At 42.7% G+C, this 120,151-nt stretch overlaps 2 protein-coding genes across 3 annotated transcripts in view; both read left to right on the top strand.

Annotated features, from left to right (window-relative positions):
• Positions 1–18,217, top strand: part of LOC124016341 (integrin alpha-7-like) — a 91,230-nt gene extending 73,013 nt beyond the window's left edge. The window contains exons 15-23 of the mRNA XM_046331895.1: positions 587–741; positions 1,009–1,086; positions 1,328–1,430; positions 3,491–3,709; positions 3,941–4,057; positions 4,388–4,501; positions 11,051–11,149; positions 12,269–12,307; positions 17,671–18,217. Of these exons, the coding sequence (XP_046187851.1) occupies positions 587–741; positions 1,009–1,086; positions 1,328–1,430; positions 3,491–3,709; positions 3,941–4,057; positions 4,388–4,501; positions 11,051–11,149; positions 12,269–12,307; positions 17,671–17,823 (1,077 nt within the window). The 3' untranslated portion in view covers positions 17,824–18,217. The remainder of the gene's footprint in view (positions 1–586; positions 742–1,008; positions 1,087–1,327; positions 1,431–3,490; positions 3,710–3,940; positions 4,058–4,387; positions 4,502–11,050; positions 11,150–12,268; positions 12,308–17,670) is intronic.
• Positions 18,218–51,870: 33,653 nt separating this feature from the next.
• On the top strand, positions 51,871–118,991 carry LOC124025884 (protein phosphatase 1 regulatory subunit 1A-like). Of its 2 annotated transcripts, none has more exons than XM_046339201.1 (8): positions 51,871–52,307; positions 87,558–87,618; positions 101,384–101,421; positions 101,544–101,607; positions 111,073–111,117; positions 111,264–111,434; positions 116,627–116,761; positions 117,227–118,991. In XM_046339201.1, exons 1-8 carry the CDS (start codon positions 52,227–52,229, stop codon positions 117,289–117,291), a joined length of 660 nt encoding a protein of 219 aa, XP_046195157.1. In that variant the 5' UTR covers positions 51,871–52,226; the 3' UTR covers positions 117,292–118,991. The 2 variants fall into 2 exon arrangements, with proteins under 2 accessions (XP_046195157.1, XP_046195159.1); XM_046339203.1 differs by having other exon boundaries at positions 51,875–52,307; positions 116,630–116,761.
• Positions 118,992–120,151: the final 1,160 nt, after the last annotated feature.

Consider the following 120,151-nt stretch of genomic DNA (forward strand, 5'->3'; position numbering starts at 1 on the left):
TTTATACTGTGGTCATTAAATATTAAATATTACAATTCCAATTTAATTCCAATTAAAACAAGTCTAAGCAGTCTATTTTCAATTCCATAATTTGAAGATTTTTAAAACTCTAATTTAATTTAATGTAAATTATTCACTTCATGAGTGATTTCTAGAATTGAATTGGAATTTGGACTTAACCCTGATCTTAACCCTGATCTTAACCCTGATCTTAACCCTGATCTTAACCCTGATCTTAACCCTGATCTTAACTCTGCCGGACATCCTTTCCTACTCTTGCTTCAGGGGACAACAGGTATTCACAATAAATGTTTGCATCCCTCTCAGATCTCCAACAGGGTCTAGGAGGTAGGGTCTAGGAGGTAGGGTCTAGGAGGTAGGGTCTAGGAGGTAGGGTCTAGGAGGTAGGGTCTAGGAGGTAGGGTCTAGGAGGTAGGGTCTAGGAATCGATTCTGGACAGGGCTGACATATTATGCTTGGAGCCAGAAAAAACTGTTGGTGATGTGGTCAGGCAAACCTTAGGGCAACTTTGCTTTGCTACATTAGCAGTATAATAATCCTGTGTTTCCTGTTTCCTTGTGTGTAGGTGGTGTGCCAGGCCAATCAGAACGGGTCTCAGGCGGAGTGCGAGCTGGGAAACCCCCTGAAGAGAGATGCTATACTGAAATTCTACATCATCCTCAGCACGTCTGCTATCACCATAGAGACCACGGAACTCACTGTCAACCTCCTGTTGGCTACGTAAGACCTGGCCTGGCAACTCATTTCCGTAGTTGGTCTATTTAATGTATCTTAGGTTTCTCATACTGTAAAAAAAAAACGGTTTGTTTTCATATCAATTCACAAGGTGGATGACTTTACTTGGTACTAGAGAAATACAGCTGCACATGGAAGGGAATTGCTACTTTCAATATATGTATTCAAATTGAAATAGTCATTAATGAAGATAGATACTTAGATACTTTATCCAGATTGCAATATGTTGTGTGTATGTTGTCTCCTCCTCAGCATCAGTGAACAGCGAGACCTGGCCACAGTCACAGCCATGGCTAAAATCATCATAGAGCTCCCCCTGGCGGTCAGTGTGTAAGTCACACCCTCATGTCATTGGTGTGTCAAACTCATTTTGCCCCCGGAGGCCACATTCGGTACAGTGAGTCAGTAGGTCAATACACATTGACTGATATTTAACCCAGGATAGTGACAGTTGCTACTGTTTTCAGGGAGTTCTGAGGAACAAACAGTTAACAGTAGTACCATAAAGCTCCCAGGCTCTGTCCAGCTGTCCACTGACCCTATCCGCCTGTCTGTCTCTGTGTTGTTTCAGGCTGGCCAGACCACACCAGCTGTTCTTCAGTGGGGCCGTAAAGGGGGAGAGTGCCATGGAGACCCTGGACGATGTGGGGAGTGCTGTGGAGTTTGAGTTTACGGTGAGGAAGAGGAGACGAATCAAAAGTTGATGTAGCATGATAATGGCGGTGTTCACTTAAACAATCTCACTGGAGTAAGACCTCTTCCATTCCTGTCATTATTGAAAGAGATCTCCAAACAGGGCAACTTAATGTTAGATCCCTCACTTCCAAAGCAGTTATAGTCAATTAACTAATCACTGATCATAATCTTGATGATGTGATTGGCCTGATTGAAACATGGGTTAAGCCTGATGAATTTACTGTGTTAAATGAGGCCTCTCCTCCTGGTTACACTAGTGACCAGTCTTTTGAGCTTCTAGTCAGTCTACTCAATCACTTTTTATAGCTACTGTTTACAGGCCTCCTGGGCCATATACTGCGTTCCTCACTGAGTTCCCTGAATTCCTATCGGACCTAGTAGTCATGGCAGATAATATTCACATTTTTAGTGACTTTAATATTCACATGGAAAAGTCCACAGACCCACTCTAAAAGACTTTCGGAGTCATCATTGACTCAGTGGGTTTTGTCAAACATGTCCTACTCACTGCCACAAGTCATATCCTGGACCTAGTTTCATCCTGTGGAATAAATATTGTGGACCTCAATGTTTTTCCTCATAATCCTGGACTATCGGACCACCATTTTATTACGTTTGCAATCACAAGAAATTATTTGCTCAGACCCCAACCAAGGATCATCAAAAGTCGTGCTATAAATTCCAGACTCCCTCTGCCTACCCAAGGACGTCAGAGGACAAAAATTCGTTAACCATCGAACTGAGGAACTCAATTTAACCTCGTGTAATACTGTAGATGCAGTCGCACTGCTAAAAACAAAAAACATTTGTCACAAGAAACTAGCTCCCTGGTATACAGAAAATACCCGAGCCCTGAAGCAAGCTTCCAGAAAATTGGAAAACAAATGGCGCTCCACCAAACTGAAAGTCTTCCGACTAGCTTGGAAAGACAGTACCGTGGAGTATTGAAAAGCCCTCACTGCTGCTCGATTATCCTATTTTTCCAATCTAATTGAGGAGAATAAGAACAATCCTAAATTTATTTTTGACACTGTCGCAAAGCTAACTAAAAAAACAGCATTCCCCAAGAGAGGATGGCTTTCACTTACGGATGGCTTTCAAATTACGGACTACTCTTGGAATGTGCATATTTCTCCAAAGCTTGGTTGTTCTGAGTCTGCACAACACTTCCAGGATCTACAGTAGGATCAATGGAGACACTCAAGTTTTTAAATTCTATATCTCTTTACACATTCATGAAAATATTCATGGCCTCAAAACCTTCAAGCTGCATCCTGGACCCTATTCCAAGTAAACTACTGAAAGGGCTGCTTCCTGTGCTTGGCCCTCCTATGTTGAACATAATAAACGGCTCTCTATCCACTGGATGTGTACCAAACTCACTAAAAGTGGCAGCAATAAAGCCTCTCTTGAAAAATCCAAACCTTGACCCAGAAAATGTAAAAAACTATCAGTCTATATTGAATCTCCCATTAATCCATAAAAAAAACCTGTTGCACCGAAATTCAGTGGCTATGAAAATCCAACTGACATTTACTCCTGAGGTGCTGACCTGTTGCACCCTCTAAAACCACTGTGATTGTTGTTATTATTATTTGACCTTGCTGGTCATCTATGAACATTTGAACATCTTGGCCATGTACTGTTATAACCTCCACCCGGCACAGCCAGAAAAGGACTGGCCACCCCTCAGAGCCTGGTTCCTCTCTAGGTTTCTTCCTAGGTCCCTGCCTTTCTAGGGAGTTTTTCCTAGCCACCGTGTTTCTAAAAATCAAATAAATGTTTGTTTGTCACATGCACCGAATACAAGAGCTTTTAGACCATAGCACTTTGGGACATCCGCTGATGTTAAAAGGGCTTTATAAATATATTCAATTGATTGATTGATAATGTAGCACACGGATATATTTCTATGGCTGTGGACCTTGGAAGATATAAGATAAAAAGCTATGCAGTGTTGTGAGGAAAGCAATATATTAATATTTTGGTGTGTTTTTTAAAATTCAGTTAACTATTCACCCCTTCATGTTTTGATCAGGTGACCAACACCGGGCCGTCCCTGCAGACTCTAGGCTCCGCCTTCCTCAACATCATGTGGCCTTACGAGCTGTCCAATGGGAAGTGGCTCCTGTACCCCACTGCTCTCCACTTCCATGGCCATCCAGAAACACCCTGTACCCCCCACACCTCCCTCAACCCACGCAAGTTCTCCCACAGTTCTCCTTCTGACGACCAGCCACAGGCAGCAGGCCTGAAGGTAGGATTTTAGTGGTCTTGAGCCATAAGGGGTATATAATATTGTCCATAAATAACCCTATTGGACAAAAAGGGGTACACCTCCTCACACTCATGAGGAGCTAAAGCATAATTATATTGTTTGCCTAAAAGTATTGTTGTGGTTTCATGAGATGTAAAAAAAAATATATAGGTATATTTGATATACGTGATATAATGTGTGTTATCCTCTGCTTCATGTCCCTGTGAGCAGGCCAGGAGGAAGGGGCGTTCCAACCCAGAAGAGGAGGGCCATGTGATGACCAAGGGCAGTCTGGGAAGGACTACGCCTGCTGTGGCTGCCTCAGAGAGACGCAAGTCACTCAAACTGGTGAGAGAGAGAGGGAGGGAGGGACAGAAAGTGAGAGTGAGGGAGGGACAGAAAGTGAGAGTGAGGGAGGGACAGAAAGTGAGAGTGAGGGAGGGACAGAAAGTGAGAGTGAGGGAGGGACAGAAAGAGAGAGGGAGAGAGATGTCAGAGAAAGAGAGAGACAGGGAAAGGGGGATACCTAGTCAGATGTACAACTGAATAGAAAACATCCCATAGCTCACATGTTACAAACATGCCCTTAGAGCCCTGTACCTCAACGCATCCATACTGTGAGTTTGATTGAATAGCAACTCTGCTATTCTCATCGATGGTCTTCCCAACACTGTGTAGGACTGTCTGCTGGGTTCAGCGCGCTGTGTGCTGTTCCAGTGTCCTCTCCACAGCTTCGCTGACTCTGCTGTCCTCAAGATCCAGGGACGCCTTTGGAACAGCACCTTTCTGGAGGTAAAACACCACATCACCTATCATATGTTATTATGTGGTAATAACAAAGACTACTGTTCCCACGATGCAATTCACCCCACACAACGCGTGGTGTAAAAGCACCTCCCTGAATGTAAAACACCACATCACCTTTCACATTATATTATTATGTGGTAATAACAAAGACTACTGTTCCCACGATGCATTTCACCCCACACAACACGTGTTGTAACAGCACCTTCCTGAAGGTAAAACAAACAAACACATTTTAATTTTTAATTTTTATTTCACCTTTATTTAACCAGGTAGGCTAGTTGAGAACAAGTTCTCATTTGCAACTGTGACCTGGCCAAGATAAAGCATAGCAGTGTGAACAGACAACACAGAGTTACACATGGAGTAAACAATTAACAAGTCAATAACACAGTAGGAAACATCACATTACATTTCTATTCTAGTAATTTAGCAGACACTGTTATCCAGAGCGACTTACAGTAGTAGTGTATTCATTTCAACATAGCTAGCTGAGACGACATATCCCAATCATAGCAAGTACATTTTCCCTCCAAAAATGTATTTATCATCAAAGTCAGTGCTAGTAGGAAAAAACAAGTGCCTTTTTTTTAGCTTGTAGTTTATAGACAGATAAAACCTGCACTTATGTATTGTATTGTGTTTTTTTTTAACTTAGACTACTGTTCCAATAATGCAATGTACCATGCAGAACTTGTGGTGGTATGGCTACACAAGTGATGTACTTTGCTAGATGAAGCATCTGGTTTCAGCATTCATCAAAGAACAAACATAACACTACCCCTCAATCACACTACCCCTCAATCACACTACCCCTCAATAACACTACCCCTCAATCACACTACCCCTCAATCACACTACCCCTCAATCACACTACCCCTCAATCACACTACCCCTCAATCACACTACCCCTCAATCACACTACCCCTCAATAACACTACCCCTCAATAACACTACCCCTCAACAACAACAACCCCTCAACAACAACAACCCCTCAACAACAACAACCCCTCAACAACAACAACACCTCAACAACAACAACACCTCAACAACAACAACACCTCTGAACACTACCCCTCAACAACAACACTACCCCTCAAACACTACCTGTTACGAATCCCTTTTGGCCCGACAGTCTAGGGGGGATGGTAATGAGATCCGTAACATAACTCATGCAAATTATTATTGTGACAAAGTGTGCACGAAATAACCACGACAACAGAAATCTACCGTCAAACTCTAGGTTTATTTATAAACACACGGTAATAGGGGGAGCAGGAAAAGGGGCTGAGCTGGACCCAAGGAAAGAAACAATAAATATACAAAAACACACCCCTAAGCTAGACTAGCCTACTTTAACAACAACTAACTAACCAAAAATACAGTGGGTGGTCCGCCCAGTTCTACCTAGTGTATTTAACAAAGTTCACCTACGGGTAGTGTATGCCCATGGGCGACTTGTCTTGGTTTCCCCTTTTCCCACCAGCAAACAAACAAACACTATAACCAAAAACAATACTCACAGGTGATGACAAAGTGCTATGGAGGTGCTTTAAACAAAAGAGAGGTTAAGACACAGCGAGAGTGAAACACAGAGACCTACAGACATGGCATTTACAGAGAGATTAAGCTAGAGATTGAGCTGAGCTGAGCTCTAGAACAAACAAATGTGGTTTTTAAACCATGGGGAAGGAACTGTGATAGGTCAGGAAATAGGAGGAGGTGTGTCTTCTGATTGATGATTGATTGTTGACTGATTGGGGAGTGATGGTTTTCACCTGTGAGGGGAGAAGGAGAGAAAAGAAACACAGGATACACACACACAGGATAACTGTATCCGTAACACTCCCACCCTTAAAAGAGCAACCCTAGGGGTTGCGACTACAGTATTTCAATGAATACTTACAACAAAGCAACAACCTTGCAAAACATTCAGAAATCATTTTCACACACGAGACAAAGCATCTGCCAACACATTATCAGAACAAAAACTGGTTACGATTTTGTCTTCGGTAACGGTCCGACACAATCAACCACCACATGCTCGAATGGTTCACCTATGACAGGTATGGGACAAAGAGGAGCGGGAGGAATAACCTGATTTGGTTTTCCTGTTATCTGACATGTGTGGCATGTCCAACAGAACTGAGCCACATCTTGTTTTAAACCCGGCCAAAAGAAATGTCGAAGGATCCGATCATAAGTTTTTGAGATTCCTAAATGACCAGACCACTGGTGATCATGAGCAAGGGATAACACATTTTGTCGAAAGGCTGTAGGAATCACTATTTGGTAAACAGCATTCCAATCTCCATCCGCGTCAACATGGGATTTCCATTTACGCATGAGGAGATTACCATCAATGAAGTAAGCCACGTTCTTCTTCTTCACATCTTCCAATGAGACAACACTAGAAAAACATTTAGCAAGCTTGTTGTCAACCTTTTGGTTAGCAATCAGCTGCTCACGAGTGACTGGTAACTGTATTGCATCAGCAATAAGTTCAATGTTCTTTGATTCTTTCCTGGGCTGTTTGTCAGAGGTGATCAGCTTCTCAGAGGTATCACACAATCCATCTTCTTGATCAACCTCTTTGAACAGAACAGTGTTCGACAAATCTATCTCGTCACCCTCTTGTCGTGCCTGAGCACGAGTGACAGCACAAGCGGGGAACACATGTGGATAACTCTGTGCCAGCTCATTCGAGAGAGAGTGGTCACTTTTATCCAATACTTCCAATACGGGTACTACCTTTCCTCCGGCAATATCGTTACCCATTATAAAGGTCACACCTTTCACTGGCAACATAGGACGTACCCCCACTCTGAATATTCCACTGATTAACTCAGAGTGTACTTTCACAAAGTGCAATGGCACTGGGACAAAACCCATTTCAATACCCTGCACTAACACACTGGAACCACAGTATGTATCGTCAGATAAGGGCAACACATCAGACAATATAAACGACTGCGCCGCACCAGTATCTCTAAGGATTTTAACCGGTCGTTGAGACGCTTCGTCATTCGTTAGGGACACAAACCCCTCGAAAATGAATGGTTCATAACGGCGGTCGGGGACTGGGTCTTTCAAACTACAGTTACCCTGAGGCACCTGTTTTGTTGCCGACCTCTTAACCGTACGAATTAGAGCAACACCTGTTGGTGGCTTGGCACGAAGAGGCATCCCTTGTTTGCGTTTAAGCAGGAAGCAATCATTAATCATATGTCCTACTTTATGACAATAGAAACAGGGACGCTCATTCTTCTGGCGTGCTTGATATACTACTGCTGGCCGACTAGGGCTAAAGGTAGGAAACTCAGTGGCTCTACTCTCAGTTTGAGCCGAAAACACACTCTTGTGCGTCAACACAAACTCATCTGCCAACACAGACACTTCTGCCAGACAGGATACTTTGTTCGTTTAGGTAAACTACAATGCGTTCGGGTAAGCAATTTTTAAACTCTTCCAACAAGATTAACTCCCGGAGAGAGTTGAAATCAGTTACCTTACTAGCAGCATGCCATTTATCAAACAGATTTCCCTTGTCTCTAGCAAATTCCACATAAGTCTTACTAGAAGACTTTCTATGAGACCTAAATCTGTCGGTATGCCTCAGGCACAAGCTCATAGGCACGAAGAACAGTAGCTTTGACCACTTCGTAATTCAAACTGTCCTCCAGAGGTAACGCTGACAAAACCACTTGGGCTTTACCAGTTAATTTACACTGAAGTAATAGGCACCATACCTCTTCAGGCCATTTCAATGCTACGGCTATACGCTCAAATACACAAAAATAGGAGTCAACCTCTGACTCTCTGAACAAAGGTACTAAGGCAATCTGCCGACTAATGTCAAACGTGTTTGAGGACACAGTAGGTGAGGACGGCTCACAAACAGGCACAGTAGGACCGGAGGCTAGCCTCGCTGTTTCTGCCTCCAGTTCCATCTGGCGCATTTTGAACTCCAACTGCCTCTGTTCTCTGTCTGCCTCAATTTTACACATCTCCAAATGCCGTTGTTCTCGTTCTTTTTCTGCTTCTATTTTACACATCTCCAACTGGAGAGTCTCTTGCCTAATTTGGGCTCTCTTCCACCTCCAGTTGGAACTGTGCTAAACGGACATCCCTCCTGGCATCACCATTTGACAGTGGGGAGAGTGGATCAAAACAGGACAATGTGGATGGTGTTTTAGCCTCGCCCTCATTATCAGACACCAATGGGCTTACAGGAGCATCAACATCCCCTACAGGGGTAGTAGACTCATGCAGCGGTAACACAAGCACCTGCTCTTCCAACAATACATTTAATACTAGCCGTTTAACCTCCGCCTTAACTAAACTCTGCGGAATCGATACTGAATAATGGTCAGCCAAGGTCATTAAATCAACTCTACGACATTTGTCAAAAACCTCCCACGAAGGGTTATCCAAAAAGGATCTCAAATCAAAAGTATTCATTTTACACTACTTCACAAGTGCCAAAGAAAATAGCAAACACTAATGCTACTTCAGCTATGACGCTCAGCACTGAACTATACCACTACAACAATCTACATGAGCGGCATGGGTGTCAGTTATGACATATCCCGGACGAGCCCCCACTTATGTTACGAATCCCTTTTGGCCCGACAGTCTAGGGGGGATGGTAATGAGATCCGTAACATAACTCATGCAAATTATTATTGTGACAAAGTGTGCACGAAATAACCACGACAACAGAAATCTACCATCAAACTCTAGGTTTATTTATAAACACACGGTAATAGGGGGAGCAGGAAAAGGGGCTGAGCTGGACCCAAGGAAAGGAACAATAAATATACAAAAACACACCCCTAAGCTAGACTAGCCTACTTTAACAACAACTAACTAACTAACCAAAAATACAGTGGGTGGTCCGCCCAGTTCTACCTAGTGTATTTAACAAAGTTCACCTACGGGTAGTGTATGCCCATGGGCGACTTGTCTTGGTTTCCCCTTTTCCCACCAGCAAACAAACAAACACCATAACCAAAAACAATACTCACAGGTGATGACAAAGTGCTATGGAGGTGCTTTAAACAAAAGAGAGGTTAAGACACAAAGCGAGAGTGAAACACAGAGACCTACAGACATGGCATTTACAGAGAGATTGAGCTGAGCTGAGCTCTAGAACAAACAAATGTGGTTTTTAAACCATGGGGAAGGAACTGTGATAGGTCAGGAAATAGGAGGAGGTGTGTCTTCTGATTGATGATTGATTGTTGACTGATTGGGGAGTGATGGTTTTCACCTGTGAGGGGAGAAGGAGAGAAAAGAAACACACACACAGGATACACACACACAGGATAACTGTATCCGTAACACTACCCCTCAACAACACTACCCCTCAAACAACACTACCCCTCAAACAACACTACCCCTCAACAACACTACCCCTCAACAACAACACTACCCCTCAAACAACACTACCCCTCAACAACAACACTACCCCTCAACAACACTACCCCTCAACAACACTACCCCTCAACAACACTACCCCTCAACAACACTACCCATCAACAACACTACCCCTCAACAACACTACCCCTCAACAACAACACTACCCCTCAACAACAACACTACCCCTCAACAACACTACCCCTCAACAACACTACCCCTCAACAACACTACCCCTCAACAACAACAACACCTCTGAACACTGTGGCCATTACTCTGTCACAGCTCCAACTTTACATGTCTCTGCTTGGCACGTTTTCCTGAAGTACCAACTCAATGCAAAGTGTATGTTAAATAGTAGCATTTGTATTGCTGAAACAGTAACTGTGAAAGGGCATGATGAAGGAGTGAGAGCCGATCGCATACTGTAACTACAAGGCAACACGAGGGACACTGAGTTTTGTTATGACAATGTATAAATCATCATCATTATCCGTGTTGCTTGTCATTCATTGTAAATGAAACAATGAGGAATGACTCATAGGAGTTGGCTAAATCACACAGTGATCTCGGTCTCTTGCCAGGCTAAACTATTATAGACCATCTCATGTAAATATACCATTGATAATGTCATTGATCATGTTTGGCCAGTGTAATGTCCTCTCCTTAGTAAATGTCTTTGTTGTGGAAGTCTTCTATGCTTCTGCTTGCTCTTTGGGGTCTAGGCTGGCCTGCTATAAAGCACGATATGCCAAGACAACTATTGATGTTAAAAGGGATTTCTGTAACCTTTGATGGATACATCATGTATTGATGTGATCTCTTGCTGTCAGGAGTTTCCTTCAGATCAGGTTCTTGAGCTACTGGTCAGAGCCACGCTAATCTCCTTCACCTAGTAAATGACTAGTGTTAATCTTCTCTATCCTTTCTTCTCCCCCCTCCCTCTCTCTCTTTTTCTTCTCCTCTTTTTCATGTCTCTCTCTCTTTCTTCTCCTCTTTTTCCTTTTTCATGTCTCTCGCTCTCTCTCTCTCTTCTCTTTTTTATGTCTCTCTCTCTCTCTCCTCCTCTTTTCCTCTCTCCTCTTCTCTTTTCCATCCCTCTCTTTTCATCTCTCTTAGGAGTTCCCATCAGTCAGTGCTCTGGAGCTGCTGGTTAGAGCCAACATCACAGTCAAGTCCAGCATCAAACACCTGGTGCTGAGGGATGCTGCTGCACAGGTAACAAACACACACACACACACACACACACACACACACACACACACACACACACACACACACACACACACACACACACACACACACACACACACACACACACACACACACACACACACACACACACACACACTGAGAGACATACACACACTGAGAGACACACACACACACTGAGACAAACACACACACACACACACACACACACACACACACACACACACAGAACCACACACACATACTGAGAGAGGGAGACACACACACACACACACACTGAGACACACACACACACACTTAGACACACACACACACACACACACACACACACACACACACACACACACACACACACACACACACACACACACACACACACACACACACACACACACACAACCACACACACACACACACACACACACTTAGAGACACACACACACACAGACACACACACACAGAGACACACACACACTGAGAGACAGACACACACACTGAGAGACACACACACACTGAGAGACACACACACACACACAGAGACACACACACACACACACACACACACACACACACACACACACACACACACACACACACACACACACACACACACACACACACACACACACACACACTGAGAGACACAGACACACACACACACACACACTGAGAGACACACACACACACACACACACACACACACACACACACACACACACACACACACACACACACACACACACACACACACACACACACACACACACACACACACACACACACACACACACACACACACACTGAGAGACACACACACACTGAGACAACTAGAGCCACACACACACCACAACACACATACACAGTAAAGACAAGACACTTCACAATAAAACACTCACTTTATATGAGAACCACACACACAATACTGAGACACTCACACACACACTTAGAGACACACACCTACACACAGACACACACACACACTGAAGAGACACACACACACCTGTTCCTAGATCCTCTGACAGACACACACACTGTTCCTACATATCTCTATTATCCTGGTGCTGGCTCTGCTGGTCTGCATCCTCTGAAGGTACACACCTACACACACACACTGTTCCTACATATCACCTGGTGCTGGCTCTGCTGGTCTGCATCCTCTGGAAGGTACCAACACCTAGTATAACACACAATAAGCACATTACTGTTCCTACATATCATTATCCTGGTGCTGGCTCTGCTGGTCTGCATCCTCTGGAAGGTACCAACACACACACAATAAGCACATTACTGTTCCTACATATCATTATCCTGGTGCTGGCTCTGCTGGTCTGCATCAAGGTACAACACCTACACACAATAAGCACCTCTATTACTGTTCCTACATATCTCTATTATCCTGGTGCTGGCTCTGCTGGTCTGCATCCTCTGGAAGGTACCAACACCTAGTATAACACACAATAAGCACCTGAGAGACACACACACACATATCTCTATTATCCTGGTGCTGGCTCTGCTGGTCTGCATAACACACTGGTGCTGGCTCTGCTGGTCTGCAGAAGACACCTAGTATAACACACAATAAGCACATTACTGTTCCTACATATCTCTATTATCCTGGTGCTGGCTCTGCTGGTCTGCATCCTCTGGAAGGTACCAACACCTAGTATAACACACAATAAGCACCTCTATTACTGTTCCTACATATCTCTATTATCCTGGTGCTGGCTCTGCTGGTCTGCATCAAGGTACCAACACAGTATAACACACAATAAGCACCTCTATTACTGTTCCTACATATCTCTATTATCCTGGTGCTGGCTCTGCTGGTCTGCATCCTCTGGAAGGTACCAACACCTAGTATAACACACAATAAGCACCTCTATTACTGTTCCTACATATCTCTATTATCCTGGTGCTGGCTCTGCTGGTCTGCATCCTCTGGAAGGTACCAACACCTAGTATAACACACAATAAGCACCTCTATTACTGTTCCTACATATCTCTATTATCCTGGTGCTGGCTCTGCTGGTCTGCATCCTCTGGAAGGTACCAACACCTGTATAGACACAATAAGCACACATATCTGGTGCTGGCTCTGCTGGTCTGCAGGAAGGTACCAACACCTACACACAATAAGCACCTCTATTACTGTTCCTACTATTATTATCAATGAACAACTAGAGTTCCTATATCTCTATTATCCTGAGTTTTTTCCTACATATCCTGATCACATGACCTGACCAGGTTCCTAAATCTCTATTATCCTGGTGTTCTGCTGGTCTGCATCCTCTGGAGTGACACATACACATTACTGTTCCTAAAGACAAGACACACCTTATAACAACAAAAGCACCTCTATTACTTTCCTACTTTATATCCTGACTGTGTTCCCCTCTGGAAGGTAGATCCCAGTGACCTGATTTGTTCCTACCCTAGATCCTGGTTGGCTCTGACTGCATCCAGTACTGGCATCCCCTGGTGGGCTCTGGGTCTGCATTCTCAACACCTAGTATAACACATCACTGGCTGGTATCCTGGAAGGTGTATAACACACAATAAGCACCTCTATTACTGTTCTACATATCTCTATTATCCTGGTCTGGCATCCTCTGGAAGGTACCAACACCTAGTATAACACACAATAAGCACCTCTATTACTGTTCCTACATATCTCTATTATCCTGGTGCTGGCTCTGCTGGTCTGCATCCTCTGGAAGGTACCAACACCTAGTATAACACACAATAAGCACCTCTATTACTGTTCCTACATATCTCTATTATCCTGGTGCTGGCTCTGCTGGTCTGCATACAGTAGAAGATACAACACATATCACATGACCTTACGTACCTAAATATAATAATAATATAATAATAATAATATAATAATAATATAATAATAATATAATAATAATATAATAATAATATAATAATAATATAATAATAATATATATAATAATATATAATAATATATGCCATTTAGCAGACGCTTTTATCCAAAGCGACTTACAGTCATGTGTGCATACATTCTACGTATGGGTGGTCCCGGGAATTGAACCCACTACCCTGGCGTTACAAGCGCCATGCTCTACCAATTGAGCTACAGAAGGACCTATGGTACATTAATTACTGTACCTACATACAATATAAATACACAAGTATGTGGACACTCCTTCAGATGAGTGGATTCTGCTATTTCAGATGTAAAAAAAAAAATTTGAGCACACAGCCATGCAATCTCCATAGACAAACACTGGCAGAGTCAATGTGGCACCATCAAAGGATGCCACCTTTCCATCAAGTCTAGCCCTGCTAGAGATGCCCCAGTCAACTGTAAGTGCTGTTATTGTGAAGTGGAAACGAAAAGGAGCAACAACGTCTCAGCCGCGAAGTGGTAGGCCGCACAAGCTCACAGAACAGGACCATCAAGTGCTGAAGCGCATAGCGAGTAAAAATCGTCTGTCCTCGGTTGCAACACTCACTACCGAGTTCCAAACTGCCTCTGGAACCAACGTCAGAACAATAACTGTTCCGCTGGGGACTTCATGAAATGAGTTTCCATGGCTGAGCAGCCGCACACAAGCCTAAGATCACCATGAGTTTCCATGGCTGAGCAGCCGCACACAAGCCTAAGATCACCATGAGTTTCCATGGCTAAGCAGCTGCACACAAGCCTAAGATCACCATGAGTTTCCATGGCTAAGCAGCCGCACACAAGCCTAAGATCACCATGAGTTTCCATGGCTGAGCAGCCGCACACAAGCCTACGATCACCATGAGTTTCCATGGCTGATCAGCCGCACACAAGCCTAAGATCACCATGAGTTTCCATGGCTGAGCAGCCGTACACAAGCCTAAGATCACCATGAGTTTCCATGGCTGAGCAGCCGCACACAGGCCTAAGATCACCATGCAGTAGAAAAGTGTTCTCTGGAGTGATGAATCATGTTTCACTATCTGGCAGTCCGACAGACTAATCTGGGTTTGGCGCATGGCAGGAGAACGCTACCTGCCTGAATGCATAGTGCCAACTGTAAAGTTTGGTGGAGGAGGAGTAATGGGCTAGGGCTGTTTTTCATGGTTCGGGCCCCTTAGTTCCAGTGAAGAGAAATCTTAACGCTACACCATACGTAGAATGTATGCACACATGACTGTAAGTCGCTTTGGATAAAAGCGTCTGCTAAATGGCATATATTATATATTATTATCATACAATAACATTCTAGACAATTCTGTACTTCCACCTTTGAGGCATCAGTTTGGGGTAGGCCCTTTCCTGTTTCAGCATGACAATGTCCCCATGCACAAAGTGATGTCCATACAGAAATAGATTTTCGAGATCGGTGTGGAAGAACTTGACTGGCCTCTATTAGAGCCCAGACCTCAACAAACACCTCTGGGATGAACTGGAACGCCGACTGCAAACCAGTCCTCATCGCCCGACATCACTCCCAGAAGAGTGGAGGCTGTTATAGCAGCAAGGGGCGTCAACATCCATATTAAAGCCCCTGATTATGGAATTAGATGTTTGACTAGCAGGTGTCCACATACTGTTGGTCATGTGGTGTATCTCTATTCTTCTGGCTGGTATCCTGCTGCTGGCTCTGCTGGCCTGCATACTCTGGAAGAAAGAAAATGTTTACTTTTTTATTTTTATTCTCACATCCACCAGAGTGGTGTGGTGAAATGTGTTGTTTTACACGTACAAAAAATGTACATCAGCCAACTTACATCTATTTCCATTATTATCTTTTAATTTAATGTCTTTGATATTGCCATCTACGCCATCTCTTTGTGACTTTGTGACTATTCTCTCTCTTCTCTAGTCCATCTCTCTAGTCCATCTCTCCTTTTCTCTCTTCTCTAGTCCATCTGTTCCATCTCTCCTATCTTCTCTAGTCCGTCTCTCCTCTCCTCTAGTCCATCTATCTCTCTCTCTTCTCTAGTCCATATCTCTCTTCTCTAGTCCATCTCTCCTTCTCTCTCTTCTCTAGTCCATCTCTCATTTTCTCTCTTCTCTAGTCCATCTCTCCTCTCTTCTCTACTCCATCTCTCCTCTCTTCTTTAGTCCATCTCTCCTCTCTTCTCTAGTCCATCTCTCCTCTCCTCTAGTCCATCTATCCTTCTCTCTCTTCTCTAGTCCATATCTCCTCTCTTCTCTAGTCCATCTCTCTGCTCTTCTCTAGTCCATCTCTCCTCTCTTCTCTAGTCCATCTCTCCTCTCTTCTCTAGTCCATCTCTCCTCTCTTCTCTAGTCCATCTCTCCTCTAGTCTCTCTCTCTAGTCCGTCTCTCCTCTCTTCTCTAGTCCGTCTCTCCTCTCTTCTCTAGTCCATCTCTCCTCTCTTCTCTAGTCCGTCTCTCCTCTCTTCTCTAGTCCATCTCTCCTCTCTTCTCTAGTCCATCTCTCCTCTCTTCTCTAGTCCATATCTCCTCTCTTCTCTAGTCCATCTCTCCGCTCTTCTCTAGTCCGTCTCTCCTCTCTTCTCTAGTCCATCTCTCCTCTTCTCTCTAGTCCGTCTCTCCTCTCTTCTCTAGTCCGTCTCCCTCTCTTCTCTAGTCCATCTCTCCTCTCTTCTCTAGTCAGTCAGTCCGTCTCCTCTTCTCTAGTCCGTCTCTCCTCTCTTCTCTAGTCCATCTCTCCTCTCTTCTCTAGTCCATCTCTCTTCTTCTTTACATCTTTTTTCAAACTACGTTCTCTCTCTTCCTACCTCCACATCTCTGTTGTAACTCCTCCCCCCTCCTCCTCCTCCTCCTCCTCCTCCTCCTCCCCCTCCTCCTCCTCCCCAGTGTGGGTTCTTCAAGCGTACAGAGCGCCGCCCGCAGTATGAAACAGAGTACTACCACGCCCACATGCATGCTCAGCCCTCTGAGGTTGAGAAGCAGGCGTCAGACCAATAGGTTCCTGCCCTCTCCTCTCTCCAAGTGGTAAAGCCATGCACCCTAGCCTGCTCTGCACCTTGGCCTGCTCTGTACCGGTCTGTCAGTTCTGTGACTTTGCCTGAGTTGTGGTCTGTAGACCTCTGTATACCTGAAACAAGTTCATCCTGGCATTGTAGAAAGTTGTTTACATGTTCTCTTCCTGATGAGATTGTCCTTCCTGTTCTATTCATGAATAATCAAATTTAATCTGGTCATATGTCTCCTGATTAGATTAGTTTAGAATGCCAGAATGAACTTGTTTCTTGTTTCTCACAAAATGGCGAGTGAGTTGTCAGCATATGCGTGTTATGCTGTGTGGTGTGTTTACTCTGCTTGTTGTGTGTCACCTGTTTTATAAAAACTTTATGCAAATCACCTGGATGTTTTTGGCTTTTGTGGCACATGTACAATGTTTCATAATCAACAACCAAAAATCTTCCTTGGGTTGCAACATCAACCTAGTCTCTCTCTCTCTCTCTCTCTCTCTCCCTCTCCCTTTCCCTCTCTTTCTCCCTCTCTCTCTCTCTCTCTCTCTCTCTCTCTCTCTCTCTCTCTCTCTCTCTCTCTCTCTCTCTCTCTCTCTCTCTCTCTCTCTCTCTCTCTCCACAGTGTGGTTTCTTCCGTCGGGTCCAGTATGAAGACAAAGTTCCTCAGTACCATGCAGTGAAGATCCCCCGTCAAGACCGGCCCCAGTTCCAGCAGAAGGCAGGGATCCTCCAGAAGAAGGAGTGGGCCACACACTGGAGCGACGGAAGCTCCTGAACAGCATCAACAAACAAGGACTAGAATAGCAGCAAACACCCATTCAACCCTATGGCACTCACTAACTCTGCAGTGGAACAAACGTGTGCAGACTGACCGTGTCACAACACTGTTGTGCGCATTGAGGCTATGTCCCGATTAATCACCCTTCTTCTGAAGTGTGCACACTTCCCATCATGGATTTATCAATGGTGAAAACTTGCTCAAGCCGATGCTATTCTACTGTATTCTACTGTATTGTACTTTTAGAATGACTGGATCAATATTCTGAACTGCTACTGCTGACTGACTATCTGACTGACTATCTGACTGACTGACTATCTGACTGACTGACTGACTATCTGACTGACTATCTGACTGACTATCTGACTGACTGGCTGACTATCTGACTGACTATCTGACTGACTATCTGACTGACTATCTGTCTGACTGACTATCTGACTGACTATCTGACTGACTATCTGACTGACTATCTGACTGACTATCTGACTGACTGACTATCTGACTGACTATCTGTCTGACTGACTATCTGTCTGACTGACTATCTGACTGACTGACTGACTATCTGACTGACTGACTATCTGACTGACTATCTGACTGACTGACTGACTGACTGACTGACTGACTATCTGACTGACTGACTATCTGACTGACTATCTGACTGACTGACTATCTAACTGACTGACTATCTGACTATCTGACTGACTGACTATCTGACTGACTGACTATCTGACTGACTATCTGTCTGACTGACTATCTGACTGACTATCTGACTGACTGACTATCTGACTGACTGACTATCTGACTGACTGACTGTCTGACTGATTATCTGACTGACTGACTGACTACCTGACTGACTGATTGACTGACTGACTGACTATCTGACTGACTGACTATCTGACTGATTGACTGTCTGACTGATTATCTGACTGACTGACTGAATATCTGACTGACTGACTGACTATCTGACTGACTGACTATCTGACTGACTGACTGTCTGACTGATTATCTGACTGACTGACTGACTACCTGACTGACTGATTGACTGACTGACTGACTGACTACTATCTGACTGACTGACTATCTGACTGACTGACTGTCTGACTGATTATCTGACTGACTGACTGAATATCTGACTGACTGATTGACTGACTGATTATCTGACTGACTGACTGATTATCTGACTGACTGACTAACTAACCGGGGAGAATCCATATGTACCATGCCTTGCATTGGTGTTTTTTACAGACTGTAATACTGCACACAGACTCCTGACTCGATCAATACCAATCAGATTGATCAATACATATTGATAGACTGAACACTGACACTCAAATGGACTTCTACTGCTGACAGGCATCAATATTCACTGATCTTTTCCGATAGGCTAACACACACACACACACACACACACACACACACACACACACACACACACACACACACACACACACACACACACACACACACACACACACACACACACACACACACACACACACACACACACACACACACACACACACACACACACACACACACACACACACACACACACACACACACACACACACACACACACACACACACACACACACACACACGAACACACACTTATTTCAAAGCCAATGCCTATGACTCGGACTGCTTCTTGTCATAGCTACTGTACTGTAAGATCGAAAAGGGCAAAGAAAAACTATGTTTATATATTATTGTTTTGCGTTTTAATTTGAGTCACTGTAATACTACTGTTGATACAGCGCAAGAATGACAATGATCTGACAACACCAGCTCCCATTTCGATAAGACTGATCAGAACACATTAGTCTGTTGTCTTGTTGAAGTCCTTAGGGTCTTGTTCATTAGGACACACCATGGTAAAACGTTTTGCAACGGAAAACCAAAGAAAGTGTTCAGATTGACCCTTTCTGTTTTCTCCCATTTGATACCTAATGAACACTGCCCAGCCTTCTGACTGCAGCACTGCTATGGCCATAACATTGGAATTAGGTTGAATTGATTGTGTTGTGACTGTTTAGGCTGTAGTTTTGTTTTGTGTCGGTCGGCTGTGAGGAACAGCCATTGAGGAATTCACAATAACAATCCATCACCTGAATAATGTTGAAGAAAACAACTTCAACGTACGAAACGACAATATCAACAGCTTCAGCTCATGGTAGGAGATATTAGATACAAACAAACAACGTTTATATTGTGGTTGAGTACCACATTGTTCAGGTACTTCACATATCCCCCTGCAGCCCCTTAGATGTCCTCAATAGTTTGAAACCTTGATGGGAAAGATGATTGTAAATAATAATTTATTACAGTTTGTATTTACATAAAAGTGCCTTATGGCTTAATTCAAAAAGAGAGAGAATTAATTGGTAGGAAGAGGATGATAATTAACTTTGGAGCTACTGAAGGTTTACTAAAGGTTTACTGAAGGTTTACTAAAGGTTTACTGAAGGTTTAATAAAGGTTTACTAAAGGTTTACTGAAGGTTTACTAAAGGTTTACTGAAGGTTTACTAAAGGTTTACTGGAGGTTTACTAAAGGTTTACTAAAGGTTTACTAAAGGTTTACTGAAGGTTTAATAAAGGTTTAATAAAGGTTTAATAAAGGTTTACTAAAGGTTTACTAAAGGTGTACTAATGGTTTACTGAAGGTTAAGGTACATAATTTGCAGAGTGTTTCACGACACAGTTTAAAACCTTCAAGTAGGGCCTGGAGTTTTCTCTGGTCAGGTTACGTGGTCTGGAGAAACTCCTGGCCCCATCACCCCTGAAGTGAATGGATATGAGAAGTTGAGCAGTGAGACTATGGTGGAATATACAGTGCTGTACACACACTGAATATACAGCCCTGTACACAATGAGAATACAGCCCTGTACACAATGAATATACGGCCCTGTACACACAATGAATATACACAATGAATATACACAATGAATATACACAATGAATATACGTCCCTGTTGTCTACTGGGCCTATGAGCATGTAGAGTCTACTTTGTGATTTAGAAATTGCTGGACAATCTTGTAATAAATGCATAAAAAATATAGGTGTTGTTCAGCCTAATTTTTTTTTTGGGGGGGGGGGGGTTGGGGGGGGGATCATGATTTGATTTATTTGTTTTACCATTGTAAATAGCAACAAAAGTCAAAGACTAATTAAATGAATTTAGTTTGAGTATCAACTGGGTTTGGTCCTTGTATTTCTGTCAAAATGCCTGAACCTGCTAAATGTCTTGTGGACACTAGATGGCGATAACACACTCTGGTTTGACTTGGCTTGGAAGGAGGGGATATACAGTACATATACAGTATACAAATCCCAAGAATACTTCAAATGTTTGTAAAAACTGTTGATATAGAAGAAAGCATTGCTTAGAGAATGTATGCAGAGGTATCCTTATTTAGAATAAATTGTACATTCAAAGTATGAAAGGATACGCTTTTTGTAATTGTAGACAGTATGCACTATATAGTACTGAAAGACAGTTGGCTTTTGTTCCTGTTATCTTAGTTAAATAGAATTATCTGTATGGTTCAACGCACAGATAACAAAATGGCATTGAATTTTGATTTGTTCTAGTATGTTCTAGTATGTTCTGGTATATTCCGGTATGATTGGAGTATGTTTTTATTGAACTTTTATTTAACCAGGGTATTCTCATTGAGATAAAAATCACATTTCTAAGAGAGACCTGGACCAAGACAGCAGCAGCTTCAACACATAAGTTTCAGACAGAAACAAGACATGAAGCAGAAGATCTGTCAGTATAACAAGCAGTGAAGAACATGTACACGACACAAGTCGGGAAGCATTAGGTCCTGTATGTAAAACTACTGGGCCATTACAGTATCAAAACTTCATCAGTGAAATAAAATGCTTCCTTATATAAAAGGCAATGCTGACTAGTGACATCGGATGACAACCAATTTGTAAGTCGCTCTGGATAAGAGCGTCTGCTAAATGACTTAAATGTAAATGTAAATGTAACTAGAAACAGCTACATGACTCAATCTGTTCATCTATTTGACCTTTGAACTCCTCCAGGGACCCTAGGTCCAGGACATTTAGGTTGGCTTGGAGTGGCTGAGGGGCTGAGTACTGAAAGTTGAAAATACAGCTGTAGTGTTCGGGACTGTTACCTTAAAAAAAGATCTGACATTTTATGTGTTTTCATTTCAAGCTAGAAGAGAGGTTGAGATAAAATAGCAGTTTTCCTGAAATTAATCTTATAAAAAGAATAGCTGCGACACCTTTTGGCTGCAGCAATATGTAATAATATATATATATATATATATATATATATATATATATATATATATATATATATATATATATATATATATATATATATATATATATATATATATAGTTATTTTATTAAATCAAATTAAAGCCAGGCACCACACCCCAATACGGTATTTATTTTGGTCTAGATTGCAGGAAATGGCAGTTGCAGGTGTTAAACAAAAGGGGGCCACTGCCCCCCTCCAGCCTCTCCCTTCCACTTCACTCAGCAGCACCATCTTGTTAACAGAATCCCGGGAAGAGCCCAGTGTCCACCTGACACCACTGTAATTATCACATGGGTGAGTCCTAATCAGGGTGTGTGTGTGTGTGTGTGTGTGTGTGTGTGTGTGTGTGTGTGTGTGTGTGTGTGTGTGTGTGTGTGTGTGTGTGTGTGTGTGTGTGTGTGTGTGTGTGTGTGTGTGTGTGTGTGCGCATGTGTGTGTGTGCGCATGTGTGTGTGTGCGCATGTGTGTGTGTGCGCATGTGTGTGTGTGTGGATTGATGGCAAGGAAAATGATGCACCTCAGCTGCAGCATAAAACAGTGGAAAGTGGCAAGTCGCAAGCTGCCCTTGTACCGGAGAACAAGCACCCACACGCGGACTATTAGGCTTCCCCTTCAGTATAGACCCCCCCAGCAAGGTCGGAGAAGTGCCGTGCCATTGTTTTGCCCCTGCCTGCTATGAGAGTGAGCGAGTGAGCCAGCCAGCCATTCATCCGTCCGTCCCTTCCGACGCAACCCAAACCTGTGGCTGCATCACTTCCTGGTATGGCAATATCACCGCCCTCGATTGCATGGCGCTACAGATGGCAGTGCAGACAGCCCAGTGCATCACACAAGTGGTATCGGTGTGTCCAGTCTGACACCAACAGGCTGCTGAACAGTTTCCATCCCAAGCTCCCGAGTGGCGCAGCAGTTTAAGCAGTGCATCTCAGTGCAAGAGGCATCACAACAGTTCCTGGTTTGAATCCAGGCTGTATCACATCTGGCTGTGATTGGGAGTCCCATAGGGCCCTGTCGTCTGGGTTTGGCCGGTGTAGGCCGTCATTGGGGGCGGCAGGGTAACCTAGTGGTTAGAGCGTTGGCCTAGTAACGGAAAGGTTGCAAGTTCAAATCCCCGAGTTGACAAGGTACAAATCTGTCGTTATGCCCCTGAACAGGCAGTTAACCCACTGTTCCTAGGCCGCCATTGAAAATAAGAATTTGCTCTTAACTGACCTGCCTAGTAAAATAAAGGTAAAATAAAAAATAAAAAAATAAAATTGTAAATAGGAAATTGTTCTTAACAGACTTGCCTAGTTAAATTTGAAAAAGCAATACAACTGATAAATACACACACACACAGTCACTCCAACACACAGTCACTCCATCATCTGTTCACTCACACATAACATGCACATACAGTTATAGTGACTCTACACCCACCCACTCACATACAGTTATAGTGACTCTACACCCACCCACTCACATACATTTATAGTGACTCTACACCCACCCACTCACATACAGTTATAGTGACTCTACACCCACCCATTCACATACAGTTATAGTGACTCTACACACACCCACTCACATACATTTATAGTGACTCTACACCCACCCACTCACATACAGTTATAGTGACTCTACACCCACCCACTCACATACATTTATAGTGACTCTACACCTACCTACTCACATACATGTATAGTGACTCTACACCCACTCACATACATTTATAGTGACTCTACACATACCTACTCACATACATTTATAGTGACTCTACACATACCTACTCACATACATGTATAGTGACTCTACACCCACCCACCCACTCAAATACATTTATACTGACTCTACACCCACCCACCCACTCACATACATTTATAGTGACTCTACACATACCTACTCACATACATTTATAGTGACTCTACACCCACCCACTCACATACATTTATAGTGACTCTACACATACCTACTCACATACATTTATAGTGACTCTACACCCACCCACCCACCCACTCAAATACATTTATACTGACTCTACACCCACCCACTCACATACAAGCTGCTGCTACTCTGTTTATCTTATATCCTGATAGTCACTTTACCCTTATACATATCCTTTTTGGTTTTTAAAATGTATGGACAGCCAGGGCCACACCCCAACACTCAGACATCATTTACAAAAGATGCATTTGTGTTTAGTGAGTCCGCCAGATCAGAGGCAGTAGAGATGACCAGGGATGTTCTGTGTTTAGTGAGTCTGCCAGATCAGAGGCAGTAGAGATGACCAGGGATGTTCTGTGTTTAGTGAGTCTGCCAGATCAGAGGCAGTAGAGATGACCAGGGATGTTCTGTGTTTAGTGAGTCCGCCAGACCAGAGGCAGTAGAGATGACCAGGGATGTTCTGTGTTTAGTGAGTCTGCCAGATCAGAGGCAGTAGAGATGACCAGGGATGTTCTGTGTTTAGTGAGTCCGCCAGATCAGAGGCAGTAGGAATGACCAGGGATGTTCTCTTGATAAGTGTGTGAATTTAACAATTTTCCTGTCCTGCTAAGCATTCAAAATGTAACGAGTACTTTTTGGATGTAATGGAAAATGTAGGGAGTAAAAAGTATGTTTTTTTCTTTAGGAATGTAGTGAAGTAAAAGTAAAAGTTGCCCAAAATATAAATACTAAAGTACAGATACCCCCAAAAAACGACTTTTAAGTAGTTCTTCAAAGTAGTTTTACTTAAGTACTTTAAATCACTGCTAGAGATAATAGTTTATAGAAGTGTACCATAGAACCAATCAAGGAGCCTGTCACCTCACTGATCTGTGCTTCGGTCTGGGCTCACATCAATGACCAATGGTAATGTGAGTGGTAGTGGGTTCAGATACTGTATGTGTAATAAGGATCTGCTCTGTAGTAATCTATATTTCAAGGTCCTGTTCTGAGTGCTCATTGTGACAGACTAGCTATAGCCTAGTTGAGAGCCTCAGGCTGAGGCAGGGAATCTGGGTTGCTCTGAAAATGTGGTGCATGAGTGCAGCAAGCCTATGCTTTTCAGTGAACGTGCCTTTTATCTAAATATATTATATTCATACAAATGTACTTACTACGACTGTGATATGTGGTGACTCACCCTAGCTATCTGAAGATGAATGCACTAACTGTGCTTCGCTCTGGATGAGATCGTCTGCTAAATTACTCAAATGTCAAATGTATGTAAATGTTGATGTAAATGATCGTGTAGATGTAAATTAGATGTAGATGTAAAATTAGATGTAGATGTAAATTAGATGTAGATGTAAATTAGATGTAGATGTAAAATTAGATGTAGATGTAAATTAGATGTAGATGTAAAATAGATGTAGATGTAAATTAGATGTAGATGTAAATTAGATGTAGATGTAAATTAGATGTAGATGTAAATGATCGTGTAGATGTAAATTAGATGTAGATGTAAATTAGATGTAGATGTAAAATTAGATGTAGATGTAAATTAGATGTAGATGTAAATTAGATGTAGATGTAAATTAGATGTAGATGTAAATTAGATGTAGATGTAAAATCAGATGTAGATGTAAATTAGATGTAGATGTAAATTAGATGTAGATGTAAAATTAGATGTAGATGTAAAATTAGATGTAGATGTAAATTAGATGTAGATGTAAATTAGATGTAGATGTAAATCAGATGTAGATGTAAAATTAGATGTAGATGTAAAATTAGATGTAGATGTAAATTAGATGTAGATGTAAATTAGATGTAGATGTAAATCAGATGTAGATGTAAAATTAGATGTAGATCTAAATTAGAGGTTAATGTATTTCATGTTGATCACTATTTTATTGTAATTGAGGAAATGCATCTTGTAAAGCTCATTATTTGAATTAAAATAATATCTTTTCGAGCAAATATATTAAAATATAAGTGTCTTGCCCAATAAGCAAGGGGTTACAAACAAAGACATTGCCCCCCAGAAATCCAACATTGGTCTCCTGCTCACCAATGGTAGGAGATTGAGTACATGTATGCGGGGGTTGAAGCTGGAATGCTGTTGAAACTACCACAGCCGTTTGGGATTTTACAGCAACAACGAAGTTACTGCAAACAATCAACACAGTTTCCTCTATGACATCATTGCCCGTGTGATAGAACAGCAGAAAATGTGCTGCCATTTTTAACCACATTGGGCAACGCTCCTCACCTTCCTCTTCGTCAACAAAACAATAACAACGGCTGTGGGGCGGACTGTTTCCCCTACGGCAGATTCCATCTTTAAGTTCTGTTGTGCATGTTTGATAGGATGGTGAGGACGTGGGAAGGGTTAACTAGCTGGACAACTGTCTCCTGGCAGCCGTGAATCACTCTTTTCTGATTCACTCTCTTCTGATTCACTCTCGTCTGATTCACTCTCTTCTGATTCTCTCTCTTCTGATTCACTCTCTTCTGATTCTCTCTCTTCTGATTCACTCTCTTCTGATTCACTCTCTTGTTATCCACAAGCAATGATAACAAACAGCAGTGTATTGATCACATAGTAAGAAAGTGTGAATAGTAAAGTGTGAATAGTAAAGTGTGAATAATAACGGGTGAATAGTAAAGTGTGAATAGTAAAGTGTGAATAATAACGGGTGAATAGTAAAGTGTGAATAATAACGGGTGAATAGTAAAGTGTAAATAGTAAAGTGTGAATAGTAAAGTGTGAATAGTAAAGTGTGAATAGTAAAGTGTGAATAATAAAGTGTGAATAGTAAAGTGTGAATAATAACGGGTGAATAGTAAAGTGTGAATAATAACGGGTGAATAGTAAAGTGTGAATAATAACGGGTGAATAGTAAAGTGTGAATAATAACGGGTGAATAGTAAAGTGTGAATAATAACGGGTGAATAGTAAAGTGTGAATAGTAAAGTGTGAATAGTAAAGTGTGAATAGTAAAGTGTGAATAATAAAGTGTGAATAGTAAAGTGTGAATAATAACGGGTGAATAGTAAAGTGTGAATAATAACGTGTGAAGAGTAAAGTGTGAATAATAACATGTGAATAGTAACACGTGAAGAGTAAAGTGTGAAATGTAAAGTGTGAATAGTAAAGTGTGAATAGTAAAGTGTGAATAGTAAAGTGTCAATAGTAAAGTGTGAATAATTAAGTGTGAATAGTAAAGTGTGAATAGTAAAGTGTGAATAGTAAAGTGTGAATAGTAAAGTGTGAATAGTAAAGTGTGAATAGTAAAGTGTGAATAGTAAAGTGTGAATAGTAAAGTGTGAATAGTAAAGTGTGAATAGTAAAGTGTCAATAGTAAAGTGTGAATAATTAAGTGTGAATAGTAATGTGTGAATAATAAAGTGTGAATAGTAAAGTGTGAATAGTAAAGTGTGAATAGTAAAGTGTGAATAGTAACGTGTTAATAGTAGCAGACAGGATATGGCGGACTGAAGACAGCGGTGCAGAATGCCTCAAGATAAAAACGTATTATTCATTACCTGTAAATCTGAAGAAAATATTAAAACTTCACTCCACATGCTCATGGGCAATAACCTTCAATCTGGAAAACAACACAACACAACACAAAACAAATTGTAAGGCTAGAGAAATGTATCGACCAATATCACCAATACAATCAATACCCAAACATATCAGACAGTAAGCATGGAGAACCAATCCCCAAAAGAACACGTGACTCCTCGATGGATACAGACGATTTATGCGTGTAGAAACTGACTTGCTGAAGTCGATAAATAACAAACTGGGCGTTCTTCAACTAGTCAGTAAATATACACTTACCAGTCTCAACCAGATTCACCTGGAATGCTTTTCCAACAGTCTTGAAGGAGTTCCCATATATGCTGAGCACTTGTTTCCTGCTTTTCCTTCACTCTGTGTTCCGAGTCATTCCAAACCATCTCAATTTTTTTGAGGTCGGGGGATTGTGGAGGCCAGGTCATCTGATGGAGCACTCCATCCCTCTCCTTCTTGGTAAAATAGTAACATAAATAATAACTGTCACCTGGAGGTGTGTTGGGTCATGGTCCTGTTGAAAAACAAATAATAGTCCCACTTAGCCCAAACCAGATGGGATGGCATATCACTGCAGAAGGCTGTGGTATCCATGCTGGTTAAGTGTGTCTTGAATTCTAGATAAATTACAGACAGTGTCACCAGCAAAGCACCCCCACACCATCACACCTCCTCCTTCATGCTTCATGGTGGGAACCACACATGCGGAGATCATCCATTCACCTACTCTGCTCCTCACAAAGACAGGGAGGTTGGAACCAAATCGCTTAAATTTAGACTCACTAGACCAAAGGACAGATTTCCACCAGTCTAATGTCCATTGCTCATGTTTCTTGGCCCAAGCAAGTCTCTTCTTCTTATTGGTGTCCTTTAGTAGTGGTTTATTTGCAGCAATTCGACTATGAAGGTCTGATTCACGGGCTGCAATCTGAGTTGAAGTTAACTCTAGTGAACTTATCCTCTTCCTTTCCTGTGGCAGGTCTTCATGAGAGCCAGTTTCTTTATAGAGCTTGATGGTTTTTGCAACTGCACAAGAAAGACGTTTTCGAAGTTCTTGAAATGTTCCACATTGACTGACCTTAATAAACAAATTAGGCTTATTTAGGCAGTCTTGACAGAAAATGTACATTTTTCACATGTCCATGAGGTTCAAAGTCTTTCCTTTCAAATGGTACCAAGAATATATCCTTACTTCAGGTCCTGAGCTACAGGCAGGTAGATTTGGGTAACCTCCTTAAGAGGTTTTAAAGCTTGGGTCTTCCAAATGAACAATGACCTCGAGCATACTTCAAAAGCTGTGGCAAAATGGTGTAAGGACAACAAAGTCAAGGTCACAAAGTCACAAAGCCCTGACTTCAATCCTATAAAAAATGTGTGGACAGAACTGAAAATGTGTGTGCGAGCAAGTTACACCAGCTCTGTCAGGAGGAATGGGCCAAATTTCACACAACTTATTGTGGGAAGCTTGTTGAAACCCTAAACATTTGACCCAAGTTAAACAATTTAAAGGCAATGCTACCAAATACTAATTGAGTGTATGTAAACTTCTGACCCACTGGGAATGTGATGAAAGAAATATAAGCTTAATTAAATCATTCTTTCTACTATTATTCTGACATTTCACATTCTTAAAATAAAGTGGTGATCCTAACTGACCAAAGACAGTCAATTTTTACTAGGATTAAATGTAAGGAATTGTGAAAAACTGAGTTTAAATGTACTTGGCTAAGGTGTATGTAAACTTCCAACTTCAACTGTATATATACAGCAGAACCCCTTATTGTATGGAACACTATTAAATGTGCCTTTAGAGGCCATGCAATACAATACTCTTCCTTAAAACAAAAGCAATTTTAGTTAAAATAATTCATATTCAGAAAGGAAATAGAGAGACTAGAGAGACAGTACAGATAGTACAGATAGATAGCAATAACAAGTGTAATATATTATAAAGATAAAACAATAGCAATAACAAGTGTAATATATTATAAAGATAAAACAAACTGGATGGAATATGGGGAAAAATGCAACACATCGTTTTTCATCTTCAACATAGAAATTGTATAACAAATAATTTACTGAAACTTGTGTACAAATGACGGAGTCACCCATGATTACCCGAACAATATTTTGAAAGAGGAAGCAAAGTACTTTAATTAAGCATGTTTTCATTTCAGTCTCCTCCATCTCCACTAACCGAAGTTAATTGTATGGATTTTTTTCTATGAATAATGTAAAATTAACAGCTGTACAGAAAGACTCATGTGAAGGCCAAATTACAGAGGATGAATTTCATAATGCAATTAAAAAATTAAAACTCCAGGGCTGGATGGCATACCAGTGGAGGTATACCAAACCTTTTGTGATATACTCAGAGGACTGTTATTAGCATGTTTTGACCACTCCTATAAAAATGGTAGATTATCAGATACTCAACAAGAAGGTCTGATTTCATTATTACTGAAACAGGACCGAAGTGATAAACAAAGATTCAGTCCATTTAAACGAGGCCCCTTACATTTCATTGTTGTTATGCAAAAGATTCTAACAAACCGCATACCACATGAAATCAAAAAGGTATTGTTGGATATTATTCATCCTAATCAGACAGTTTTTTAAAGATAATATAAGACAAGTAAGTACTGGAAACAATAGAACACTGTGAAAAATCTGGGAAACCAGTCCTGGTATTCATACAGTAGCTCACTTTGAAAAGGCTTTTGATAAAGTACAACTGGAATTCATTTATAAATGCCATGAATATTTCAATTATACAATGGGTTAAGGGTATGTAAAGTAACTATAGGTGTAAAATAGTAAATAATGGCTACTTCTCAGAAAGTATAAAACTGTAACTGCGTTCATCTGTTGAATGAAGAGAGTAGGACCGAAATGCAGCGTGTAGGTTACTCATGTCTTTAATGAATGAAAACGCGGTACATGAAATAACTGAATCTAAATACAAAAACAACAGAATGGAATGTGAAACTAATTACAGCCTATCTGGAGACAACAACACAGAGACAGGTACAAACACCCACAAAATACAAAGCGAACTCAGGCTACCTAAATACGGTTCCCAATCAGAGACAACGATAAGCACCTGACTCCAATTGAGAATCGCCTCAGGCAGCCAAGCCTATACAACACCCCTAATTAGCCGCGATCCCAAATATTACAAACCCCAATGCGAAAAACAACATATAAACCCATGTCACACCCTGGCCTACCCAAACATATAACAAAAACACAAAATACAATGACCAAGGCGTGTATGCAGCTTACACAAATATATGGAAATTGCAGCATTAGCGCAAACATGGAGGAGTGGAAAGTGGGAGAAAAAGTAAGGAACTTGTCTGTTGGCCCTGAATTAAAGACCACAATTGGTTAAATGAAACCGGTATACTTTTTTATTTATCGCAATTTCCTTAAAGGACAATTTAAAAAAAAGCTTTGACACATAGATTGCAAGATAGTTGGGAAAGAGATTTTTGATGTACCGATTCCATGACACATGGTTTATGAACTGATACACAAAATGAAGGCGGATTCAAAAGTTCAATTTTTTTATACAAAATTCTTGCAACCAATAGAATGTTATATACATGGGGGATACAACCAACCCAGCTCTGTAGATTTTGCGTGCGAAGCGATAGAATCATTTGATAATTTGTTTTGCTACTGTTCATACTGTATGGAGCTTGTTTTTGGTCGCAGGTTCAGGAATGGCTGAAGAATTGCAACATTTACCTTGAGCTAACTCTAGTACTGCTGGGTGATTTGAAAAGTCGTAGTCAATCGATCAATAATATAATAATATTTTTAGCAAAAATGTTAATCTTTAATTTACAATCTGTAGAAACTACTGTGTGAGAATAGAAAGATTCAGAACTTTTGTGAAACATCACAATTGAAAAAACTGGATGGTGTTCAGATAGAGATGGGAGGGGTTGAGTGGAACTGACAGGTGGGACTGGATGGTGTTCAGATAGAGATGGGAGGGGTTGAGTGGAGCTGGAGGGTGGGACTGGATGGTGTTCAGATAGAGATGGGAGGGGTTGAGTGGAGCTGAAGGATGGGACTGCTGAAGGGAGGGGTTGATGGGACTGGATGGTGTTCAGATAGAGTTGGGAGGGGTTGAGAGGAGCTGAAGGATGGGACTGGATGGTGTTCAGATAGAGATGGGAGGGGTTGAGAGGAGCTGAAGGATGGGACTGGATGGTGTTCAGATAGAGATGGGAGGGGTTGAGAGGAGCTGAAGGATGGGACTGGATGGTGTTCAGATAGAGATGGGAGGGGTTGAGTGGAGCTGACGGGTGGGACTGGATGGTGTTCAGATAGAGATGGGAGGGGTTGAGAGGAGCTGAAGGATGGGACTGGATGGTGTTCAGAGAGAGATGGGAGGGGTTGAGTGGAGCTGACGGGTGGGACTGGATGGTGTTCAGATAGAGATGGGAGGGGTTGAGTGGAGCTGGAGGGTGGGACTGGATGGTGTTCAGATAGAGATGGGAGGGGTTGAGTGGAGCTGACGGGTGGGACTGGATGGTGTTCAGATAGAGATGGGAGGGGTTGAGTGGAGCTGAAGGGTGGGACTGGATGGTGTTCAGATAGAGATGGGAGGGGTTGAGTGGAGCTGACGGGTGGGACTGGATGGTGTTCAGATAGAGATGGGAGGGGTTGAGTGGAGCTGAAGGGTGGGACTGGATGGTGTTCAGATAGAGATGGGAGGGGTTGAGAGGAGCTGAAGGATGGGACTGGATGGTGTTCAGATAGAGATGGGAGGGGTTGAGGGGAGCTGACGGGTGGGACTGGATGGTGTTCAGATAGAGATGGGAGGGGTTGAGTGGAGCTGACGGGTGGGACTGGATGGTGTTCAGATAGAGATGGGAGGGGTTGAGTGGAGCTGACGGGTGGGATTAAAAACAAACAAATGTTAATTATTGTAAAATACACTGTGTCTGTAAAATGTTTGTAGTATGTATAAGCTGGAAGTAGAAGCCTAAATGTTGTTGTCTATTAGTTTACTCAAATTAGGGGAGGGGTGATAAGGTTAGGGGAAAATAATAATGGAAAATATCTATACACAGTGCATTGGGAAAGTATTCAGACCCCTTCACTTTTTACACATTGTGTTACGTTACAACCTTATTCTAAAATGGATTAAATAAAAAATATTCCTCATCATTCGACACACGATACATACAATCATCTTTGTGTTCCCCCTCTCCAACTGAACAGGACATCAGTAGGCCTACAAGAGTCCGCACACACAGATATAGCATTTGAAAAATATATATATATTTGTTTTCCTCGGAGGAAGCCTTGGTTAGGCAGCACAAAAAGGTCTATGTCAGCAAGAGCTGCGCAGGCCAGGGCTTGTGATTGGGATAGCCTATCAGCCTATCAGCCTATCAGCCTATCAGCCTATCAGCCTATCAGCCTATCAGCCTATCCGCTGCACTGTGGAATGCAGTGTAGCTTAGTTTTACATACCGTATGTATATATCATTACAAAAAATAAATAAGGGGGATTGGAAATGATACAGACAATTACATTGATGGAAGCTACAATCTATCCACATTATTAAAGCTGATCTACCCCCTAAAAAATATAAAATAAATAAAAAGTGTTAATATTAAAGTGGAAATAGTCAAGTTTTAATAGTAACGTGGGAATAGTAATTCACGCTCACTTCCCCCATCTGTTCCTTAGAAGTTCAGCTTCTCTGAAAACCACCTTACATTACAAATATGTGTCCCAAATGCCACCCTATTCCCTGTGTACAGGGCAAATGGCACCTAATTCCTTATGTAATGCAGTACTTTTGACTAGGGCAAATGGCACTTAATCCTTATGTAGTGCACTACTTTTGTGGTCTACATAGGGAACAGGGTGCCATTTGGGATGCAAACTGATACTGTAATGTGACTGTATCCTCTGAAGGTTTGGCCTTAACACCAGAGGAGACTTGTTGACTGGGGATAGGATACAGTCCAGGGACTGAGAACAGACTCCAGGACATATCTGGGGCATGGCTGTGCTGCAAAGATTTGGCAAGAAATAACCTCCAACTCTCACACACATCGCTGCTGGAAATAAATAATTTGGTTCAGCACTCAACAATGACCTAGGAAATATAGGCCGACTGTAACAGATGAATAAATAAATTATTCGGGAACATAAATGTTCTCTTTCCCCAAACTCCTGAAATTCCATTAAGTTGTAAAGGGCCAGGAGTTTTTCTTGCTCTAGTCCTGTGGTCAGGAAAACCTCCTATCCCTAATGATTAAACAAGCATCTCCCGTTCTCTTAGCAGTTCTGAGAGACTTCCAGCATGCTGATTGGTGCATACCAGGGGTAACTGGGAAAACATTGAACACAGAGTACAGGTATAGGATCTTGTCTTGAGCCAGTTTGCTAAAGAATAAAAAATAATTTGAATTATTATGTGGATTACAATTAATGAACGATTTTTGAAGGGGTTGATACATTTGTCGTTAGGCCAAATCAAGTCTGACATTTTAAAGTGGAAATTATAAACTTTTTATGCCTTTTTAAAGCTTGAATACACTACACGTTTTAATTCACAATAATTCTGAAGCGAATCCCATCTGGTTTGCCCTTAGTCTGACTATCGTTTGTTTTTCAACAGGACAATGACCCAAAACCCCTCTAGGCTGTGTAAGAGCTATTTGACCAAGAAGGAGAGTGATGGAGTGCTGCATCAGATGACCTGGCCTCCACAACCACCCAACCTCAAACCATTTGAGATGGTTTGGGATGAGTTGGACCGCAGAGTGAAGGAAAATCCGCCAACAAGTGATCAGCATATGTTGTAACTCCTTTAAGACTGTTGGGAAGCATTCCAGGGTTAGCTGGTTGTGAGAATCCCAAGAGTGTGCAAAGCTGGTATCAAGGCAACGGGTGGCTACTTTGAAGAATCTAAAATCAAAAATACATGTTCATTTATTTAACACTTTTTTTGGTTACTACATGATTCCATATGTGGTATGTCATGGTTTTGATGTCTTCACTATTATTCTACAATGGAGAACATATTAAAAATAAAAACCCTTGAATGAGTAGTTGTGTCCAAACTTTTGACTGGTTCTGTATGTGCGCTTGATTCATCTCACTCAGAGAGATATGAGGTAAACTACACTTCCGGCGTGCTGGTCGAGATGAATAAAGCGCACCTAGCCCGAGCGCTGTTAAAAAATTATATGTTTGATTGTTGATCTGACGATTTCTGTTTAACCAATAAAGACTTCTGACATGAAAGAGTCTGTAATGAGTGTTATAAGTGATTGGAGAGGGTAAAAATTGATTTCGATATGTTTAGACACTTGAGTTTCTCTGATCCACTTTAGATGAGCAGTAGACAGAAATAAGTTGCTGGGGAGTCCGTCACTCTCTTGCCTGGTATTATTCTGCACACCAATATTGCCACAGTCTCAGCAGAGTGAGAAAGAGAAAGGAAGAGAAAGGAAGAGAGAGTGTAGAGAGGGTAGAGAGGCAGGGTGACAGAGAGAGAGAGAGAGAGAGAGAGAGAGAGAGAGAGAGAGAGAGAGAGAGAGAGAGAGAGAGAGAGAGAGAGAGAGAGAGAGAGAGAGAGAGAGAGAGAGGGAAGGGGTGAGAGGGAGGGAAAGAGATGGAGAGAGGGTGCGAGAGAGAGAAAGGCATAATTGTCTGTCACTTTTTAAAAGGATTAATTCTGACATTCTTAATAGCCTCCCTGTGAGATTAAAGAGATTTAAATACATAGAGACAGACACACCGGTGAATTTGTGCGTGTCTCCATGTGTGTCCGGTGAATGTGTGTGTGTCTGTCTCCACAGATCCACAATCAGATCCACAATCAATGTTTTTTGTATCCCTAACGAGGGTATTCAGATTCATCATATAGGCATTTTGAGGATATTTATTCTGAGCAACACTCTGTGAGGAACAGTCTTTGATTCCATGTTCTATATTCCTTCCCTGAGGCATACAAGCTATCAAAAGAACTAATGATGCACATGCTTTTAGAATCTAAAGCAAGAGCGACATGTTCCTGTGTATTCTATTGAGTCCTGACCCTTGGGGGATATCTCCTCAGACATCAAATACAGAAGTATAGCCATAATTCTAGATGTATTTAGGGAAGTCCTATCTTTTTCAAATGAGCCCTGGCCAATATATGATGTCATAACAACCCTGATGTAGAATATCTTCAAGTAACTAGCAGTGTTTAGCTCTGTTGTATGTGTGTGTTGGGTTATAGAGGAACCTGGGAACCCAATATGTAGTGTTCTGACTGGCTGTATGTACTGGGTTGGTGGTGGTGTTATAGAGGAACCTGGGAACCCAATATGTAGTGTTCTGACTGGCTGTATGTACTGGGTTGGTGGTGGGGTTATACAGTGGCTTGCGAAAGTATTCACCCCACTTGGCATTTTTCCTAATTTGCCAAGTGGGGTGAAATGCCAAGTGGGGTGAAATGCCAAGTGGGGTGAAATGCCAAGTGGGGTGAAATGCCAAGTGGGATGAAATGCCAAGTGGGGTGAAATGCCAAGTGGGGTGAAATGCCAAGTGCGATGAACCAGCTACAACCTGGAATTAAAACGTATTTTGGGGGGTTTGTATCATTTGATTTACACAACATGCCTACCACTTTGAAGATACATTTTTATTTATTTATTGTGAAACAAACAAGAAATAAGACAAAAAAAAACTTGAACATGCATATGTACAGGTTGTTTGAAGAAGAGGACCAAGGTGCAGCGTGGTACAAGTTCATAATTTTTAATAATACTGAATACTAGAACAAGAATTAACAAAGTGGAACAAACTAAACAGTTCTGTCTGGTGCAGACACACAAAACAGAAAACAACTACCCACAAAACACAGGTGTGAAAAGGCTACCTAAATATGGTTCTCAATCAGAGACAACGATAGACAGCTGCCTCTGATTGAGAACCACACCCGGCCAAACACACAGAAATAGAAAACATAGAACACAAAACATAGAATGCCCACCCCAACTCACGCCCTGACCAAACCAAAATAGACATAAAAAGGATCTCTAAGGTCAGGGCTTGACAGCATAACTATCCACCCCCCCAAAGTCAATACTTTGTAGAGCCACGTTTTGCAGCAATTACAGTTACCAGTCGCTTGGGGTATGTCTCTATAAGCTTGGCACATTTAGCCACTGGGATTTTTGCCCATTCTTCAAGGCAAAACTGCTCCAGCTCCTTTAAGTTGGATGGGTTCCACTGATGTACAGTAATTTTAAGTCATACCACAGATTCTCAATTGGATTGAGTTCTGGGCTTTGATAAGGCAATTCCAAGGCATTTAAATGTTTCACCTTAAACCACTCGAGTGTTGCTTTAGCAGTATGCTTAGGGCCATTGTCCTGCTGGAATTTGAACCTCCGTCCCAGTCTCAAATCTCTGGAAGACTGAAACAGGTTTTCCCTCAAGAATTTCCCTTTATTTAGCGCCATCCATCATTCCTTCAATTCTGACCAGTTTCCCAGTCCCTGCCGATGAAAGACATCCCCACAGTGAAGCATGGTGTTGGCAGCATCATGCTGTGGGGATGTTTTTCATCGGCAGGGACTGGGAAACTGGTCAGAATTGAAGGAATGACGGATGGCGCTAAATGGTGTTCTCGGGATGATGAGAGGTGTTGGGTTTGCGCCAGACATAGCGTTTTCCTTGATGGCCAAAAGTACCTTCTTCCATATGTTTGGGGAGTCTCCCACATGCCTTTTGGCGAACACCAACATGTTTGCTTATTTTGTTCTTGAAGCAATGGCTTTTTTTCTTCCGTAAAGCCCAGCTCTGTGGAGTGTACGGCTTAAAGTGGTCCTATGGACAGATACTCCAATCTCCGCTGTGGAGCTTTGCAGCTCCTTCAGGGTTATCTTTGGTCTCTTTGTTGCCTCTCTGATTAATGCCCTCCTTGCCTGGTCCGTGGGTTTTGGTGGGTGGCCCTCTCTTGGCAGGTTTGGCAGGTTTGTTGTGGTGCCATATTCTTTCCATGTTTTTATTGGTACTCCGTGGGATGTTCAAAGTTTCTGATATTTTTCCATATCCCAACCCTGATCTGTACTTCTCCACAACTTTGTCCCTGGCCTGTTTGGAGAGCTCCTTGGTCTTCATGGTGCCGCTTGCTTGGTGGTGCCGCTTGCTTAGTGGTGTTGCAGACTCTGGGGCCTTTCAGAACAGGTGTATATATGTGACAGATCATGTGACACTTAGATTGCACACAGGTGGGATTTATTTAAGTAATTATGTGACTTCTGAAGGTAATTGGTTGCACCAGATCTTATTTAGGGGCTTCATAGCAAAGGGGGTGAATACATGTGCACGCACCACTTTTCAGTTTATAATTTTTGTTTATAATTGTTTTCATTTCACTTCACAAATTTGGACTATTTTGTGTATGTCCATTACATGAAATCCAAATCAAATTACATTGAAATTACAGGTTGTAATTCAACAAAATAGGAAAAACTCCAAGGAGATGAATTATTTTGCAAGGCACTGTGTTGGAACCTGGGAAAGCGAGAGAGACAGAGAGACAGAGAGACGGAGGGAGGGAGGGAGGGAGGGAGGGAGGGAGGGAGGGAGGGAGGGAGGGAGGGAGGGAGGGAGGGAGGGAGGGAGGGAGGGAGGGAGGGAGGGAGGAGAGAAAGCAGTTTTTATATAGCTGGAAATGATTGGTATCAGTTGAACGGTTTTTCATCCCCAAATAGAAATGCTTTCTTTTCCTGACATTGCTATTGTTATTGCAAAGTTGAACATAACCCTTTTCCTTTGTTAACTTTATGGCAGTCTTGTGTTTGTTTAGATGGCCAAATGTTTCAGTTCAGTATTGAATGACGTTGGATATATTTTGCTAAACGAAGCATTTAAGCATGTATTGATGGAGGTTTATTGATTTGAAATGGCCATTTGGTTAAATGGCTTGTCTTTCCTTTAGTTTGCAGGCCTCCCTGAATGTCAGGTTACTCATGGATTATTTAACCTAGTCAATCGAGTCATTTTCGATGGTTGTTGTAGAAGGTTTTACTGCTCACATAATGTCTATATGATGGAGAATATACTGTATGCAAACATGTAGGTTATTCAAGGTTTTAAAGTTTGTAATTTAACATTTAAAATGTCAGACTTGATTTACCCTAACAAAAAATGTTTTAACCCCTACAAAAATATTTCCATGAATTCTAATCCACATTAAAATTCTCATTTCCTGTTGCTGCAGGATTATTTTCCTGCTGTAACAAACTGGCTCATCTGTAGGTCAGTGACACCTTCTGTTATCTTTTCTGCTATAAATGTACCACAGTGAAATGACAAGTGTGACCATGGAAGAGACAAAGGATGGAGGGGAGAGAAAGAGAGAGAGAGACAGAGAGAGAGAGAGAGAGAGAGAGAGAGAGAGAGAGAGAGAGAGAGAGAGAGAGAGAGAGAGAGAGAGAGAGAGAGAGAGAGAGAGAGAGAGAGAGAGAGAGAGAGAGAGATGGAGTGTGAGAGAGAAATAGAGAAAGAGGCCTCATTTGTCATATTTGGTATTTTATTATTTTCATGACAAGAACAGCTCAAGGATAGAACTACATCAATTTAAGAAAACGGCACACATAGCCTTCATATCAATACACACACACAAACAATCTAGGTCAATTAGGGGAGAGGCATCCTGTAGTCAACAACAAAGCCATGCACAACTCATCTGGATTTTCATGAGTCAACACAGCAGGCGAAATGATGCAGAGAGAGAGAGAGACGAAGCAAGAGAGAGAGAGGTGAGAACAAGAGTATAGTGTAATATAAACTGTCCTCGACTTTCCAGAAAGGCATGTATCAAATATAATGTACCATCATTTTTTAAATTATAACAGTAAGTGTTTATGGGGTTGTATTTTTTTTAAATCCAATATTTCTCAGATGTTCTGCTCACCTCTTCTTTGTCTTCCTTTCCTTAACATCATTATCGTCCTCCATCTTGGTATCATCACATTGATTCCCCTCGACATCACTGGACACGTGAAGGTTTGCTGGCAAGGGGACGTGTAATGGCAAAAATATTGCAATGTCACTGACAAGATTGAAGAAGGTTGTAGTTCATCTTATGGAAGACAATAACAATCTGGATAGATGCAGGGAAATTAAATTCACATATCTTCAAACGAACCTAGAAATCAAAAATCTACTAATCTTAATTCTGAAACGAGTTTTGACACTTGGAAATCCAATACCATCAGGCTGTAGTAAACTAGCATTATAAAACACATGGGAATTATTCTGCAGGTGTTGTTGAATCTCTCTCTCACCAATATGATTAACATTCCCATCACAGGCTGGGAGCACAGTTTGCATATTAAAACAGTCTTTGGGACACAACATCATATATTTACCCCTTCATTTAATCCAACATCACTCAGTGTGATAAATGAATGCTACAGTCGTTCATCCATGTCTTTTAATGGAGTTACGTTGAATTAGCATGAAGCTAATATAATATAATATAAAAAGTATGAGGTTTAATGTAATTAGAAAACTCGTAAAACAACACAAAACAATGAGAGATTAGGTCATTTGCTTCATGAATTCAAAAACGACATATCTTCAGTCCCTGAAAGTGACTAATGTGTAATATAACATAATACCCTCTTTCATATTGCCTCCACCACATGTACTGAACATACATTATATATACACACCCCTTCCAATGAGTGGATTCGGCTATTTCAGCCACACCCGTTGCTGACAGGTGTATAAAATGGAGCACACAGCCATTTAATCTCCATAGACAAACATTGGCAGTAGAATGGCCTAACAGAAGATTCTCAGTGACTTCAACGTGGCACTGTCATATGATGCTACCTTTCAAATAAGTCAGTTTGTCAAATTTCTGCCCTGCTAGAGCTGCTCCGTATTGGAGCAGCTGGTATTGTGAAGTGGAAATGTCTAGGAGGAACAACGGCTCAGCTGAGAACTGGTAGGCCACACAAGCTCATAGAATGTGACCGCCGAGTCCTGAAGCACGTAACGCATAAAAATCTCCTGTCCCTGGTTGCAACTCTCACTACCAAGTTCCAAATTGCCTCTGGAAGCAACATCAGCACAATAATTGTTTGTCTGAAGATTAATGAAATTGGTTTCCATGGCCGAGCAGCCACACATAAGCCGAAGATCACCATGTGCAATGCCAAGTATCGGCTGGAGTGATATAAAGCTCTCCGCCATTGGACTCTGGAGCAGTGGAAACGTGTTCTCTGAATGATTTTGAAATGACCACATACTTTTGGTCATGTAGTGTATCATTAATGTTTTTAAATCTCGTAATCTCTTAGTTAAGGCTGGTTTACCATACACTTACAAAAGCTTAAGGCATCTTAGAGTACTTTACTGATGCTGTATGAAGACTGATCCTGAGTCAGACATTGTCCTGCTCATCAATGCAGACCCATTCAATGGGGGTTTTCTATATGTGATGCAAGATGATAGAGAAAAGGGCTGCTAAAGGGGAGTGAGCGAGGTAGAGATGGAACAAGAGAGAGAGAGAGGAGAGACAGAGGGAGACAAAGGGAGAGAGAGAGAGAGAGAGACAGAGATAGAGAGAGAGGAGAGACAAAGGGAGAGAGAGAGAGAGAGAGACAGAGAGAGAGAGAGAGAGAGAGAGAGAGAGAGAGAGACAGAGAGAGGGAGACAGGGAGAGAGAGAGAGAGAGAGAGAGAGAGAGAGAGAGAGAGAGAGAGAGAGAGTAGAGACATGGGAAGAGAGAGAGAGAGAGAAGAGAGAGAGAGAGAGAGAGAGAGAGAGAGAGAGAGAGAGAGAGAGAGAGAGAGAGAGAGAGAGAGAGAGAGAGAGAGAGAGAGAGAGAGAGAGAGAGAGAGAGAGAGAGAGAGAAAGAGAGAGAGAGAGAGAGAGGAGAGAGAGAGAGAGAGAGAGAGAGAGAGAGAGAGAGAGAGAGAGAGAGAGAGAGAGAGAGAGAGAGAGAGAGAGAGAGAGAGAGAGAGAGAGAGGAAAGACAGAGGGAGAGAGAGAGAGAGAGAGAGAGAGAGAGAGAGAGAGAGAGAGAGAGAGAGAGAGAGAGAGAGAGAGAGGGAGAGAGTGAGAGAGATAGAGAGAGAGAGAGAGAGAGAGAGAGAGAGAGAGAGAGAGAGAGAGAGAGAGAGAGAGAGAGAGAGAGAGAGAGAGAGAGAGAGAGAGAGAGAGAGAGAGAGAGAGAGAGAGAGAGAGAGAGAGAGGGAGAAAGGGAGAGAGACGGGAGAGAGAGAGAGAGAGAGAGAGAGAGAGAGAGAGAGAGAGAGAGAGAGAGAGAGAGAGAGAGAGAGAGAGAGAGAGAGAGAGATAGATAGATAGATAGATAGATAGATAGATAGATAGAGGGAGGAGGGAGGGAGGGAGGGAGAGAGGAGGGAGGGAGAGAGAGAGAGAGAGAGAGAGAGAGGGAGAGAGAGAGAGAGAGAGAGAGAGAGAGAGAGAGAGAGAGAGAGAGAGAGAGAGAGAGAGAGAGAGAGAGAGACGGTGACAGACAGACAGACAGACAGACAGACAGACAGACAGACAGACAGACAGACAGACAGACAGACAGACAGACAGACAGACAGACAGACAGACAGACAGACAGACAGACAGACAGACAGACAGACAGACAGACAGACAGACAGACAGACAGACTGTGAGACAGACTGTGAGACAGACAGAGCGAGACAGAGCAAGAGCAGGTGGGCTGTGGCTGTACAAGCTCAACATGTTGTTGTGTTAGACCCAGTGTACAGTACAATTGGCACCCTATCACCTATGTAGTACACTATATATGGATTAGGGTGCCATTTGGGATGCAGTCCCACTCTGAGCAGCTGTCACTGCTTTGATGACAAAGACCCATTCCTGAGAATCCTGACCTGTTGTCACAGTGATATCTCTTAATTGCTGTTTTCTAACAACTGCAAGGTTGAAAAGGACGACAGTGTTCAACACAAACTGTTATCTGTGTACATAAGAGACACAAAGGACAAGCTGCACACAGTATAAACCAGTGGAGACTCCTCCTCAGAGGAGGGGGAGGACCATCCGCCTCAGTGAATTTCATAAAAATAGTGAAACATTAAAAAAAAATGTTTTTTAGATAAAACTATACTAGATATATTCACATGTCACCAAATAATTTATTATTAAAACACACTGTTTTGCTATGAATGTCTACAGTAGCCTCAACAGCACTCTGTAGGGTAGCACCATGGTGTAGCCGGAGGACAATTTATACCCCTTCGGGGTACATTGACTTCAATACAAAACCTAGAAGGCTCATGGTTCTCACCCTATAATAATGATAATGATAATGATAACTTGTGGAGGACATCCTCCAACCTATCAGAGCTCTTGCAGCATGAACTGACATGTTGTCCACCCAATCAATGGATCAGAGAATTATGCATAGTCACTTCACCCCTACCTACATCTACAAATGACCTCAACTAACCTGACTCGGTACCGGTACCCCTTATATTTAGCCTCGTTGTTGTTCATGTTATTGTGTTACTTTTGATTATTTTAAAATAATATTTGGTAAATATTTTCTTAACCTTTCTTAAACTGCACTCTTGGTTGAGGGCTTGTAAATTTCACAGTAAGGTCTACACTTAACCTTTCTTAAACTGCACTCTTGGTTGAGGGCTTGTAGTCAGCATTTCACAGTAAGGTCTACACTTAACCTTTCTTAAACTGCACTCTTGGTTGAGGGCTTGTAGTCAGCATTTCACAGTAAGGTCTACACTTAACCTTTCTTAAACTGCACTCTTGGTTGAGGGCTTGTAAATCAGCATTTCACGGTAAGGTCTACACTTAACCTTTCTTAAACTGCACTCTTGGTTGAGGGCTTGTAGTCAGCATTTCACAGCAAGGTCTAGCACTCTTGGTTGAGGGCTTGTAGTCAGCGTTTCACAGTAAGGTCTACACTTAACCTTTCTTAAACTGCACTCTTGGTTAAGGGATTATAAGTCAGCATTTCACGGTAAGGTTGTACACTTGTATTTTTGCCGCATGTGACAAATAATGTTTGAATTGATTTGATTTGATTAATCTAGCACTGAAAGCATAAACTACAGTCAGCTTCCACAGCAGTACATACAATTAGTAGTTGACTCAAAGAGAGAGAAAGACTGAAGTTGAACATTGAAGGAGAAGTGAGAGAGAGAGAGAGAGAGATAGCTTACTTAAAACACCCGGCTCAAACAGGAAGGATGCTATATAATCTAGCTGGCTACGGCCATCCAACCCTTGAACTCTTTCAAGTCAAGATAAACTTTTGGTTTTGTTCATTTATTGCCACCGAGGCTTGCCGGTGTAACTGCTAAACTGCTTGCTAACTGTACACTGTACTCCATGATTGTACACCAGTTTGATTAGTAACTCATTAATTATAGTAACTATGTTGATGTTGACTTGACATTAGATAACTCTAGGGAGTTTTTCCTAGCCACCATGCTTCTACACCTGCATTGCTTGTAGTTTGGGGTTTTTGGCTGGGTTTCTGTACAGCACTTTGAGATATCAGCTGATGTACGAAGGCTATATAAATACATTTGATTTGATTTGAGATAAAAACCTCTTAAAGGATCGGACCCTTTTTATAAATTTTCGCTTAAAATGACATACCCAAATCTAACGGCCTGTAGGTCAGGACCTGAAGCAAGGATATGCATATTATTTATATCATATGAAAGGAAACGCTTTGAAGTTTGTGGAAATGTGAAATGAATGTAGGAGAATATAACACATTAGATCTGGTAAAAGATAATACAAAGAAAAAAACAGATGTTTTCTATTTGTTTGTTATTCCAGCATCTTTGAAATGCAAGACAAAGGCCAGACAGAGCAGGGGTCAAACTGTACAACTCAATTTCTACATTTGAATATAAAAATGAATTTGATCAAAAAACAACTATGCTACATTTGATCTCTGGGACCCTCAGGATGATAAATCAGAGCAAGACTACTGAATGTAAGTACTGTCACGCTTGCTCCTGCTCTCCCTCTCTGGCGCTCGAGGACTTCCACGCCTTATCTGGCTCGAGAGGTCGTCTTGCCTCGGTGGGCAGGCACCCAACCCACATCATTCTTCATCCGGCCCATCAGGCTCCCACGCCTCAGCTGGTTCGTCAGACTCCCGCGCCTTAGCGGGATTGTCGGGCTTTCACGCCACAGCCGGATCGTCAGGATCCCATGCCTGAGCCAGTTCTCCAGGATCCCACACCTCTGCCGGTTCATCAGGCTTCTACGCCCCCAGCTGGCTTGTCCAGTGCCCATGCCTCGGCCGGCCTGTCGGGCCCAAGTGGGGCGACGGGTGGTGCCCTTAGAGGGGGGTACCGTCACGCACGCTCCCGCTCACCCTCTCTGGTGCCAGGCTGCCCTTCGTTACGCACATGTTATGTGTTCATGTCCAGACGCTGTCCTATCCTGTTCCATGACTGTTCCCATTAAATGTACCTGTACCTGCTTCTCGTCTTTCCCAGAGTCGATCCTTACAAGTACATTATTTACTTCCAGAGGTGAATGTACCAAACCAGTTGCCATGATACATTTTTTGTTGTTGTTGTGCACTCTCCTCAAACATCAGCATGGTATTTTAGTGTAGTAGCTACTGTAAATTGGACACTTCAGTTAGATTAAAAATAATTTAAGCTTTCTGCCCATAAAAGACATGTCTATGTCCTGGACAGTTGGCTGTTACTTACAACATCATTCTAGTTACATTAGCAACAACCATCCTGGTATAGGGACCACCGATCCCATAGAGGCTAACATGGTGACACTGTGTGTAGCGGTTAGCGGTTATGATATGAAGGTATGGCTTGAAAATATTTTTTCCCTTGGTCACAGACAGCTGATGTTTTGTGCACTGAAGTTCACATGCAAAGGAAACAGTGAGAGGAGGTGTGAAAACTAATTATACAATGATCTGGCTGCTATGAAGATGATCTGTGTTTGGGTGTGATCAAGGGTGTTTTTAATTAGCCGATTCTGTTGAAAAAACTTTCTTAAACAGAAGGGATCGGAACGAAACAGGGATAAATGTACCTGAATGTGTCCAATATAAACTCTTGTTTGCAGCTGCTGGATTAATGATTACATTGAGCTGGGTGAATGACAGTCATCCAATATGTTGTAATAGAAACAAGGCCATGATCATCCTCCCTCATCTTAAATGGCACCGACTGGCACTGGTTTAAACTGCCCCCTTTTATGTTTTATTCCAGAACCAACATTGACATCTTTCTTTATTCTAGTTCATTTTTGACCAAGCAGAATGTAGACGTGGGATGTGCATATATCACCTACCTACAGAAACACTCTACAAAAAAACTAATTTTATAGCACAAATATATTTATAAATATTACATTGAAAAACAGAAGGAAGATATCTGTATTTCCCCTGGACAACATTGTTTTGTTTGATAATGTTTCTAAAAGAAACATGTGTCTGTGTTATCAGGTGTCAGACCTCGTGCCAGTGTGGCGTAGGGAATACCTGGCTGCTGACATGTGCTTTGAGGGAGGGAGGCTATTTTACAGGACATACCTGATCAGAGTGTTGGAAGGCTTTGTTACAGGACATACCAGATCAGAGTGGAGAATATGTTACAGGACATACCTGATCAGAGTGTTGGAAGGCTTTGTTACAGGACATACCAGATCAGAGTGGAGAATATGTTACAGGACATACCTGATCAGAGTGTTGGGAGGCTATGTTACAGGACATACCAGATCAGAGAGGAGAATATGTTACAGGACATACCTGATCCGATTGGAGGGAGGCTATGTTACAGGTCATACCAGATCAGAGAGGAGAATATGTTACAGGACATACCTGATCAGGGTGGAGGGAGGCTATTTTACAGGACATACCAGATCAGAGAGGAGAATATGTTACAGGACATACCTGATCAGGGTGGAGGGAGGCTATGTTACAGGACATACCAGAACAGAGTGGAGAATGTGTTATAGGACATACCTGATCAGAGTGTTGGAAGGCTATTTTACAGGACATACCAGATCAGAGTGGAGAATATGTTACAGGACATACCAGATCAGAGTGTTGGAAGGCTATGTTACAGAACATACCTGATCAGAGTGTTGGGAGGCTACGTTACAGGACATACCAGATCAGAGAGGAGAATATGTTACAGGACATACCTGATCAGAGTGGAGGGAGGCTATGTTACAGGACATACCAGATCAGAGAGGAGAATATGTTACAGGACATACCTGATCAGAGTGGAGGGAGGCTATGTTACAGGACATACCAGATCAGAGAGGAGAATATGTTACAGGACATACCGGATCAGGGTGGAGGGAGGCTATTTTACAGGACATTCCTGATCAGAGTGGAAGGAGGCTATTTTACAGGACATACCTGATCAGTGTGTTGGAAGGCTATTTTACAGGACATTCCTGATCAGAATGGAGGGAGGCATGTTACAGGACATTCCTGATCAGAGTGGAAGGAGGCTATGTTACAGGACATACCAGAACAGAGTGGAGAATGTGTTATAGTACATACCTGATCAGAGTGTTGGAAGGCTATATTACAGAACATACCTGATTAGAGTGATGAGAGGCTATGTTACAGGACGTACCAGATCAGAGTGGAGAATATGTTACAGGACATTCCTGATCAGAGTGGAGAATATGTTACAGGACATTCCTGATCAGAGTGGAGAATATGTTACAGGACATTCCAGATCAGAGTGGAGAATATGTTACAGGACATTCCAGATCAGAGTGGAGAATATGTTACAGGACATTCCTGATCAGAGTGGAGAATATGTTACAGGACATTCCAGATCAGAGTGGAGAATATGTTACAGGACATTCCTGATCAGAGTGGAGAATATGTTACAGGACATTCCTGATCAGAGTGGAGAATATGTTACAGGACATTCCTGATCAGAGTGGAGAATATGTTACAGGACATTCCTGATCAGAGTGGAGAATATGTTACAGGACATTCCTGATCAGAGTGGAAGGAGGCTGTATCACAGGACATACCTGATCAGAGTGAAGGGAGGCTATGTTACAGGACATACCAGATCAGAGTGGAAGGAGGCTATTTTACAGGACATACCTGATCAGTGTGAAGGGAGGCTATGTTACAGGACATACCTGATCAGAGTGAAGGGAGGCTATGTTACAGGACATACCTGATCAGAGTGTTGGAAGGCTATTTTACAGGACATACCTGATCAGAGTGAAGGGAGGCTATGTTACAGGACATACCAGATCAGAGTGGAAGGAGGCTATTTTACAGGACATACCTGATCAGAGTGAAGGGAGGCTATGTTACAGGACATACCAGATCAGAGTGGAAGGAGGCTATGTTACAGGACATACCTGATCAGTGTGAAGGGAGGCTATGTTACAGGACATACCTGATCAGAGTGAAGGGAGGCTATGTTACAGGACATACCAGATCAGAGAGGAGAATATGTTACAGGACATACCAGATCAGAGTGTTGGGAGGCATGTTACAGGACATACCTGATCAGAGTGCAAGGAGGCTATTTTACAGGACATACCAGATCAGAGTGGAGGGAGGCTATTTTACAGGACACACCGGATCAGAGTGGAGAATATGTTACAGGACACACCTGATCAGAGTGAAGGGAGGCTATGTTACAGGACATACCAGAACAGAGTGGAGAATGTGTTATAGTACATACCTGATCAGAGTGTTGGAAGGCTATATTACAGGACATACCTGATTAGAGTGATGAGAGGCTATGTTACAGGACGTACCAGATCAGAGTGAAGAATATGTTACAGGATAATCCTGATCAGAGTGGAGAATATGTTACAGGACATTCCAGATCAGAGTGGAGAATATGTTACAGGACATTCCTGATCAGAGTGGAGAATATGTTACAGGACATTCCAGATCAGAGTGGAGAATATGTTACAGGACATTCCTGATCAGAGTGGAGAATATGTTACAGGACATTCCTGATCAGAGTGGAGAATATGTTACAGGACATTCCTGATCAGAGTGGAGAATATGTTACAGGACATTCCTGATCAGAGTGGAGAATATGTTACAGGACATTCCTGATCAGAGTGGAAGGAGGCTGTATCACAGGACATACCTGATCAGAGTGAAGGGAGGCTATGTTACAGGACATACCAGATCAGAGTGGAAGGAGGCTATTTTACAGGACATACCTGATCAGTGTGAAGGGAGGCTATGTTACAGGACATACCTGATCAGAGTGAAGGGAGGCTATGTTACAGGACATACCTGATCAGAGTGTTGGAAGGCTATTTTACAGGACATACCTGATCAGAGTGAAGGGAGGCTATGTTACAGGACATTCCTGATCAGAGTGGAAGGAGGCTATTTTACAGGACATACCTGATCAGAGTGAAGGGAGGCTATGTTACAGGACATACCAGATCAGAGTGGAAGGAGGCTATTTTACAGGACATACCTGATCAGTGTGAAGGGAGGCTATGTTACAGGACATACCTGATCAGAGTGAAGGGAGGCTATGTTACAGGACATACCAGATCAGAGAGGAGAATATGTTACAGGACATACCAGATCAGAGTGTTGGGAGGCATGTTACAGGACATACCTGATCAGAGTGCAAGGAGGCTATTTTACAGGACATACCAGATCAGAGTGGAGGGAGGCTATTTTACAGGACACACCAGATCAGAGTGGAGAATATGTTACAGGACATACCTGATCAGAGTGAAGGGAGGCTATGTTACAGGACATACCAGAACAGAGTGGAGAATGTGTTATAGTACATACCTGATCAGAGTGTTGGAAGGCTATATTACAGGACATACCTGATTAGAGTGATGAGAGGCTATGTTACTGGACGTACCAGATCAGAGTGGAGAATATGTTACAGGACATTCCTGATCAGAGTGGAGAATATGTTACAGGACGTACCAGATCAGAGTGGAGAATATGTTACAGGACATTCCTGGTCAGAGTGGAGAATATGTTACAGGACATTCCTGATCAGAGTGGAAGGAGGCTGTATCACAGGACATACCTGATCAGAGTGAAGGGAGGCTATGTTACAGGACATACCAGATCAGAGTGTTGGGAGGCATGTTACAGGACATACCTGATCAGAGGGCAAGGAGGCTATTTTACAGGACATACCAGATCAGAGTGGAGGGAGGCTATTTTACAGGACACACCTGATTAGAATGGAGGGAGGCTATGTTACAGGACATACCAGATCAGAGTGTTGGGAGGCTATGTTTACAGGACATACCAGATCAGAGTGGAAGGAGGCTATTTTACAGGACATACCTGATCAGAGTGAAGGGAGGCTATGTTACAGGACATACCAGATCAGAGTGTTGGGAGGCTATGTTTACAGGACACACCTGATTAGAATGGAGGGAGGCTATGTTACAGGACATACCAGATCAGAGTGTTGGGAGGCATGTTACAGGACATACCTGATCAGAGTGCAAGGAGGCTATTTTACAGGACATACCAGATCAGAGTGGAGGGAGGCTATGTTACAGGACTTACCAGATCAGAGTGTTGGGAGGCTATGTTTACAGGACATACCAGATCAGAGTGTTGGGAGGCTATGTTTACAGGACATACCAGATCAGAGTGGTGAGAGGCTATGTTACAGCACATACCTGATCAGAGTGTTGGGAGGCTATGTTTACAGGACATACCAGATCAGAGTGTTGGGAGGCTATGTTTACAGGACATACCTGATCAGAGTGTTGGGAGGCTATGTTTACAGGACATACCAGATCAGAGTGTTGGGAGGCTATGTTACAGGACATACCTGATCAGAGTGTTGGGAGGCTATGTTTACAGGACATACCAGATCAGAGTGGTGAGAGGCTATGTTACAGGACATATCTGATCAGAGTGTTGGGAGGCTATGTTTACAGGACATACCAGATCAGAGTGCAAGGAGGCTATGTTTACAGGACATACCTGATCAGAGTGGAGGGAGGCTATGTTTACAGGACATACCAGATCAGAGTGTTGGGAGGCTATGTTTACAGGACATACCAGATCAGAGTGTTGGGAGGCTATGTTTACAGGACATACCAGATCAGAGTGATGGGAGGCTATGTTTACAGGACATACCAGATCAGAGTGATGGGAGGGCTATGTTTACAGGACATACCAGATCAGAGTGCAAGGAGGCTATGTTTACAGGACATACCTGATCAGAGTGTTGGGAGGCTATGTTTACAGGACACACCATCAGAGTGTTGGGAGGCTATGTTTACAGGACATACCTGATCAGAGTGTTGGGAGGCTATGTTTACAGGACACACCTGATCAGAGTGTTGGGAGGCTATGTTTACAGGACATACCAGATCAGAGTGGAGGGAGGCTATGTTTACAGGACATACCTGATCAGAGTGGAGGGAGGCTATGTTTACAGGACATACCAGATCAGAGTGGAGGGAGGCTATGTTTACAGGACATGTCGAATCATAATAAATACAGCAGAGCATTTATCTATCACAGCTTTATCTTATCATGACTGACAATGACATATCTGATCGGACCTGATTCAATCATGATCTTATCAGAAATGACCATGATGTCTTGATATCATATATTTTCTGACATGACATATGACTACTGAACATGTCTCTGTCTCGTGGCTTGGCTGTAAATGTTAATAAATACAGGTCAATATTACATGTCTGAAGATGAAAGGGACGTCCGCTGTGTTATGTTCAGCACCCATCAATATGTTATGTAGTGTATGTGTTGTGTACATCTGTATGTGTGTGTGTGTAGGTGTGCAGGTGTGCTGTGCTGTGTGTGTGTGTGTAGGTGTTTGACTTTTTTTTTTTAAATCCATCATCACTAAAATATTTTTACTGAGCATGATGGTGTGATGTATTTGGCTGCTTGTAGGAGTTAGGAGAGCCTCAGCCTCCGGCTTGGTTTGGCTCTGCAGTTAAGTCCCAGTGCAAGACCAGCCAATAGAACGAGAGAGAGGGGAGAGGGGGCGGGGTCAAGTGCGAGAGGGAGGCAGACTCAGCGAATGAGAGAGAGAGAGAGAGAGAGAGAGAGAGAGAGAGAGAGAGAGAGAGAGAGAGAGAGAGAGAGAGAGAGAGAGAGAGAGAGAGAGAGAGAGAGAGAGAGAGAGAGAGAAAGAGAGAGAGAGAGAGAGAGAGAGAGAGAGAGAGAGAGAGAGAAAGAGAGAGAGGTCTTCAGAGCGCAGTATGCCCTTGCTTCCCTCTCTAGTACAGAACTGAAAGGAGACCAGGCAGAGGAACAGGGGAACAGAGGAACAGAGGAACAGAGGAACACAGGAACACAGGAACACAGTAATAGTAGAGCTGGGAAAGAAAGAAAGAGACTGAAAGAGTACGGCATAGAAAGGACAGGGAGAGAGAGAGAAAGGGGGTTATAGAAGGGGACAGGTGTGAAGAGATAGAGCGACAGAGAGACAGACAGACTCAGAGAGACAGAGATAGAGAGACAGAGAGACAGACAGACTCAGAGAGACAGAGATAGAGAGAGAAAGTGCTCGATAGTGATCTGTGCAGCTTCTACTCTACTACTACTACTCTACCACCAGCAGGACCATGGAGACAGGCAGCCCCAGGAAGATCCAGTTCACCATGCCTCTTCTTGACTCACACCTGGACCCGGAGGCTGCTGAACAGGTGAGGAGGCAGTGGAGGTGATCATACAGGACCTTACAGTTAGCTTTCCTAGGTGTTACTTACAGGATCAATGAGGTACAGTTTTACCGGTGCTATCGCAGCCAGTCTTCAATCTGAACAGACATAGGGGCAGGATGGAAATGGGGCTACGCTAGTGGGTCGCAGGCGGTTATGGCACAGGACGACATAGTCTCTCAATAGTGTCCGTTCTGAGAGCATTTCGGTGGGTCGGGATCAATTAGTTATGACACGGGGAGGTTGTAGCCCTTACAGAGCAGAGTGTGAATCTCAATAGTTGGCGTGACTATTAAATTGGTTATTTGCATCGACTCCTCCTTCCGTTTTATTAAATTATTATAATTTTTTCACGCTGCAGCTACTCACTGTTTATAATCTATGCATAGTCACTTTACCCCTACCTACATGTACATATTACCTCAATTACCTGTACCTGTACCCCCGCACATTATCTTTGTACCGGTACCCTTGTATATAGAGTTGTTATTGTAATTTTATTGTCTTATTTTATAAATTTTTTAAATTCAGTTAGTAAATATTATTTTTACTCTTATTTTTCTTAAAGCTGCATTTCTGGTAAACGGCTTGTAAGTAAGCATTCCGCTGTAAGGTCTACAACTGTTGTATTCGGCACAGATGACAAATAACATATTTAAAGCTCAATGTTAAATGAAAATCTCCGTACCATCATATGTAAACCAACAAGACACCAATGTCGATGTACACAACACTCTCCCCGCCGTTCGTCCTGATCCGTCCAGCCGTTACCAAGAACCACTGATTGTTTACAGGGCTGTCAGTATAAGGGGGTCATCAGACTATTTTTTTACCCAAACTTACGTAACTCAAAATCTAGTCATCGCATAAAAACAAGGATACAGCGTCCAAAAGGTGAACATTAGACTTACAGAACCAGTCAAAAGTTTGGACACACCTACTCATTCAAGGGGTTTTCTTTATTTTTATTTTTTACTATTTTCTGCATTGTAGAATAATAGTGAAGACATCAAAACTATGAAATAACACATATGGAATCATGTAATAACCAAAACAGTGTTAAGCAAATCAAAATATATTTTATATTTGAGATTCTTCAAAGTAGCCACCCTTTACCTTGATGACAGCTTTGAACACTCTTGGCATTCTCTCAACCAGCTTCATGAGATATTCACCTGGAAATGCATTTCAATTAGCAAGTGTGCCTTGTTAAAAATTAATTTGTGAAATTTCTTTCCGTCTTAATGCCAGTCACTTGTGTTGTGACAAGGCAGGGGGTATACAGAAGATAGCCCTATTTGGTAAAAGGCCAAGTCCATATTATGGCGAGAACAGCTCAAATAAACAAATAGAAACATTACTTTAAGACATGAAGGTCAGTAAATGCAGAACATTTCAAGAAGTTTCTTCAAGTGCAGTAGTAAAAACAATCAAGCGCTATGATGAAACTGGTTCTCATGAGGACCGCCACAGGAAAGGAATACCCAGAGTTACCTCTGCTGCAGAGGATAAGTTCATTAGAGTTACCAGCCTCAGAAATTGCAGAGTTCTAATAACAGACACAGCTCAACATCAACTGTTCAGAGGAGACTGTGTGAATCAGGCCTTCATGGTCGAATTGCTGCAAAGAAACCACGTCTAAAGGACACCAATAATAAGAAGAGACTTGCTTGGGCCAAGAAACATGAGCAATGGACATTAGACCGGTGGAAATCTGTTCTTTGGTCTGATGAGTCCAAATTTAACATTTTTGGTTCCAACCTCCATGTCTTTGTGAGATGCAGAGTAGGTGAACGGATGATCTCCGCATGTGTAGTTCCCACCATGAAGCATGGAGGAGGAGGTGCTTTGCTGGTGACACTGTCAGTGATTTATTTAGAATTCAAGGCACACTTAACCAGCATGGCTACCACAGCATTCTGCAGCGATACGCCATCCCATCTGGTTTGCGCTTAGTGGGACTATCATTTGTTTTTCAACAGGAGAATGACCCCACACACCTCCAGGCTGTGTAAGAGCTATTTGATCAAGAAGGATAGTGATGGAGTGCTGCATCAGATGACCTGGCCTCCACAATCACCTGACCTCAACCCAATTGAGATGGTTTGGGATGAGTTGGACAGCAGAGTGAAGGAAAAGCAGCCACCAATTGCTCAGCATATGTGGGATCTCCTTCAAGACTGTTGGAAAAGCATTCCAGGTGAAGCTGGTTGAGACAATGCCTAGTGTGTTCAAAGCTGTCATCAAGGCAAAGGGTGGCTACTTTGATGAATCTCAAACATAAAATACATTTTGATTTGTCTAACACTTTTTTTGTTACTACGTGTACATGATTCCGTATGTGTTATTTCATTGTTTTTACAATGTAGAAAATAGTAAAAATAAAGAAAAAGCCTTGAATGAGTAGGTGTGACCAAATATTTGACTGGTACTGTATATATATAAATATATACAATGAGGCTGTATGTATTTTTAGATGTAGGCCTATTTATGGTGCATGTGTATTATTGTATCGTCATCACCTTTATAGCAAAACTAAATACAAATACACACAACACATAACAGAGGTAACGAACTGTCCGTTGTTCAGCACAGCAATTGATAAAACAGGACCATGTTTGAAAAAACAAGTGGTTCAGATCTCATGTCAATATTACACAGGTGAGCTGATATCATTCTGTCACAGCTTCCCATGTTGATAGGGGGTATTGTAATTAGTCATTCTGTGCCAGTTTAATTGAATTTCCATTGAAAGCTAGTTAGTTAGTTAGTTACCTTACGGAACACACTGTTGTTAGCTCCACCTAAGCTACTAATTGTCATATCAAGATATGGTATTGCTGCATGTGCTCCTAAGCATAGGGGTACTTATAATAGTAATCTTGTGCACATTTACCTGAATTCTATTATTATTTCTGCCATTTTGTGTGCAATCAGGAAGCCCATTGTGGCTAGCTCATCCAAGTCTATTAACAATTATGTCACCATTTATCCACCATGGACACTCCTGCTGTTGTCACATCTTGCATAGGGCATAGGGTTTAACATTTCTGGATGTATGGGTGCATGTTACTATCCCAGACGTTACGGTCATCTCAGAGACCTGGCTGAATAATTTGATTATGGATAAGGACGTTGCCGTTTTAGATGTGATAGACTTCTGTTATGGCATATTGCTCTCTTAGGATCTCTGTCCCCAGACATGTGTGAGCTGTTGGCTGTAAAAGTGTCCATAAGCTAGAATGTGTATATATTTATTAGTGAGGTCTACCGCCTCCCAGCCGCTTCGCACAGGCTGTTGGTACTATTTCTGATGATTTAAAACCCTTTGTAATATCTTTCTGGTATCTAAACTGGTCGTGTTAGGAGATGTAAATCTTGATTGGCTTACCGTATCCTGACTAACCGTCCCCATAAGTATTTGGCTACTGGTGATTTTGCAAATTATATCAGCAACCACTGGCCTATTGATTTGTCTTAGAGATACCAAATTGAAAAACTCTGACCATCGTATAATTGTGAAGATAAAACTCATTCTTGCCCCAGGCGTTCCTTCATGATTGTTATTATTCAGAGCTTTGTTTCTACTATACCCTGTTTTGACACTCACATTTCTCTCATCCATTTGTTATCTCTCTGGCTGAGCAACTCGGAGTCAAAAAACTAGACTAATCCATGGTACTCTCCTGTACTCTCAGGCATCTTCTTCATAAGAAATCAACAAAATATTATGCTTAAACTCAAATGCAATAACTGATTAAAAAAAAACATTATTTTTGAAAGAATGTTTTTAAAAATGGTATAATTATTGTAAATTATATCATAAATAGGACTAGTGGAGTTATGTCACACATGGAACTAACAGAAATATATGAAAATGTCTGCTCTAACCAAAATTACAACCAAGTAATTGCAGCATTACTGTAAAAATGGAGGAGGAAAGTGGGAAAGGGGTGAAGGTAGGGAACTCGTCTGTCGGCCCTGCATTAAAGACCAGAACTGATTAAAGAAAATTGTGATAAATAAAAAATTATACCCTTTTCACTTAAGGACCAAAAAAACATTTGTGCCTTATAAGTCATAAAATAGTTGGGAAGAGATTTTTGATGTACCAATTCCATGGCACATGATTTATGAACTGATACACAAAATGACGGTTGATTCCAAACATAGAGTTTTTCTTTTTAAATTATTATACAAAATTCTTGCAACCAATAGAATATTATGCATATATGGGGATACAACCATCCCAGCTCTGCAAATCTTGATGCAAAGAGACAGAATCATTAGATCATTTGTTTTGGTACCTTCCACATGTACAGTAGCATGTTTTTTGGTAGCAGGTTCAGGTTTGGCTGAAGAATTGTAACATTTACTGTCCTCTGGGTGATTTGAAAAGTCAATGGATCAATAATATAATGCATTATAATATAATAAAACATTTGATCTTTGATTTACAATCTGTAGAAACTATAAGAATAGAAAAGTTCAGAACATTTGTGAAGCATCACAGCCCAGTTGAAAAATATATGGCAAATAGAAATCAAAACTAGCTAAAGGGAGGGACTAAAAACAACAAGTTAACCAATGTCAAATATACGGTGTCCGTAAAATGTATATAGTATGTAAACGCTGGAAGTAGAAGCCTAAGTGTTGTTTTTCCACCCCTTTCCAGGCTCCCTTGTCTTGCAAATATCATATAATCATTTGTCAACAAACAGCTACATTATGATCTATCAGTAAACAGTGTTCTTAATATTAACCAATCCGGATTCAGACCTAAACATGGTACCACTATGGCTACCGTGCATGTTGTAAATAATATTGCAAATGCCTTAGATGATAGAATGAATTGTGCTTCCATGTTTGTAGACTTCCATGTTTGTAGACTTGTTTCATAATTATCTCAATGACAGAACTCAGGCCATCAAGGTAGATGATGTCAAAACATATATACACATATGCATGTGTATGCAGATACAGTGTTGCATTCCACAGACACAGTGTTGTATTCCACAGATACAGTCTTGTATTCCATTGATACAGTGTTGTATTCCACAGATACAGTCTTGTATTCCATTGATACAGTGTTGTATTCCACAGATACAGTCTTGTATTCCACAGATACAGTGTTGTATTCCACAGATACAGTGTTGTATTCCACAGATACAGTGTTGTATTCCACAGATACAGTGTTGTATTCCACAGATACAGTGTTGTATTCCACAGATACAGTGTTGTATTCCACAGATACAGTGTTGTATTTCACAGATACGGTGTTGTATTCCACAGATACAGTGTTGTATTCCACAGATACGGTGTTGTATTCCACAGATACAGTGTTTTATTCCACAGATACAGTGTTGTATTCCGCAGGTACAGTGTTGTATTCCGCAGGTACAGTGTTGTATTCCGCAGGTACAGTGTTGTATTCCACAGATACAGTGTTGTATTCCACAGACACAGTGTTGTATTCCGCAGATACAGTGTTGTATTCCACAGACACAGTGTTGTATTCCACAGATACAGTGTTGTATTCCACAGATACAGTGTTGTAATCCATTGCTCCATCAGTTGACCAAGCCTTTTCAAATTGGAAGACAGATTTACTAGCACTGTAGAGGTCACTATTGACTCTAAAGTCAGTACTGAATGTAAATAAAACAAAATGCTCTTTCTAGGTCCCATAACCCATATTTAAATGAGTTTGTAATGACAAGTTTGAACAGTACACAAATTGAGTGAGTTTCTTCCTACAAATATGTAGGAAGGAATGTTTTTTGTTTTTAGTAGATTAATTAGGAGTGTTGGGATAGATTAATAATACTGTTATAAATCATTAAGGTTATGGTCATGGGAGGGGACTCTTCATTTGTCTAATCTTCATTTGACATTTGACTTTTTGACAATTCTGGTTCACTGCCCTTCTACACGTGATTTATTTTTATGTAACTTTAGGTTAAGTGTGTGTGTGTGTGTGTGTGTGTGTGTGTGTGTGTGTGTGTGTGTGTGTGTGTGTGTGTGTGTGTGTGTGTGTGTGTGTGTGTGTGTGTGTGTGTGTGTGTGTGTGTGTGTGTGTGTGTGTGTGTGTGTGTGTGTGTGTGTGTGTGTGTGTGTGTGTGTGTGTGTGTGTGTGTGTGAGGGTGCTTGATGAGAGAGAGGTGTTGCTCAGGGATCACAGTGGGGTCAGCCTCTGGCTATACCTCTGTCTGATGTACTGAGTGTGGAGTCAGGCTCTGGCTATATCTCAGCCTGATGTACTGAGAGTCAGAAGGAAGTGAACCATGAATCACACTGTCCTCTTGTTACGATATCAATAGGCACTAATTACTGAGTAGGAAGTGAACCATGAATCACACTGTCCTCTTGTTACGATATCAATAGAAACTAATTACTGAGGAGGAAGTGAACCATGAATCACACTGTCCTCTTGTTACGATATCAATAGACACAAATTACTGAGGAGGAAGTGAACCATGAATCACACTGTCCTCTTGTTACGATATCAATAGAAACTAATTACTGAGGAGGAAGTGAACCATGAATCACACTGTCCTCTTGTTACGATATCAATAGAAACTAATTACTGAGGAGGAAGTGAACCATGAATCACACTGTCCTCTTGTTACGATATCAATAGACACAAATTACTGAGGAGGAAGTGAACCATGAATCACACTGTCCTCTTGTTACGATATCAATAGGCACTAATTACTGAGGAGGAAGTGAACCATGAATCACACTGTCCTCTTGTTACGATATCAATAGGCACTAATTACTGAGGAGGAAGTGAAACATCTGTTCGAACACTCTTTGGTGCTGTATGTGTGAGGTTGTGTGTTAGTGTGTGTGTGTACTCACATTCACGTGTGTGTGTGTGTGTGTGTGTGTTATTTTGCCCGTGCATACGTTGGTAGGCTGCTTTACTGTCCTACAGTTACCTCTACTGAAATGATATAAGTTGTGGAAATCTCTGTTAGAGTCAGACAGCCTTGAGCGCTGATCATGTAGCTCTCAGACGCCCTGCAGAGAGAGACTTGGCTGGGTGCCACTCAGAGATGACACTCTTATGAATCCTGAGATGCTGAGACCTGCATGGCTTGGCTGACATGGTGTAGTCAACCACAGAGCCTATCAGAGCAGAGTGTGGTCATCACGGAGCCTATCAGAGCTGACTGACATGGAGTGGTCATCACAGAGCCTATCAGAGCTGGCTGACTGACGTGGTGTGGGCATCACAGAGCCTATCAGAGCTGGCTGACTGACGTGGTGTGGGCATCACAGAGCCTATCAGAGCTGGCTGACTGATGTGGTGTGTTCATCACGGAGCCTATCAGAGCTGGCTGACTGACGTGGTGTGGGCATCACAGAGCCTATCAGAGCTGGCTGACTGACGTGGTGTGGGCATCACAGAGCCTATCAGAGCTGGCTGACTGACGTGGTGTGGGCATCACAGAGCCTATCAGCGCAGAGAGCCGGAACACAAAGGAATAAATAGGGACTGGGCATCACAGAGCCTAGTCTGTAGAGGGGAATAACAAGAAGCGGCCACAGACTCACAGCAAAAACACGACAGGACAGTATAGAGCTGGCTGACTGACGTGGTGTGGGCATCACAGATCCTATCAGAGCTGACTGATGTGGTGTGGGCATCAATCAGCGGAGTCAATCACCACCTTCCGGAGACACCTGAAACCCCACCTCTTTAAGGAATACCTAGGATAGGATAAGTAATCCTTCTCACCTCCCCCCCCTTTAAGATTTAGATGCACTATTGTAAAGTGACTGTTCCACTGGATGTTATAAGGTGAATGCACCAATTTGTAAGTCGCTCTGGATAAGAGCGTCTGCTAAATGACTTAAATGTTGTAATGTAATGTGGGCATCACAGAGCCTATCAGAGCTGGCTGACTGACGTGGTGTGGGCATCACAGAGCCTATCAGAGCTGGCTGACTGACGTGGTGTGGGCATCACAGTATTTCAGTGTGCGGCTGACTGACGTGGTGTGGGCAACACAGAGCATATCAGAGCAGAGTGATGTGGTTTGGGCATCACAGATCCTATCAGAGCTGACTGGCGTGGTGTGTTCATCACAGAGCCTATCAGAGCTGGCTGACTGATGTGGTGTGTTCATCATAGATCCTATCAGAGCTGACTGATGTGGTTTGGGCATCACTAAGCCTATCAGAGCACAGTGTGGGCATCACAGAGCCTATCAGAGCTGGCTGACTGATGTGGTGTGTTCATCACAGATCCTATCAGAGCTGGCTGACTGATGTGGTGTGTTCATCACAGAGCCTATCAGAGCTGGCTGACTGATGTGGTGTGTTCATCACAGAGCCTATCAGAGCTGGCTGACTGACGTGGTGTGGGCATCACAGAGCCTATCAGAGCTGGCTGACTGACGTGGTGTGGGCATCACAGTATTTCAGTGTGCGGCTGACTGACGTGGTGTGGGCAACACAGAGCATATCAGAGCAGAGTGATGTGGTTTGGGCATCACAGATCCTATCAGAGCTGACTGGCGTGGTGTGTTCATCACAGAGCCTATCAGAGCTGGCTGACTGATGTGGTGTGTTCATCATAGATCCTATCAGAGCTGACTGATGTGGTTTGGGCATCACTAAGCCTATCAGAGCACAGTGTGGGCATCACAGAGCCTATCAGAGCTGGCTGACTGATGTGGTGTGTTCATCACAGAGCCTATCAGAGCTGGCTGACTGATGTGGTGTGTTCATCACAGAGCCTATCAGAGCTGGCTGACTGATGTGGTGTGTTCATCACAGAGCCTATCAGAGCTGGCTGACTGACGTGGTGTGTTCATCACAGATCCTATCAGAGCTGACTGATGTGGTTTGGGAATCACAGTATTTAAGTGTGGGGCTGACTGACGTGGTGTGGGCTTCACTAAGCCTATCAGAGCAGAGTGTGGGCATCACAGAGCCTATCAGAGCTGGCTGACTGATGTGGTGTGTTCATCACAGAGCCTATCAGAGCTGGCTGACTGATGTGGTGTGTTCATCACAGAGCCTATCAGAGCTGGCTGACTGACGTGGTGTGTTCATCACAGATCCTATCAGAGCTGACTGATGTGGTTTGGGAATCACAGTATTTAAGTGTGGGGCTGACTGACGTGGTGTGGGCTTCACTAAGCCTATCAGAGCAGAGTGTGGGCATCACAGAGCCTATCAGAGCAGAGTGTGGGCATCACAGAGCCTATCAGAGCTGACTGACGTGGTGTGGTCATCACAGATTCTATCAGAGCAGAGTGTGGGCATCACAGAGCCTATCAGAATAGAGCTGGCTGACTGACCTGGTGTGGGCATCATAGATCCTATCAGAGCTGACCGACATGGTTTGGGCATCACAGTATTTCAGTGTGCGGCTGACTGACGTGGTGTGGGCATCACTGAGCCTATCAGAGCTGGCTGACTGACGTGGTGTGGGCATCACTGAGCCTATCAGAGCAGAGTGTGGGCATCACAGAGCCTATCAGAATAGAGCTGGCTGACTGACGTGGTGTGGGGATCACAGATCCTATCAGAGCTGACTGACGTGGTGTGGTCATCACGGAGCCTATCAGAGCAGAGTGTGGGCATCACAGAGCCTATCAGAGCTTACTGACGTGGTGTGGGCATCACAGATCCTATCAGAGCTGACTGAAGTGGTGTGGTCATCACGGAGCCTATCAGAGCAGAGTGTGGGCATCACAGATCCTATCAGAGCTGACTGATGTGGTGTGGGCATCACAGATCCTATCAGAGCTGACTGATGTGGTGTGGGCATGATAGATCCTATCAGAGCTGACTGATGTGGTGTGGGCATCACAGATCCTATCAGAGCTGACTGATGTGGTGTGGGCATGATAGATCCTATCAGAGCTGACTGATGTGGTGTGGGCATCACAGATCCTATCAGAGCTGACTGATGTGGTGTGGGCATGATAGATCCTATCAGAGCTGACTGATGTGGTGTGGGCGTCAAAGTATTTCAGTGTGGGGCTGATAACAAGAGGCCAGCTGATATGCTTCAGCGTTTCCTTGTTTGGGTGTTTAAGTATTTTCTAGTGTTTCATTGTTAAAGTTTTTCAGTGTCTCACTATTCCAGTATGAGGTAGCAATGGAACTACTTTGTTTCAGTGTCAGTTTCGGTGTTTCAATGCTTCGGTGTTTCAGTGCTTAGGTGATTTAAGTGGTTTGTGTTTCAACATTTCTGTGTTGTAATGTTTGAGTGTTTCACAGTGTTAGTTAAATGCTTTTTGTTGTTGTGTAGCAGTGTAGCCAACTACTCGAACGACCCACTGGACACACACCGGTTGAATCAACATTGTTTCCACATCATTTCAATGAAATTACGTTGAACCAATGTGGATGAGAAGTTGAATTGACGTCTGTGTCCAGTGGGTACAGACTACTTTATTTGCAAAAATAAGATACGGTTGAAATAGGTAAGAATGTAATTTCTTTATTGGCATCAGACCAGCCTAATTCTGACGTGAAACATAGTTTTGGGGTTTAATAGGCTAAATTACACATTCTGTTAACATCTGACCCCAAAGTTCTGTTCTTGTGATTTGTATTATTTTTCACAAAGTAGTTTGCATGTTATTTTTCAAAGTAATTTGAGTTAGGTAAAACTCTATTTTTCTTAAGGGTAGCTGTAGTGTAGCTTAAATTATTCCACTGTCAAGTAATTGGTAGCTTGATAAACAATATTTTCAGTAACTTCCTCAACACTGGTGTTTCAGTATTTTCAGGGATTTGTCATAGAACAGCCAAGGCATCACAGTGTCTCAGTGTGCCTGTGTTGGTATCACAGGCCTTCCTCCATGCCTCAGTACTCCTTGTTGTGCCTGGACACCTCATAGTGTGTAAATCAGGCTCTGGAGAGAAGCAGCATTCACTGTCCATCAAACTATCTCTCTGGGGGAAGGAGTACTGGGGGATGGAGTCCTGGCTATTGGAGTCCTAGGGGATGGTCATGGGGGTTGGAATCATGGGGGTTGGAGTCCTGGGGGATGTAGTCCTGGGGGATGGAGTCCTGGGGGATGGAGTCCCGGGGCTGGAGTCCTGGGTGATGGAGTCCTTGGGTGGTAGAGTCCTGGAGGATGGTCCTGGGGGTTGGAGTCCTGTGGGATGGAGTCCTGGGTGATGGAGTCTTTGAGGACTCCAATCCCCCATCTTAGGGGATGGTCCTGGGGGTTGAAGTCCTGGGGGTTGAATGGATGGTCCTGGGGGTTGGAGTCCTGGGTGATGGAGTCCTGGAGGATGGTCCTGGTGGATGGTCCTGGGGGTTGGAGTCCTGGGGCTGGAGTCCTGGGTGGTAGAGTCCTGGAGGATGGTCCTGAGGGATGTCCTGGAGGTTGGAGTCCTGGGGCTGGAGTCCTGGGTGGTAGAGTCCTGGAGGATGGTCCTGGGGAATGGAGTCCTGGGGGCTGGAGTCCTGGGTAATGGAGTCCTGGGTGGTAGAGTCCTGGAGGATGGTCCTGGGGGTTGGATTATTGGAGCTGGAATCCTGGGGCTGGAGTCCTGGGTGGTAGAGTCCTGGAGGATGGTCCTGGGGAATGGAGTCCTGGGGGCTGGAGTCCTGGATAATGGAGTCCTGGGTGGTAGAGTCCTGGAGGATGGTCCTGGGGGTTGGATTATTGGAGCTGGAGTCCTGGGGCTGGAGTCCTGGGTGGTAGAGTCCTGGAGGATGGTCCTGGGGAATGGAGTCCTGGGGGCTGGAGTCCTGGGTAATGGAGTCCTGGGTGGTAGAGTCCTGGAGGATGGTCCTGGGGGTTGGATTATTGGAGCTGGAGTCCTGGGGCTGGAGTCCTGGGGTTGGAGTCCTGGAGGATGGTCTTGGGGGATTCCTGGGACTGGAGTCCTGGGACTGGAGTCCTGGGGCTGTAGTCCTGGGGTTGGAGTCCTGGAGGATGGTCCTGGGGGTTGGATTCCTGGGGCTGGAGTCCTGGGGCTGGAGTCCTGGGGTTGGAGTCCTGGGTGGTAGAGTCCTGGAGGATCCGGTCCTGGGGGATGCAGTGGACCCCCCACTCAGGAAGTACACTCATCCATGTACAGATATTAATGCTTTACGCTTGTGTTAGGTACCACAGTGTGCCAAGGCAGTTGCATTCTGTACTTCATTTTGTAGATACAACTCAAATATTATAATATGATGCTGACTAACAACTGTAATCAGTTTCAAGGAACTAAGCATTTGGTTTGGAACGTACTTCTACATGTTTCAAAACAAACGCTGAGTTCCTTGTAATACATCATAATGTGGTTCTAATTTCTACTTCCCTAATCTCTTTCCCCACAGTGTAAGAATAACAGTGTATCAATTTCCACTTCCCTAATCTCTTTCCCCACAGTGTTAGAATGACAGTGTATCAATTTCTACTTCCCTAATCTCATTCCCAACAGTGTTTGAAGGACAGTGTATCAATTTCTACTTCCCTAATCTCATTCCCAACAGTGTTTGAAGGACAGTGTATCAATTTCTGAGACATTCCCTTTCTCTTGAATTTGAGCAACCCCAATCCTTTCGATAAGAGCTTCTTTGTGCATAATAAAACCCTTCTGTCCCTAGTTAGTTAACATGAGGAATCATGGCATTTCAAGGTCATGTAACTCCATGATGTACTTGGGTAGGTTTGATGTAACATATTGTATAAGCTGATGTCTAGACATATATTTGTCCTTCACTGGGTCAACACTGTTAATTCCTAGTGCTTCTGAGATGACATTTCTGAGAGGCAGTACAGAGATAATGTTTTGGCTGTCACACCCCTCATCTGTCCTAGATTTAAAAAAGGTTCTGAAAGCACATCTGTTTGAATACATGCCTGAGATGACTGTAACTGAAATAAGCCCAAGCTCTAGGCCAGTTCTATTCTTAGCTACTGTAATACTGAGAGAAGTCAGCACTGTATTTCATAATCACCTTATTACTTTTAGACTAAAATGGATATATCTATATCTCCTATGACTGAAATTGCATTACAACTGCACTTTCTGGTGCCCAGCACATTATGATTCTTGTTCATTCCAGGATACAGAAAATATAGTAGTTTAATATCTGTACAGATAGGAATAAAGGTAAACAACAGTAGTGATAGTGGAGTATCTGCCAGTAGCTGTATAGCCTTGACCTCTCCTTAAGTTTGGGCTAGGCGTCCTGCTAGTGGGACAACCTTCGGTGAAACTGAAGGGCGCACCACATCAGTCATAAAAATTATGGATATTAAACATTTAGGTTCATACAAATGTCTTATATTGGTTGAAAGCTTAAATTATTGTTAATATAACTGCACTGTCCAATTTACAGTAGCTATGACAGCCAAAACATGCCATGTGATTGTTTGAGGACGGCGCCCCACATCAAAATATTTTTCCACCGGCACATGTCTCAAAAATTCAAAAATAGCGATTAAATATTAACTTACTTTTTGAAAATCTTCCTCTGATTTGTCATCCATAGTGTTCCAGCTATACATGTTTTGTTGTTTTGTTATCTAAAATCCTTCTTTATATCACAAAAGTCTGTTTTGTTGGCGCCATCGATTTTAGTAATTCACTCGTTCAACGGGCAGAGAATGTAAATCCGAAAATCTAGCGCTTAATTTTGTTTCAACAAGTCAAAATACATTTCTATTTACTCCTCAAATACGCTAAAATGTAATCAAACTATAGTATTTCTTACGGAAAGAAGTATATTCAAAAGGAAACCGATTTTAGCAGGTGCGTCATGTCTTCATTTCGCACACAAACACGAATTTCCAAGACTCTGTCCCTGCGCTTAAACTCATATTCCTCATTCGTTTTGGAAGTTACAAGCCTGAAACCTTGAACATGGACTGATGCCCTGTGTAAGTCATAGGAATGGCATCCTGGGAGCTAGAATTCAGAATGCTCCTATACTTTCCATTGTAAGAGCATGGTCTCTCTCAAAAAAATAAATTGTATGAGACTATTGAGACTATAGTCTCATACATTATTTTAACATTTCTACAGGGCCTGAGCATCAGGCAGTTTACTTTGGGCACGTCAGTCAGGCGGAAATTGAGAAAAAAGGAAGTTAATAGCATTGTTCTCCCATTAGGTTATTTCATCCATTGCCCTCCTCAATGTTTTAGGCTACCAGCCACCACTGACCTACACAGACACCAGAAGGAAGGAGAGTAGTTATAGTGGTGTATCCCTTGTCCTCTGAATTACTTCCTTCCTGATTCAGCTTCAATTATTTTTATGAGTTTGAACAGTATCCATAACAGCATGACATTTAATTATAGGCTAATGTATGTTTATTATACTGTACCTGCTACTAAACCAGCTCTCTGCTACTCTTCTGTTGTACAAACCACTAAGCATCATATAGAAGAAGAATTAAGACATATGTCATGGTAGAAAAGCAGATGGAGCCAGGAAAAAGACTAAGGCTGGCATCCTAAACCGAACCATATTCCTTATACAGGCCTATAGTGCTCTGGCCAAAGGAAGTGCCCTATATTGGATGTCTCACTGATCAAAAGACCATGAATAATTCTGATAGTTCAAAGTTGAACAGGATTGCTGTTATAAGGACAGGTCTATATATAGATTATGTGATGGATGTGGAAAGACTCCTGTCTGTAAGATACCTGTCTTGTATGTCACTAATGGCCCCGGAGGAGATGGCTGCCGTTTTACGGACTCCTAACCAATTCTGCTATTGTGTGTGTGTTTTTGTGTTATTTGTCATTTATTTGTACACAATGTTTCTGCCACCGTCTATTATGACCGAAAAGAGCTTCTGGATATCAGGACAGCGATTACTCACCTCGTATTGGACAAAGATTTTACTTTAATGAGTCGGACGTGAAGGATTTACAATTCAGACACTGGACGAGGCCCATTTGCATGAAGAAGAGACAGAGATATTGGGGATGTAGGTCAGGGTGCCTTGTAAGGATCCGACGGCATGTCGGTAATCCGCCTATACAATCAGTCCTATAAGCCAACTTGTAATTATTGGCTAATAAAATGGATGAGCTCAGATGTAATATCTTATGTTTCACAGAGTCGTGGCTGAACGACGACATGGATGACATACATCTGGCGGGGTTTTCAATGCATCAGCAAGATAGAACAGTTACCTCCGGTAAGACAAGGTGGTGCACGAAATCTAATATTAATGAAGTCATGAGGTTTTTGCTCATCTGAGATAGAGTATCTCATGATAAGCTGTAAACCACATGATTTACCAAAGTTTTCCAAAGAGATGTCATGTTTTGTCATTTATTATCTTGTCTTGTCCCTGTGCTTCCCATTCTATTCGTTTCCCTCTGCTGGTCTTATTAGGTTCTTTCCTCTTTCTATCCCTCTCTCTCCCCCTCCCTCTCTCACTCTCTCATTCTCTATCGTTCCGTTCCTGCTCCCAGCTGTTCCTATTCCCCTAATCAATCATTTAGTCTTCCCACACCTGTTCCCGATCCTTTCCCCTGATTAGAGTCCCTATTTCTTCCTTTGTGTTCCGTTCCTGTCCTGTCGGTTCCTTGTCTAGAATTCACCGTGCTGTGTTTGTGTATCGCCCTGTCGTGTCGTGTTTCCTCAGATGCTGCGTGGTGAGCAGGTGTCTGAGTCTGTCTGGTTCAAGTGCCTTCCCGAGGCAACCTGCTGTTCACCTGCTGTTCAAGATCGAGTCTCCAGTTTGTCCTCGTCATTTCGAGTGAAAGTTGTGTTTTTTGTTTGTATTTACTTTACTGGATTAAAGACTCTGTTTTCGCCAAGTCGCTAGGCATGACAGAAGGAACCGATTTGTGCCTCTATTGCGGAGTTGCTGGACATTTTGTTAATTCATGTCCAGTAAAGCCAGAGCTCATCTGTAAGCGGAGGGCTACAGGTGAGCGCAACTACTCAAGTCTCTCCATCAAAATCCTGTACTACTTTGTCGGTCCATCTACGCTGGACCGGTTCGGGTGCTACATGTAGTGCCTTGATAGACTCTGGGGCTGAGGGTTGTTTCATGGACGAAGCATGGGTTCGGAAACATGACATTCCTTTCAGAGAGTTAGAGAAGCCTACGCCCATGTTCGCCTTAGATGGTAGTCATCTTCCCAGTATCAGATTTGAGACACTACCTTTAACCCTCACAGTATCTGGTAACCACAGTGAGACTATTTCTTTTTTGATTTTTCGTTCACCGTTTACACCTGTTGTTTTGGGTCATCCCTGGCTAGTATGTCATAATCCTTCTATTAATTGGTCTAGTAATTCTATCCTATCCTGGAACGTTTCTTGTCATGTGAAGTGTTTAATGTCTGCCATCCCTCCCGTTTCTTCTGTCCCTACTTCTCAGGAGGAACCTGGCGATTTGACAGGAGTGCCGGAGGAATATCATGATCTGCGCACGGTCTTCAGTCGGTCCCGAGCCAACTCCCTTCCTCCTCACCGGTCGTAATTGTAGTATTGATCTCCTTCCGGGGACCACTCCTCCTCGGGGTAGACTATACTCTCTGTCGGCTCCCGAACGTAAGGCTCTCGAGGATTATTTGTCTGTGTCTCTTGACGCCGGTACCATAGTGCCTTCTTCCTCTCCGGCCGGGGCGGGGTTCTTTTTGTTAAGAAGAAGGACGGTACTCTGCGCCCCTGCGTGGATTATCGAGGGCTGAATGACATAACGGTTAAGAATCGTTATCCGCTCCCCTTATGTCATCAGCCTTCGAGATTCTGCAGGGAGCCAGGTGCTTTACTAAGTTGGACCTTGCTAACGCTTACCATCTCGTGCGCATCAGAGAGGGGGAGGTGGAAAACTTAACACTCCGTTAGGGCATTTTGAGTACCGGGTTCTGCCGTTTGGTCTCGTGCGCCAGCTGTTTTTCAGGCATTAGTTAATGATGTTCTGAGAGACATGCTGAACATCTTTGTTTTTGTCTATCTTGACGATATCCTGATTTTTTCTCCGTCACTCGAGATTCATGTTCAGCACGTTCGACGTGTTCTACAGCGCCTTTTAGAGAATTGTCTCTACGTAAAGTCTGAGAAGTGCTCTTTTCATGTCTCCTCCGTTACTTTCTCGGTTCCGTTATTTCCGCTGAAGGCATTCAGATGGATTCCGCTAAGGTCCAAGCTGTCAGTGATTGGCCCGTTCCATCACGTGTCGAGTTGCAGCGCTTTTTAGGTTTCGCTAATTTCTATCGGCGTTTCATTCGTAATTTCGGTCAAGTTGCTGCCCCTCTCACAGCTCTTACTTCTGTCAAGACGTGTTTTATGTTTTGATCTTCACGTCCGCTCCTATCCTCGTTACTCCTGACGTCACTAGACAATTCATTGTCGAGGTTGACGCTTCAGAGGTAGGCGTGGGAGCCATTCTATCCCAGCGCTTCCAGTCTGACGATAAGGTTCATCCTTGCGCTTATTTTTCTCATCGCCTGTCGCCATCTGAGCGCAACTATGATGTGGGTAACCGTGAACTGCTCGCCATCCGCTTAGCCCTAGGCGAATGGCGACAGTGGTTGGAGGGGCGACCGTTCCTTTGTCGTTTGGACAGACCATAAGAACCTTGAGTACATCCGTTCTGCCAAACGACTTAATGCCCGTCAAGCTCGTTGGGCGTTGTTTTTCGCTCGTTTCGAGTTTGTGATTTCTTACCGTCCGGGTAGCAAGAACACCAAGCCTGATGCCTTATCCCGTCTGTTTAGTTCTTCTGTGGCTTCTACTGATCCCGAGGGGATTCTTCCTTATGGGCGTGTTGTCGGGTTAACAGTCTGGGGAATTGAAAGACAGGTTAAGCACACTCACGCAAAGTCTGGCTGTTCTTCAGTGGGCTCATCTGCCAAGTTAGCTGGTCATCCCGGTGTTCGAGGCACTCTTGCGATTCGCCAGCGCTTTTGGTGGCCGACTCAGGAGCGTGACACGCGCCGTTTCGTGGCTGCTTGTTCGGACTGCGCGCAGACTAAGTCGGGTAACTCTCCTCCTGCCGGTCGTCTCAGACCGCTCCCCATTCCTTCTCGACCATGGTCTCACATCGCCCTAGACTTCATTACCGGTCTGCCTTTGTCTGCGGGGAAGACTGTGATTCTTACGGTTGTCGATAGGTTCTCTAAGGCGGCACATTTCATTCCCCTCGCTAAACTTCCTTCCGCTAAGGAGACGGCACAAATCATTATCGAGAATGTATTCAGAATTCATGGCCTCCCGTTAGACGCCGTTTCAGACAGAGGCCCGGTTTTGGAGGGAGTTCTGTCGTTTGATTGGTGCGTCCGTCAGTCTCTCTTCCGGGTTTCATCCCCAGTCTAACGGTCAAGCAGAGAGGGCCAATCAGACGATTGGTCGCATACTACGCAGCCTTTCTTTCAGAAACCCTGCGTCTTGGGCAGAACAGCTCCCCTGGGCAGAATACGCTCACAATTCGCTTCCTTCGTCTGCTACCGGGTTATCTCCGTTTCAGAGTAGTCTGGGTTACCAGCCTCCTCTGTTCTCATCCCAGCTTGCCGAGTCCAGCGTTCCCTCCGCTCAGCGTTTGTCCAACGTATCTGGAGGAGGGTGAGGTCTGCACTTTGTTTCAGGGCACAGACTGTGAGAGCCGCCAATAAACGTTAAGAGTCCAAGGTGAACGGCCAGAGAGTGTGGCTTTCCACTCGCAACCTTCCTCTTACGACAGCTGGATGATTGGTCCGTTCCGTGTCTCCCAGGTCGTCAATCCTGTCGCTGTGCGACTGGCGTCCATCCTGTCTTCCATGTCTCCTGTGTCAAGCCCTTTCTTCACCCCCGTTCGTCTTCCCTCCCCCTCCCGTCCTTGTCGAGAGCGCACCTATTTACAAGGTACATAAGATCATGGACATGCGTTCTCCTCCGGGGTCACCAATACTTAGTGGATTGGGAGGGTTACGGTCCTGAGGAGAGGAGTTGGGTTCCGTCTCGGGACGTGCTGGACCGTTCACTCATTGATGATTTCCTCTGTTGCCGCCAGTTCCTCCTCGGTGCGCCAGAGGCGCTCGGTGAGTGGGGGTACTGTCATGTTTTGTCATTTATTATCTTGTCTTGTCCCTGTGCTTCCCATTCTATTCGTTTCCCTCTGCTGGTCTTATTAGGTTCTTTCCCTCTTTCTATCCCTCTCTCTCCCCTCCCTCTCTCACTCTCTCGCTCTCTCTTCTCTCTATCGTAGCTGTTCCTATTCCCCTAATCAATCATTTAGTCTTCCCACACCTGTTCCCGATCCTTTCCCTGATTAGAGTCCCTATTTCTTCCTTTGTGTTCCGTTCCTGTCCTGTCGGTTCCTTGTCTAGTTCACCGTGCTGTGTTTGTGTATCGCCCTGTCGTGTCGTTTTTGCTCAGATGCTGCGTGGTGAGCAGGTGTCTGAGTCTGTCTGGTTCAAGTGCCTTCCCGAGGCAACCTGCTGTTCACCTGCTGTTCAAGATCAGTCTCCAGTTTGTCCTCGTCATTTAGTGAAAGTTGGATTAAAGACTCTGTTTTCGCCAAGTCGCTTTTGGGTCCTCTTTCACCGGCATGACAAGAGATTTCATCTATATTTTCATAGCTTTCCATTTACCACAACAAACCAATGCCGGCACTAAGACCACACTCAACAAGCTGTATAAGGCCATAAGCAATCAAGAAAATGCTCATTCAGAGGCAGCGCTCCTAGTGGCCGGGGACTTTAATGCAGGGAAACTTAAATCCGTGTTACCTCATTCTACCAGCATGTTACATGTGCAACCAGAGGAGAAAAAAAACTCTAGACCACCTTTACACCACACACAGAGGCGCGTACAAAGCTCTCCCTCTACCTCCATTTGGCAAATTTGACTCTAACTCTATTCTCCTGATTCCGGCTTACAAGCACAAACTAAAGCAGGATGTACCAGTGACTCGCTCAATACGGAAGTGGTCAGATGACGCAGATGCTAAGCAACAGTACTGTTTTGCAAGCACAGACTGGAATAAGTTCCAGGATTCTTCCGATGCCATTCAGGAGTACACCACACCAGTCACTGGCTTCATCAATGCATCGATGACGTCGTCCCCACAGTGACCGTACGTACATACCCCAAACAGAAACTATGGTTTACAGGCAACATCTGCACTGAGCTAAAGGGTAGAGTTGCCGCTTTCAAGGAGCGGGACTCTAACCCGGAATCTTATAGGAAATCCCGCTATGCCCTCCAACGAACCATCAAACAGGCAAAGCGTCAATACAGGATTAAGATTGAATCGTACTACACCAGCTCTGATGCTTGTCGGATGTGGCAGGGCTTTGAAAACTATTACGGACTAAAATGGGAAGCATCGAGCTGCCCAGTGACACATGCCCACCAGACAAGCTAAATGACTTCCAAGGTCGCTTCGAGGCAAACAACACCGAAGCATGAATGAGAGCACCAACTTCTCCGGACAACTGTGTTATCACACACTTTGTAGCCGATGTGAGTAAGACCTTAAAACAGGTTAACATTCACAAGGCCGCCGCGCCAGACAGATTACCAGGACATGTACTCCAAGCATGCGCTGACCAACTGGCAAATGTCTTCACTGACATTTTAAACTTGTCCCTGACCGAGCCTGTAATACCAACATGTTTCAAGCAGACCACCGTAGTCCCTGTGCCCAAGAACAACATGGTAACTTGCCTAAATGACTACCAACCTGTAGCACTCATGTCTGTAGGCATGAAGTGCCTTGAAAGGCTGGTCATGTCTCACATAAACACCATTATCCCAGAAACCCTAGACCTAAACCAATTTTCATACCGCCCCAACAGATCCACAGATAATGCCATCTCTATTGCACTCCATAATGCCTTTCCCACCGACAAAAAGAACACCTATGTGAGAATGCTATTCATTGACTACAGCACAGCGTTCAACACCTTAGTGCCCTCAAAGCTCATCACTAAGCTAAGGACCCTCTGACTGAACACCTCCCTCTGCAGCTGGATCCTGGACTTCCTCAGTCCCCCCCTGTACTCTCTGTTCACCCATGACTGCATGTCCAAGCACGACTCCAACACCATCATTAAGTTAGCTGATGACACAACAGTGGTAGGCCTGATCACCGTCAACAATGAGACATCCAATAGGGAGGAGGTCAGAGACCTGGAAGTATGGTGCCAGGGTAACAACCTCTCCCTCAATGTGATCAAGACAAAGGAGATAATCATGGACTACTAGAAAAGGAGGGTCGGGCACACCCCCATTCTCATCGACAAGGCTGTAGTGGACCAGGTTGAGAGCTTCAAGTTCCTTGATGTCCACATCAACAAATGATCATGGTCCAAACACACCAAGACAGTCGTGAAGAGGGCACGATAACACCTATACCCCCTCAGGAGACTGAAAAGATTTGGCATGGGTCCTCAAATCCTCAAAAGTTGTACAGGTGCACCATCAAGAGCACTGGTTGCATCATCGCCTGGTATGTCAACTGATCGGACTCTGTCCACAAGGCACTACAGAGGGTAGTGCATACGGCCCAGTACATCACTGGGGCCAAGCTTCCTGCCATTTAGGACCTCTATACCAGGTGGTGTCAGAGCAAGGCCCTAAAAATTGCCAAAGACGCCAGCCACCCTAGTCATAGACTGTTCTCTCTGCTACTGGGTGGCAAGTGGTACCGGAGTGCCATGTCTCGGTCAAAAAGGCTTCTTAACATCTTCTACCCTCAAGCCATAAGACCCCCCCCCAATCATTACGCTGCTGCTTCTCTCTGTTTATTATCTATGCATAGCCACTTTACCTTTACGTACATGTACATACTACCTCAATTACCTCGCCTAACCCCAACATGTTGACTCTGCACCGGTACCCCCTGTATATTGCCTGGCTACTGTTATAATATTGTTGCTCTTTAATTATTAGTTATTTTTTCACATTTTTTCTTCCTTTTTTTTGTTTTTTTTACTTCAGTTTATTTTTGTAAGTACTTTCTTAACACCAATTCTTCTGAAAACTGGTTAAGGGCTTGTAAGTAAGCATTTCACTGTAAAGTCTACACCTGTTGTATTCAGTGCTTGTGACAAATAACATTTTATTTTATTTGATACAACATGGGAACATTAGATTAAAAACGTCAGGACAGAGATGGATCGTCTTTTGTTATACTGGGAGCAATATTGCATATGAATCCGAGAGAGGAGTATGGTGCTCCATGTGAATCAGCCAGTTCAATTCATTCTATTGTTACTCTGGTCGATCCATCAGAAGAGCTGGAATCTCTTCATATTTGACACTTCTTTTACAGAAGCAACAATAACAGAATCTATGGCTTTCTCTCTTTTCTTCTCAATTTGTGAGTTATGCAGTGTTGAATGTGAAGGAGAAAGAGCTGAAAGGAAAACGGGATGGATTAAGGCTCTGGGGGCAGTGGTGTGTGTGTGTGTGTGTGTGTGTGTGTGTGTGTGTGTGTGTGTGTGTGTGTGTGTGTGTGTGTGTGTGTGTGTGTGTGTGTGTGTGTGTGTGTGTGTGTGTGTGTGTTGATGAGAGCCGCTACGAGGGCTTGGTATGGTATTAATACAGCGTTTCCCTAACTCAGTCCTGAGGCCCCCCTAGGGGCACGTTTTGATTTTTGCACTTCACAGCGGACTCAAATAATGATTTGAATTGTTATTTGAATCAGGTGGGTAGTGCTAGGACAAACACTAAAATGTGCACCTCCTGGGGTTACCAGGACTATGGTGTGGAATTAAGTTATGGTATGGTATCCTTTAAGGTATGGTAGGGTAAGATATGGTAAGGTATTATGGTATGGTCAAGTATGGCAAGATATGTTATGGTATTATGGTATGGTATGATATAGTATGATATTAACATATAGTATGGTAAGATATGGTATGGTATTAAGGTATGGTTTTGAGGAATTGTATGGTAAGATATGGTATGGTGTTGAGGTATGGTATGGTAGGGTATGGTAAGATATGGTATGATATTGAAGGATGGTATGGTAAGATATGGTATGATATTGAGATATGGTATGCTATTAAGGTATGGTATGGTATTGAGGTATGGTATGGTAAGATATGGTATGGTATGGATTTGAGGTATGGTATGGTATTGAGGTATGGTAGGGTATGGTAAGATATGGTATGGTATTGAAGGATGGTATGGTAAGATATGGTATGGTATGGTATTGCGGTATGGTATGGTAAGATACGGTATGGTATTGAGGTATGGTATGGTAGGGTATGGTAAGATATGGTATGATATTGAAGGATGGTATGGTAAGATATGGTATGATATTGAGATATGGTATGCTATTAAGGTATGGTATGGTATTGAGGTATGGTATGGTAAGATATGGTATGGTATGGATTTGAGGTATGGTATGGTATTGAGGTATGGTAGGGTATGGTAAGATATGGTATGGTATTGAAGGATGGTATGGTAAGATATGGTATGATATTGAAGGATGGTATGGTAAGATATGGTATGATATTGAGATATGGTATGCTATTAAGGTATGGTATGGTATTGAGGTATGGTATGGTAAGATATGGTATGGTATGGAATTGAGGTATGGTATGGTAAGATATGGTATGATATTGAAGGATGGTATGGTAAGATATGGTATGACATTGAGATATGGTATGGTATTAAGGTATGGGATGGTATTGAGGTATGGTATGGTAAGATATGGTATGGTATGGAATTGAGGTATGGTATGGTAAGATATGGTATGGTATGGAATTGAGGTATGGTATGGTAAGATATGGTATGATATTGAAGGATGGTATGGTAAGATATGGTATGATATTGAAGTATGGTATGGTAAGATACGGTATGGTATTGAGGTATGGTATGGTAGGGTATGGTAAGATATGGTATGATATTGAGATATGGTATGCTATTAAGGTATGGTAGGGTATTGAGGTATGGTATGGTAAGATATGGAATTGAGGTATGGTATGGTAAGATATGGTATGGTATTGAGGTATGGTATGGTATTAAGGTATGGTATGGTATTGAGGTATGGTATGGTAAGATATGGTATGATATTGAGATATGGTATGCTATTAAGGTATGGTATGGTATTGAGGTATGGTATGGTAAGATATGGTATGGAATGGAATTGAGGTATGGTATGGTAAGATATGGTATGGTATTGAGGTATGGTATGGTAGGGTATGGTAAGATATGGTATGATATTGAAGTATGGTATGGTAAGATATGGTATGGAATTGAGGTACGGTATGGTAAGATCAAATCAAATCAAATCCAATCAAAATTATTTATATAGTCCTTCGTACATCAGCTGATCTCTCAAAGTGCTGTACAGAAACCCAGCCTAAAACTCCAAACAGCAAGCAATGCAGGTGTTGAAGCACGTTGGCTAGGAAAAACTCCCTAGAAAGGCCAAAACCTAGGAAGAAACCTAGAGAGGAACCAGGCTATGAGGGGTGGCCTCCTCTTCTGGCTGTGCCGGGTGGAGATTATAACAGAACATGGCCAAGATGTTGAAATGTTCATAAATGACCAGCATGGTCAAATAATAGGTCAGGGACAAGGTAGCACGTCCGGTGAACAGGTCAGGATTCCATAGCCGCAGGCAGAACATTTGAAACTGGAGCAGCAGCACGGCCAGTTGGACTGGAGACAGCAAGGAGTCATCATGCCAGGTAGTCCTGAGGCATGGTCCTACTGCTCAGGTCCTCCGAGAGAGAGAAAGAAAGAAAGAGAGAAGAGAGAATTAGAGAGAGGATACTTAAATTCACACAGGACACCGGATAAGACAGGAGAAGTACTCCAGATATAACGAACTGACCCTAGCCCCCCGACACATAAACTACTGAAATATAAATACTGGAGAATGAGACAGGTACCCCGGACAGGGCCAAACAGGAAGAATATAACCCCACCCACTTTGCCAAAGCACAGCCCCCACACCACTATAATAATAATAATATATGCCATTTAGCAGACGCTTTTATCCAAAGCGATTTACAGTCATGTGTGCATACATTCTACGTATGGGTGGTCCGGGGATCGAACCCACTACCCTGGCGTTATAAGCGCCATGCTCTACCAACTGAGCTACAGAAGGACATATTTATTTAAGAATTAAGACATAATCCTCTTTGTTAATTCCTTTTATTGAAGAGGAAGTTACAGGTACATAAAAACTATATTCCGCTTCCTTTTTGACTCCCCTTTGATAGATATCTTCAACCACCAACTTACCATCCTGAGGCAAGGCCGAGTATAGCCCACAAAGATCTCCGCCACGGCACAACCCAAGGGGGGGGCGCCAACCCAGACAGGAAGATCACATCAGTGACTCAACCCACTCAAGTGACGCACCCCTCCTAGGGACGGCATGAAAGAGCACCAGTAAGCCAGTGACTCAGCCCCTGTAATAGGGTTTAGAGGCAGAGAATCCCAGTGGAGAGAGGGGAACCGGCCAGGCAGAGACAGCAAGGGCGGTTCATTGCTCCAGAGCCTTGCTCCAGTAGACTACTTAGTGGTCCACGAGTGTTCAAGATGGCAGCATGTCATGTCGTTTGTCTGTGACTAGTACATTTTAACCTACTAATAACCTATTTATTTATGGTTGAGTAACTTCCTTGTTGTGTAGTGCAAACTAATTTTCTTTTGCTGGTGTAAAGATCAACTCGGCACTTCATTACTTGAAGTTGACCAAAGTAACTCTATCTCTGGCTGGCCTGAGTTCCTCCTTCGTCTGCTGAGTGTCTCGTCCAAGCTGCTCCTTTTTGCTCTTCGCCTGGCTGTCAGAGGCAGCTCAACAATCCCCAACCCGTTCTCTCAATCGACCTCAACACCCAATCTACTCACACGCGCAAACACTCACATTCAGACTCATACATACACGCTGCCCCTCTCTCCCCTTACCTTCCTTGGTCTCTATTTTTTACATTTCTCAGAGAAAATTACAATTTTCGTGGTATTGCTTTGTGCACTGAAAACGAACATTGCCGCTGGGTGAGTACATCTGACAATGTGCTCTCCCATCCATTAGACATTTTGTCTGCAGGAACTCGCTCTTTTTCACTCGGTCACTCGTCCATGTGCCGATGCACTTGTGGCATGATGTGAACAGTACGAATTTGTGTCTCTACCAAAGTCTGATGGGTTTAAGTGATTGTTTTGTATTGTCTAGAAACTCACTTGTAGAATTTGCTTGCAGTAGGTCTCTTAAAAAGAGAAGCCGTGCAAGGTTATTAAACAGAGGTCTTTTGTTGAGATCAGGTTACGTGCAACCTAACCCTGGCCCTGATATGCAATGTCTTCAAACCCCTTCTGATTTTAAATCTAGATGTATTTTTCATTTAAATGTACGCAGCATCTCGTTAAAAATGGATGGGGTTAGGATTTGGGGTAAATCAACTGATGCTGATGTAATTGTGTTTTCTGAAACCTGGCTCAGCAAGTCTGTTTTTCATAAGGATATTTGTATAAGTAGTTACAATGTTTATCGTACTGATCGAGTTCAGAAAGGTGGGGGTGTGGCTAAATATGTAAAAACGAAATTCCCTGTAAGTGTGGCAAAGTCTGAAACTATTTGTAAACAGTTTGAATTTCTTGCAATATTGAGAAACCTGAATATTGAGGTTTCAAAGGGCCTCTCTATAACTATGATTGGTTGTTATAGACCCTCCTCTGCTCTCGGTGATGTATTTTCTTCTCTGATGAACCTTCTGTCTAGACATCTTTACAGTGAAATGATCTTGATTGGTGATCTCAACTGGTGTTGGTTAAAGCCAGTGTCTGATGATTTAAAAATGTTTGTAATTCTATGAATCTTACCTAGTTGATTAACTCACCCACTCACCCAAAACTTAAATGCCCCAAAAAAGAACCCCTGATTGATTTGATATTGACAAAAGTTCCACATAAATATTCTGCGGTTGGTGTTTTTTGTAATGATTTAACATTTACATTACATTACATTTAAGTCATTTAGCAGACGCTCTTATCCAGAGCGACTTACAAATTGGTGCATTCACCTTATGGCATCCAGTGGAACAGTCACTTTACAATAATGCATCTAAATCTTAAAGGGGGGGTGAGAAGGATTACTTATCCTATCCTAGGTATTCCTTAAAGAGGTGGGGTTTCAGGTGTCTCCGGAAGGTGGTGATTGACTCCGCTGTCCTGGCGTCGTGAGGGAGTTTGTTCCACCATTGGGGGGCCAGAGCAGCGAACAGTTTTGACTGGGCTGAGCGGCAACTGTACTTCCTCAGTGGTAGGGAGGCGAGCAGGCCAGAGGTGGATGAACGCAGTGCCCTTGTTTGGGTGTAGGGCCTGATCAGAGCCTGGAGGTACTGAGGTGCCGTTCCCCTCACAGCTCCGTAGGCAAGCACCATGGTCTTGTAGCGGATGCGAGCTTCAACTGGAAGCCAGTGGAGAGAGCGGAGGAGCGGGGTGACGTGAGAGAACTTGGGAAGGTTGAACACCAGACGGGCTGCGGCGTTCTGGATGAGTTGTAGGGGTTTAATGGCACAGGCAGGGAGCCCAGCCAACAGCGAGTTGCAGTAATCCAGACGGGAGATGACAAGTGCCTGGATTAGGACCTGCGTCGCTTCCTGTGTGAGGCAGGGTCGTACTCTGCGGATGTTGTAGAGCATGAACCTACAGGAACGGGCCACCGCCTTGATGTTAGTTGAGAATGACAGGGTGTTGTCCAGGATCACGTCAAGGTTCTTTGTCGCTCTGGGAGGAGGACACAATGGAGTTGTCAACCGTGATGGCGAGATCATGGAACGGGCAGTCCTTCCCCGGGAGGAAGAGCAGCTCCGTCTTGCCGAGGTTCAGCTTGAGGTGGTGATCTGTCATCCACACTGATATGTCTGCCAGACATGCAGAGATGCGATTCGCCACCTGGTCATCAGAAGGGGGAAAGGAGAACATTAATTGTGTGTCGTCTGCATAGCAATGATAGGAGAGACCATGTGAGGTTATGACAGAGCCAAGTGACTTGGTGTATAGTGAGAATAGGAGAGGGCCTAGAACAGAGCCCTGGGGGACATCAGTGGTGAGAGCGCGTGGTGAGGAGACAGATTCTCGCCACGCCACCTGGTAGGAGCGACCTGTCAGGTAGGACGTAATCCAAGCGTGGGCCACGCCGGAGATGCCCAACTCGGAGAGGGTGGAGAGGAGGATCTGATGGTTCACAGTATCGAAGGCAGCCGATAGGTCTAGAAGCATGAGAGCAGAGGAGAGAGAGTTAGCTTTAGCAGTGCGGAGCGCCTCCGTGATACAGAGAAGAGCAGTCTCAGTTGAATGACTAGTCTTGAAACCTGACTGATTTGGATCAAGAAGGTCATTCAGAGAGAGATAGCGGGAGAGCTGGCCAAGGACGGCACGTTCAAGAGTTTTGGAGAGAAAAGAAAGAAGGGATACTGGTCTGTAGTTGACATCGGAGGGATCGAGTGTAGGTTTTTTCAGAAGGGGTGCAACTCTCGCTCTCTTGAAGACGGAAGGGACGTAGCCAGCGGTCAGGGATGAGTTGATGAGCGAGGTGAGGTAAGGGAGAAGGTCTCCGGAAATGGTCTGGAGAAGAGAGGAGGGGATAGGGTCAAGCGGGCAGGTTGTTGGGCGGCCGGCCGTCACAAGACGCGAGATTTCATCTGGAGAGAGAGGGAAGAAAGAGGTCAGAGCACAGGGTAGGGCAGTGTGAGCAGAACCAGCGGTGTCGTTTGACTTAGCAAACGAGGATCGGATGTCGTCGACCTTCTTTTCAAAATGGTTGACGAAGTCATCTGCAGAGAGGGAGGAGGGGGGAGGATTCAGGAGGGAGGAGAAGGTGGCAAAGAGCTTCCTAGGGTTAGAGGCAGATGCTTGGAATTTAGAGTGGTAGAAAGTGGCTTTAGCAGCAGAGACAGAGGAGGAAAATGTAGAGGAGGGAGTGAAAGGATGCCAGGTCCGCAGGGAGGTGAGTTTTCCTCCATTTCCGCTCGGCTGCCCGGAGCCCTGTTCTGTGAGCATTGTGCTGTTGTTCCAGTTAGAAATACTAAGGTTCCATCGACAAACCCACGTTTTATTCATAAGAGACATTTGAAGAGTTTTAATGAGCAGACTTTCTTTCATGATTTGTTTTATTTTGACTGGAGCAGATTGAGTTTATCCCTGATGTGGAAACTGTCTGGAAATTCTTTCATGATGGTTTTTCCCAAATAGTAAACAAACAGGCCCCATTCCGCAGGTTCAGGGTTAAAGGGCGGGACAATCCATGGTTTTCTTCTGAGCTGTCTAATATTATTCACGACCATAATCTAGTCTTGGCTAAAGCAAGGAAATCATGTTCTGATGCTGATTGGCTTATTTTTTAGGCAGTTACGAAACAAGTGTTCTTTTCTTCTCAGGAAGAACAAGTCAAAATATTTTATGTCTGTTACCACTGATAACCTGAATGACCATAGAACGTTTTGGAAGGCTATTAAGTCTATGTCTGGTAACAGTAATGTTAATGAATTACTGTCATGTGTATTGAAGGACTTTCTTGCTGTATATGACAAAACTGAATTGCTGAATTGTTTCACTGAGGACTTTGCATCATCTGGTAGGCTGTTTGATTCAGTGTCCTCTGTCTCTATACAACCCTGTGTGGATGAACCAGTGAGAGCTGGTCAAACTTGTAGCTTTTTGCCATTCTCAGTGCCGGTGGTACATAAAGCCCTGAAATCCTTAGATCAGAGAAAACCTGCAGGTCCTGATCTTTTGGATCCCTGATTTTTAAATCTGGCAGCTGATTTCATAGCTGAACCACTTACATCTTTGTTCAATCTAACCCTGGAATGTAATGAAATTACAAAGATCTGGAAATCAGCATTTGTCCTACCACTTTTAAAAGGGGGAGATCCAACTCTTGTAAATAATTATAGGCCAATCTCAAAGCTGTCACACCTGGTGAAAATACTTGAAACCCTTGTGAGTGAACAGATAACATAGTTTTTATATACTAACTCTATTTTATCAATGTACCAATCGGCTTCAGGACAAAGCATAGCACAATTACAGCAGCCATGAAGGTTTTAAATGATATCACCGAAGCACTTGACAAAAAACAGCACTGTGTCTCACTTTTTATTGATCTCTCTAAGGCTTTTGATACAGTTGATCATGCTATACTAAGGCAGAGATTGTCGAGTGTAGGTCTTTCGGAGCATGCAGTTACATGGTTTGCTAACTATCTGTCTGATAGAACTCAGTGCACTCATGACGGTTAAATTGTCTGTCAGTAATGGTGTGCCCCAAGGCTCTGTACCTGGTCCTCTCTTATTCACTATTTATATTAACAATTTAGACAAAAATGTCCAAAATGCTCAACTTCATTTTTATGCAGATGGTACTGTTATTTACTGTTGTGCCTCGTCTCTTACAAAAGCTTTCCAGAACTTACAAAATGCTTTTTATACTGTTCAGCATAACCTTGTGTCAATTGAAGCTTATCTTCAATACTGACAAAACTAAACTAATGGTGTTTTCTAAAGCAAGAAATAGACCTCTGAACTTTTCACCTATTATTACCTGTCAGGGCAAGGATATTGAGACTGTAACCTCATATAAATATCTTGGAATTTTAATTGATGACGGCCTCTCTTTTAAATCGCATATTCAACAATTTACACAAAAATTGAAGCTGAAATTGGGATTTTATTTTAGGAATAAGACCCGTTTTTCTTTTGAAGCCAGGAGGAGGCTAGTATCAGCTATATTTATGCCTTTTCTAGACTATGGGGATATTTTATATATGAATATGGGGATACTTTACCATGGCACTTTGAGATTTATTTTAAACCGCAAAACCCTTACGCACCACTGCACTTTGTATACCAGGGTTGGCTGGCCTTCTCTAGTCACTCGTAGGCTCAGGCACTGGTATACGTTTATTTACAAAGCCCTTTTGGGTTTACTACCTTTTTATTTGGGCATTTTTATTGTTCAGAGATGTGGTGGGTACTCTCTTCATTCGCTGGACTTTATCCTGCTAACTGTTCCAAATGTCCAAACTAAATTTGGTAAATGGGTTTGTCAGGACCCAGTTATGAACCCGGGTCTCCGGAGTGAGAAACAGTCACTTAACCAACTGAGTCACGAATAGTTGGCAGAACCCAGAAGATGAGGCAGACACAGCAGTACTTGAGACGGTGTATTTAATAAAGTAAAAAGTGAAGTTCTTCAGGAAAACATGTAACTCCACAACCTCAAAATGAATTCCACAAGAACAAAGGTAATCCTCCAAGACAAAAAGGTAAATCCACAAGGTGGAAGGTATAGCACAAAAAGCCTCAAAAAGATACTCAAAAACAAACAAACAAACAAGAACAAAAAACAGAATTCCACAAGAGAGTCCACCGGGATCAACAAGAGTTCACAGAGTACTAGGGCTGGGTGCTAACATACAAACACAGAGCAAAGGACTGAGGAAAACAAAGGGTTTAAATACAATCAGGGGAAACGAGGCACAGGTGCAAATAATAATGGGGATCAAGGGAAAACAAAAGGTCAAAAGGCTCAATGGGGGCATCTAGTGACCAAGAACTGGAACAATAATAATAATAATAATAACCCTGGCCAAATCCTGACAGGGTTTTTATGTACTCATCAACAAAATATTTTTAAACTGGAAGGACTTGTCCCGATTGGTATTTATGAATCACTGATGAATGATCTTGGGACTGATTCCCTGACCTGTCAATGTTTTTAATTTGCTGTTTTATAATTTTGTTATACTCTTGTGAATTCTATGGTTTTTACTGTATTACTTGTAGTTTATCATGTTGTTTGTCTGTAATTGTGTAATGACTTGGTGCTGCCTATCATGGCCAGGACGCTTTTGAAAAAGAGATTTCAAATCTCAAATAAAACGGTAGTTAACCCCAAATGGCTTTGTAAATAAAAGTATACTGGTGACTGAGGTATTGTATGGTAAGATATGGTATGGTGTTGAGGTATAGTATGATAAGATATGGTATGGTGTTGAGGTATAGCATGGTAAGATATTATATTTTGGTATTGAGGTATGGTATGGTATTGAGGTATAGTATGGTAAGATATGGTATGGTATTGATGTATGGTGTGGTATTGAGGTATGGTAGGGTATGGTAAGATATGGTATGGTATTGATGTATGGTGTGGTATTGAGGTATGGTAGGGTATGATAAGATATAGTATCGTATTAAGGTATGGTGTGCTATTGAGGTATGGTAGGGTATGGTAAGATATGGTATGGTATTGATGTATGATATGGTAGGGTATGGTAAGATATGGTATCGCGGTATGGTATAGTAAGTATGGAATAATGTGTGTGTGTAGCATAAGATATGGTACACACACACACACACACACACACACACACACACACACACACACACACACACACACACACACACACACACACACACACACACACACACACACACACACACACACACACACACACACACACACACACACACACACACACACACACACACATATGCTGGATAAATATCAATAAAATAAGTAGGAATAGGGGGAGTGTTGGAGGGTTGGAGGGCTGGAGGGTTGGAGTGTTGGAGGGTCGGAGGGCTGGAGGGCTGGAGGGCTGGAGGGCTGGAGGGTTGGAGGGTTGGAGGGCTGGAGCGCTGGAGGGTTGGAGGGCTGAGGGCTGGAGGGTTGGAGGGTTGGAGGGCTGGAGGGCTGGAGGGTTGGAGGGCTGGAGGGCTGGAGGGCTGGAGGGCTGGCGGGTTGGAGGGCTGGAGGGCTGAAGGGAATCCTGAGGAGAGCGGTACTGGAGGGGCTCTTCAGCTGCGGGTTGGGTGAATATGAAAAGGTATTGACACAAGCAAACAAAATAAATAAACCTTTTTAATATCCTCGACAGACAGGAGATGAGATGAGGTGAGCAATGTTCCTGTAAAAGTGAAAACAACACTGACCACACAATCAACCAGTGTGGGCCCCAGTGGGCCCCAGTGGGACACTTCTAACAGCAATAATAAGACATGGTGTTTAATACTGCACTTTTCAAGGACCCAAATATGCTTTCATAGTCTCTCCATCTGGTGTGAAAGACCAAAAGAAAGAGAGATGTTGCTTCTTATACACAGTCTTTCTCTGGTTGTGTGTGAAAGGAAATGAATCCTCTTTTGGTCTGCATACCCAATTATTCAAGGAGATAACATTGACTAATGAGCAGTGCATCATCAAAGAGATAACATTGACTAATGAGCAGTGTGTCATTCAAGGAGATAACATTGACTAATGAGCAGTGTGTCATTCAAAGAGATAACATTGACTAATGAGCAGTGTGTCATTCAAGGAGATAACATTGACTAATGAGCAGTGTGTCATTCAAAGAGATAACATTGACTAATGAGCAGTGTGTCATTCAAGGAGATAACGTTGACTAATGAGCAGTGCATCATCAAAGAGATAACATTGATTAATAAGCAGTGTGTCATTCAAGGAGATAACGTTGACTAATGAGCAGTGCATCATCAAAGAGATAACATTGACTAATGAGCAGTGTGTCATTCAAGGAGATAACATTGACTAATGAGCAGTGTGTCATTCAAAGAGATAACATTGACTAATGAGCAGTGTGTCATTCAAGGAGATAACATTGACTAATGAGCAGTGTGTCATTCAAGGAGATATCATTGACTAATGAGCAGTGTGTCATTCAAGGAGATAACATTGACTAATGAGCAGTGTGTCATTCAAGGAGATAACGTTGACTAACGAGCAGTGCGTCATCAAAGAGATAACAGTGACTAATGCGCAGTGCATCATCAAAGAGATAACATTGACTAATGAGCAGTGTGTCATTCAAGGAGATAACATTGACTAATGAGCCGTGTGTCATTCAAGAAGATAACATTGACTAATGAGCAGTGTGTCATTCAAAGAGATAACATTGACTAATGAGCAGTGTGTCATTCAAGGAGATAACATTGACTAATGAGCCATGTGTCATTCAAGGAGATAACATTGACTAATGAGCAGTGTGTCATTCAAGGAGATAACATTGACTAATGAGCAGTGCGTCATCAAAGAGATAACAGTGACTAATGCGCAGTGTGTCATTTAAGGGGATAACATTGACTAATGAGCAGTGCGTCATCAAAGAGATAACATTGATTAATGTGCAGTCTGTCATCAAGGAGAAAACATTGACTAATGAGCAGTCTGTCATCAAGGAGATAACATTGATTAGTGAGCAGGAGTGTGTCATCAAGGAGATAACATTGACTAATGAGCAGTGTATTATTAAGGAGATAACATTGGCTAGTGAGCAACAGTGTGTCATCAAGGAGATAACATTGACTAGTGAGCAGTACGTCATCAAGGAGATGACATCAAATCCCATAATGAGTCTCTATTAAATAAACCCTTATCGTTAACTAAGAAAGCAGAGCAAGACTCTCATTAGGTAAGCATTTTCTTCAGTAGTAACATATGCATTTCAAAGCTTTTCAGAGGCTGTTTTTACACAGGCTGCCCCAATTATGATCTTTTCCCACTAATTGGTCTTTTGACCCAATCGGATCCACTCTTTCGCCAATAAAAACATCAGAATTGGGCTGCCTGTGTGAACTCAGCCTCCGTTTCTTGTTTCTGCGTGTAGAGTGTTTCGCATCCCAACCGAGGTTGGGTTAGGAGTTTTGCTACTGTGTTGTTCTATGAATTCCATCTTGTCTTCCTTACATGTAGGCTATACTTAAATCAGAGAAAAATTGTGATAAACAGCAGGTGAAGAAGCTCTCCTAACTCTGCCTCTAAAACTATCATCATGGTGCTGACTGTTTTTGTCACTCCAGTACAAGATACACATATATAACAGTGTGCGACATTGAATGTCAATATATATATAAAAAATATTTTAAAAATAAAAAGAGTTCTTAACAGGGCGTGTTTTTTTTTAACGCTCGCAGGTGTCATCTCCTTCAGACATGAGCTCGTCGTCAGAGCAGTGGACAGAAAGCCAACTAGACTGTTTTGTAATTGCAGATTTCAGCATTTAGAAACAACAGTAGGATTGGACCTCACATGTCGTTCGTCCTTACTCAGCAAGGCTGGCAGCTACAGCTCAGAACCGCTGGTGTGTGTGTGTACGTGTGTGTGTCTGTGCAACTGAGGGAGTTGAGGATGAGGTAAGCTGTTTGTGTGGGTGCAATACTGTTGTTGGAGTTTTTTTTTTAACCCCACAACACATCTTAATTATATCTCTAAGCAAACACCATCACCACAAAATCTTGTGTTTTTCTTGGTTTCTTAATGTACTTTTTCTCGATTTCTTGAATACTGATGTCAGTTCTGTCTGTTTCTCTCCAGATCAGAAGACGTCGGCCCACCCCTGCTACTCTGGTAGCTTCCAGTGACCAGTCTTCTCCAGGTAACTAAATAGCATCTTATTCACTTTAATACATGGGCCAATTCTAGTGTCCATTATTGTGTAGAACTGAAATGTGTCTTCTGCCCGTCTTCAGTCTACTGGTCCGCTGGCAGCAGATCAATCAATCAAACGTATTTTATAAAGACCTTTAACATTAGCAGTCATCACAAAGTAAAAGGGACTCAGCGTAAAACTCCATAGAGCAGCAATGCAGAGGCGGACACACAGTGAAGCAATTTATTATGTATTATAATCTAGTTATATTATACCTCCCTACCCTCCTACCTTTATATTATACCTCCCCTACCCTCCTACCTTTATATTATACCTCCCCTACCCTCCTACCTTTATATTATACCTCCCCTACCCTCCTACCTTTATATTATACCTCCCCTACCCTACCCTCCTACCTTTATATTATACCTCCCCTACCCTCCTACCTTTATATTATACCTACCCTACCCTCCTACCTTTATATTATACCTCCCCTACCCTCCTACCTTTATATTATACCTCCCCTACCCTCCTACCTTTATATTATACCTCCCCTACCCTCCTACCTTTATATTATACCTCTCCTACCCTCCTACCTTTATATTATACATACCCTACCCTCCTACCTTTATATTATACCTCCCCTACCCTCCTACCTTTATATTATACCTACCCTACCCTCCTACCATTATATTATACCTCCCCTACCCTCCTACCTTTATATTATACCTCCCCTACCCTCCTACCTTTATATTATACCTCCCCTACCCTCCTACCTTTATATTATACCTCCCCTACCCTACCCTCCTACCTTTATATTATACCTACCCTACCCTCCTACCTTTATATTATACCTCCCCTACCCTACCCTCCTACCTTTATATTATACCTCCCCTACCCTCCTACCTTTATATTATACCTACCCTACCCTCCTACCTTTATATTATACCTCCCTACCCTCCTACCTTTATATTATACCTCCCCTTTATATTATACCTACCCTCCTACCTTTATATTATACCTCCCCTACCCTCCTACCTTTATATTATACCTCCCCTACCCTCCTACCTTTATATTATACCTCCCCCCTACCCTCCTACCTTTATATTATACCTACCCTACCCTCCTACCTTTATATTATACCTCCCCTACCCTCCTACCTTTATATTATACCTACCCTACCCTCCTACCATTATATTATACCTCCCCTACCTCCTACCTTTATATTATACCTCCCCTACCCTCCTACCTTTATATTATACCTCCCCCCTACCCTCCTACCTTTATATTATACCTCCCCTACCCTCCTACCTTTATATTATACCTCCCCTACCCTACCCTCCTACCTTTATATTATACCTCCCCTACCCTCCTACCTTTATATTATACCTACCCTACCCTCCTACCTTTATATTATACCTCCCCTACCCTCCTACCTTTATATTATACCTCCCCTACCCTCCTACCTTTATATTATACCTCCCATACCCTCCTACCTTTATATTATACCTCCCCTACCCTCCTCCTACCTTTATATTATACCTACCCTACCCTCCTACCTTTATATTATACCTCCCCTACCCCCTACCCTCCTACCTTTATATTATACCTCCCCTACCCTCCTACCTTTATATTATACCTACCCTACCCTCCTACCTTTATATTATACCTCCCCTACCCTCCTACCTTTATATTATACCTCCCCTACCCTCCTACCCCTCCCATACCTTACCTTTATATTATACCTCCCCTACCCTCCTACCTTTATATTATACCTCCCCTACCCTCCTACCTTTATATTATACCTCCCATACCCTCCTACCTTTATATTATACCTCCCCTACCCTCCTACCTTTATATTATAAGTACCCTACCCTCCTTCCTTTATATTATACCTCCCCTACCCTCCCCTACCCTCCAACCTTTATATTATACCTCCCCTACCCTACCCTCCTACCTTTATATTATACCTCCCCTACCCTCCCCTACCCTCCTACCTTTATATTATATCTCCCCTACCCTACCCTCCTACCTTTATATTATATCTCCCCTACCCTCCTACCTTTATATTATACCTCCCCTACCCTTCTACCTTTATATTATACCTCCCCTAACCTCCTACCTTTATATTATACCTCCCCTACCCTCCTACCTTTATATTATACCTCCCTACCCTCCTTCCTTTATATTATACCTCCCCTACCCTCCCCTACCCTCCTACCTTTATATTATATCTCCCCTACCCTCCCCTACCCTCCTACCTTTATATTATATCTCCCCTAACCTCCTACCTTTATATTATACCTCCCCTACCATCCTTCTACCTTTATATTATACCTCCCCTAACCTCCTACCTTTATATTATTCCCCTACCCTCCTACCTTTATATTATACTCCCTTTTCCTCCTACTTTATATTATACCTCCCCTACCCTCCTACCTTTATATTATACCTCCCCTACCCTCCCCTACCCTCCTACCTTTATATTATATCTCCCCTAACCTCCTACCTTTATATTATACCTCCCCTACCATCCTTCCTTTATATTATGTTGCTAAGTCATTGTGATAGGTATTTATAGACTATATATAAACTCTCTTTTCTGTCTTTGATCTTAGGGATCTTTCTCTCAACAAAGAGATTCACAGGAGATTAACTGAGTCTCTGATTTTCTCCCTGAAGACAAAGAACAGTTCCGTACACTCACACCACTCTCCTCTGATATCTGTATCACAGTGAGCTGTAGCTGGATGCCTGTCGAGCGAGAGAGAAAGAGAGAAAGAGAGAGAGAGAGAGAGAGAGAGAGAGAGAGAGAGAGAGAGAGAGAGAGAGAGAGAGAGAGAGAGAGAGAGAGAGAGAAAGAGAGAGAGAGAGAGAGAGAGAGAGAGAGAGAGAGACAGAGAGAGAGAGAGAGAGAGAGAGAGAGAGAGAGAGAGAGAGAGAGAGAGAGAGAGAGATTTATTATTATACAATAATAAAGATGACATCCTATAACCTGTAGTAAGAAAGATAACACTTATAGGCTATAATTGTCACGGCCATCGAAAGGACTGGACCAAAGCGCAGGGTGGTGAGCATACATTTTTCCTTTATTTAAAATGAGGCCAACAAAACAATAAACCATACAAAACGACCATGAAGCTTAAGGGCTGTAGTGCCACAAACAAAGACAACTACCCACAACGAGGGAAAATGGGCTACCTAAGTACGGTTCCCAATCAGACACAACGATAGACAGCTGTCCCTGCTTGAGAACCATACCCGGCCAAAACATAGAAAACGAAAAACAGAGAAAACAAAGCATAGAATGCCCACCGCATATCACACCCTGACCAAACCAAATAGAGACATAAAAAGGCTCTCTAAGGTCAGGGAATGACAATAATAATAAAGATAACAGATGATGATCTATAATAATAAAGATAACACATGATTATCTATAATAATAAAGATAACATCCTATAGGCAATAATAATAAAGATAACAGATGATTATCTTTAATAATAAAGATAACACCCTATAGGCTATGGTAATAAAGATAACACCCTATAGGCTATGGTAATAAAGATAACACCTTATCGGCTATGGTAATAAAGATAACACCCTATACGCTATGGTAATAAAGATAACACCGTATAGGCTATGGTAATAAAGATAACACCCTATAGGCTATAGTAGGAAAGATAACACCCTATAGGCTATAGTAGTAAAGATAACACCCTATAGGCTATAATAATAAAGATAACACCCTATAATCTATAATAAAAAAGATAACACCCTATAGGCTATAATAATAAAGATAACACCCTATAATCTATAATAATAAAGACAACACCCTATAGGCTATGGTAATAAAGATAACACCCTATAGGCTATGTGTAACGACGTTCGTCTGTTGTAAGAAGAGAGTCAGACCGAAATGCAGCGTGTCGGTTACTCATGACTTTAATAAATGAAAACGGTACATGAAATAACTGAAATACGAAAACAACAAACGAAACGTGAAACTAATTACAGCCTATCTGGTGACTACTACACAGAGACAGGAACAAACACCCACAAAATACAAAGCGAAAGTCAGGCTGTGTAAATACGGTTCTCAATCAGAGACAACGACAAGCACCTGACTCTGATTGAGAATCGCCTCAGGCAGCCAAGCCTAACTAGACACACCCCTAATCAGCCGCAATCCCAAATAATACAAACCCCAATATGAATACAACATATAAACCCATGTCACACCCTGGCCTACCCAAACATATAACAAAAACACAAAATACAATGACCAAGGCGTGACAGAACCCCCCCCCCCTAAGGTGCGGACTCCCGGACGCACCTCAAGAGCATAGGGAGGGTCCGGGTGGGCGTCTGTCCATGGTGGCGGTTCTGGCTCGGGACGTGGACCCCACTCCATTAATGTCCTAGTTCCTCCCCTTCGCGTCCTGGGATCATCCACCTTCTCCGCCGACCATGGCCTAATAGTCCTCACCCAGATCCCCACATAACTGAGGGGCAACTCGGGACAGAGGGGCAGCTCGGGACAGAGGGGCAGCTCGGGACATCTCAGGACAGAGGGGCATCTCAGGACAGAGGGGCATCTCAGGACAGAGGGGCATCTCGGGACAGAGGGGCATCTCGGGACAGAGGGGCATCTCGGGACAGAGGGGCAGCCCGGGACAGAGGGGCAGCCCGGGACAGAGGGGCAGCTCGGGACAGAGGAGCAGCTCGGGACTGAGGGGAAGCCCGGTACTGAGGGGAAGCCCAGTACTGAGAGGAAGCCCAGTACTGAGAGGAAGCTCAGGCAGGTAGTAGGCTCCGGTAAATCCTGGCTGGCTGGTGGAACTGGATGATTCAGGTTGTCTGGGTGATCTAGAAGATCATGGCTGACTGGCACTTCTGGCGGATCTTGGTAGACTGGCACTTCTGGCGGATCCTGGCAGACTGGCGACGCTGGGCAGACTGGCGGCGCTGGGCAGACTGGCGGCGCTGGGCAGGCTGGCGGTGCTGGGCATGCTGGCGGAGCTGGGCAGGCTGGCGGCGCTGGGCAGACTGGCGGCACTGGGCAGACTGGCGGCGCTGGGCAGACTGGCGGCACTGGGCAGACTGGGAGCACTAGCGGCGCTGGGCAGACTGGCGGTGCTGGCGGCGCCGGGCAGACTGGCAGGGCTGGCGGCGCAGGGCAGACTGGGACCACTGGCAGCGCTGGGCAGACTGGGAGCACTGGCCGCGCTGGGCCGACTGGGAGCACTGGCCACGCTGGGCCGACTGGGAGCACTGGCCACGCTGGGCCGACTGGGAGCACTGGCCGCGCTGGGCCGACTGGGAGCACTGGCGGCGCTGGGCAGACTGGAGACTCCGGCAGCGCAGGAGAGTAGAAAGGCTCTGGCTGTGCTAAACAGGCGGGAGACTCCAACAGCGCAGGAGAGGAGAAAAGCGCTGGCTGCGCTGAACAGGCTAGGTGCACTGGAGGCCTGGTGCGTGGTGCTGGAACTGGTGGTACTGGCTCGAGGACACGCACAGGAAGCCTGGTGCGGGGAGCTGCTACCGGAGGACTGGTGTGGGGAGCTGCTACCGGAGGACTGGTGTGTAGAGGTGGCTCTGGATAGACCGGACCGTGCAGGCGCACTGAAGCTCTTGAGCACCGAGCCTGCCCAAGCTTACCTGGCTCGATGTCCACTCTAGCCCGGCCAATAGGAAGGGCTGGTATGTGCCGCACCTGGCTCTGCACCCGCACTGGAAACACTGTGCGCTCCATAGCATAACACGGTGCCTGCCCGGTCTCTCTAGCCCAACGGTGAGCACAGGGAGTATGCACAGGTCTCCTACCTGGCATAACTATTCTCCCTTCTATCCCCCCCCAATAATTTTTTGGGGCTGCTTTTCAGGTTTCCTTGCCAACCGTGTTCCCTCGTATCGTCGGCTCCTATCTCCGGCTGCCTCTGCTCTCCTTAGTGCCTCCACCTGTTCCCATGGGAGGCGATCTCTTCCGGCCAATATCTCCTCCCAAGTGTAACAACCTTTACCATCCAACACGTCTTCTCATGTCCATTTCTCCAAGTGGTGCAGCCTCTCCCATTGCAACTGCTCTTCACAATTAACAGGGAGAGTAGGCTCAGGTCTGACTCCTGACTCAGCCACTCTCTCTCTGCGCTCTCCCCTAATAAATATTTGGGGTTTACTTTCGGTATTCTCTCTGCGTCGCCGTGTTCTCCTTTTCGACTCCATTCGTCTATAGCCCTCTTCGCATTGCTGCAGGGAATCCCAGGCGGGCTCCTGCACTCGCTCTGGGTCGGCCGCCCACCTGTCGATTTCTTCCCACATCGTATAATCCATGCCTCTACCGTCCATAACGTCCTCCTTTAGATCCTGCCAGTTCACACGCTGCTCGGTCTGTGAGTGGTGGGTGTTTCTGTAACAACGTTTGTCTGTTGTAAGTAGAGAGTCAGAACGAAATGCAGCGTGTAGGTTACTCATGACTTTAATAAATGAAAACGGTACATGAAATAACTGAAATACGAAAACAACAAACGAAACGTGAAACTAATTACAGCCTATCTGGTGACTACTAAACAGAGACAGAAACAAACACCCACAAAATACAAAATCGAAAGTCAGGCTGTCTAAATACGGTTCTCAATCAGAGACAACGACAAGCACCTGACTCTGATTGAGAATCGCCTCAGGCAGCCAAGCCTAACTAGACACACCCCTAATCAGCCGCAATCCCAAATAATACAAACCCCAATACGAATACAACATATAAACACATGTCACACCCTGGCCTACCCAAACATATAACAAAAACACAAAATACAATGACCAAGGCGTGACACTATGGTAATAAAGATAACACCCTATACGCTATGATAATAAAGATAACACCCTATAGGCTATAGTAGTAAAGATAACACCCTATAGGCTATGGTAATAAAGATAACATCCTATAGGCTATGATGATAAAGATAACACCCTATAGGCTATAATAAAAAATATAACACCCTATAGGCTATAATAATAAAGATAACACCCTATAGGCTATAATAATAAAGACAACACCCTATAGGCTATGGTAATAAAGATAACACCCTATAGGCTATAGTAGTAAAGATAAGACCTTATAGGCTATGGTAATAAAGATAACATCCTATAGGCTATGATAATAAAGATAACACCCTATAGGCTGTAATAATAAAGACAACACCCTATAGGCTATAGTAGTAAAGATAACACTCTATAGGCTATAGTAATAAAGATAACATCATATAGGCTATGATAATAAAGATAACACCCTATAGGCTATGGTAATAAAGATAACACCCTATAGGCTATGGTAATAAAGATAACACCCTATAGGCTATGGTAATAAAGATAACACCCTATGGGCTACAGTAGTAAAGATAACACCCTATAGGCTATGGTACTAAGATAACATCCTATAGGCTATGATAATAAAGATAACACCCTATAGGCTATAATAATAATGATAACACCCAATAGGCTATGGTAATAAAGATAACATCCTATAGGCTATGATAATAAAGATAACACCCTATAGGCTATAGTAGTAAAGATAACATCCTATAGGCTAAGATAATAAAGATAACACCCTATAGGCTATAATAATAAAGATAATACCCTATAGGCTATAATAATAAAGATAACACCCTATAGGCAATAATAATAAAGATAACACCCTGTAGGCTATAATAATATAGATAACACCCTATAGGCTATAATAATAAAGATAACACCCACTATAGGCTATAATAATAAAGACAACACCCTATAGGCTATGGTAATAAAGATAACACCCTATAGGCTATAGTAGTAAAGATAAGACCTTATAGGCTATGGTAATAAAGATAACATCCTATAGGCTATGATAATAAAGATAACACCCTATAGGCTGTAATAATAAAGACAACACCCTATAGGCTATAGTAGTAAAGATAACACTCTATAGGCTATAGTAATAAAGATAACATCATATAGGCTTTGATAATAAAGATAACACCCTATAGGCTATGGTAATAAAGATAACACCCTATAGGCTATGGTAATAAAGATAACACCCTATAGGCTATGGTAATAAAGATAACACCCTATGGGCTACAGTAGTAAAGATAACACCCTATAGGCTATGGTACTAAGATAACATCCTATAGGCTATGATAATAAAGATAACACCCTATAGGCTATAATAATAATGATAACACCCAATAGGCTATGGTAATAAAGATAACATCCTATAGGCTATGATAATAAAGATAACACCCTATAGGCTATAATAATAAAGATACCACCCTATAGGCAATAATAATAAAGATAACACCCTGTAGGCTATAATAATATAGATAACACCCCATAGGCTATAATAATAAAGATAACACCCCCTATACGCTATAATAATAAAGATAACACCCTATAGGCTATGGTAATAAAAATAACACCCTATAGGCTATGGTAATAAAGATAACACCCTATAGGCTATGGTAATAAAGATAACACCCTATAGGCTATGGTAATAAAGATAACACCCTATAGGCTATGATAATAAAGATAACACCCTATAGGCGATAATAATAAAGATAACACCCTATAGGCTATAATAATATAGATAACACCCTATAGGCTATAATAATGAAGACAACACCCTATAGGCTATAGTAGTAAAGATAACACCCTATAGGCTATAGTAGTAAAGATAACATCCTATAGGCTAAGATAATAAAGATAATACCCTATAGGCTATAATAATAAAGATAAAACCCTATAGGCTATGGTAATAAAGATAACACCCTATAATCTATAATAAAAAAGATAACACCCTATAGGCTATAATAATAAAGATAACACCCCCTATACGCTATAATAATAAAGATAACACCCTATAGGCTATGGTAATAAAGATAACACCCTACAGGCTATGGTAATAAAGATTACATCCTATAGGCTATGATAATAAAGATAACACCCTATAGGCTATAATAATAAAGATAACACCCTATAGGCTATAATAATAAAGACAACACCCTATAGGCTATGGTAATAAAGATAACACCCTATAGGCTATAGTAGTAAAGATAACACCCTATAGGCTATAGTAATAACGGTAACATCATATAGGCTATGGTAATAAAGATAACACCCTATAAGCTATAATAATAAAGATAATACCCTATAGGCTATAATAATAAAGATAACACCCTATAGGCTATAATAATAAAGATAGCAACCTATAGGCTATAATAATAAAGATAACACCCTATAGGCCATAATAATAAAGATAACACCCTATAGGCTATAATAATAAAGATAACACCCTATAGGCTATAATAATAAAGATAACACCCTATAGGCTATGGTAATAAAGATAACACCCTATAATCTATAATAAAAAAGATAACACCCTATAATCTATAATAAAAAAGATAACACCCTATAGGCTATAATATTAAAGATAACACCCTATAGGTTATAATAATATAGATAACACCCTATAGGCTATAATAATAAAGATAACACCCCCTATACGCTATAATAATAAAGATAACGCCCTATAGGCTATGGTAATGAAGATAAACCCTATAGGCTATGGTAATAAAGATAACACCCTATAGGCTATAATAATAAAGATAACACCCTATAGGCTATAATAATAAAGATAACACCCTATAGGCTATAATAATAAAGATAACACCCTATAGGCTATAGTAATAAAGATAACACCCTATGGGCTATAGTAGTAAAGATAACACCCTATAGGCTATGGTAATAAAGATAACATCCTATAGGCTATGGTAATAAAGATAACACCCTATAGGCGATAATAATAAAGATAACACCCTATAGGCTATAATAATAAAGATAACACCCTATAGGCTATAATAATGAAGACAACACCCTATAGGCCATAGTAGTAAAGATAACATCCTATAGGCGAAGATAATAAAGATAACACCCTATAGGCTATAATAATAAAGATAACACCCTATAGGCTATAATGATAAAGATAACACCCTATAATCTATAATAAAAAAGATAACACCCTATAATCTATAATAAAAAAGATAACACCCTATAGGCTATAGTAGTAAAGATAACACCCTATAGGCTATAATAATAAAGATAACACCCTATAGGCTATAATAATAAAGATATCACCCTATAGGCTATAGTAGTAAAGATAACACCCTATAGGCTATGGTAATAAAGATAACACCCTATAGGCTATAATAATAAAGATAGCAACCTATAGGCTATTATAATAAAGACAACACCCTATAGGCTATAGTAGGAAAGATAACACCCTATAGGCTATAGTAGTAAAGATAACACCCTATAGGCTATAATAATAAAGATAACACCCTATAGGCTATAATAATAAAGATAACACCCTACAGGCTATAATAATAAAAACAACACCCTATAGGCTATGGTAATAAAGATAACACCCTATAGGCTATAGTAGTAAAGATAACACCCTATAGGCTATGGTAATAAAGATAACACCCTATAATCTATAATAAAAAAGATAACACCCTATAATCTATAATAAAAAAGATAACACCCTATAGGCTATAATAATATAGATAACACCCCCTATACGCTATAATAATAAAGATAACACCTTATAGGCTATGGTAATAAAGATAACACCCTATAGGCTATGGTAATAAAGATAACACCCTATAGGCTATGGTAATAAAGATAACACCCTATAGGCTATGGTAATAAAGATAACACCCTATAGGCTATGATAATAAAGATAACACCCTATAGGCGATAATAATAAAGATAACACCCTATAGGCTATAATAATAAAGATAACACCCTATAGGCTATAATAATGAAGACAACACCCTATAGGCTATAATAATAAAGATAACACCCTTTAGGTTATTATAATATAGATAACACCCTATAGGCTATAATAATAAAGATAACACCCCCTACACGCTATAATAATAAAGATAACACCCCATAGGCTATAATAATATAGACAACACCCTATAGGCTATAATAATAAAGACAACACCCTATAGGCTATGGTAATAAAGATAACACCCTATAGGCTATGGTAGTAAAGATAACATCCTATAGGCTATGATAACAAAGATAACACCCTATAGGCTATAATAATAAAGATAACACCCTATAATCTATAATAAAAAAAGATAACACCCTATAGGCTATAATAAAAAAGACAACACCCTATAGGCTATAGTAGTAAAGATAACACCCTATAGGCTATAGTAGTAAAGATAACACCCTATAGGCTATAATAATAAAGATAACACCCTATAGGCTATAATAATAAAGATAACACCCTGTAGGCTATAGTAGTAAAGATAACACCCTATAATGTATAATAAAAAAGATAACACCAAATTATCTACAATGTAGTCTACTACTTTTGACCTATTGTCACACCCTGACCATAGTTTGCTTTGTATGTTTCTATGTTTTGTTTGGTCAGGGTGTGATCTGAGTGGGCATTCTATGTTGTGTGTCTCGTTTGTCTGTTTCTGTGTTTGGCCTGATATGGTTCTCAATCAGAGGCAGGTGTTTGTCATTGTCTCTGATTGGGAACCATATTCAGGTAGCCTGTTTGGTGTTGGGGTTCGTAGTTGTTTGTTCCTGTCTTTGTGTTTGTTACACCAGATAGGGCTGTTTTTGGGTTTTCACGGTTTCTTGTTTTTTTTTGTATATTGTTCTATTTTCATCTTTATTAAAGATGTATCACAATAACCACGCTGCGTTTTGGTCCGCCTCTCCTTCAACAGAATAATCCCGTTACACCTATAGCCCTATATCCTGCATTACTTTTGAGCAGAGACCACATAGGCTCTTTAGAGTAGAATTCCATTTTTGATTTACTCCTTGTCAGTTTGGAGAAGACCCCTCAGCTTATTCAAATTCACACACTGAGCTTATAACCCTTACCCTCAGAAAGAGAGAGTGAGAGAGACGAGAGAGAGAGAGAGAGACGAGAGAGAGAGAGAGAGAGAGAGAGAGAGAGAGAGAGAGAGAGAGAGAGAGAGAGAGAGAGAGAGAGAGAGAGAGAGAGAGAGAGAGAGAGAGAGAGAGAGAGAGAGAGAGAGAGAGAGAGAGAGAGAGAGAGAGAGAGAGAGAGAGAGAGAGAGAGAGAGAGAGAGAGAGAGAGAGAGAGAGAGAGAGAGAGAGAGAGAGAGAGAGAGAGAGAGAGAGAGAGAGAGAGAGAGAGAGAGAACACTGCCCTACTTATTTTAATGGTTTTGAAACAAAAATCTTGATGGCCAGACACTTGGGACTTGCTAAAAATATGGATGTTTGATGCATCATCACAAACACACGTTGTTAAAAATTAAAAGGGGCTTTCTTGGTGTGTTTTTATGAGAAGTCGTTCATTTGGTATTTTTTTATTCAGTTGATGTAGATATTAAAACGTGCTGAATTGTTATGTGGTGCCAAGAGGAGTGTTGAAACAGATGCAGACACTTCACAGGCGTGTGGAAGAGCTGTTCACATTTCATATTCAGACACACACTCAGACAAACACACACAAACATGCTCAAGTGTACACACACATGCATGGAGGTCGCATGGACACACCCATAGACACACACAGACACACTGAACTGTACTGGTGTCTGGGGATGTTTAGGTTGCTAGGCAACAAGGTGGTGGTGTCCTAGAAAAAGACTGTGTGTGTGTGTGTGCGTGAGTGTGTGTGTAATCATGTATGTTGTGTATGTGTGTGTGTAAAAATGTACGTTGTGTGCATGTGTGTGTGTGTGCGTGTGTATAAACATGTATGTTGTGTGTGTGTGTGGTTGTTGTTGTAAATCTAGGATCAGTCCTGTGGTTGTGGTTGTAGTAATGTCAGCATTGTGACTATCCAGTGCCACTTGTCCTGCTGACGTCAGGCAGAGGTCTGAGGGGGTCATTAGACCATCTGGACTGACTGGCACAAGGTCACACACAGACACACACACACAACATACATGTTCACACACACACACACACACACACACACACACACACACACACACACACACACACACACACACACACACACACACACACACACACACACACACACACACACACACACACACACACACACACACACACACACACACACACACACACACACACACACACACATAGACTGGCACAAAGTCACCTTCGTGACCATACATTTTCGAGTCCCTCTGGAGTCTAGCAGAACTATAGGACTATATACTGGAACACAGCTGTAGACTGGCAGAACTATAGGACTATATACTGGAACACAGCTGTAGACTGGCAGAGCTTTATCACTATATACTGGAACACAGCTGTAAACTGGCAGAACTATAGGACTATATACTGGAACACAGCTGTAGACTGGCAGAGCTATATGACTATATACTGGAACACAGCTGTATACTGGCAGAACTATATGACTATATACTGGAACACAGCTGTATACTGGAACACAGCTGTAGACTGGCAGAACTATAGGACTATACTGTCCTGCCAAGTCTATGTGCGGGTTCATCATTTTACATTTTTATTTTAGGCATTTGGCAGAGACACTGTTACAGAGTGATTAACAGAAGGAATTAGGGTTAAGTGCACATGAAATGACTTTTGCACCTAGTTGTCTCGGGATTCGAATCAGCATCTTTTCGGTTACTGGCCCAAAGCTCTTAACAACTAGGCTTCCTGCCAACCTACACAGTTCATCGGATTTGTTTATGTTACAGTTTAATTCACAACCCATCTTTTATTTTCCCTCCTACAGAAATAGACGAAGACCGTCTTCCTAACCAGTTATACAAGGTAATTAACTGTGTACTTCATATGGAATGCATCTATAGAGAAATCATTAGTAACGACAAACCATGGACAAATGAAGATCTTCTGGCCCGGCTTACCTTATTAATGTTGACATGTTGTTGCAGGCAGCCCTGTTGAACTCTCCCAGGCAGAGGAGGAAGGGAGCAAGAGGCACGCCTACCATGAAAGGTGAGGTCATGTAGCTTACGAATTGTAGAGAAGGTAACACATAAGCATCAACATAGTCATTTAAGAAGGGCTCTTATTTAAACATGGGGTTATTGCAGTGTGACTTTCTTCAGTTTAATAATATGTTAGTCAGCCCAAAGTTCTGAATGTGTCCTCGGTTTGCACTCTCTTCACTTCCTAAACAGAACAAATAAGAGAGTGGGCTAAGTTGAGCCACCCTTGTTTCTAGGAAACCATGCACAAAATTAATAATTTGACCAAATATTTAGTAAGAGGTCATAATTTCGTGTAATCTGTGAAGTAAAAAAAACAAGTTAGGTCCAAAAAACAGATTTTCACCAAGTCAAATAAAATGTTTTAACATTTAAATGTAACCTTTATTTAGCCAAGTCAGTTAAGAACAAATTCCCATTTATAATGACAAATTATTCCCATTTATACACCGGCCAAACCCGAAAGACGCTTGGTCAATTGTGCGCCGCCCTATGGGACTCCGAATCACGGCGGGTTGTGATACAGCCTGGATTCGAACCAGGGTGTCTTTTATTGTGTTAGAGGTTTCATGTATCTAAACCAAAGAAGATCATTTTAAGATTGTTCTATACATCAGCTGCGGTCTCTCTAAGCTTCAATATTAAAGTGCATCCTTGTAGCTGTGTGGGCTAATATAGTCTAAATGTTTGCCTTGGGGTAAGTTTAGCCAATGACCTTTGGGTAAGTTGAGCTGATGGTTGAGCCAATGGGAATTTGAGCAAATTGTACATTTTTTGCATTACGCCTGGGAAGTGTTTTCTTCCCAGGCATAATGTAAGGCATTATCTCTTGGAAATGAGGTAACGACAGGGCCTGCTCTATGTTAAAAATCTCAATTTCTGCCTGAATGACGTGCCCAAAGTAAACTGCCTGTTGATCAGGCCCTGAAGCCAGGATATGCATATAATTGGTACAATTGGACAGAAAACACTTTGAAGTTTGTAGAAATGTTAAGCTAATGTATGAGAATATAACACATTAAATATATATATAAATAATCTAAAGAAAAACCAACCAAATTTTTGTTTTTGAGCGACCATCCTCTTAGAAAGGCAAGTAAAAGGTCATATTGAAAATAAGCTACATGGATGCAATTCCCATGGCTTCCACAGGGTGTCAGCAGTCTATGTTCAAGGTTTCAGGCTTGTAACTTCAAAAAACGAATAAGAAATATCAGTTTTAGTACAGGGACAGAGTCTTGGAAATTCATGTTTGGGTGCGCCATGAAGACAGTGTGCTATTGAACATACTTCTTTCCATAAGAAATATTATAGTTTGATTACATTTTAGGGTATCTGAGGAGTGAATAAAAACTTATTTTGACAAAGTTTAGGGGTAGATTTTCAGATTCCTTTCTCTGCATGTTGAACGAGTGGATTACTCAAATCAATGGCGCCAACTAAACAAAATGACACTACATGGTATAGCTGGGACCCTTTGGATGACAAATCAGAGGAAGAGTTTCAAAAAGTTAATATTTAATCGTTATTTGTGAATATAACACACATATATGTATCTAAAGGTTTAATATCCATAATTATTATGATTATTTATTTGAATTGCACACCCTCCAGTGTCACCGGAATTTGTCCCGCTAGCGAGACGACTATCCCTAATTAAACTCTGTACTTGTTTTAAAGTCACCATTGGCCCCATGGTGAAATTCCTGAGCGGTTTCCTTCCTCACCGGCAACTGAGTTAGGAAGAACGCCTGTATCTTTGTAGTGACTGGGTGTATTGATGCACCATCCTTAGTGTAATTAATAACTTCATCATGCTCAAAGAGATATTCGATGTCTGTTTTGTTTTTTTACCCATTTACCATTAGGTGCCCTTCTTTGAGAGGCAAAGGCATTGCCCTTGTGATTGAATCTGTGTTTGAAATGACTTGCTCGACTGAAGGACCTTACAGATACTTGTATGTGTGGGGTACTGAGATGAAGTAGTCATTCAAACGACATGTTTTAGTCCATGCAACAACATTTTTTTTACTCCTGAACTTATTTAGGCTTGCCATAAGAAAGGGTTGAATATTTAACGATCCAAGATATTTCAGCTTTTCATTTTTAATTAATTTGTAAGAATTTCAAAAAACATCATTCCACTTTAGAATGATGGGGTACTGTGTGTAAGCCAATGACCCCAATTTAATCCATTGTAAATTCAGATTGTAACATAACAAAATGTGGGATAAGTCAAGCGGTGTGAAGAGTTTCTGAATGCTTCTGTAGGTCTCTCCTGGAGGCTCTGTAGGTCTCTCCTGGAGGCTCTGTAGGTCTCTCCTGGAGGCTCTGTAGGTCTCTCCTGGAGGCTCTGTAGGTCTCTCCTGGAGGCTCTGTAGGTCTCCCCTGGAGGCTCTGTAGGTCTCTCCTGGAGGCTCTGTAGGTCTCTCCTGGAGGCTCTGTAGGTCTCTCCTGGAGGCTCTGTAGGTCTCTCCTGGACAAATGATCAAAGAAACGAACACAACAGTCCAAACAAAGGGTTCAGAAAAGGTTCTTCTGCAGAAGGAGGTATTTTGGTTCCAGTTTTATCTTTATCTTAGGAGTCTATGTTCTGTTTCGGGATAGAGTGGGAACTGAATCTGAATATACAGCGCATAGATCTTGGCCACGTTATCATCAGAGAAACTAGGGTAGGGAAGAGTAGGGTAAGTTGAGCCATTGTTGTACATTCAGCGTTACTCCATCAAGGGAAATATTGTAGTATTTTTTAACAAAGAGACAGCATCTACATATATTTCAGGATGTTGTGTATCCCTGAAAATAATCACAATTCAGGTAAGCACTACAGATATGGGGAAGTCGAGCCTCGGGACACGATAAATTAAGCCATCTACAAATATCTTTCCGGAATGAAAAATATTTTTCAAAACACGTCCATCTTTATTTCCCAAACAAAATTCAACACAATCACAATCGCTTTCTTGTCTTTTAATAATTTGAAGCATATTGTAACAGAGGTTTAACACATAACAAACACTTTTGTAACACTTTTAATGGCTAGGATAGGACAACACTGAGCAATACTAACCTAAATTAATGAAAACAAGGAAGCCTGTACAGACAAAAGATATTCCAAAACATGCATCCTGTTTGCAATAAGGCACTGAAATAAAACTGAAAAAATGTTGCAAAGAAATTCACTTTATGTCCTGAATACAAAGTGTTATGTTTGGGGAAAATCCAACAGAACACATCACTGAGAACCACTCTTCATATTTCCAAGCATGGTTGTGGCTGCATCATGTTAAGGGTATGCTTGTAAATGTTAAGGACTGGGAAGGTTTTCAGAATAAAAATAAATGAAATGGAGCTGAACACAGGCAAAATCCTAGAGTAAAACGTTGTTCTGTCTGCTTTCCATCAGACACTGGGAGATGAATTCACCTTTCAGCAGGACAATAACCTAAAACACAAGGCCAAATATACACTGGAGTTGTCATGTTTGTCATTCATTGTCATGTCTTGTCCCTGTGCTCCCCATGCTATTCGTTTCCCTCTGCTGGTCTTGTTTGGTTCTATCCTTCTCTCTCCCCCTCCCTCTCTCACTCTCTCGCTCTCTCTTCTCTCTGTCGTTCCGTTCCTGCTCCCAGCTGTTCCTATTCCCCTAATCATCATTTAGTCTTTCCACACCTGTTCCCGATCCTTTCCCCTGATTAGACTCCCTATTTATTCCTTTGTGTTCCGTTCCTGTGCCGTCGGTTCCTTGTTTTGTATTCCATGCTGTGATTACGTTTCGCCCTGTCCTGTCGTGTTTTTTGCCGTGATTGTGTATCACCCTGTCCTGTCGTGTTTTGTGCCTTCTTCAGACGCTGCGTGTGAGCAGGTGTCTCAGTTGACTACGGCCTGCGCCTACCCGAAGCGACCTGCAGTCTGTGGCCGCTTCTCCAGTTGTTTTCCCTTCTACTATCTAGAGGATTTCAGTTATTCGGTTTTGAGCATTAATAAACTCTGTTTCTGTTAAGTCGCGTTTGGGTCCTCCTTCACCTGCATGACAGAAGGAACCGATCAAAGAATGGACCCAGCGACTTCAGACGCTCGTTACACTGCCGTCGAGATCCAGGGAGCCATGCTCGGCAGACACGAGCAGGAATTGTCTGCTGCTCGCCATGCCGTGGAGAACCTGGCCGCTCAGGTTTCCGACCTCTCTGGACAGTTCCAGAGTCTACGTCTCGTGCCACCTGTTACTCCCTGGCCTGCCGAGCCTCCTGAACCCAGGGTTAATAACCCACCTTGCTACTCCGGGCAGCCCACTGAGTGCCGCTCCTTTCTCACGCAGTGTGAGATTGTGTTCTCTCTCAACCCCACACATACTCTAGAGAGAGCTCGGGTTGCTTTCGTCATTTCACTCCTTACTGGCCGGGCTCGAGAATGGGGCACAGCTATCTGGGAGGCAAGGGCTGATTGCTCTAACAGATTCCAGAACTTTAAAGAGGAGATGATTCGGGTTTTTGACCGTTCAGTTTTTGGTGAGGAGGCTTCTAGGGCCCTGGCTTCCTTATGCCAAGGTGAACGGTCCATAACGGATTATTCCATTGAGTTTCGCACTCTTGCTGCCTCTAGTGAGTGGAACGAGCCGGCGCTGCTCGCTCGTTTTCTGGAGGGACTCCACGCAGTGGTTAAGGATGAGATTCTCTCCCGGGAGGTTCCTTCAGATGTGGACTCCTTGATTGCTCTCGCCATCCGCATAGAACGACGGGTAGATCTTCGTCACCGGGCTCGTGGAAGAGAGCTCGCATCAACGGTGTTTCCCTGCTCCGCATCGCAACCATCTCCCTCTGGCTTTGAGACTGAGCCCATGCAGCTGGGAGGGATTCGCATCTCGAATAAGGAGAGGGAACAGAGGATCACCAACCGCCTGTGCCTCTATTGCGGAGTTGCTGGACATTTTGTTATTTCATGTCCAGTAAGAGGCCAGAGCCCATCAGTAAGCGGAGGGCTACTGGTGAGCGCTACTACTCAGGTCCCTTCATCTAGATCTTGTACTACTATGTCGGTCCATCTACGCTGGACCGGTTCGGGTGCTACATGCAGTGCTTTGATTGACTCTGGGGCTGAGGGTTGTTTCATGGACGAAGCATGGGCTCGGAAACATAACATTCCTTTCAGACCGTTAGACAGGCCTACGCCCATGTTTGCCTTAGATGGTAGTCATCTTCCCAGTATCAAATTTGAGACACTACCTTTAACTCTCACAGTATCTGGTAACCACAGTGAGACTATGTCTTTTTGATTTTCCGTTCACCGTTTACACCTGTTGTTTTGGGTCACCCCTGGCTTGTATGTCATAATCCTTCTATTAATTGGTCTAGTAATTCTATCCTATCCTGGAACGTTTCTTGTCATGTGAAGTGTTTAATGTCTGCCATCCCTCCCATTTCTTCTGTCCCTACTTCTCAGGAGGAACCTGGCGATTTGACAGGAGTGCCGGAGGAATATCATGATCTGCGCACGGTCTTCAGTCGGTCCCGAGCCAACTCCCTTCCTCCTCACCGGTCGTATGATTGTAGTATTGATCTCCTTCCGGGGACCACTCCTCCTCGAGGTAGACTATACTCTCTGTCGGCTCCCGAACGTAAGGCTCTCGAGGATTATTTGTCTGTGTCTCTTGACGCCGGTACCATAGTGCCTTCTTCCTCTCCGGCCGGGGCGGGGTTCTTTTTTGTTAAGAAGAAGGACGGTACTCTGCGCCCCTGCGTGGATTATCGAGGGCTGAATGACATAACGGTTAAGAATCGTTATCCGCTTCCCCTTATGTCATCAGCCTTCGAGATTCTGCAGGGAGCCAGGTGCTTTACTAAGTTGGACCTTCGTAACGCTTACCATCTCGTGCGCATCAGAGAGGGGGACGAGTGGAAAACGGCGTTTAATACTCCGTTAGGGCATTTTGAGTACCGGGTTCTGCCGTTCGGTCTCGCCAATGCGCCAGCTGTTTTTCAGGCATTAGTTAATGATGTTCTGAGAGACATGCTGAACATTTTTGTTTTTGTCTATCTTGACGATATCCTGATTTTTTTTCTCCGTCACTCGAGATTCATGTTCAGCACGTTCGACGTGTTCTACAGCGCCTTTTAGAGAATTGTCTCTACGTAAAGGCTGAGAAGTGCTCTTTTCATGTCTCCTCCGTTACTTTTCTCGGTTCCGTTATTTCCGCTGAAGGCATTCAGATGGATTCCGCTAAGGTCCAAGCTGTCAGTGATTGGCCCGTTCCAAGGTCACGTGTCGAGTTGCAGCGCTTCTTAGGTTTCGCTAATTTCTATCGGCGTTTCATTCGTAATTTCGGTCAAGTTGCTGACCCTCTCACAGCTCTTACTTCTGTCAAGACGTGTTTTAAGTGGTCCGGTTCCGCCCAGGGAGCTTTTGATCTTCTAAAAGAACGTTTTACGTCCGCTCCTATCCTTGTTACTCCTGACGTCACTAGACAATTCATTGTCGAGGTTGACGCTTCAGAGGTAGGCGTGGGAGCCATTCTATCCCAGCGCTCCCAGTCTGACGATAAGGTTCATCCTTGCGCTTATTTTTCTCATCGCCTGTCGCCATCTGAGCGCAACTATGATGTGGGTAACCGTGAACTGCTCGCCATCCGCTTAGCCCTAGGCGAATGGCGACAGTGGTTGGAGGGGCGACCGTTCCTTTGTCGTTTGGACAGACCATAAGAACCTTGAGTACATCCGTTCTGCCAAACGACTTAATGCCCGTCAAGCTCGTTGGGCGTTGTTTTTCGCTCGTTTCGAGTTTGTGATTTCTTACCGTCCGGGTAGCAAGAACACCAAGCCTGATGCCTTATCCCGTCTGTTTAGTTCTTCTGTGGCTTCTACTGATCCCGAGGGGATTCTTCCTTATGGGCGTGTTGTCGGGTTAACAGTCTGGGGAATTGAAAGACAGGTTAAGCAAGCACTCACGCACACTGCGTCGCCGCGCGCTTGTCCTAGTAACCTCCTTTTCGTTCCTGTTTCCACTCGTCTGGCTGTTCTTCAGTGGGCTCACTCTGCCAAGTTAGCTGGTCATCCCGGTGTTCGAGGCACTCTTGCGTCTATTCGCCAGCGCTTTTGGTGGCCGACTCAGGAGCGTGACACGCGCCGTTTCGTGGCTGGTGTTCAGACTGCGCGCAGAAGAAGTCTGGTAATTTTTTTCTGCTTCTGCTCCTGGTCTTGCTGGGTCTCAGTCTGTTCCCTGCCATCGCATCTCTCCTGTTCTTGTCCCTGCCCTTGCTGTGTCTCAGTCTGTCCCTAGTTCTCATTTTTTTTTTTAGAGTAGTACCCTAGTTTCCCTTTTTATCGTTTTTCGTTACGGTCCTGAGGAGAGGAGTTGGGTTCTTTCTCGGGACGTGCTGGACCGTTTCATCGATGATTTCCTCCGTTGCCGCCAGGATTCCTCCTCGAGTGCGCCAGGAGGCGCTCGGTGAGTGGGGGGGTACTGTCATGTTTGTCATTCATTGTCATGTCTTGTCCCTGTGCTCCCCATGCTATTCGTTTCCCTCTGCTGGTCTTGTTTGGTTCTATCCTTCTCTCTCCCCCTCCCTCTCTCACTCTCTCGCTCTCTCTTCTCTCTGTCGTTCCGTTCCTGCTCCCAGCTGTTCCTATTCCCCTAATCATCATTTAGTCTTTCCACACCTGTTCCCGATCCTTTCCCCTGATTAGACTCCCTATTTATTCCTTTGTGTTCCGTTCCTGTGCCGTCGGTTCCTTGTTTTGTATTCCATGCTGTGATTACGTTTCGCCCTGTCCTGTCGTGTTTTTTGCCGTGATTGTGTATCACCCTGTCCTGTCGTGTTTTGTGCCTTCTTCAGACGCTGCGTGTGAGCAGGTGTCTCAGTTGACTACGGCCTGCGCCTACCCGAAGCGACCTGCAGTCTGTGGCCGCTTCTCCAGTTGTTTTCCCTTCTACTATCTAGAGGATTTCAGTTATTCGGTTTTGAGCATTAATAAACTCTGTTTCTGTTAAGTCGCGTTTGGGTCCTCCTTCACCTGCATGACAGGAGTTGCTTACCAAGAAGACAGTGAATGTCCTGAGTGGCCAAGTTACAGTTGGGACTAAAATCTACTAGACAATCTATGGCAAGAACTGAAAATGGTTGTCTAGCAATGATCAACAACCAATTTGACAGAGCTTGAAGAATTTTGAAAATAATAATGGACAAATTATGCACAATCCAGATGTGGAATTCTTTTATAAATTTACCCAGAAAAACTGCTGTAATCGCTGCCAAAGGGGATTCTACAAACTATTGATTAAATACTTATGTGAATGAGATGTTTTTGTATTTAGGTGTCAATAAATGTGGAAAAAAAAATAAAACATGTTTTCACTTTGTCATTATGGGGTATTTTGTGTAGATGGTTGAGTAGAAATACGATTTAATCAATTTTGAATTCAGGCTGTAATACAACAAAGTGTGGAATAAGTCAAGGGGTGTAAAAACATTCTGAAGACACTTTAGGTGTCCCAAACAGTACCCTATTCCCAACATAGTGCACTACTTTTGACTAGAGCCCTATGGAGAATAGGGCGCCATTTGGGATGCAGACTTGAGGAGCCCTATGGCTCTAGCCACAACCTTCCCACAAATGTGTGTGTGTGCTTAAGGGTGCTTAAGGGTGCGTATTGTTGGGGTTCGTTTCCTTATTCCTTGTCAATCATTGGCTCATCTGTGAAATTAGCATGATGACCATATCTTTAATTAAATCGATTAAAAAAACTTTATTAATGCAATTGCAGACAGAAGTGGACAACAGGAACATAAACGCATGTTTCTGAGTAAGTTCTGCATCAAATAAAAGGTTCCAAGTTATTTTATTAAACCCAAAGTCCAGCTCTAGTGATATCACTGCCTACGTCAAAACCATGCCAACTCAACACTAAAACTCTTGTTTATATAGCTATCTAAAAGCTTAGCAGTAAATGTCCATGTTGATTTATAGTGGAATGACAAACTAATCTCTTATCTTTTACACTCCCCTGCAGAGTTCTGTCTTCACAGTCACACATTTCTCAGACAGTTTCTTCATAAGAGGCAGAGAGCCTAGAAAAGTACTCTGAAACAATATTAAACCTCATAACGTAGGGGAGGGGTCTTATAACCCCTCCCCTTCTATTAATACAACATGAGCATAATCAATTGCTATAATATATCAAACATTTGGTACAGCCCCTATCATGAGACCTAGGTGAACCTCTAAATGTATAATCAACACATTCATCGCCCACACAATAATATGGGCTAAGTCACTTCCATTACATTACAAGCAGCTTCAACTCGAATGAACACGCTGAAGAAGGCTGTGTTACAGCAAGACGGGGAAGATTTCATCAGTTCATAATGGCGTACTGTACAGTATATTAACATAGACTCCTACACCTTTTATTGTGTATTTTCCCCCTCCCTCTCTACCTCTCTCACAACCTCTCTCACATTCTCCCTCCCTCCCTGCAGAACTGCAGTTCATGGTAGAACACCACCTGTACAAGCAGCAGCACGGTATGAGAAGAGTTTATACCTTATTGTTTGCTTGCACAGGACACCGTGACAACAGAATAGAATACACTGCAACTTTATTCTCCATAAACTACAGCGAACACCATACATTCATCTTCTGGATATTTTTTTTTCAACACAATATATAGGTGGAGATGATGAATGTTCCTCAGAGAGCTGTCTGTCAGACAGACCCAGCCCGGACACTCTGCCAACCGGAGAAGAAGAGGAGCTGGAGCTACCGGAGGACGAGGAGGCCTGGGGAACTGGCGACAATATCACTGCGGAGGCCTTCGAGAAGCTGCGCTGTCAGATGGAGGGTAAGAGTGGTGGGAGGAAAGAAGGGAGTTAGCTTTTCACTACCACCCACGATTTCTCTGTGCTAGCTATGCTACCAATTTATACAAACGGGAGTTAGCTTTTCACTACCACCCACGATTTCTCTGTGCTAGCTATGCTACCAATTTATACAAACGGGAGTTAGCTTTTCACTACCACCCACGATTTCTCTGTGCTAGCTATGCTACCAATTTATACAAACGGGAGTTAGCTTTTCGGAGTCACTTATTCTAAACCTGAAAAGGGACTACTTCTAAAAGTTATGCAGCGAAAAACAGCCAACTATATACAAAATATTGTTGTATTATTATTTTCTGGTGGACTAAATTGAAATTGCAATCAACTATCTATGGCTTGTTTTAAAAATAGTGATATTTTGGAGATTATTTCCTTTTCAAATAACCGAAAGTGAGCAGGTGTAATCTGAATCAAGGGGAAAAGGCCCTTCTTGAACACAGGATGAGACATTCCTACCAATTTACTAGAGAACCAGTTTGGATTTAAGTATTACTTTTGTATGACTGACGCCTTTAGTGAGAAGTCTAATCCTTTAATATTTAATCATTTCTGCCCTCCGAATTCATATTCATTATATAAATAGGGCCGTTCAATTTCGTCTGGCTTGCCGTTTAAAATAAAGTGAAATATTTTTTGCTCATATAATTTTAAAAACAGGTCGCTAGGTGTAGGCAAGACCATAAACAAATAGGTAAACTAGGATATGTAACCCGTTTCAGTAAATGTATTTTTGGTTGCATTTCTATGTTGAAGATTAAAAAATAATTTGGTGTATTTTTCCCCCTATTCATCCAGTTCGCTTTATTTTTATAACATATTCCACTTGATATTTCTTGAATAAATTCCTCAATTTCTTCTTGTTTTTCCATTAACTTATTCTGTGGCTCTATGTTAGTCCCTCTATTTCCTTTGCTAATATGAACTCTTTTGACCTAAATAGCTTTTGTTTGAAAGGTGATTATTGAATTGCATAGCCTAAAAGCACATTTAACAGTGTCCCATACAATAAGGGGATCTGCTGTACCTCTATCAGAAAGAGGCAGTTATACATTATTCTTTCCAAGTTAAAAACAAATAATAATCCAATAGGCTTTGACTAATTTCCAATATCCTCACAAACGTGGAAATTATGTAAGAACAACGTATATGCAAATAATTGAATGTTCCGACTTCATTCTATCCCCTATCAACACTTTTTAAACTTTTCTTGCCAGTGAGAATGACATTAGAAAGTAGTCAAAACTACTAGCTTGATTGAGCCTCCGCCATGTAGAGTGCATTAGGTAAGTATTCAGACCACTTGACTTTTTTCACATTTTGTTACGTTATACTCTTTTTCTAAAATGAATTAAAAAGTGTTTTTTCCCTCATCAATCTACACACAATACCCCATAATGACAAATCAAAAATAGTGTTTTAGAAATGTTTGCAAATGTATTAAAAGTAAAACTGGAAATATTAATGTTTAGCGTCTGAATACTTTCCGAATGCCATGTATATCTCACTAGGTCAGTATATTTAAGCCTCCACATAGCCACTGGTTCCAAAATATCCATGGTATTCGTGATTTCCTTATGTGCACGAAGGTGATAGTTTGTAGTGTGATTTCCTTTAAGGTCCATTGAGGTATTTAATCTCCCACCTTAATAATAGAGTCTTGTATTGCTTGTAGGTTTGATCCTTACTTGGACCGGTATAGATTAATGAGCCATATCTGTTTATAATTCAACATATTTAAAATCATCCATATATTTTGCAGATCTGTTGCAATTAGTTCAGACGAAAAGTCCAAAAAGTTATATTACAGTTCATAGAAACATGTCAAACGATGTATAGAATCAATCTTTAGGATGTTTTTATCATAAATCTTCAATAATGTTTCAACCGGACAATTTGTTTGTCTTTAGAAATGAATGGGAACGCAGCTAACTCTCACCGACGCTCGCCTGACTGAGCTCATGGCATTCTGCCAGACCTCTCAGTCAAACAGCTCTTATTCTCTCCCCCGTCACAGTAGAAGCCTGAAACAAGGTTTTAAAGACTGTTGACATCTAGTGGAAGCCTGAGGAAGTGCAATATGACCCCATAGACACTGCATATTGGATAGGCAAAGACTTGAAAACCTACAAACCTCAGATTTCCCACTTTCTGGTTTGCATATTTTCTCAGGTGTTTGCCTGAAATATGAGTTATTTTATACTCACAGACATCATTCAAACAGTTTTAGAAAGGTCAGAGTGTTTTCTACCCAAAACTACTAATTGTATGCATATTCTATCTTTTGGGCCTGAGTAGCAGGCAGTTTACTCTGGGCACCTTATTCATCCAAGCTACTCAATACTGCCCCCGTTCCCAAATAAGTTAAGACACTAACAGCTTATAGACGGTAGGCAATTAAGGTCACAGTTATGAAAACTTAGGACACTAAAGAGGCCTTTCTACTGACTCTGAAAAACACCAAAGAAAAATGCCCAGAGTCCCTGCTCATCTGCGTGAACACGCCTTAGGCATGCTGCAAGGAGGCGTGAGGACTACAGATGTGCCCAGGGCAATACATTGCAATGTCCGTACTGTGAGACAAGACAGTGCTAGAGGGAGACAGAACGGACAGCTGATCGTCCTCACAGTGGCAGACCACATGTAACAACACCTGCACAGGATCGGTACATTCAAACAGCACACCTAGGTACAGGATGGCAATGACAACTGCCCGAGTTCCACCAAGAACGCACAATCCCTTCATCAGTGCTCAGACTGTCCGCAATAGGCTGAGAAAGGCTGGACTGAGGGCTTGTAGGACTGTTGTAATGCAGGTCCTCACCAGACATCACCGGCAACAACGTTGCCTATGGGCACAAACCCACTGTCCCTGGACCAGACAGGACTGGCAAAAAGTGCTCTTTACTGATGAGTCACGGTTTTGTCTCACCAGTGGTGATCGTCGGATGTGCGTTTATCGTCAAAGGAATGAGCGTTACACCGAGGCCTGTACTCTGGAGCGAGATCGATTTGGAGGTGGAAGGTCCATCATGGTCTGGGACGGTGTGTCACACCATCATCGGACTGAGCTTTTGGTCATTGCAGGCAATCTCAACGCTGTGCGTTATATGGAAGATATATCCTCCTCCCTCATGTGGTACCCTTCCTGCAGGCTCATCCTGACATGACCCTCCAGCATGACAATGCTACCAGCCATACTGCTCGTTCTGTGCATGATTTCCTGCAAGACAGGAATGTCAGTGTTCTGCCATGGCCAGTGAAGAGCCCGGATCCCAATCCCATTGAGCATGTCTGGACCTGTTGGATCGGAGGGTGAAGGCTAGGCCCATTTCCCCCAGAAATGTCAGAGAACTTGCAGGTGCCTTGGTGGAAGCGTGGGGTAACATCTCACAGCAAGAACTTGCAAATCTGGTGCGGTCCATGAGGAGAAGATGCACTTAATGCACTTAATGCAGCTGGTGGCCACAACAGATACTGACTGTTACTTTTGATTTTGACTCCCCCTTTGTTCAGGGACACATTATTCAATTTCTGTTAGTCACATGCCTGTGGATCTTGTTCAGTTTATCTCTCAGTTGTTGAATCTTATGTTCATGCAAACATGTTAAGTTTGCTGAAAATGAACGCAGTTGACAGTGAGAGGACGTTTATTTTTTTTCTGAGTTTATATGTTTGTAAACTTGCCATTAAAAAATCACCATAGTGATTGAGTGTCCATATAGCTGTACCATGATATTTGCATTGCTACTAAGTAAACCTCCAACTGTACTCCTCTATTCCACCTGCTAAACCCCCCTCCCCATTCCCAAATGTTGGATTGTCTTCCCAGTGACCGGTAGACCACCCCCAGCCCCCCAGATCCTAGGGCCCCCGAGAGACCGGGACCCATCCTTCGAAAAGAGCACACAGTGCCACCCACAGAACAGAAGCAGATCAACCGTCAAATGCATTTCTATCACCCTCACCTCGATTTGTATTATATATAGATGTAAAACAAAATATGTATATATAAAAAAATCTTAATTTACACAATTAACGAATAATATGCTTAATATTGTAGGCAGTTACCTAGAACCAGGATTGACATTCCAACATTTATTTTTCTGACAAGCAATTATTATTTTAGCAAACAATTATTGTGATTCATCCTATGTAATCCCTAACATCATTGCCCCATAGCATCAGATGTGGGATATGTACACATACTCATGCAAACTCGATCCCATTCCCCCACAAACAACCACAAGCTCAGATGTTCAACAGTTGTTCCATCCCCGAGCCCAACTCAAGAAAGAACTTGATGTGCAAATGCATATACAGTTGTTTGAGAAGGCATGCAAATTTGAGCAAAATAATATAACCACTTCTCCTGAAACACGCTGGTCCCCAGTTCTGACCATTTTCCCAAGATTCTCTGTGAAGTCAGACCTTTGATTATTCTGTGCCACCAGGGCCACAATAATTTGCTCCCTCTCTGAATGTCCGACTGTGACCCCCTTCCCATGGGTTACTGCAGCTAGTGTTGTCAGCACAGGTACTGCCTGGGTGGTGGCACCCCACCGGGACTCCCACTGGCTAGGTACAAGGTCATCTAGTTTTCATTAGCAGCTTTGAGCAATTCCTGGTATATCATGCTCTCCCATCAGGGGGCTTTGGCTTTGTAGGACCAACCCTGCCAGGCAGGCTTAGACTCTTGAGGGGGTGGTGCTGCTTTAGTGGGTCTCTGAGTGCATTAATATTTCTGTCATGGCTGTGTATAGGCTACTTACGGTAGGCTCATAAAACAGATAAGGACTTCTCCTTAGTGTATGGATTGCTCAGGTGGGTGTCTAGGTTATAGGGTTGGGTACCATTCCATCATGATAGGACAATAAATAAATAAACTATATTTATAATCTATTTTGAAATGTATATCTCATATCTGTACAGAATTGAAATCTCTCCAACAACCCCTGCTCGCAGACACACATATCTAATATGTTAGTCACCACATTGTGGACCTGTTACTACAATACATCAATCATGACGGATTTAAAGAATATCCTCTTTGTCAGATCAGATTTTTTGAATCACTTCGGCGCCATTCTTCACAGTCTGCTTTCCATTGACCTGCTAACCACATCTATTCTGTAAAGGACACTTTCTGTGTGTCCAGCAGAGTTTTCACGGGACAGTCTATCAGACGCTGCAGGAGGACATGAGTGCTCCTTCTCCAAGGAAGAAGTGGGATGTTCCACCGTCCCCATGGCAGCAACATCACCATCACAACAAAAACAACACATACAAGCAGGTAGGAGGAGCCCCTGCACCTATTGCAGACAGTAGTGTTACACTATCCTAATCCCTTTGATATCATCACAGGAAATCTTTAGAATTCAGACAGACAGTGTTTATTTTCATCTGTTAAACTATTTAACGATTTGGCTTAATTTAGCATAATAATAAAGCTAACATCTGTAATAGTGCTTTGATCATGTAGCTTCAGAACAAAGCAACTTTTTGCAATATGCCTGCAATAGTTTGAATGTGTGCCAACAATGGAGTCTTTTTTATAACCTACTGCATACTGACTCTAAAATTTTATGTGGATCAAAATTTTGAAGAAATTTTTAATTAAAAAATGTCTAAGAAATACTGTAGGAATAAGCTAACAAGCTCTCAACTATCTAGCCTGATCTCACTGATTTATTTCTCTCCATCTTTCTACCCCTCTCTCCCTGTGTGTGTGTATATGTGTCCAATATTTCAACCACAGACACAAAATCTGCATCCGCAGCGAGTCCAGAGGAGAAGAAAACAAAGAAACCCATCCAGGAATAAGAAGACAAATAGAACCATGGAACAGCCTCCACACCAACCTGTGTGTGTCCCAAATGGATCCCTATTCCCACAGGGCTCTGGTCAAAAATAGTGCACTATGTAGGGAATAGGTTGCCATTTGGGACCTGATGTTCAGTCAATAACTACAGACAACAGACAGACAGACAAGATCATCCTTTTGATAAACAGACACACTGTAGATACGGAGACATCAGGATATATGTCCGGTCAGGTACTATACCGTGCAGGTGGAGAGATGACTAGGCGTTTATTTATGACTAGGTGTTTTTTGTTTCTATTGATTTACTCATTTGATTGCCCCTACTAATCTGTAACTAATTGTCTAATGTTCCAAACCAGGACAGGAAATATTTGGGTATTTTTCACGACAGTTTTTGGTTTGTCGTATACACAAACTGTAACAGCCTAGCACTCACATGTCTAATATGGCCGCTGTATAATACTCATAAATCCAAATATTGTCTCATGATTATTCTAAGATTGATTTGATTTTTTAGACATTCTGTCCAGGACTCTTGAAGGAACTAGACCTCGGTGGGCCAAAAGAGACTCGCATAAACAACAACAACAAGAACAGCATTTAGTCCTTATTCATATTTGTGCAACGACACATATTTGTGCCACGACAATAACATTGTCTATTTTTAAGAGTCACAGGGCAGTATCACTGCATCACTTAGGGAACATCATTCCTCATATAGTGCACTGGCTTTGACCAGAGCCAAATGGAGTAGTGTACTACTGTATTATTGGGGACACGGTGCTTATTTGGGAGGCATCCTGGGAATCATCAATGACCCAATCTGGAGCTGTGATCAGAGTGTTTTCGGTCTCCGTCTATTTGAGTCTCTGAAGTCCCCAAAACGTATCTGATTAAGGGACCAATTCATTGGACAGGACTCTGGGTGAACTTTGACCTTTTAAAAAAGAAAAAAAAAACATGTATTTACGTGTCTATTGACATCCCAGTCATGCATAGTACAGATTTAGTACTACACACCCCTTTGTTCTGTACTCCCCCCAGTACATCATTCAGAGTTTTTATTTCACTACCAGTATATCGTATTGTTTTCTGTACAGTAACAACATCCAGAAGCATATGTAACTTATTTTATCTTTGGTAAATATATTTGTTTTCCACTAGTTCGATCCCATACTCTGCTTCACTGATGTGACATTAGGGTCCTGATTGGGTGACATTTTAGACCTAATATTCGTCGGCGTCATCATATCATTTCGATGACAGATTAGGCGTATTACTTCAATGTACTGTATGTATTGGGTGCACAGCAAATGAACAACATTATGTCAATTTAGAGAGGTCTACTGAATGAGACAGGTGAAAGGAATTCAACATAAAAGTAATATACGTACAGTCATGTGTTCCTATGTTTTATGTATGGGTGGTCCCGGGAATCTGACCCACAATTATATTCTGCTTTTAGAAAGCTTTCCAGTTATTTAGCATTGAACACTCTACATCTGTTAAAAACATTATCTTGTCATTCATTTTCAATGTATGAACACCATAAATGATTGTGTATTTATTTCATTTTTATTAATGATAAATTACGATACATGAAATCCATCTATATCTGCATTTTAGTTCAACTTTGTTTGACTTGGTAATGATTACATATGTCATAAAAAGGGTTTGATACAATAAAGTGTTGAAATTGGACAAGCTTTGTGTTTACTTCTTTAAACAAAACATATTATTCCAATCATAATCCATGCTATAATTAAGCAATAAGGCCCAAGGGGGTGTGGTATATGGCCAATATACCACGGCTAAGGGTTGTTCTTAGGCAAGACGCAAAGTGGAGTGCCTTGATACAGCCCTTAGCCATGGTATATTGGTCATATATCACAAACCCCAGAGGTGCCTTATTCCTATTATAAACAGGTTACCAACGTAAGTACAGCAGTAAAAATACATGTTTTGTCATAACCGTGGTATACGGTCTGATATACCACGGCTGTCAGCAAATCAGCATTCAGGGCTCGAACCACCCAATTTATAATCCATTTTAATTCATGCCAAGAACTACCCATAGTAGGCCAACAATACGGCTCTGACTTTAGTGTTGCATCACTGACCTATAATGTTGAGTAAGTAAGGTTGACTTATAACAAAACCCTATTATCAATTATTCAATAGACGTGGTGCTGCGAGCATAAAACACATGAATATTTCACAACGTGACCAGTTTTCACCCAATGCATTTCATAATACCACTGTAGCCTGGTTCAATCTTCCTCCCCACAGTTTTGGCTCCTCCTACTGGAGGACCAGTGAACGGGACTCTGCTGAAGGATTGGACTGACATCTCAGCCTGGTCCCAGATCTGCAGTGTTTCATTCAACTCTTCTGACTATTACTGTCTGTCATGCCTTTGATGTGCTGTGTCCATAGTAGGACGGCCTCAGAATCACAACGTTAGAGATATAAGACTTGTACAATATGGCAGTTCTGGGTTGCCTGACGCGTCATACTGAAGTGAATTATTCTGCTCTATGACTGTGCCATCCTGAAATCTGAAACTGCCATCACAGAAGTCATTTGTGCTGCTGTGAAAATGAGGAGCGTTGTACAAAACAATTAAATCAGTGATTGGATTGTCTCTAATCAATCTAACCAATCAGAGTATCAAAGTTGATTCGGTCATCATGTAGGCCGGCTCTGGCCCAGCCCACTGGTTTCTGGAACCAATCAGAATGATCAGAATGTGTCCGCATTCTACAAAACATAAGGGAGGCAAGCAAATCAAGACTCATCGTGGAGAAGAAATGCTAGTTTGGCTATAGATGGTTCTCCAGGCTATGTCCCTGGCTGATA

This window comes from Oncorhynchus gorbuscha, linkage group LG03 (assembly GCF_021184085.1).
Source record: "Oncorhynchus gorbuscha isolate QuinsamMale2020 ecotype Even-year linkage group LG03, OgorEven_v1.0, whole genome shotgun sequence".
NCBI classification, from domain to species: Eukaryota; Metazoa; Chordata; class Actinopteri; order Salmoniformes; family Salmonidae; genus Oncorhynchus; species Oncorhynchus gorbuscha.

What these genes read in the sequence shown, in the direction of transcription:
- LOC124025884 (XM_046339201.1), top strand. Translation starts at nt 52,227, where the DNA reads ATGGAGACAGGCAGCCCCAGGAAGATCCAGTTCACCATGCCTCTTCTT. An exon ending in GCTGCGCTGTCAGATGGAGG is followed by an intron (nt 111,435 to 116,626) that starts GTAAGAGTGGTG and finishes CTGTGTGTCCAG; the next exon opens with CAGAGTTTTCACGGGACAGT. An exon ending in AAAACAACACATACAAGCAG is followed by an intron (nt 116,762 to 117,226) that starts GTAGGAGGAGCC and finishes TTTCAACCACAG; the next exon opens with ACACAAAATCTGCATCCGCA.